Source organism: Anarhichas minor, unplaced genomic scaffold, assembly GCF_050575085.1.
Source record: "Anarhichas minor isolate MPS153535 unplaced genomic scaffold, ASM5057508v1 ptg000062l, whole genome shotgun sequence".
In the NCBI taxonomy this organism is placed as follows: Eukaryota; Metazoa; Chordata; class Actinopteri; order Perciformes; family Anarhichadidae; genus Anarhichas; species Anarhichas minor.
Window position 1 is genome coordinate 5062580 of NW_027466508.1, and position 144179 is coordinate 5206758.

The 144179-nt window shown below is 42.1% G+C and overlaps 6 protein-coding genes across 8 annotated transcripts in view; 1 reads left to right on the top strand and 5 right to left on the bottom strand.

The window, feature by feature from the left end:
• Positions 1-1218: 1218 nt before the first annotated feature.
• On the bottom strand, positions 1219-18662 carry LOC142933643 (enhancer of mRNA-decapping protein 3-like). Of its 2 annotated transcripts, none has more exons than XM_076077806.1 (7): positions 18578-18662; positions 17503-17682; positions 16664-16860; positions 10798-11142; positions 5533-5686; positions 3683-3900; positions 1219-3291 (listed from the first exon to the last, which is right to left on the bottom strand). In XM_076077806.1, exons 2-7 carry the CDS (start codon positions 17664-17666, stop codon positions 2957-2959), a joined length of 1413 nt encoding a protein of 470 aa, XP_075933921.1. In that variant the 5' UTR covers positions 17667-17682; positions 18578-18662; the 3' UTR covers positions 1219-2956. The 2 variants fall into 2 exon arrangements, with proteins under 2 accessions (XP_075933921.1, XP_075933920.1); XM_076077805.1 differs by having other exon boundaries at positions 16652-16860.
• Positions 18663-19591: 929 nt separating this feature from the next.
• On the bottom strand, positions 19592-21720 carry cyp1a (cytochrome P450, family 1, subfamily A). The gene is made up of 6 exons (XM_076077739.1): positions 20881-21720; positions 20656-20782; positions 20468-20557; positions 20245-20368; positions 19995-20081; positions 19592-19889 (listed from the first exon to the last, which is right to left on the bottom strand). Exons 1-6 carry the CDS (start codon positions 21718-21720, stop codon positions 19592-19594), a joined length of 1566 nt encoding a protein of 521 aa, XP_075933854.1.
• A 33089-nt stretch (positions 21721-54809) lies between these two features.
• On the bottom strand, positions 54810-84377 carry LOC142933761 (collagen and calcium-binding EGF domain-containing protein 1-like). Its single transcript, XM_076077977.1, has 11 exons — positions 84265-84377; positions 82708-82788; positions 59910-59962; positions 58470-58604; positions 58056-58193; positions 57642-57775; positions 57281-57395; positions 56876-57006; positions 56389-56424; positions 55688-55723; positions 54810-54998 (listed from the first exon to the last, which is right to left on the bottom strand). The coding sequence occupies exons 1-11, from the start codon at positions 84375-84377 to the stop codon at positions 54810-54812; spliced, it is 1161 nt and encodes a 386-aa protein (XP_075934092.1).
• Positions 84378-109544: 25167 nt separating this feature from the next.
• On the bottom strand, positions 109545-119001 carry LOC142933489 (uncharacterized). Its single transcript, XM_076077605.1, has 6 exons — positions 118990-119001; positions 118532-118670; positions 115515-116518; positions 112140-112311; positions 110282-110448; positions 109545-109694 (listed from the first exon to the last, which is right to left on the bottom strand). Exons 1-6 carry the CDS (start codon positions 118999-119001, stop codon positions 109545-109547), a joined length of 1644 nt encoding a protein of 547 aa, XP_075933720.1.
• Positions 119002-125464: 6463 nt separating this feature from the next.
• On the top strand, positions 125465-138973 carry LOC142933589 (semaphorin-7A). Its single transcript, XM_076077732.1, has 14 exons — positions 125465-125618; positions 127792-127925; positions 128053-128127; positions 128225-128323; positions 128548-128656; positions 128913-129017; positions 129101-129240; positions 129406-129584; positions 130319-130421; positions 131437-131632; positions 132631-132746; positions 132986-133131; positions 136240-136316; positions 137413-138973. Exons 1-14 carry the CDS (start codon positions 125522-125524, stop codon positions 137772-137774), a joined length of 1938 nt encoding a protein of 645 aa, XP_075933847.1. The 5' UTR covers positions 125465-125521; the 3' UTR covers positions 137775-138973.
• A 3684-nt stretch (positions 138974-142657) lies between these two features.
• The window catches only part of LOC142933591 (AT-rich interactive domain-containing protein 3B), a 47330-nt gene continuing 45808 nt past the window's right edge, over positions 142658-144179 (bottom strand). For both annotated transcript variants that reach the window (XM_076077734.1, XM_076077733.1), the window contains exons 8-9: positions 144001-144093; positions 142658-143876 (exon numbers count right to left, since the gene is read on the bottom strand). In XM_076077734.1, the coding sequence (XP_075933849.1) occupies positions 143686-143876; positions 144001-144093 (284 nt within the window). In that variant the 3' untranslated portion in view covers positions 142658-143685. The remainder of the gene's footprint in view (positions 143877-144000; positions 144094-144179) is intronic.

The window sequence follows — 144179 nt, forward strand, 5'->3', positions numbered from 1 at the left end:
CTATGATATAAATATACAGATAAATCCCACAAGCACCCCCTTATTCATATGTTACTCTGGTTTCTGGGAATTTGATTAAATGCACATTTGTTTTGGGAATACACACTGCATTATTAGGTATCTTGTCTGCCTGTTCAGGGGCCCCAGTGGCAAAATGTACACGCTGAACATTTCCTAAATAATCATGTTTGCCCGATTACCATAAATACCACACTAATTATAAACAGGGGTCCAATAGTAGCCTCCTTTGTTGGGTAATCACAGGTGTAACTAATACAATTAATGATGGCTCCACTCTATCTTCAAATCCAAATTAGTTAGCTCAGAAAGCAAATATGCCCTGGCAGTAGAACACCCGAATAAAATGCAGCAATGTTATTGCCTACACCTGTGTTTATCATGCTATGATGTGTTTAAATGTATGCAGTAAAAAACAACAAAAAAAGGCCCATAATAACTCAAGCTTGCCATCAGATGTATTTGGGCCACTGACACACACAGCAACACACTTTGGCATGTCACAGTAGGAAAAAGCACAGGTGCAAATGGTAAATTAGTGATGGCTGAATTCCATTTAGCTGCTTCAGTTTCAGGGTCCTGGTGTCGTGCTTCCTGGCTCACTGTCCTAACTTCCTTGGACACTTGAAGAGAGCAGAGCAATCATTTATTAGAAACACATGTTTCCTGCTATGACAAGTCTAAACATCTGCTGTAAACACAGGCCCATTAGAACGTGTATAACTTAATTGCAGCGATAGAAGTATTCATATTTACGCAAGTTAAAAAATGTCACTTTTAGAAAGAGACCACTACAAGTAGTGTTAATAGTATTATGAAATATTGTAGATTAAGTAGCACAACTATAGTCACTCACCATGCAGACTGGCCCCTTTCAGAGTGTGACATTACTGGATAACTACCCTTGATGTGTAAATGTGCTAGTAGCATTTGAATGTTGCAACAGGTCAAAAAGCTAATTCTACCTTCTTTACTGGATAACTGAATTCATATAAACTGATCATATAAACTGTATTCTAAATATCCAAATCCAAAGTAGTAACAAGTTACAATAACTGTCAAACAAAAATAGTGATGTAAAATTACAGTATTTCCCTCTTATAGAGTTGAAGTATATAGTAGCATTACACGGAAATACAGTATCGTGTCTTCGGTGTAGTTGTGTTGTATTTCTGCAATGACCAACGACATGTCTCACAATTTTAAATACGGCGGTTGCAAGGTTTTTATTTTTCATTTGCATATAAAGGAGCACCCACCCTATGCATCTGCTTCTCGTCAGAAGATCAGGATTCACATGTAGACCTAAAGACACATTATCAACATGTTCTTAGATGACGCTACATTTGCTCTTTACCAGGCTTACATACGGCTTTGTCAGAAATAACCACGCAGGCTGGCAATAAATTAGTCAAAAACCTCAGGTACAAAACACCTTCAAGTTGACTACACTTCTGAAAATATGAAATACAAACCCATCACCACGAAATTCACATTATTTTGTACACCCCCCCCACACAATAATTAATCTCAAGAACATCCCTAATCAAAATTTACAAGGAATCTTTTGTTTTATTTAAACATGATTGCTTCATCACAATCATGATTACATTTTAAGTGTTTCATTTAGTCTTTGCTGTAATGGAGAAGAAAAAAAAGTGGCTCTGAAAAAGCAGAGAAAGAGGTTGCAGTGTTTTGAACTGCTCGTGTTTCCCTGAGTGGAGGTTTGATTTATATTATTATTACAACCAACAACATATTAGGCTTCTTCTACTCTAGCTTTTTGACTCTCAGGTTTGAACTTGAAGTACTCGATTCTTTGCTGTTGGAAAAGAAGTTCATAACACAATAACTTAAAAAAAGACACCTGCATAATTTCAAAAGCGCATGGCTGCCAGTCTAAAATCAGGTTGTCCTTTTACTTGTAAAGTTGACAGTTTGCTGATCTGAGGTTTTAACAGAAGAACGCTACGGCGACCAAACCAAGGGAATGGTTACTTCACTGAAGGTGGCTGAATCTGAGGTGTCGAAATGGAAAATAATAATTAGGTTTCACCAAACCAAACTAGCTATAATCCCTAGAGATTAACCTGGCCCAAGATGTTTTTGGTCCTTGGAATGTGTGCTTCAAAATCCTGCCGAATCTGCAAGACTTCAGAAATACAGAAAATTAATCCTCAGGGGTGCCAGCAACTACTTTTCATTTTCATCGTCAGTGGTTATGAACTCACCCAACCGGGCAGAGAGAGTGCTATCGGATGTACTGTAAATGCAAATATAAAGTTTTTTACATTTTTCATTCATTGTTCCTGAGATGTATTCCACAAATAAATACAAATATAAATTCTGTGTGACAACCCATTTTCAGTAAAACATGCTACAGCCATTACTAGACAAAACACACCTATTTGAGTGAGTACAAAATTGCATTAAATGGAAAGACAATGGGCCACATGAATGTTTGGGTTGGCAGACGGCTTTAGGCCGAGCTGTGCACGGGGTCACGGGGTCGGGACCGGCCTCCACATGCAATCTGGAGGAGGAAACAGGAACCGTGTCTCTGCTGCTCTGACTGGTCACCGACTCACAGTGGTCAGCGTTTTGTAAACACATTCACCTCGTCATCCAGAGCCTTTATCAAAACACGCCAAAGAACAGGAAACCTTTCCCTCTCAAAAACAAGAGGCGTCGCACGCAACGCGCGGCGACCCCCCCCCCCCCCCCCCCCACCCCCTCTCCCTCCTCGGGAGTTTCCAGAGGGGCAGCAGGGAAAGACCTACACAATATGCTTTCAGTCGTATACACTTTACGACAAAATATTCTTTAGGTCATACTGTTGCTCTTCAGCTATTGCCAGATACACAATCGTACCATTACCCACTGAATAGCAGACCGTTCCCTCCTATTGTAACTGAGTTCAATGTCAGTGGCTTCTCAGTTATGGCGTGTGTAGAGGAATGACAAATTTACATCCGAACGGTGAGTGGTAGTGGATTCCAACTTCCTGGAAAACCAGTTTAGGGATGCCAATGTCACAGAGGTAGACCCTGCTCTCCGTCTCGGCTAACGGTAAAGGAAGGCCTAAAAAGAGGGTCCACTTCGCCTCGACAGCCTGATGCTGGCCACCGATCGCGGGATCGATACTCAGGACGGGAGCCCGGTTCTGGTTGGCCCAGTCGGCGGCCGATTGGTACCAGGACTGCTCCCTCAGCAGTGGGTTCTCGTGGCAGTCCAGGCAGTTGATGACCAGGTCGACCGGGCTTGTTGGCAGGTCTGGGACAGAGGAAGAGGAGGACAAGGAGAACGAGCCATGAAGTTGATGAACAAAGTGTTTCAAAGGTGCCTCACAAAGACATGACAATACTTGGGATCCGGCTAATAACTAAAACCAGGAGACACTCCTTACCATCTATGTAAATTAATTTCAAATGTGTGGAGTCATAAATGATCGTCAATAATGACGGTGCGTGCCTTTAATGACGCTGCTCCACCAGAGGGCGACATTTATCTGTGCTTGTCTGTTCCAACAGGACAGCATTAGCTGATCCTCTCACAGAAACTCAGAATGATATTCACATGGATCACCAGCACGGCCCTCTCCATCAGTGCCACTAACTCCACAGGTGAGCCAACAATCCACATACTCTCCGCTGGTGTGTTCTACCTTTGACGCTGGCCACCTGCTTGCTGCTGGTCTTGCTGTAGAGGTGGACCTCGCCGGTGACCGACTCCTGCATCTTGACGAAATTTGGCAGGAACAGGATGACCTCCACTCCGTGGTTGGCCAAGTGTCGGCCACAGCTGACCCCCTGGGCTCCCTGGATGTGTGGCCCACACAGGAGGACCACAGTGGGCCTCTGGTGGACGTTTTTGGGGGTGAGTCTGGGGACATTCAAGAGGACGATATTACTCCAGGAAGAAAGAAAGACAGCCGATGTAGTATTCATGAGTTGAACAATAAATATGTGATCAAACAAACATGCACCATCTCTAACATGCTGACTGGACAAGGACAACATAAGACATGTTTGTTTAAAGACACCACAACACACATGGAACAATGAGAGGCAACTCCAGGTAGGTTAAAAGACTGCATGCACATTTGCTTCAAAAACATACAACTAACATAATCAAAGAGCATTCTAGAAAACATTAACAAACATCATCAACCAACAAACATCAATAACAAAGCTAGTGGTAGTAAAAAGTAGATGTGCATTAATTATCTGATGAGAGGAAAAGAAAAGAATAACTCTGCCTAAATGCATTTATTTATAAAGTATTTAACATGTGTATATGTTTGCAACAACATGCATAAAACAAGTTGTGATTTATGAAACCTATATCTCTTTAAAATGTCTGGTTTACCTTCAACATAACGTGATTCGGAAATGGCACAAAAAATGGTCACAAGCGTTCATTTACGCACAGAGTCGCTCTTCTCATCATTGATATGGCCTATTATGAATTGGGTCGCAGTGGTTTGGAATTTTTACAAAGTCGGTCCCGAAAAGAAAAGGGAAACACTGGTCTATGACATCATCTTTCTTAAATTTAAACAGGAAGGTTGCTTCAAGTTGTTTCATCAAACAGTGTAAGAAGACATTTATTTTTATAATAATAATAATAATAATAATAATAATAATAATAATAGAAAGCTGTCCATAAAATAAAGATAAGAAAATAATTTGGTTAGCATTCTAACTTCATTCTGTTAAATATCTGCCTCATTTTTACACAAAACAAATGACATGCATCAGTTTCTAAAAGAAACCTTCAGCCCACCTGAAGGTACTTTAGTGATGAAGATGGTTCACTATTGTCCACCATCTTAGTTCTAATCACAGTTTTAAAATGTTCCATTCGTTGTTGTCTTTGATTACTTGACATACAAGCAATACATTAATTTGAAGCTTGAGTCAATGCTCAAGTACGTGTACACTTTGAGTATAACTTGAATGACGCGATGGGGAAACAGTGGAACACCACTGTGATTCTGGTATAACAACATTACACTTGACCTGAGCAGTAGTTCTAGAGTAAACTTGAGACACACAAGTAGTAGAGTGCTGCTAAATCGATGAAAGAATCGTAGACAACAAACCCGTTTGTTATACGAGCCTCTGATCTTGAATAAGACTACACTGCTCGTAAAGGTAAACAACACCGAACAGGGCTGCTGCAGTCTTTGGATGTTCTTGACCTGCCGTGTGACTGCTCACCATGTAACGTATGTAGGAACATGGTAATAAAGACGAGTGCCATGGAAACTGGAAAAACATGACATGAAAGCAAAAGGTTGGACGGACCTGCTCTGATGATGGTAGAACTACTCAGAGAAGGACTTTTGGCACATTGTTGAGCAATCTTCTTCTAATTAAACCGATGACAGTGGCTCTATTTGCAGTGCGCTGCACATCCGATGGGTCGGTCGCGTACGCCCAGCCTTTTTTTTTTTTTTTTTTAAACACACTTGGCAGACGTTGCACCAGAGCCCACAGTGGTATTTCTCACCTGTTTGGTCCGCCCAGCAGAGTGAGAGCCATCTGACTGGAGCAGACGCCGGTCGTCTCCAGCCTGCGCTCCAGAGACAGGCCCCAGCGCTCGGCGGCTGCCAGCAGACGCTTGTGAAGCTCATAGGGGACGCTGGGAACCACCAGGCCTGAATCTGCAGAGAGGCAACACAGAGGGGAGACGGATAGCACGTTAATGCTGTTCTATACACGTTCTCACATCTGATGCGACACAACATAAGAGCGTGACGGAGTAGATGAAAACGTCTTCCTGTTCTAGCCAACATCTGCCCAGATGAGGTGTCCTTAAACAAAACACAAGGCGCAAAAGGAGAATTTCTCCACTAACAATAAACTGTCGGTAACATTCCTCTGTCGCTATCAAAGTCTTGTCAAGCGAAATGGCAAAACCAAGGAAACGGAACCTTGCCTGGCTGATTGGTAAATGTTGTCCTCTGGTAACTTTCCCGTAAAAATGATTTCTTATTTTATGTCACAGTGGGATGAATGCCACCAGGTATATTTGAGGCACGCCTAAATTATTAAATCTCATACTGAACTCCTGAAAATACGAAAAAAGATGAAGAATATTCATAAGGATATTTGTGCTCTTACATTCCCGCATCCATCGGAATGGTCTGACGTGTATCGTATTCCTAAATTAGACCGGCACTGTCCTACATCTTCATAAGATGAAAAAAAAAAAAAAGGTGAAACCCAGAAACCGGACCCCTAAGATAACGACAAGCGTTGGCTAACGGATAAACACGGGAACCCGCTCCCCCCCCGGGAGTAGAGGGAGGGGGGGTCTTCCTCCTCCTCCTCCTCCATGACCCGATCTTGTTCCCATCACGGAAGATTCTCCATTTCCTCTCCTGTTTGTCGCTGCTGTCTGTTGCAACAAAGGGGAGATTGGCAGCCTTTACAAAACATGACAAACGCCAGGCAGCCACAGTGAGACGCCTATTCCCCGCGGGGCCCTGAGTTCACACGCACCATCCCCGCGGCGTCTGACCAATCTTCAGCCCTGAGCTCTGGGATGGACCCCCCACGTCAGCTGCTGTCCCAGTCAAAACATGCGGCAGGCAGGTTGGCGTGACAGCGAAGGGGACAAACATCACATGCGTGTGTGCATATATGAACACCTGCACCTGTATCCCAACGGCTCGTGGTGAGAGATTGGGGAGGACTAAACATGAGGGCGGCACGGCGGTAACAGTGGACTCAACCCGGTCTCTTAAAATGAATTGTTGACTGATCTACCAAAGGCTATTAAACTAAGTTAAAAACTAAAAATTTTACCAACCGAAGTGATTCATAGACTCATTTTGTTGGTTGAAATATGTCAACTTATTTGCAGTTGTCTTTTCTGTATAGAACTGTTTTAAGCATTTCAAAGAATGAACAACTGTTTTCAAATGGTCCTCCAAAACTCTCTTCATTGCCGGGTCGACTAGTTCTGTGCACCTACAACTACAGCAGTTCACGCTTTTCACATTTGGGGCCAAACTCAGGGCCTCATGGAGGAATCCATACAAGAAAATATTTTCAGGAATATACATATTTTTTGATTATCATATATTTTAGAGTAGATATAATGATTGGATTATTAAATCCATGGGCTAAAAAATACTATTGGTCCAATTAAGACTATAACCCTCTGGAGAATCACGTTTACTTTAACAGCACCTCAATTTTACTACTGCTGAAATTCTTCTTCCAACAGGTGTTTTTTGGTGGCATTTCTTCAGTGCTTGGGCATGTGCATACAGTACAACACCTGCTCTTATGCAGTGTTTAGGGAGCGTATCTTATGCTGATAATCAGCCATACGCCTCCAATGTATGATCAAGTGTGATTCATCTTTCAGAACACCTGGGTAAGAGCACATTTGGATGGTTCAGAGAGTTTGGTGCATCTGGAGTTGACCTCTCTTATTTTTTCTCATTACAGAAAATTCAGAGACTTTTAAGAGAATGTTGCTGCACGAGGCCCGGTGGTGTTTGCTGGCGTCAACAGGGCAACGGGGAAGCAAGGCTCTTACTACGGCAATTCCGTTCCTTTCAGAGTTGTGCTTGCTCGACAAACATGCAAGACACCACTAAAAACACTGAGTAAACTACCTTTTTTTGTACACTTGCCCAAATAGCAATGTAAGACTTGTTATTGGCAGCAGGGCAGTGGCAGAGATCGGACACATCAAGCTCGTTTTTCTCTTATCATAACCATCTTTTGAGAAAAAGGCTTCAATCCCTTTCTTGTCACCTAACCTTGTCAGAATTGCTCTCACCTGCGTACTTCTTTTTCTTCTTGAACTACTGTATTAGAGAACCACAACTCAGCCTTTTATCACTGTACAAACTGAAGCGTGTGGAAACCTTTAAAGAGCCTTTTTGCTAATCCCTAGCCGTCTATTGCCCGTGGCAGATCAGAAGGGTTATGAAAGTCAAGCTGGGGGGAACTGCAGGGCTCAGGATCCCTTTGATAAATAAAGCGGCTGGAAGGCAGTTAAGTCCTTAATGGCCTCCTACGGATCTCTGGCCTGGTAGCTGAGAACTTGGTGGCCTCGTCGGCGTGCACAAATCTTCTGCCACCGTTTCACCCTGGCATGCAACGCGGACAGAGTGACACACGCACACAAGATAATTACTTATAAACACAGACTCGCACCCACACACACACACACTCTCGATGTGGTGCAAAAACAAAAACTCACCAGTCAACTAGCTGAACCGGGTAGCCGTGAGTATGCGGCAGCACTAAAATAAACTGAGCTGGAAGCAATCCTTCAAGCATGACAAGGCAACTGACGGGACTGAAAGCAATACACGCCGGCTGGATGCGGGCCATGTGTGACTGAGGCTAGTGCTGAGTTAGGGAGGGTTAGACGAGGCCATTCCTCTCCGCCAGAGTTGAACTATGTTGACCTGCACTCTGAGGAGGTAGCACGATGAGGGCATAGAACAGCAGCTTAATGCGGTAATCTGTGAGATTCCTTTCTATTTTCTTCCCCATTTTGGTCATATTTTTAAGTGCTCACTGTTGGGGGAGAGTGTGTGTGTGTGTGTGTGTGTGGGGTGGGGGTGGGGTCTTAGGGCCATTTTGCACAAAGCACATATCAATAAAATCTACACCTCTCCTGTTGCAGACTGAAAACTCATCTTGGTCTGACTGCAACTTGGCCCATAAATAGAAATCTTGATTAAAAAAAAATATATTTTCTCTGTGGCACTTGCAGTAGTTCAGCATATCTAATGAAGTGGATGTACTTGCAATTTTGGGGTTTTATAATGCAAGAAGTTGCAAATCATGATGTCAAAAACGCTGGACTTAGAAGCAATCAGCGAATCTTTCTCTCACCATATTAAATTATATTTTAGGCCATCATCGCGTGAAAACACTGTTGATCTCTGGAATTTAAGAACTTTGTAACTTTGTAACACACGAGGCCTCCATCAGGTAAAATGAATCTGAAGGTCTGTGGATCACAACGTCAAAACTGCAGCTTGAAACTTAGAATGAGTCGCGTCACAACGTTTTCCTTCTCTTTACCCGACAGCATGCAGTTTTCAAGAGAAGATCCATCCCAAGGTCACTGGGAAAATAACTTATGATGACACACATTTCTTTGGCATTGTGCTTTCTCCAAAGCGATACGGCACACATAAATAAATAAATAAATAAAGAAAACCAGCTGACAGTTGGCTTGATTGCAAGCTGTGTTGTGGCCTGGCTCGTTTGCGCCAACGAGGTTTTGCTCCACAGCTGGAGTCAATCACATAAGACAATAGTGGAACTAAACTTACACTGACTGCAACAATTCTTTACACCATTAACAATAGTCTATAGAAACATGCCTATCAAACACCCATGGCAGTGCGCTATGGCAACCCTCGCACAGAGGCGGGCACTTTGTTGTTCTTTCTCCGTTCACATACTGTTGACTTATTTGTTTACTGGCAAGGATTCCGGGTCAAGAGCGCTGTGGTTTGTTCCTGCTTCAGAGGTGCTGTTTATGTAAGGCTGTGCGGCGGCACGCTAATTACAGAGTGTAGAGGACGGAGATTACGATGATAGCCCTGGGAAGCAGATCTGCCTACATGGTAAGAAAAGGAGGCTCTGCTCGGCGGCGGTCTGCCGAATGGCGGACGGCAGCTCCTTACTGAGCTGCTCGGTGTCACCGCGGTCAGACAGTCATCCTTCTATTATTGTTCAGGACAGACTGCACGTAGAACTTTGGGCGACGACCAGAGAAACAGATGGATTTCACCAGAGATATAACGTCCCCAACTTATTCCACCGTGGCAATGCACACTAGCTTATCTTGAAGACCAGACACAGGTGGAGTTTGATCCCTGTAGTCGTGGTACGACAGCTACTCATACACCGTACGACTCAGCCCTTTTCTCCGACACCACCCTCCACTGTTCCTACAGAGTGAACGCCGGGGCCTGTCTTAGCATGCCATTAACTTATCTTGTGTGTGTATTAACCAGTTAGGCAACGCTCAGGTTCCTAGAGTAAGCCGAAGTGTGAAGAAGGACGGGTTCATCGTCTCTGTGGGCCACATAAAGGGGGAGGGGGGGGAGGAGTCAGAATTCATGATGACCAGTAACCAGGAGGTTATGATTCCAGTCAGCCTGCCCAAAGGTGACCTTTCTCTGGCTAATGCATCCACTGAGACCCCCCCCCCCCCCCCCCGCCCCCTTTATAGTGCACGTTGTTTTTCCTCATTGTGTTCAGCAGAATGAGACGCTACGGCACATTCCTCAGTAAGCGCTTCACAGTATTGTGCTCAGGATCGAATGTAAAAAAAACAAAAAAAAAGAGTCAATTTTTGGCAAGAGCTGTAACTGTGCTTCCAAACGGGCGTTTGGTCAAAGATTAAACACAGTCGAAAAATAAAATAGTCCTTCCAAAACAAACACTGTGTGTAAAAAGCTGGGATGCTCACTGATAAAATGTGGCGTCATAAAAACCTAAAGACCCGCTCTGAACAAACCCCGACTTATTCTGTTTCTGTCCTCATATCATAGATACAAAACTGCATAGGACAAACTCTTCTCGGCACACACCTTGTTTTTAAAAACTAGCATTGTGACTGACAAAAAAACAAAAACTGGCATCAAGTCAATATATATCGACTGAACATACTATATTAAAGGAATCGAGAGGCTGTAAGTACATTACCTCCTACACACGTGTGTGTGTGTGTGTGTGTGTGTGTGTGTGTGTGTGTGTGTGTGTACATGCGTTTTGTTCTCACCGGTACAGTACTCTTTGCCCCCGTGCTGGGGCACCGTTATCTGCCGGTATATGACGGGCTTCGCCTCCAGGATATTCTCGTCATGGCGATAGGACAGGGGCTTCTGATCGCCCTGCGTGTTGTGATGCTGCGCTCTGCTGCCGGTGCCAGCGATCTGGGAGAAGACGGCGGCTTTGTCGAACAGAGCCAGGTTCCCCTCAAAGTCGAAGTCTGCGTCCATGTTCTCGTCGGTCCCGGCTCCGAAGCACTCGTCGTCCCTCGTCCTCGTCGGGCCTCCGTTCCTCACACTGTTCTTCTTTTGTGTGGCCTGCGTCGCCCCTCTGCTGTTAGATGGACCTGTCGGGGCTGATGGAAGCAAAAAGACACAAGTCAGTCATCCACCTGCAGCCATGCCCCACCTTTTGACTTTCTGACAGTCCTTGTAATGTAATGTCATATTCGTCTCATTGTTTTGTCCACCGCTATCAAATCACCCGTGTTTTGTCATGCTTCGCCAATAAAGAAAACTACAATACTAAATTCACTTGGCTCACGTCCAGGGTACTTTGGTAGAAAGAAACATCACATTCATTAGCAAATGGACGTCCAAATAATCACATCCGACTCGATGTGCAATGATTTATTACTGCACTGATGCGCTAAAATAAATAAATAAATGAAGAAACACTGGTATGAACAAAAAGCAATATAGTTGTTAGCAGGTTAATGTGTTGGTCACCTACTGTAACTTCCCCTGTGGGCACTCTTAAATGGAGGCTGGTGTATAAACTTAATTAATGACAATATAGTAAAACACATTATATAAAATGTGTCTTTATAGGATTGCTGACAAATGACAAAAACGGTTAAAAATGTTTTTATAGCTGCGTAAAGCTACATAAAAGCTGTAAGCCATTTGTCAAAAAAGTATTACGGAAATTTTCAATATATCCCCGAGTTCAAGATGCATCTGTGAGAAAACACTGACACCTTTCCATAAAAGATATTTTAGGATCACTACAGCTGATAAACTGAGGGTCTTTGACAGAGAGTACGATGCATTGCTCCGGGCTAACAAGGGCCCATCTTGTCTTTCATCTCAAACCCAAAATACACAGATAACCCAGAAATCTTCCCATTTCTCTGCTCTGCTCACATCCTAATCGCTTCTGAAAGGCGCTATGAGCAGTCTTACTGTACATCATCGGGCTGTAAATGGTGCGCTCAGCACTTTCAAAATTCTGGCCCGATTGCTCGTAGCTCCTTCTGTCTCACAACTCTCTGTCTGGTACTTTTCTTATCGTCTCGGTCGGTTACTTTAACCCGCCGAGAACAAAACACAGCAGACGTACAAAACATACAATGGCCGACCGAGCGGTATTCAATAAAGTTTACATACGTAAACAGAGAACAAAAAAAAAAAAAAAAAAAAAGAAAAGAAAAGAAAAACTGGAAAAACCTGGCCTTCAACCCCAACGATGCTGAGCTCTCACGCTAACCGGGAGACAGAGAGGCACAGTCTCACGCTACTGTCACTGTGGCAGCTAAGGTACTTTGGACTCTCTCACGCAAGATACTGGGAGGCTCAGTCACAGTACACTGGTATCGATACCAAGCCACTAACCCGACTAGAAGCTAATTCGAGACCTGACTCAATATCATAATGAGGCCACCAATACAGACAGCACTGATTTGTTTTTCTTCCACAAATATTAAGTCATATTAACGTTCTTAATCCCGCTCTATACACTAACAAGTGCACAAGTATTCGTAGGTGATTTACTAATTACAAGAAGCAAGAAAAGCAGCGTGTTGTTGGGGAGAAGGATTGTGGGTTGGCGTGTTCACCTGTGTGAACAGGGATGAAAGCCAGCGGCCTTATTAGCACATGCCAACAATGTCTTTATTTACAAGAAAGTGTTTTGTCATGCTTGCGAATCAGAAAAAGTGAATGAACCGGGCAGAGCTCCAAGTCAAACAGGCTACTGAATAACAAGCGGGAAGACGGAGAGTGAACTTCACCGATTTCCATTTTGACAAACTTGCCACCATAAATTAGTACACAGGTCCACGGGCCAGGAATATTTCAGAGTGAAATGTGGGCGATGGTGAAACTGTACCGCTAAACACATACATATTGAAAACAGTGCTTAACTGTGACAACGGATCAAATTAGGGAATATTTGTGACTATTTTTAAGCGATCTCCCAACTGTTCACTAAACATCTGATATACAATTTCAACTACAGTCCTTTTTCACCAGAGTGCTGTCATGTCACTGACATCAAGAAATCAGCTGATATGGGTTTGGATACAAGCATCTGTAATCATACTGGGAAGCTCTCAGTGTTACAGGAGTGTGAGGCTAAATAAAACATGGATGCACAGAAACAACCTTTCCAATAAACATATACCATAACGGTTTACAAGAAATCTGAAGCAGCGATTTATAAAAAAAAAAACACTGCAGACAATTTCACTCCATATATAGAGGTAGAATGCTGGTTTTGGGAACGCTTTTCAGAAGGTCATAGTGTTATGGTCCTCTTCCAAAATGCCCTTTTAATGAGATCTGCTTGGTCTGATTGGAATTCTACTCCGCATCATTCACAAAAGCGGTTTCTAAATTCCCATCCTACTCTCCCAGAAAGATAAAACGGCAGATATTCAGAGAACCATTTCTGGAATCCGCGATCTTGTATAAGCAACACTCCCTCCCTGCTTTCCCTTGAATGTGGCCGGGGGGCTTCTTGGGAGCATGGCATTGCGTGTGAAAGGACCGGCCCTGCCCAGGCCACTCAGCACTTTGGCCCCATGCAATTTGGGCATTAGCTCCCCTGCCACCAGCCTGAGAGCTAAAAGATTTTTTTTTTTTTTTTAAACACAAAAAGGTAAACATTACTTCCACAATTGATAATGCTTCTTTTTGCCTTCCGAGCTCACTGGGACAACATGGCTTCCTGTCGGGGAGGGGGGTTTCCTGTGCTGAGTGGGAGGGAGGGAGGGAGAGGAGATGTGGATAGAGAGAGAGAGAGAAAGAATGGGAGGGCACCGAGGCACGAAAGCCTGGCTTTTGCATAACCTCCTCTTTAGGAGTAGACACGGGGAGGGAGGAGGAATGTTTATTGATCTTAGTCACACACATATTGTAAAGAGGAACTTTGGTACGAGCCTTTAGCACGCTATGGGAACCGTAAGAGGGAAAAGGGGTGGGGGGGGTCCCATGCTCAAGCTTCTGTATAGGAATGAGTGACACAGGGAGTAAATAGCTATGAGTCTTGCTGACACAAAACAAAAAATGAGAGCAATATGAACCCATTTCTTTTCATAAGAAACAAATACAAAAAAAGTAGAAGACTGTCTTCCTTTTGTGCTAGCTCCCTCTTCCATGCACAGGAAAGGCGCCATGGCAGAGGACATTTTTACAACGCGGCTGAAGAACATTACGCAGAGGTTATTATAGCCAATGCTATTGACCTCTGACTCCTCCATTGTTTGGTGATCCTGAGTGTGAAAGTGAACCGGCTTTAACTGATTCTGGCAGAGGCCACGGAGCTGTCCAAGCAGACTTCCTGCTGACAAGCACAAAATGCTGTTTTTAGGCTTTATCTAATCAGGGAGGTTGAGCAGCACATTCTGATGTTCACAGCGTACATGTACAAATGTGGGACGGGGAGAATGCAGATGTGCATTTCTGTATCAACATGTGACTGAGACATGTGACGGCAGAGCGGGCCTCACCATTTATCATATTTAATGGTTATTTTAGAGGTTGTTCAACCACAATTTGGATATTAAGGGGGTTGATTTCCATAAACTAAACCAGAACAAATTGCTGCCATAATTGCAAAACTACGTTAAATTGAAGGTTTTATAATAAGCTTTTTCTCAGTTAGAATATAACAAAATATCCAAAAGCATGACATGATACAGCCTCTAAACTTTGAACATAGAGAGTCATTGCTACACAGCTACAGATGACTCGTATTCCGTTCTCAAATGACTCGACGTCTGCCAGAGGAGGAACAGTGGTCACAAGTTGACCCGTATCGTCCCTAATGACTAAGACACTGGACAAGAAACCAGCTTATCAACACTACAAACCACAACCATTACTACTGAGTTGAATCAACTCCTCTACACAGTCTGATCTCTAATATCAACAATATTATAAGCTTCACAAAGGCAGAATGTTTTGGCTAGGGCCACTGTGTTGCACGACATTGCTTGGTTTTCCTGTTACCATGGCTGCAGTCAAAAAGTCAAAAAATAAAAGACTATGGCCGAATCCCAATCTCCACACTCAAGGACTTTGATGCGCGTTTCAGCAAAGTCCGTGAGGGTTAAGGACTGTCCCACTATCAAATTGTCGAGGGTTTGAAGGCTCTCTTGCAGACATTTCAAGCACTTTAAGAACCCTTTCCGTAAATCAGCATATCTGCAGACTTTGCTGGAGGGAATTACCCACAATTCATAGCAACGTGACGTTAAACACAGGGTTACCAGTGGAAGCCGGAGAAGTAAGAAAAAAAAAGAAAAGAAAAAAAAGGTAAACAAAAACGACTGCACATGGGTGTTCAGCGTGGCATATTACATTTACACAAAAACATTTGGGATTAAAGATGGAACAGAAGAACACATGAACACGATAGAGACGATATTAAACAGCTGGTTTATTCATTACTATTTCTTACTTATTACTATTAAAGCTGTTTTGACAAAAACAAATAGATTATTTGACAAATAACTCATCTCGTGAGGCAAAAGCCTGGAAGACGTTCAAATCAGGGAGTAAAAATATAAAAATAAGACACAATTGTACATAACATCAATATTTCCTACTTGCAATAATTTGAATTCAATTTATTACAAGCCTATCTTACATTTTATAAACTGATGCTTTTTCTTATTGCTGTAACACTGAAAATCCCATTGGACCTCGCCATCCTCATCATGGGACTACTAAAGGATGTATGCAGTGGACGTGTTAAAAACACATCAATGAGCCACAATGTTGCACTGCGTGACATGTTCCTTTATTACCACGAACAAGGGTAATATCATTTTTTTGGAGTCTATCCCACATCCTGGTACTTTTACACAAAATCGGAGGCCGGAAAATCCTTCCCAATGTGGACTAGAAAACATCACGCACGTCTGTTGTACAATCAAAAACAGCAACGTTGGGTGACTTTACATTTTTAGCCCGTCGTCGGTCGCATCTTTCTGACATTTCTAAAAGAAGATGGGTAAATTGTGACACTGTTGTGCGTCACATTTCCTTCAGTGAATAAACAGTATCTATGTTCTGTTGCTCAACAGAGGAGTGCCGTTTGGCCATCGCTGTGGTAAATTCAATACATGACTCCCAATATGAACTTCGCAACAATAGGGCTGGGAAATGCAGCTACACGGTGAATAAGCAAAATCTTTAAATAAATGGGTCTTTCCTAGGAAAAGGTGTGTCAAACTGACTTAATATTTTGGAACATTTGTAAAAAAATAGCTTTTCTTATCTTCTCGTATTGCACTGCACAATCATGCTCCACTTGGACACTGTCCACTTGTTGCAGCTTGTTTATCAGCTGCAGTGTTGGGTGTCGCAGGCTTCGGGACAAAACCCGATTGTGTCATCTGCTGCTGATGCTGTGAGCAAACTTTGTGTATCCATTACTCATTAGAACGCCAAAAGACATTAATTACACACGAGATGTCAAACAATTCAATTCTCCTAGTTTCAATTAAAGGCATTACCAATTAATGAGATGTTTCTTTATTCTACACTGCCACTCCTTATTAAGCATTATAAAACTCTAATGTCAGTATTGTCTGTCAAAGACAGTTAACCGGGAAGTGTGATGAAACCCAGGCTCACCCATCTGCCTACCTCTGCGTAGGATGGTGATTGGTGCAGTGCTGGAGTGGGAGCTGCTGCTCGTCACATGAGGGAGAGCGACTCTGTTACTCTGAACATGGCGTGCTGGAGGTATGAAGCTGGATTCTGTTGCAGCTCTCTGACCGGGGCTGGGCTTCTTGACTGTATTCTGGATATCTAGGAACTTCAACTCCTTGATATCAATGGCACTATAGAAGACAAAAACAAATGACTGAGCTTACTTAGAGCTCAAACTGCAATTCAATTTTCAGTCAGCATGCCAAAGCATAAAAGGATCAGACATGGCCCGTTGAGCACATTGGGTGGGAAAAGCACTAACATTTAAAGAGATAAGGGTTTCAAGGCTGCACAATCCTAAAAATGTGGTAAAAACAAGCAAAAGTATTTAAATCAGCATCTAGAGCTGGACCTGAATTTAAAATATAGACGGTCATATATATGTGGCAGATTTGTTTTCATCCAGGAAAGAAGAAAAAAGGTAAAAAAGAAAAGAACAAAAAAATGGTCAAAAGCAGTTTCGTAATAAGAAATTGTTTTACTATATCGAACATACATTAAAAACAGATCACTTGTTTGTCAGCCCTTTTCACCAAATGTCATTCAGACCTTTTAACAACATCTCACACTAAAATATAATCTCTTTTGGTTGCGGTAATAGTTATAAATCCGATTCCAGGCTGAATGTGAACATTAGAGACTTGTTGGTTCCCACCAACAAACATTGCCCAATGTAAAGTGTTCAACATTGCCCATGGTGAATTGGTTGAATCTGTGTGTTTTCTGTTGATGCTTAATGAAGAAAAAGTGTGCGCATCCTTCTTCTTTCTTACCTGAAAGTGACCTCGGGAAGAGGACATCTGACACCATTGTGATAGGGCTGTCTCAGCGAGATGGTCTGGCTGGCGTGATCGACAGATGACACCTCTCCCTGATAAATTCCCAACGTCAGCCCGCAGTTTATAGACACAACACTACCCAACCAGTCTGTGGCCATTCTGTTCGCTGTGATCCTATGGTTCAAACACATAAACAAGAGAAATCAACCTATGGTAACTTTAGGTCTATTTCAGCCAGGTCTGTCACTGCAATCGAGTACAATGAGGATATTAAGGGTTTTAGCAACCTGGGAGGAGTTATATTTGACAGTTTTGAAACATAGACATTTTAGAGACTGATATAAGTATTTTAGAATTGGTGTGCTGTAAAAATTGGGGGATTGTTTTAACAATTAATTAATTATCTTATCTTATTAAGTGTTGCTAAATGTATGGAGAAATGTTTTACCCTGTACACTGTAAACGAAGACGTCATACAAAGTGTCATGGTCTGCTGGTGTAGCTACTCGGTCCACTAATGTTGCAGCACCTGATCTTAATTAGCTAGCTAATGCACCACTGCAATGTACCGTTTGCTCATTTGTGAGTTAACGTTACTTCCACCGACGAAGAGAAGACTACCGTTAAAAAAAAGACAGTTAAATTTGACTTGAACTGGGATAACTGATACTGATAACTGACAGCGTACTGTTACTAGGTGCTCGACGTATTATAATGCGTTTCACTACCGTTAGCGAGCTTTGTGCGAATGTTAGCTTAACGTTACCGTTCATTTAAAAAGGTTTTTCGCGTGTGTCTGAGGTAGAATTGACTATTAAAAACCTGGAGGGGGGAAATAACCATAACATAACATCCATATGAGGGCAGTGTTCAGAATAATATACGGAAAATCACAACATTAACTATACTGTATAACCGGTATGCTGTGCTAACTAGCTGGACAGCTAACATTAGCTTCGCCTCTATATCTATATCGCCTCTGTATCTAAGCTGACTGTTGTAAACTTGAGTGTTTACTTCTCTTGAATACTCAACCCGCGTATATTCAGTCGATAACGGACAAATGTACCTTGTCGATAAATCTGTAGCGTGGGGTCAAGGAAAGCTGCAGCTGTTTTTTGTGCCGTTTTCCGGTTCGATGCGCGACGTCATTTCCTTTATCTCTCACGTGGGTTTGTTGTGATTTTTTCTCTCTCGCTTTCTCTCTAAAGTTTAAACTAGTGACCGTATCCACCTTTATGTGAGGGCCATTACTGTGTTTTTTTTTCAAATCAAGCAAACGATAGGAACAAGATGATCATTACAACATAGTTTATTTGTGTGGCCGATTAAAGGATCACATGTCCTTACATGCTATACAATCATAGATACATTAGAGATACAAAATACAAAATTGTATCGCCTACTAGTATATTCCAAGAAATCACTGGAACTCTTTTGGTGTCCTGATATTTCAAATAGATGCACAGCAAAACTATTTACCTCAAAACAAATACTAGGCACATAAAGAAACAACTTTATAAAATACAAAAATAACTTGATATACACACAAAATCACATTTCGGGGTACAAATATAGCTTCACTGTCTTACATCCACATTATAATGGAATCAAAAAAATAATTCGCTTACAGGTATAAATTGTGTTCCCGTGTCACAGAGGACAAACAATTGCAACAGTAATGCCCATCCGGTAAAACATACCGTGTGTCCCAAAGTTGAACGAGGCAAATTAGTCTCTGAGTGTTTTACAACTTCTTAACGGGAGCAGTTTTAGTTTAAAAACACAGGAGAAGCGGGTATCTCCTTATACTTCACTGAGAAGCACCAACCATGTGCAGGAATATCTCTTAGAGAACCAAAAAAAACATGACAAAGATATGTTCACACAAACGCAGACATCTCTGACAATCTGCACATTTTACTCATCTGCTTCAATGCCCTTAGCTCTGTAGCTCAAAATCAGCATCTGGTGCTTTACATTCTGAGAAAGATGCTTCTTTCGCTGACTGATATCCTAACAGTGCCCTCCATACGGTGGCAACTTAACACCACCTATTGAGTCACACACACTGGAAATAGCTTCACTGCTCACTCCTTGCTCGCATCGTTGCTTTGAGGTGGCAGCGCTTGTGCTTCATCGTGAGGCCATATTCTGGGGTCATGTCCAGCGGCTCTCCGGGCATCGCGTGGAAGTGCAGTTTCTGGACGATGATTGCCAAGAAGAGGTAGACCTCGTTCCGCGCGATGACCTCGCCAATGCAGCGCCGCTTGCCCATGCCGAAGGCCATCACCTTCTCCCCCTCCAGCTTGTTTACCTGGGCGCCGTCGGCGCTCAGGAAGCGGTCCGGGTTGAAGGTGGATGGGTCTTTCCACAGCTCGCTGAAAAGTGCAGAGGATGAAGAAAATAAGATGTGCTGCACAATAATAGAACTGGTTTGTACTTGAGCAGCTTTGTCAGTCAACTGTTTTAATTAGGAAACTTACGGATCTTGGTTGACCTGCCACTGATTGATGAAGACGCAGGTGTCTTTGGGAATGAAGTAGCCATTCAGAGACGTGTCTTTTGTGGTGCTGAAAAAACAAAGGGCAATGTGTTAGTCCGCTGCATATTTGCAGGTTTACATCTAGGTTTACGTGCTGTGCTGGTCCCGTGAGAATTTAGCATGTCATTAACACACATTTCCACCTGCATGTGTGGCACCCTCATGCATCTTAAAAAGGAGATGAATCTCACCAATGAGGGATGGTGAAGGGCAGGAACGAAGAATGGCGAAGGAGCTCCAGGATGAAGGCCTCCAGAAAGGGCAGGTTGGGTTTGTCGGAGAGAAGGGGAGTGCGATCCAGACCCACTTTGTCCTCTGGAAAAATGAAAAGAGATTGGAATGAGCTTTCCTGCATTACTGGTTTTGAATGCACTATCCGAGGAAGTGTTTTGTGTAAAAAATAGCTGTACTTACTCAGCTCTTGATAAAGCCTCTCCTGTATCTCCGGGTAAGCCACCAAGTACATCACTGACCAGGACATGGTAGTGGAAATGGTGTCAAAACCTGGAAGAGAAACACCTTTGTAAGGACACCTGTCTTCTTTATTCATTCATTCATACTTCTTGATCAGATCATTCAACATGTGGAGAAATTCAACCTACCAGCTCCAAACAGGTCATTGACAATTCCCACAATCTTCTCATCTGACATCTGGACGTTGGAGTTCTCATCCAGCTTCCGGTCCTCGCAGTGATCGATGAGAGAGTCGGTGATGTCACGAATGTGGTCCTGAAAGAAGATCATTGCACGTTCATATGCAGCGATTGAAGTGGGGGGTATGGAACAGTGTGTCATTTTTCAATTAAAAACGTGGAAGAGACGCGTACCTTGTCATAGGTGGCGTAGTGCTCGCTGACGATCTTCTGCACGAACGTGTTGAAGCGCGCGTTGATGCTCTTGAACTTCTTCATCATTTTGCTGGGCAGGAACCGGAGGGCCGGGATGAAGTCCGCGGGGTTGCCACTCCCCACCACCTGGCTGAACTCGTCGCTGAGGTTCACCAGGCTCAGCAGCTCCTGGTCGTCGTGGTTGTAGCGGCGGCCGAAGCACATGCCGCAGATCACGTTGGCGACGGAGACCACGATGTGGCGGAAGGGGTCGAAGCTGCCGTCGGCCACCATGACGGTGTTGAGCTGCTCGATCAGGTACTCGCCCTCCTTGCAGATGTGCTCCTCGAGCATGCAAGAGTACTCCGGGGTCGTGCCCTCCAGGGTGGAGAAGGAGCGCAGCGCGCTGTAGGCGAGCTTCCTGCGGGCGCGCCACACGCCAGCCTGGTCCGTGCTGAAGGCCAGGCTCTTGCCGTCGTTGATGAGCCTGAAGCTGTACAGGTCAGGTCGGCCGGCGAAATCGTCCCCTTGCTTGATGAGGGCCTGGCGCAGCGTGTCGCTGCCGCTCAGCACGACCACGGGCCGCATGCCGATCTGGATCTGGAAGATGTGGCCGTAGCGCTTGCTCATGGCGGTGAGGCTCAGGTAGGGCCTGCTGCCCACCTCCAGCACGTTCCCGATGATGGGCAGGGGCTTCGGCCCGGGCAGCCGACGGAGCCCCTCGGGGATCTCGGTGTGGAAAAACTTGAAGATCAGGTAGACCAGACACAACGTTGTCATGGCAACCAGACTCTCAGATACCGACACTGGACCGATAAATGGTAGTATCGTAAGCACCATGATGACGACTTCCTCTTTTTTCTTTTTTTGTATACTGGCTTCTGCACAACCTGGAAATTAAATAGGAGGGGCATTAAAGTAGTGAGGGCAGGGAGGAGGAGAAGTGTTGTGCAACATGTTGACTGCATGCGCCATAAACTGTGAAGTAACTCAAGTAAATGGCGCACAGCATGTGTTTGTTGTTAATTAGACTCTATAAGTTTGCATTCTGCATAAAACTTTTTTTCACAATGCTATATGCAACATAGTCTAGTTTACTACCACTACCATGACCCACAGAAAGCCTATTAATACAACGCAGTGATTCAAAAGGAAGCGTACGTTAAAAAGGTGCAACTGCAAAGAAGACCAGACTCGTACGTATTAACAGCAATGCTTACAAAAAATCTGCACTCAGCACTTTGCTCTTATCACTCTGACATTGTTTGCTCAGTTGGAATCCAATGTGTCGTCATGTGCATGTATAATAATCTTACCTTAGTGAAGCAACAACGGAGCAGCAATGCTGTGATCCCAGAGAGATAGTAAGGAAAAAATATATATTGTTTAGTGAGTTAATGCCCGAGTTTACTCTCTTAATGTCTCCAAAGCAGAGAATGGGCTCTTGCTCTTATAGTGCGCTCCACAGCTTCATTGGCTGCTCTTCATGACGTAACCCCGCCCCCCCTCCCTCGCTCTCTCTGTTTGTCATGAATGAAGTTTAGTACAGAGAAAAGGTGTGTGTGTGTGTGTGTGTGTGTGTGTGTGTGTGTGTGTGTGTGTGTGTGTGTGTGTGTGTGTGCCTGCAAGACTTCATGTCAATGAAGAAATCGCATATTTTACAGTTGCTGAAAGAAAGCTTTTAGGTTGTTTTTTTAAGATGCTATCTATTATTATAATATATATATATGTTTTACAATATGTGGACTATACGTTATAATTGTAATGCCTATTAAAAAAATACCCGCGCTTTGATCTCATCAGTGCCAGCTCCCTGATGCAGTAACCTTCTAAATTGTAATCAATATTAAAAACAAAATCCACTCGGCTATCAATACCTCTCACACATGAATTATGGCAGGTCGCTGCTTCGATGAGCTGACGAGTGATTTCAAAATGACTCGAATCAGGAAAGCTTGTTGTCAACGTTGTGGTAAAATTGATTTTATTGGTTGAGACCGAGACGAATTATATGTCTTTTGCAAGAAAGAAAAGGTCCATCACAGATACATCAAAGGCAATTATAGCCTAAATGTCAGGACAATTTGTATTTCCTCTAGAAATAATGGAACAGTGAGTTGGCATTTTTGACTTCTAAAGTCAGCCCTGTTTGCCCCGCAGTGACACAATCGAGGTTTTGGTGCGTGCGAATAGGAGTTTTGCGACAACTTGCACATGCAGCTACCACCCAGGCGGCTTAAAATCCTGATACAACAGCCAAATGCCATTGTCGTGCTTGTACCTGTTTGTTCTCCGCTGGAGTTAAAGATTGACCAGTTGCGTGAGAGCGCAGTGATCAAACCCTCACCTCCCCTTTGAGGAGGATGAGTGGGTGCGGGGGGGAGGCAGCTGGAGTGCAAAGGGTATATGAGTTCAATACCATTCCTCTTTCTCCTTTGCAGCCTGTTTTATACCCACAGAGAATTTCCCAACAAGCTCTGTCCCTTTTGGGGGATTTGAAAAAAAAACAGAATATCTGACAACTTCATTCGATAGATGAGCTGAGAAATGAGAACTATAATCCTTACTAATTTGTTTCAATTTATAATATTTTAGGCTATATATATCTGCAGCAGTCCCAACCGCGGTCGTAGACACTCTGTCCGGACTCATTGCGCAACAGGTGTTAAACGAACATCTGTGACCTGTGACAGTCGGCGATGGAGAAAAGACAGATTCAGTTTTTCTGCTTCCATAGATATCAAAACGTGTGACTGTCTCAATAACACAGCGAAAGTAGGATTATTGACCTGCTTTGTCCGCATGTTCACAGTTTAGCATATTAAGTCATTTATGAAAGGATTTTCAACAGATTGATTTCTATGGTAAATCTACTTTATCACCAATATAACACATTTTGTATAGAGGAATCTAATTTTGCATTGCAAGTGTCAGTGTTTTTGGATATTTAACAATTGTATTTAGTCCCTCGTTGATTCTGAGATTTGGATCAGACAATATGAAAATCCTTTAAAATGGAATCGAGACTGAAATCACTGACTGGTACACAAAGACTCATATATATATATTTGTAAAAGCCAGTTATAATTTGGGGGATTTTAATTGTTGTTTGCACGTCTTAAATTATGTTGTAATTATACCAAATGGCATTGGAATAAACATCCTGTTATCCACTGAAATCAGACATAAATACCTGCTTCACAGCCTAAATGTAACCATTAAAGTGTTCTGTCTGTGGGCAGACAATTCCCTCACATATGTTGTGGTTATCAGGATACGCGTGTCCAACATGTCTTCACTTTTAGAGGAGGAATTATTTCATGATTTATTTATGATAAAGTAACGACAGCAAGTTATGAAGGGTTAATAAAAACACAGTTTGCACATTATGGGTTATTGGCGTACACAAGACCACCGTGTATTTTAACTCGAAGTGACTTGTTTGTGTTTAGAAATAGCCCACACACGTTTCAGGCAAAACCATCGTCTACCACGCATAAGGACACTGCGAACCCCCCCCCCCCCCCCCAAAAAAAGTAGAGCTATGAAATCCGGGGAAGAATTTGGATTGAAGGAAAAGTCCGGCAGGTAAAAGTTTGGGTTGCGTATTTATTTGTGCGTAATCCGCGCGGCTCAGCGATCCTGATCCTCCCGGACTTTGTGTGTTTGTGTGTGCGTGTGTGTGTGTGTGTGTGTGTGTGTGTGGTGGTGGGGGGGGGGGGGGGAGTTGACTCTCCGGGGACTCTCTGCCGTGCGCCGCGGGACTGCGCCTCTGGTGCTGCAGGTTGCGTGAGAAGCGGAGCTGCCGTCCAGAGGGGAGGGTCCCGGTCTTCTGGACAATCCTAAATCTGCTTGGTCAAGTCACGCGAAGGCGGCAGCCTCTGGAAAAGACACAAGGGTCTTAAACTCGCAGAACAAAGAGCGCGGGACGCGAGACTCTCTCTCTCTCTTTTTTTTTCTTTCTCTCCCCCTGCTTGGGCACGAAGGTGCACATATTTGCGCGCTATAGCTTCTGTAAATGCGAGGATCTTGGGGCTTTGGAGTCATGCAATCTGCCACTCAGGCTTCATTCACTGCAGTCATGCAAACGCGGTGCGTGGGGCCGGACTGAGCAGCCGCACATGGCGAGGACCTGCAAAACGGCAAAACAAGTTATGAAAACTTGAATTTATAAAACAAAGCAAACTATAAGTCACGCTTTCTAACACGCAGCGGGACCCAGAGAGGAGCCTGGCATTGCTCAATTGTGAGACAATGGAAAAAAAGAGACGTTTAATTTGAGCAGTGATTTAATTCCGCAGCTTTTACAGAAACAGTTATACACTGTCTTTGTAAATAATATATATTAATAATAATACTAAATAAATAAATACTTAATATGAACATTTTGAGAACACCACAATTAGAGAGAAAAGCCAGCTTTTTATCCAATAAATCACACAGCTATACACTGTATGCCTTTTACACATACTATTATAGCTGTCTCTCTCTCTCTCTATACTCCCCCCTGCACCCCCTAAAGAATATTACAGTTGCAACAATACGCCACACTGCCTAAACACCATGCAACGCAGGGCTGTCTGTGTGCTTCTGAGGGACACAATGCTGGTTCTACAGGGAGTGCCCTCAGTGGCATCCTGTCGCTGTTGTGGCTGAAAAGAGAAACCCATGTCAGCTGTGCTACATTGATCAAAACACAAACCCACGAGGGGAGCATTACTCATTTCACTACAGTGCGGTGGGCCTCAATGCATTTAAAAATCGGGGATGTGGGAGTGCGATTGTGTTCCACGGGGATGAAAGTGAGCCTGATTAAAGATGAACGCGCACCTCGACGGTGGACAGTCTGCAGGTGAGGGCCGGCTGCATTCTCAGCGGGTGCTCAGGCTGCAGGAGTGTGTGTCAGATCCCAGCAGGTGAGCGGCATTCACAGCTGGAGACGGGGGGCAACTGTAAATGTCACACAACGGTGCTGAAAACTGCACTTTTTCACCTTTCGAATTCCCCAGTTTCAAGGCTCTTGGGCTTCGGTTCCTGCAGCCGAAGTAAGGGGGGGAGAAAAACAGAGTATAGGTAGCAGAGGTGGAAGAATGTGAGTCAGTGGGGGGACTCTGTAGTGAGGTTTTCTCCTAACTTCTAAAACAGATTAAAGAGATTACAGGTTACTACAGGAAGTGAAGACTCGTGCTATGTGTGCAGATTTGACCACAGCCAGAGCAGCGGCAGGTCATGTCAGGATGCACAGGACGAGCTGGAATGCAGAGCTGGAGGTGTGCGGTGTTAGTTTCCTCTCTGGCCGTTTCACAGAACTGGGGAGGGGAAAAAAGAAAATGTTTTGCCCTCAGCAATATACCTCCTAAATTCTTGGACATAAAAGCAGGTGTAATGACATGTGAAGGTTGTTAATTTCTACTCACGCAAAGGCTGTCACGCACACCTTCAGAGCAGGTGTGTACATCCGTTTCACCGTGTGACTGCCTTTGCATACCGCCGCTGTCAGGAGGTTGTTTTTTTCTTTGTGTGGGTTTTCATGATTTAGCGCGAGCTGACTGAAACCTCTTCAAGCGACGAAACCTTTTCAAAACACTTAAGATAACAATTTGTCTTTTATAAATTAAAATATTGCATTTTCTTGCATTTTACACTGGCCAGTGCTCTTTCTTTAATGCTTATTCACCACTTTTATTTTGCTTTTGTAAGTAGGAAATGACAATTAACGTGTAGTCCTAAAAGCTGCTCAAAATAGAATACCCCTCCTTTAAAATCAATGACGTGGTGGGGTTCTTAAATAATACTTCACACAATACTTCCTTAAAAATCAGAACATGTCCTCAAGCTGCCCGGCTGAAACGCTGTCCAACAAGATACCAAAGTATTTTCCTCATCCAGCACTGCTGTACCGATGAGCTTTAAGGAAGTGGGGAAACAAAATTGGAATTTCCCTTCAATGATCTGACAAGTATCACTGTACATTTGCATGAAACTACAATGTGAACCTATTATTATTAGAAAATGCTCTTGATGATGTAATAAAAAGACGAAAGAAAACCACACATGGTGGGCGGGAGTGGTGGTGGTTGGGTCAAACAAACGCAGGACTTTCAACCAGGAGACCGGTGTCGAGTTATTCTGAAGTTACGTTAGTAATGTTTGTGACGTGTTCTCCGTATTTATGTAGCGTTGTTTACTTAGTTTACTAGTTTAAGCCCAGCCATGATGTTTTTTATTAACAAAACTACGGTATTTAACGAGTTGTTTAATGAGAACGTGTCGAGGAGTCGCATTTCCTCGACACGAATTGTCAGAATCAATAAAGAAGCAACGGCTGAGATAACTTTTAGTCCCTACCATGGGTCGAACTCTTGGGCTCTACATTTCCCATAATTCCTTGGTGCAAAGCTCCCACCAAAGCCACAGAGGACATATGTAAACTGAACTTCATGTGTAAAGTTGGTGGAGTGCCCCTTTAATACTTAGTCTCCGTTAGTTGTAAATTCCAAAACTAAACCTTCACTCTAGCAAACATGTTACGACACCGCTGCTCCACTACCAACGAGAACAATGGCTTGACCAGGAGGACGTCAGCGAATGGGCTCCTGCGTGTGTGCATGTACCAGGTCGGGCAAACCTTAATAGGATTATTTTGGACTGCAGGTCATGACACCACACATGAATGTTGCCCATGACCTAATACAAATTTACAGCGTATCCCGTTCACTGCATTGCGGACAAGAAATTAATAAAGGAGCTGAAACAGGCAAGATCGTGTCAGATGCTCTAAAAGTCACTTAAGTTTTTGCACATCGCCTCGAGGTTCGCAAAACATTCAATGTTTTCCGATACGCGTTACAATCTTATCCGTCGCATGCGATGTGGTCAAAGTACTCGATTTAAAAGTGAAACAACAATACTCACAAAACTCCTCGCTGCATGGAGCGTGTTAAAGGTTCTGTTTCATTGGGTTGTGGTTGCAACTTAGAGCGCGCCACTCCGACCGCCCGGTGCTTGAACGCCTGTTAAATGATACACACATATAGGCTACAGTACTGTTGATTGTACATGAACTTTTAGGGTTATTTTTAGTATTGATACAGTTTTGTTTCTCAAAATCTGTCACTTTTTAGTTTTACCCTGCTGTTCCTGTTAAACGTACCTGTGTGATATTCATAAAACCTTTGAATTTACAAGTAAAGATAAAGAAGTATTGGCAACAAAATGTACTTTTTGTTTTGCACTTATTTTAAAAAGTGAAAGTACAGAATTGCAGAATGGTCCCTGACAGTGTCCTCTCATTATAATATTGAATCATTACTATCACTATGTAAGTGATACTTTAATGTTTCTGGCTGTTGTGTCGCTAATTTTAACTATACCTCTTATATTATCGTGTACTTTAAGATAAAACATTGCATTATGTTTCATAGACGTATTATGTCTGTTAATATGAACGTAACTATAGCTGTTCAAAATGTATTATAAACTAGCACAAAATTTAAATACTCAAGTGCAGTACAAGAGTGATAGTTATGGTGTCCACCATTGGAATGGACTGTTGTCTTGTTCAGTCACCAAGTCGTCAAAGGCAAGTCATCTCATTGCCACCACTCAAGTGTCGAACCGTGGGGATGCTCATGACGTAAGAAATAGTTGTAACTAGGCACTAAATGACAGTGTTACTTTTATCACCTGAGGAAAGTGAAACCACCTTCCAGTTTCACAGATTCACTGCAGAATATATTGAAATATAGCACCACAGGTTACACACACACACACACACACACACACACACAGACACACCTGCAGGTGTGGGGTCGTGGAGGGGACATGCTGCATATTCGCGAGAAAGTTTTTGTTTTCCCTGAGTTCAATCAGTAGCACACGTAATCTCAATTTCTTGTGTGTGTGTATGTGTGTGTGTTGTGGTGTGTTTTTTATGGTTTCTGTAGTATGAAAATGATTTTATAACTACCGGGTCAAAAATGACCCCTAAGACAAGATGTGTACCCTGTTGGTGTACAGCTTTTATGGAAATATGAACAAAGGCAATGTTTAACTTTTTTTCATGTTGGGGTCATTCTAGGAAAAGTCATTGAATTTCAAGTTGAAATAAGATCATTAAAGGGGTTTCCTATGCTGTTAAACATAGTGACGGGTCATTTTTGACCCCTAAGACGACACAAGGGTTAAACATTAAAGCATGTAAACATGTTCGAGTGGAAACCTAAAACACAAGTATGATACAAGAAATGAGCACTATATGACACCTTTAAGGCTCCACTTCTTTTTTTTTTTTTTTAAACCAACAAATTCCTTTTTTACCCCCCCTGATGTTCACTTCCCGGTTCATCTCAGGATTAATGAGACATGATGGGAAAGTAGTTTATCCAAAAAAAGGCCAAAGGCTGCTGGTGCAACAGTGGCCGCTCTACTGATTGAGAGTTACATCAGATCAGGTTGAAAACAGAGGCATTCGATAGATAACAGGGGTCAGGGTGGGTCAGCACATATACCAAAAATCAGCTGATCAGCCCGCTGCTAATACGCCTTTTAACGGGCAACCGTGAACTCAGCACCAACACGATGAAACGTCCCTGAGAGGGAAATACTTTCCCGCTTATTGTATGTGTGACAAAGAGCTCGCGCGTGTGTATATGTGTGTGTGTGTGTTCGTGTGTGTGTGGGGGGTGGGGGGGGTGGGGGGGGGGCACTGGATCACCCTCCCTTCCTGACCAGGCGTGAATACCAGATTAGTAACTGAGCTAAATGGTTCCCCCTCCCCACAGCCCTCCGTCGTTATGCAAGCCGGTATTTGCGCTCCGCGGCAATAACAATAGTTGCGTGCGGAAATATCTCGGTCATCCATCTTTCTGTCACCTCTCCCTCTCGCGCGGAGCACGATGGTGTCATAACCGAGCGTGATAGGCAGGGCAAAGGAAGGCGAGGTCACAATGGGAAGCCCCGTTAAGTTGCGTGTCTGAGGAGAGTCATGACCCACGCAGCAAGAAAAGCACCGAACTGTGCGTGTGAGAATATTTGGTTTATTCTTCAGTGGAACGCATGCAGAATGGATCACGGTTTAAAAATAGGCAACAGCACAGCTTGGTTTTACAATGGGATTTTTTTTCTTCTTATCAAAGCATTACATCATAACGCATTATTAAGACAAATTAGTATTTTTTTAAAGAATAATAAACAAAATGGAATTAAGATACACTTTGAGTCAACACTAAAGTTATCAAAGAAAGTTACAATAACCAGAACATGGAGCACATCAACATAACTTACAAGTAAAACAAGAAAAACAAAGAAGAATATCTCATATAATAGATTTGTTCACTGTGTTATTTTCCCGAACAACTAGAGTTAATTTAATCTGCATAATCCACAGCAAAGCAATTTACATGCCTACAATAAAATGATCAAAATATAAAGGCATTTACCATCATCTAGCACTAGCTGGTCACATACAGAGATTATTATAATGTATTGTGGTTTGAGTTTGACATTTATCATTAAAGTAATTAAAAAAATAAATTAAAAAATGACATTAAAAAAGCCCATTAAAAGGCCAAAAAGAGCATATTCATTACTTCTACCAAAGTAATATCAAACAGTATTCAAGATGTCATAGGCCTGTATCCCAAAAACAGAATTAGAAGTTACAAGTCTTCTTAAAACATGCATTTTGGACTTAAGGAAGATGTTTTTTTTTTTTTTTTTACAAAATGAGAAACAGAGCTCCTTATCCTCTATTTAAGCATGCCCTCTGATGGTGTGTGTATCCTGACTGCAGACAGCATCACACACCATCCACCTCCCGCTGCAAGAGAGTAAATGAGTGAATTGAGGTCATGATCCTAATTAACTGTCTGGCAGTGGCCGCATGCTGGCGCCATGGAAAAATTCTACCCTTATCCCGAAGTATTTAAAGTTTCACTAATCAATATGTTTGCATTGCCTTTGAATAAGATGGCTGTGTGTAATGTGAAAGCTGTCGCTCATAGTGACAAAACAAAAGAAATGTAGCCCTCTACTCTAAAGCTCTGCAACATATTTTTTTTAGCTGATCCTTTTTGGTGTTAGGACATGTTCGTGCTTTGATTCTCTTCATCAGCAGCAGCAGGCAGCTGTTTTCATCTATAAAGCTCTCAGAGCTCTCAGAACGCTTGCAACTTAAGTTAGATGATGATGAAAGTCACACAGCTAAATAAGCGATAATTTGACAGACTGTGTCGGCATGTTTTCTTTCTTCTGCCCTCGTGGCCCAATATTGATTGCAGCTTTTAAACAACCGATTTGAAGTGCAAAAAGATCTAAAAAAAAAAATACTTGGAAGTTTGCAATCATTTCAAGGACCCTTCTGTTGACAACTGGTGCATTTACATCTAAAATATAATCTCGTAATTTTACCACCATATGCAAATTAATTCACTTCTGATCTCATCATATGGTCAATCTTACTGGTTGCCCACTTATCCTCTGTGTATATAGGATAACTATGAGTGTAGTTTGGCATTTGTTCTGGTAGCCACTCCCTTTTTTCTATAGGGAAATAAGATATGGATAAGCTTGTCACGCAAAACAAGTCATGCATGACACAAATGAACCTTTCTGCCCCCTACAAAGACACGTACACACACACACACACACACACGCACACACGCACACACACACACACACACGCATGCGTGCGCGCACCTAAACCTTCTCTCTGCAAACCAACGGGGCCGTCAACCAGCCTGTCATCTAAGGGGTAATCCACCCAGAATGATGTCAGCAAAGAGGTCTCACTCAGACCCTTTTTCTGGGAACCATAAGGAATGAGCCGAGGTATGTAGCTTGCAGTGGGTTGGCATCAATAGGGAAATTTAGCACAATCAGTTGTTGTACATGACGTCCTTTAAAATCGTGTTGAAATGGATCGAATTGGCTCTTTCTTGTGTTATCACCCATTTTAGAGATTGGTAATTGCAACAATTTGGCGTGGGTTAACAATGAGAAACCTGTTTTGTTTAATTGAATACATGTGTTTTATTTATCATTATTAGGTTATTATTATTGTTGCCTCAAAGCTGGTTTAGTGAGCTTGGTGGTAAAAGTAGCTCATGTCGGCAACATTGGCTGTATAATGACTTGTGTTTACTTGTGTTAATGTCACCTTTACCGTATTTTTAGGCTTCAAATCAATTTTCTTTTCATTTTCCCAGAAAAAATCCATGTCCAAATTTCCAGGTTGAGAGAACTTGACAAGGGTAATTTTCCTTTAGTAGAGACAACAACAAGAAGCACAGAGAGAACGAAAAATAAGGGTGCACGTTGTAAACGGGAAAACTCAGCCATTTTTCATTTTTTGTGTGTGCTTACAGAGTGATTCCTCTCCCAATAGACGATCTGCGGGTTAATCATTGTGCATTGCGTGCAGACTGTGTTTGCTCGGACAGAGCCAAGGGTCGGGAGGTTGTGTACAGAAAGAGCTGAGGGAGGTATCGGTCACCCTTTTCTATCAAAACAATCATCGGCCGTTTTTTTAGACAGGCACGCTAAGTTGTGTTAAAAAAAAAAAAAACAAGTGCGCAGTTATGCATGCGCAGGCCAACTGCGCATTTGTAGACTGCTATATCTGCTAGAAAAAAAGTTGGGACGTGCCTCGTAATGCATGTTTCCTGGATAATGCGTACCATTAGGAAACACTATTAGCTTGAAATTATTCTCGGGAATAAGTGGAAGCCTCTCTACACAGGAATTGTCTACCTTTAGTTATCTGACACAGGCTAATTATTTAGTTGTGCACGGAGAGCTTGACGAGACCAAAGTCTGGCCGCGCTGACCTTTACACAAAAACCCAAACTAGAGAACACAGTAGGGTTTGCTCGTGCAGCAATCAGGAAGCGTGTTTATCCAGGTTTCTGATGACTGTCTGCTATCTACGTGTCCTCAGGCCTAATTACTGAAGAAGTTAGGAGGAAACAAACAAACATGTAATCAGGTGAAGCCAAATCTAACAGTTGTGGTAAATACAGCAGTATTCAGGCAATCAGAAAACACACTTTTTCCTTAATCCTCAACCGCTGGGGGAACTCCCTGAATCTCTCAGGAGAGGACGTTGGCTACTGTTAGAAGTCCTAACTGACTTCCCTCACTCTGCTGAATAAGAAGAAAACAGAAGAGCCCACCGTGGAGGCAAAGCTACGGTATTCCCCCTTCTTGTTCCTTTCCATGTGGAAAAAAAGAATGATGAGAAGATGAAGGCATTGGCAAAAGATGATGCCTCAAATTTCTGATTCACTGGTTGGACACAGCTTTGTGCAGGTGATGTGTCCCTTTCCAGGTGTAGTGAGGTGTTTTGTCTCTCGTCTATGCGTTTTTAGGTGTCTCGCCATGTATTTCATTTCAATCAGGAGAGACAAGTGAATGATTAGTAGTTAACATGTATTATGACAGATGCTGCGTTAATGAGTTATACAGAAATTCTTTGGCGCTTGAACTCAACGAGGAGATTTGTGATCAAGTTGTGATTGCCCTGAGCGGCAACAATATAAATCCCCCCGTGGAGTCCAGACACTGGTGGTGGCTGATGAGGTTGACAGAATGATGAGTTGATGAAGTTGATGAATCTGCAAAGATTGGGCGGAGATGGGGAGGTGGAGGGTTGCGTATAACAGCAGCTTGAACGAACTGAAGGTAGAGAGACAACCATATTTAAAAAAAGACAGCAGCAAGATGATCCTTGTGCTATTGGCTAGAGAGACCAGCTGATCTAGACAGCTGATATGATTGACAGCCCCGACAATAACAGCCAGGAAATAATGAGTGTGCCTGCATGAGTGATGGCAGATGTATGGTAAATAAGCTATGGACTTAGGCATGCGAGAGTATAGTCTTCTTGTCTGAACTTACGCTAGAGCTTCATATATACAGTTGTGTGAAAAAGTGTTTGCCCCCTTCCTGATTTCTTATTTTTTTGCATGTTTGTCACACTTAAATGTTTCAGATCATCAAACAAATTTAAATATTAGACAAAGATAACACAAGTAAACACAAAATGCAGTTTTTAAATGAAGGTTTTTATTATTAAGGAGGGAAAAAAATCCAAACCTACATGGCCCTGTGTGAAAAAGTGATTGCCCCCTAAACCTAATAACTGGTTGGGCCACCCTTAGCAGCAACAACTGCAATCAAGCGTTTGCGATAACTGGCAATGAGTCTTTTACAGCGCTGTAGAGGAATTTTGGCCCACTCATCTTTGCAGAATTGTTGTAATTCAGCCACATTGGAGGGTTTTCGAGCATGAACCGCCTTTTTAAGGTCATGCCACAGCATCTCAATCGGATTCAGGTCGGGACTTTGACTAGGCCACTCCAAAGTCTTCATTTTGTTTTTCTTAAGCCATTCAGAGGTGGACTTGCTGGTGTGTTTTGGATCATTGTCCTGCTGCAGAACCCAAGTGCGCTTCAGCTTGAGGTCACGAACAGATGGCCGGACATTCTCCTTCAGGATTTTTTGGTAGACAGCAGAATTCATGGTTACATTTACCACAGCAAGTCTTCCAGGTCCTGAAGCAGCAAAACAGCCCCAGACCATCACACTACCACCACCATATTTTACTGTTGGTATGATGTTCCTTTTCTGAAATGCCGTGTTACTTTTACGCCAGATGTAATGGGACATACACCTTCCAAAAAGTTCAACTTTTGTCTCGTCAGTCCACAGAGTATTTTCCCAAAAGTCTTGGGGATCATCAAGATGTTTTCTGGCAAAACTGAGACGAGCCTTTATGTTCTTTTTGCTCAGCAGTGGTTTTCGTCTTGGAACTCTGCCATGCAGGCCATTTTTGCACAGTCTCTTTCTTATGGTGGGGTCATGAACACTGACCTTAATTGAGGCAAGTGAGGCCTGCAGTTCTTTGGATGTTGTTCTGGGGTCTTTTGTGACCTCTTGGATGAGTCGTCGCTGCGCTCTTGGGGTAATTTTGGTCGGCCGGCCACTCCTGGGAAGGTTCACCACTGTTCCATGTTTTCGCCATTTGTGGATAATGGCTCTCACTGTGGTTCGCTGGAGTCCCAAAACTTTAGAAATGGCTTTGTAACCTTTTCCAGACTGATAGATCTCAATTACTTTGTTTCTCATTTGTTCCTGAATTTCTTTGGATCGCAGCATGATGTCTAGCTTTTGAGGATCTTTTGGTCTACCTCACTTTGTCAGGCAGGTCCTATTTAAGTGATTTCTAAGTTTCTAAGTTAATCACTTCCTGCTAGCCTTTATTTTGTAAGTGCCTTTTTTACGTTTTTGGGTCCTTTATTTTGAAGTCATTTTGGCGAAACCGGAAACGGATCGAAATCTCGTCAGAGTATTGTAACTTGACTTCGCATAAAGAAAATTACGAAAATTGATGGTGGAGACTGAAGGAAAGGTGTTATAAAATATAATCTTCTGAAATAAGTTTCATAATAACGGTTAAGCACCTAGCTGGCACGGGAACAAGGTATTGTGTTTATTGTGTTCATTGTGTGTTTGATATATTACTGTTTCAACTAGATGCTAATGTTAGCTTAACAGGTATAGCTAAATGACTAAGCTGTAATTTCAAGCTAATGCTAGATTTCGGTTTAACATATACTTTTGAGAAGTATACATGAAAGAAAGTGTTTGATTAATGCTCACATGTATATTTAAATGTCATTTTCTGAATGTTTAAACTCGTAAGAGCTCATTTATGTTTGATCTGTTCCGTAGCTCTTACGGTGTTTTCTGGAGAAAGGTCATAAGGAGAGAAAAGTACATTTGTGTTCATCAAAATAAGGATGACGGTTGAATATGAATAAAGGCCTCTGGAAACATCAGTACGCTTCACCATTGTCCGGCTGGGGTCCGCTACAATATGTGCCTTAGCGCTGGAAATGGCCGTGGTTGGAGGCATTGTGTTTTTAGGTTGTCCATCCTCGCGAGTGCGATATCTCAGGAACGCCTAGAGGGAATGTCTCCAAATGTGGCACAAAATTGCACCTGGACTCAAGGATGAACTGATTAGAACTTGGTGGTCAAAGGTCACTGTGGCCTCGCAAATCACGTTTTTGTACAATGAAGTTTTGACATTTTGGTCAGGCACGGATGTAAACTGCGACTTGTTATGGCCATAACTTCTGGACACAGGGAGAAATTGCCCCACCCCCCTCCCTTGCAGCCATGTGCTCTCAATCACCTCCAAAACACAACAGCAGGTTCAAGTAAAAATCAAGAAGCATAAAAACAGATACAAACAGTTACAAACCGAATCACACAATTAATAACAAAACAAACCTATATATAAAATGAAATGTGGGATCCAATCCGAGCCACCCAGGAGGCTGGTCTGCCTCCTCGGTGGCCAGCAGAAGATCTGAAGATCCCCCAGAGCTTCAAACCCTTTGTCCCCCCAGAGTTACATTCCTCAGCTCATCGATCAGCTCATTGATTGGCTGAAGTCCAACAAGCCCCACCTGGGCCTATGCCCCATTGTCCTAAACTTCACACCTCTCCCAGCCACTTTCACACAACCCCCGCTCCAGCACATTCCTCAAACCCCCTCTCACAGACACTTAATGCATGAAATGACCAGACTCCTACAAGTAAATATACTGTATCACATTATATCCATAATTAGGAGCTTTAAAACTTAAATCCCTCACAGACTCGACCGGCCGGCTGAGGCATTTTACCACGACTGTGGTGTTTCTAGTTTCGAACTGTTGATTTTGTACTTTTAAAACAGAAAAGCAAGGTCAATTTTGTTGAGTGTTTGCACCGCGAATGAAGGCATCCACCAATCACATTGCGGGGAACGGACATTTTCAAAACGTACACTATAGTTTCCAACGACAGGGAGGTTCCGTGGTCCGAGCCAAGATGGCAAAATTTTATTGCTCCTTTCAACCTCGACAAAGCCAGCGCAGACCAGACGCACTTCTTCTGTCTTACCTTTCACAATAAAAGCCCAAAACATTTACAACCGTTTACCAGAAGGAACTCAAATTCAGTCTGAGCATATAGCTAAAAGGAAATTCAATAAAACAGCTTCCCGTATCTTAGGCTATACAACAGTTTACCTCATACAGACGACCAGATGCTGCTCTGGGTCAATAGGATCTATTCCAACCTTTAATATTAATATTAATATTCGCGAGCTAGTATTTCGCCTTTCCGTGTCGTTTATTCGTTTCGCCCCCACTGTGCAAAGGTCTTAGGTTGTTAAAAAAAACCAAACAGTGGATGGCGCTACTGTGCTCTATTTGGTCACTTTAGTTGGTCGAGCCACACCAACTTTTCCAAAATCACATGAACCCCTTTTATCTTTGTTCTATTTGTCTGTTTCACTTTCATTATAGACGGTTTAATCAGGTGACATCTTTAAATGCACAGCAAAAATAGTTTCATTCCATCTATGGAAATGATACCAGTACCTGCCAGTTTGCCTGCATGAAGACTTCCCATTTCAGTTTACTTGATCATGTACAAAGTGCAATCATGCATGCAAGATTCCCTGTGGTTACCATCATTAAATCTTGCTCAACCTCCAGCAAGCTGTAATAACCACCGTCATGTTTGTACTGTATTGACACTCGTGACTCCTCATAACAATGAAAGAAAATTATTTCCTCTGAGGAGCGGCTGGTCTGGAATAATAGGGTTCATTCTCTGTTACCAAAAAAGCCACCGCTCCACGGTGGAGAGAGCACTGCTTTTTAAGGACACCATGTTAATGTCATTGATTATTACCAGCCACTGATAATGTATGGTAATGGATACTTCCCATCTCGTTTCCATTTGGCCAGCGGGTGTCCCATCCATCTCCAACCACAAACCTTCCGAAAGCGCACTGCCACATCCTCCATCGCATTGCACCTTGATTCAACAAAATACATTTCTATTGGCACTCCCTGCTAGGTCTATAATACTTGTGTATGTGTTGTGTATCATAGTGTGGAATTATTATTGCTATAATTTGCTACTTTCTTTACAAAGAATTCCACCTAACTTTCTGCACCCTTCAGTCTCTTTCAATGGTTTTATTTTCCATCAACGTGACCCAAACCCATTACATTACAGTCATTTAGCAGACGCTTTTATCCAAAGCGACTTACAATTCAGATTCTATCACATTCTACACCGTAGGCGCAGCTACGGGAGCAATTTTGGAGCCGGGGATCGAACCGCCGATCCTTTGATTGAAGGACGGCCCTGTTCTCCACTTAGCCACAGTCGCCCCTTTCCCTAAATTGCAACAGACAGTAGTCCTGCTGTTTCACACGGTCATCAAATTCTGAGATAAACAATCACTCCGAAGGACTCCACGTGCAATTCTGTAAACTCACAACAGACTGATACACCATCCCTATCTCGTGCGTCCAACAAACTCAGGCACAGCGGGTGTCAGAATGAACAGAATGATCAGCAGACATGAATAATTCCCTTGCGTGAGGAAGCTCTGGTTGTGCAGGTACACGTGTAGCACTGGGGCCATTGTGTGCCAAGCTTTATCTCCTTAATCAGTTCTCTTTGCCACCAGTTAATCATTTGTGCATGCCAGGGCTCAGACACACTGGATTCATTACACGCAGTGGGAGAACAGGGGCGGGATGACGACACCCTTGTGGATAGTGCTGACTTAGCCGCTGGACAGCAGTGTAAATTACACAGCCACCGGCCCTCCTGTTGTACCAGCGGGAATAGATTTAATCGGGCGCATTGTCAAGCACTCCAGCGTCTGATCCCTCTGTGTCTCGACATGCTCTTTTATGCAACGCAGCGAGCGTCAAGTAGGCAAAAGATGAAAAGAAAGGCACGGCGGCTGAAACATGCAGCCCGCTAGGCTTGTATGTGTTTGCATGCGTGCATGTGACCACAGTGTGTTTGTGCAGTTTCACGGCTTATTTTTTAGGTTATTTGCGTTGATGGTGTGTTTAGTTGTCTGGAAAAGCGACAAAAACATAAAGGAAAAGTGAGTAAACTACACACTTCTATGTACTTATACATGTGCGTACGTAGAATACAATGCAATCTAGGCAGGAAAAAAAAAAGCGCTGTGTGCTGTGCTGGTATGTGTGATAAGTAAAGGCAGTTATCCAAAAGCTTGTTAGCTCGCAGGCCCTCACACAGCAGGAGATTAAAGATGGTGATCATGATACGGGAGCGTTAAAGAGACACGACAGCGACCGCTGAAGGACCTGCCACACCTGGCGCGTGCATATACAGTATATGTCGCAACGCTGCTGCAGGTATGCAACGAAGGAGAGAGGAGTTGTTTTGTTGCCAATGGGTGTAACCTGGTTTAAATACATTTTGATACCTACAGGGCAGCGCTCGCTCGACATCCACCCATCTCTGGGATGTGAGAGCATCTCGTAAACAAAAAGCACAACAAAAAAAAATAATTGGCCTCCTTCTCCTTCACATATTAACAGAAACGCAGCACCGTCCATGCTCTGCTTGAAAAAGAAAAGCTGAGCACTTGCATTTGATAGTGGCAGTTTGCATTGTGGGAAGAGAAGAATATGTCAAGAGGGAACGCCACTGATGTTATGTCTCATGCGGTTGGGACAGGACACGGTCTGCCCTCCGGTGTCACGTCAAATGAGTTTACAAATAGGTCTGCCCATTACCAGGTGAGACATTTTTCTGATTTGATCTCAAGCCAGTTCTCAGCTCCCAAATATAATTTATGAGCAAACATAATTGTGGCAGATTCATGTATTAAAAGTGTCACCGCTTGGCCCTCGAATGATTGTGCCGTAGCTTTTTATTGTCAAGTGTCTTTCATGTTTATGCGTTCTGCACGGGTGATACTGAGATCATTCTGGTTACTAGTATGTTACAAGCGACCTTGAAATAGCACAGAGTGTTATCTAATCTCGCGGTTTGGTCAAAGATCAAAAGCAGTCACTTCAATGAGCTCTCCAATATATCAATCATTTCATAAGCAAAGTAGGTGTCAGTATCAGCTGTAGTGTATCCTTTCATGTGTCAAATCACCAGCCCTTTTGTTGCAGAGTCAGCTGCGGACCCAGTGCTGACGTCATCAGCAGGAAAGGTGGATACTAGAGCTGCTGCAGATAGAAGTATTAGATAACACATAAGCACCAATCCCTGTGAATATTCACGCCGTCTACCGTTCGCTCCGGTTGAAGTCGAGAGTGCATTTCCTGTTCCGGCGCGATCTGGCAGACTTGAAGGTCAAAGGTTTGTTCCAGTATGATGTACAAATGTTGCACAGTCAGCCGATGGACGTTGCATTTTGTCAATGCAGAAGTCTTCTAAGGGCAATCCATCCCCCACTGTTGTTCAATATTACACTACATGCTATTTATTTATCACTCTGTCGCCATGACATTTTTCTTGCAAAGTCCGGGGCAAGTTGTTTAGACTGAAGACAAACGTGGCACTATGTGGCAAAACGTTACGTCGTGATCTGTGATTATCGTCTCTGCGAGCGATCTGAGAAAAAGACTTACCACCAACTAAATATCATTCTATTTTACTCACCTTCCGTCACGACACAATGACACAACTTGACCCATTGTGTTCGACAGGGGCGTAAAAAGCGAATGTGCAGGCAGTGCAGTTGAACTGAGGCCCATGGGGTGGGTGGGGAGCCCCAGTGCAACCGCGGAGAACAAACCCTCCAACAATGTGCTGAGCAGAGACTGGGCCCTTGCGACTGATTTACGTACGCTTCAGTTCAAAGAAGAATTCAGTTGAATATGGTGAAATTTAAGGCAAATTTTAGAGCATAGTATTACAATGATAGTAATTTTCTCATAAACGTCTATACAATGAGACTTTTTGCAACTCGAAGAGTCGCCCCTGATGGCCATTAGAAAGAATACAGGTTTAAGACACTTCCACATTGGCTTCACTTTTCTGACCCGAAATTGCCGCATGGCCACCCTTAAAGCCAGGCTAACTGTGTCCACTCTTCATGCTAATGTCAAGCTAAGCTAACCAGCTGTGAACTTCATATATAGCATACAGGCATGAAGTGGTCTCGTTCTTTTGATCCATCCCTAAGAAAGCAAATAAGTGGCTCTCCTAAAATGTGGAGCTATTCCTTCAAAAGATATTCATGGTTCTGCCGTGTTTCCTGCCCCTAGCAATTACTTTGGTGAGCACATTGTCAAAAGCTATGCAAATCTATTTCTAATAAACTTGAATTATCCCATTGAGTTTGTATCTTGGTTACACCCTACAATAACATAAATAATGTACAAAAAGCTTGGGAGGTATTTAAACTAGGCTTAGACATCTGTAGATGAATCAAAAGCAGAATATTTGTGATCGCAACACCAGGTATCTAAACAAATATTTACATTTCACATGCAATTTATGTGCAGATTGCATAAAGAGAGCAGTAAAAGGAAGTGAATTGAGATGTTTTTGCACAGGTGTGGCACCAACAATGTCCTTGCCAAGTATACGCCTTCATTCCTTGTACATGCACAAAGGCAGGTCAGTAAATGTGCAGGTATGGCACACTGCATGCCAGTTCCCACAGAGTGACTCATATGTATGCTTTCGAGCAATTAGCATAGAAGCCCATGACTTGCAAATTTCCTGTTGAGGAGATATTCTTTTGTGAAGGAGACAAACAATGACAAAAAGATGTGGCTAACACGTACACATGCGCAATACTGCATGTCATCTCTGAGCGTCATCTTGTAGGGTTCCCCATTAAATAAATTGCACTCTACTAAAGGCCACTCTGAACAGAAGGATCCGCATGTAATGCTTTGCAGAGGTTTGTTTGTTTTTCCTCCAAATTAAGAGTCATTAAAGCTGCGGGCTGCACGGTGAGCACAATCTTGGAGACACTCCCATGCAACATATTGAATGAAAAAAACTTTTTGGGAATGACATCAGCTGCTTGACAAAGAGTTCTCTCCTTGTCTGTCATTCAAAACCTTTTCACAGTGAGGACGCGCTGTTTCCTTTGGCAGTGGCGGGCCTGCAAGTTGTAGGGAGGAGGAGAACTCTTGAAAGTGCAGGCTACCACCATAGCTCAGTTTGATTGAGTCCTTTGCTCAAGTATAATGATACCCAAGAGGAGTTTATATCTGCAATCATGATGTGTCTTCCCAAGAAATTTCTCTGGCATTCGGAAGACTTTCGGTGTATTTGTGCCACTACTAGTTCATGTGGTACACCCCTCATCTCAACATGCCATGGCTGAAATGAGCTGAGAAAACAAAGTCATATTTTAAAAAGGGGACGTTATCAAAAAAGACAATGGTTGTTTTCAGCGCGGCGCAATTATATAAAAAGTCAATGCAGAGATGTGAATAGACGCCGGGCTGTGCAAATGATGCGAATGCGAGTAACGCTGTGTCTTGAAAGCCCATCAGCGTTTCAGCGATTCTCCTCCTGTCGTCACTGACATTTTGACGTTGTTGAATCAGAAATGGTGGAATAAGGCAGATCATGCTTAGTGCTTGGTATGAACACTAAACACACATAACAGTTGATAGGCAATCACTGAGACAAATCCCCAAAAACTCTTTTGTATATTCAAGTTTCAGCACCAGAGTTGTTGCTGCATTGGAGTGATCTGTTTGCTTTGCTTCTCTTTAGAACTGGACAGTTTGAACACTGTTTACTATTATTGCATTGTTTCCTTGCTTATTAAAATTGTTTCACTATGAACTCACTTGGCAGACGCTGAATGTTTTCATGCGTGACAGTCTGCGGGGAATGGCCGTGGCAACAGCAACACAATCCCATGGGTTCACCACCCAATACGTTTGGACAGTTGTGTCCAGTGGAGCCAGGGGCGATGCGAGCGGGACTGAACCCAGACCTTGTACTGCATTTTACACAAGTATCCATGACACTCTTGGTCATGTCATGTACATTTTTTCTATCAGATGGCAATAATGTAATGTGCAAAGCCAGGCAGTGTCTCTCCAAATCAGTTTTCACTGCAAGATTCAAATCTGGAAAACACTAAATGACAGTTGACTTGAATCAAACAGTTTTGCCTCTTGAATCTCACAAACAGCAAGTTTGAAAATCAGAGGCAAATAGTCGTGACAGCGCATAGACTGGTGTGAAGGAGAGAAGTAAATACTTTTGACAGCTGTTTTCAAGTGTTGGCTGTCCAAAGCAAACGACTGTTAAGCCTTGACAAACCACAGTGAGCGAAAGCCAACATTTTAAACTGGTGTTGCCCAAAAAGAACTCCAATGAGCTGCTTTTGATGAAAAAAGAAAGCCATGGTCTCAGATTTGAGGGTACTGATTGCCATGCCAACCACATTACACTGCTCCAGTGTACACTATGATGTCTCCAAACAGGAAACTCTGTTGCACCTTGATATCTCCTCCATGAATATCATGAATGGGAGCGGTAACACCCTTGTCAACATACCTGAATTCCTGCCAAGAATGTAAACATAGCTCCAGCTTTCAGCATACAGGGAATAAATGTCTTGCTGCAGCGACCCCTGCATAATGCAGTACACACCACAGAGTGAAACATAAATGTTTTCCATATTTACAAAATAAATGCACACCAGATTAGCAAATTCACATCACCCGTCCATTTAAGCTGGTCCACTGTGGTGGGGATCATCAGGTGATAATTGTCCTTTCTGAAAGTCTTTCTCATGACCGTGACAGTCTGTCTAATGGAAGCTGAGGATGGTGTGGCTTTAGGGGTAATGTCAGTCTGTTGGTTCACCACTTTATGCCAAACTAAAATAATTAAAAAACCTGTTAAATGTATTGCCATGAAATTTGGTACAGATATCCACAGTACCCAGAGATGCGGTTAATACAGGTTAACAGGGATAGGATCCAAATGCAGATGCAACTAGCATGGCTGTAGACTATAGATTGTACATAAGCAGTCGACGTAGTCACTCTGACGTTACCTGCCTCTGTTTGGAGACTTGAGTCCGGCATTTTCGCCATCTTGGTTTTTTTGCAACCAGAAATGACACAAGAGGGTGGAGCTAAGTACAACAAATGGGACCATAATTTGATAAATAAACATCATGCTGTATTTAAGAATACTTGAGAGTAGTGATTTGAGACCATAAATTCATGTTTACAATGTTTGCTGAGGGAATAAATCAAGTGAGAGGTAGGGTCATTTTATATACGTAGGTTATAGACTTCTATACAATCTGACTTCTTTTTCGCAACCAGAGCAATAAATTAGAAAGAATGCAAGTTTAAGGCACTTCCACATTGGCTTCACTTTTCAGAATCGTTGTGTTGCCGCCTGCTGTAGACTCTTGTTCGACAATGGGGACCACCACCCTCTTTCTCGACACTGCAAATATGTGTCATCCATGACAGCTCAGCAGTATTTAATGAAGTCAGCCTTTTTTTTAATAATAATACTGTACTTCTCAGTTGAGTCCAGTCCAACTGTGACAACCTTCGTCATTGCTATATTTCACCAGCTGGGTTTGGGCCAACTCTGTGCGTGACTAGATTGCATGACTAGCTCAACAAGGCTATTGAGATCTGTTAGTATAAGGGATATTTTGGTCTCCCTGACTCACCATGATTTGACTTGGCTGACCATCAATACGACTGGGGTCCAAAAAACACTGATCCCAGATGGCGAATGTAAACTAAATTACAGTAACCAAAGTACAAAACATAAATACCATTGAGAGCAGTGCCAGGGTTAATAACATGCTCTTGTTTTATTAACGAACTTTCATGACCCAGCAGGCACTGCTCTGTAGTTACCTTAACTATTATCAACTGGATTGGCATGCTCTCTCTCTCTCTCTCTCTCTCTCTCTCTCTCTCTCTCGCTCTCTCTCTCTCTCTGTGTGTGTGAAAAGGAAGACGGAAAGAAAGAAAAGTCCACAGTTGAAACATCAGTCTTGAAACAACCTCTTTGCTGTTACTGCAACAAAAAAACATTAACATCTTATAGACTGGCAGCACGGATTTCCTTTAATTTACTCAATTTTGTTACACAAGTCAAGAGTTTTAGAGATCTAAGCGCTGCGGTAATGCCACTGTGCCCGTAGGGCGAATCCATCAAAGAGACGCGATGAAACGTCACCACGGCCTGTTGATGTTCCCTGATTTCTATGATGGGCTGTAGATCAAAACACCTTTTTAACTGTCTGTCAAACATTTTCATAAGCGGAATGTTTCCTGCCTTGTACTCCCCACCTCTAGCCCGTACAACTGGTGATGTGCGCGCAGAGTATCCAGTATAAGCATGCACATGCACCAGCACGTGCACGTCTTGCATTCACATGAAATATTTTTTTTATGCTTTACATAGTAAAACATCCAAAAATAAATCAGGTGCAGACGCTCAACCTGCACCTTTAAATTCCTATCAAAGCAACATATGTTTGAACTGCTGCTGAACCAAATCCAAACATCCATTTCATGGAAAATCACAAATCCGCTCTCTATTTCTGTCAGAGGCTCATGAGGAAAGATGAGTTGACTCTGACATATTTGGTTTTCTTCCCAGTGCACAGATTGTGAAATAATAAGAATACAGAACTCTCCAATGCTTTCAGATATAAAGAGAAAGTTGTAGTGTTAAAAACAGTGTTAACAGTTGCCTGACATGTTACTGGATACTATTTGGGATCTTGACAGGTTGGTGGTTGCTTTAAGATTGGAGTGTCAGTCATGTTCTGTCTTTATTTGTTGAGCCGAAAAAATAAATATTTGTATGTAGTCAGCTAAAACTGGAGATGTGCATCTGTTTTTTGACTCCACTACTGTTGGCATTTATGATTATTGGCATTAACTACATCACACAGTTACCAATTATTTTGCTTCAGGGAGCTATCAAATTCACATTTTCTTTTTTCTTCTACTCATTTAATTACTGTGTCAGTGATGTAGGTTTGATAAAAATTGAAACAAGATTAATGAACTAAAGGATTTTCTCAATCAAGCAGGTATCAAGTCTCTGCAAGTTGTTTTTTACTGGAAAACCATCGCCTGGAAGGTAAAAAGAAAACACATGCAGTGATCTGTTTTAGCATTACACTGTGAGAAATAACGTGGTTAATTTAAACCTTTAGGGGTCCAAATGTTACTGGGGCGGTACCGCTTAACAAGGGTAAATATTAGTACCCTAACAGTTTGTACCTTACTGGGGCAAATATTAGCAACAGTAATGGACCTGAATATTCTAAATTGATATAAAAACATCACATAAATACATTTTCTATCAATACGATCTCAAAATAATTTCACTGTTTTCAGAATAATGCTGCTGCCACCGCCAATGCACATGTGTAACCTCCTTCATTCAAATATAATAATTTACCAATGCAGCTCTTCATTCAGCCTTATTATCAATGTTGTTTCCAGGACAAATATTTAAAATTAAGCTATATGATGTGCAATTCTTTTATTGCAAGCCTCTAGCAGGCTTCAGCCTAAATATCACATGAAATTAAGTCAGAAGTTGTACCTTTGAAAACATCACTTTTTTTCCTGACAGTAAAACGTATTCTGTGAGCAGTATTCAGCACATGTAAATACAACCATAGAAAGAAAAAATTACCAAAATAAAAAAGCTCCCGGTGTCCTGGCCGGCAGTGTAAATCTATGAGCTCCTGCTGCTAGATAAACAACGGTTAAAAAAAAAGGGCACTAGAATTTCAGTCTCCGTGCCACTCTCCAGCCAGTTCCAGGCAGCTGCTGTCTAAGCAAGACCTTTGTTATGGTGGGAGTCATTTTGTAACGCTTCTGGTGTCTGCGCATTTGGTTTACCAAGCTCTAATTGAATTATCAGCCTGTTTTCCAAAGCAGGCCCCTCGGAAATTCCACTATCATAGAAACCACTATCATGCCAGAAAACTCAGTCTGCTGGGGCCAAAAACAACAGTTTGTGATGCTGTGCTGTGCTTTGTGCATCTGTATGCGTGTCCACTTCTCTGCGCCACTGTCAGCAGGACAAGAGGCCGTGCATGCAACAGGGGTTAAACCTGAACGCTTTAGGTGTCTTTAACAGATCCTTTGCCACCATGAGTGCCATTGGTTGATTTAGCGGTTGGGTCGGCATACTGTCACAGTTACCAAGCTGTGGTTTGGCCCCAGAATAGTCCTCAGTTTCACACAACAGGTAAGTGGGAAGCAAACAGGAGATTAACTGCCATTGCAAAACCAAACACTGTTGACAGGATATGTTACAACTTGCATTTGTTTTGAAGAATGTGAGGACTCTAGGAATACACGCCATTGCAGCAATATTATTATTTTCTTAAATCATAAAACAAACGTGTAAAATGCTGCTATTATGCTGCTGACAGGGAGGTGATTGACAGGGCGACGTTGTGTAAAGAGTTGCTGCTGTGAGAACAGATTCAATTTCAAAACATGAATCAGTTTTCATCATGTGCTCATAAACACACATTGTGAAACTGGCTAACTGATGTTATGATGACTTTAAGTGGAAGCAACGGAAGTTGCAAGTAGCATAGCCGTGCTAACACTTGTTACTAGGCTACGCTATGATAGGCCAGTCTGCTTCCGGGGTGGGGACTTAGCGAAGGGTAGGTCAGTAAGCTGTTGATATTATATCACCTTCATGCAGCAGACATGCTAGCAGAGAGTGCTAACAGTTGTCTATTTACACATCCAGCAGATACAAAGAAGCATTAGCTTTAATGTTGTTGGCCAACTGATGAATATCACTCTGTTTTCACTCTGTTCATCGCTCTGTTTTGGTCTCCACCAACTCCCGAGGGAAATATCTGGCTCTCTAGCTGCTAATTGCTGTGTTTGTCTGCTGAGCAGGTAGCATCACGTAGAGTGGATTCCTCAGAGCTTTTTACCCTGTAACAACTGTCTGCTACGTCTGGAAACAACGGTGCAGCAGGAACCAAACAGTAAAATAGTAGTGGGCCATAAAACCATAACTATGAGCTGAAAGACACTACAAATATTTGTAGAGCTGAGAGGAACCGCAGTGTCAGGAGATAAATTATTTGTTATGTATCTTTAACAACCTTTCCTACTTTTTGGATGTAGCTAATATCTGCATTAATTCACAAACATAAAAGCCTTTTTCTAAAACACCCTCTGTGTGCAGAGATGCGTCTCTAATGGTGAGATGCTCCAAATAGTCATTCAGAGGCATATAGTACTCATATGTTTACGCCCTGTCATTGAGAATTTCTATGCTTCTAAGCATGTGAAAAGAAAAAAAAGAGCAAGTTGTAAAAGTGCCGCTGCCACAGGCCAGGTCAGGAGGTCGGCAGGACTAAAAAGATAAAGCTGTTGTCCTCACGCGAGGCAACTCTGCAACCAGAGGCAACGTTTTTTTTTTTTTTTTTTTTTCTCCCTAAAAGACTGGAGAGCTGTGAACTTGCTCATCCGGTTTTTCACACTCTTGGCTCCGCTGCGTGCATGCGAACAGCTTGTAAATGACAGAGGAAGCCAAGGTGTATAGAGACCAAGTGCCTCAGGCCAGGGGAGTTTACACAAAGTGTTGCCATTAATCCGCCCTCTCAGATTTTTCTATTCATGTCCGCCACAACAATGCCAATCAAGTGCAACTCTCCTGTGCAACTAGGCAAAAAAGCGTTTGATATGCATTCTTTACAGATGGGATATTGTATCCGCGCAACGTCTGCCAAGACGCACTGCTGCGGACAATCGGATCATGCGTATACATGGTAAATAAATCAGGCTTTTGCTAACTGTGAGAATATGTGGAACTCTAGTGCTCTTGCAGACATGGCTGTATGCATTTCAACATATAACGATTTTGTGTTTTATCCATTGATTTGTTGCCTAAACTGAGCTTGCATGTGTGGCTCAGAGGGACCTGCACAGAAACAAATTCTCAAACACAATACAACCGATTACAGTGTGTAAACAGCTTCCTCTGGAAACTAAAATGTCAGATTAACCACCTGGTTGTAATGCCAGGGATCAGTTTCTCTGAATGAGCCTCATGCAGTGGCCTCTTAAACAGACAAGTGCAGAACAACAGATAATACATACTGATCATGGGATTGGTGGCATGCTTTTGACACAGCTAATAAGTCCATTACTCATCGGACAAGTTCCGATTCTCAGGCCTCTTAGCAGCTCCATTATGAGCAGAATGACAGACGTCGGCCTACAATCGGAAGAGGGTGTGCCCAGAGACAAGGACTGGAAGAGGAACAGGCTTCAGAGAGTAAACTAGGGTGCTTAGCACTCAGCCTCAGGCACGTAGCTCAGATTTACGAATGAGCTAGCGTGTCAAGATAGCGTGTCTCGCAGCAGACCACGCCTGCACCTGTCAGGTGTTCTGTGGCATGTCTGCGTTTTTTCGTGCGGGAGATCGGGTGTGCGTGTGTGGCTGCATGTTAGATGGTAAGACATGTCCACATGTGTGTGCTCCCTCTTCTCCATGCACGCAGCTGCATACCCCGGCGATGATGGACACCTGCGCTCCACCTAACCCCTGCAAAGGCTGCGGATCCCTGGAAACATCTAAATATTGATTCGGGATTTCAGCTGCTGGGCCAGGCAACCTCCTCACCCATTTGTTGACTGACACGTTCAATCTGGTTATATAAACTCTACAATTTCTGTGTCACCTCCGACTCTCCAAATTACCTGTGCCTGTGGGTTTCATTCACAGACTCCGACTTAACCTGTTCCAAACCCGTGTTGCGATTGAAAGATGTTGCTTTTTTGTCCGTCTCAATTTTCACACTACATAACCCACGTGTAAAGCACAAAAAAAAGCAATCCTGTTGTAGGTGACAACTGACATGCAGGTAATGAGTTCTCTTCAATTCCTGCCAAGCTAAAACTCAAACAACAGTTGTAAGAGTAATATCTAAAGTGCAGGAATAAGGCAGTATAAACTTATAAAGTTGTGATAGTTAACATGTTAGCATGCAAACAATTGCTTATTTACACATCCTGCAGACTTGTAGCAGCATTAGCCTTCGTTTGGAGGAGAGTTTCATTCAACTTTAGCTGCTAGAAATGCCCCACTGTGCTCACCAGTAGCTAGTTGCTAGCTAGTTAGTAGCTGGTTGATAGCGTGATGCTAGCAAGGTAGCGTACAGTACAGTGGGTTTATCAGAGCTTTTTGCTGGATCAAGCGCTTGAAACGAGGTTGATGGAAGTGAATCAAAGGTTTTTATCAAAGTTGTGGGCAAATCAAAACAACGAGACGTTAGAAAGCTCTGTAGAATTGAGCGGATGGTGATGCTGGTGATAATTCTCTGTGGGCCATTTTGTATCACACACAGTCATTTTATCCTTTGTCAGTATAATTACCATCTCACAGTTGTATGCCTCCGCCAACCACCACAAGTTGCAGTTTGAATCCACGCCTGTCGAAAATGTTATCACTTCATCGTTTTATCCAATTAGATATTTTTTGTACAATTTTTTAAAACTTTGCATATGAATTCTTGAGTCATTACAGTGACCTTTGACCACCAAATTCTAATTCTAAGTCCATCCTTGTGTCCAAGTGAACCTTTGTGCAAAGTATGATTAAATTCCCGGCAAGCCTTCTTAAGATATCGCATGACGGGAATTGACTGGACGGACAGACTCTGTCACCGACACGGAGGCAAAAAATACCGATGCAGCTTTGAAGTTTGCATCCCTTGCTTATTACACCAAAGGGATCTAAAGGAATAATAGAGGTGGAAGATGTTACACAGGTGAGTCCAGCTCTCTCTGGATGGAGCACTCACCTGCTGCTGTTTGTTTTTCATCACTCGGATTTTGTGTCGCCCATGTGTAATATTTTCTCCCTGCCACTGAGTCTTTATCTCAGACATTCGTACGTGCCATCAAAGAAAGAGATGAATGATAAACTTGTAACTATGTTGACCTGCCACTGAGGCATGCATTCGTTGTGAAAACTATTCATTCTTTCGAGATTGGAAGCTTACTTATGCTGCTTTCAGGGTGAATTTTTTTCTTACCAACACAAATCTGTTCCGTCTCATGGGATGGCTGCAGTTTCGACATGATTTCATGGCAAAAATGAAAGAAGAAATGCGGAGGGGTTTCATGAAGCCCACTGGGAAATTATACCTTGAACGTCTCTCTGATGTTATTGTGAGAGTTTAGCTTCATTGGCCATCACCTTCATCGTCAGTGTGATTATCTTTTCACACATTTTATATAGTTTAGAGACAGCGTATGCTACGATGGCCCTGAAAGCTCAACGTATACTGTAAATCAAGAAAACACAACAGAAGCAAATAAAGAAACATCTTCCTCAATTTCACAACACACAAAAACTTTTAGTCTAGCACCTAACATTTTTAAATGTGCAAAAACATTGGTACGGCCCTTTGATACCACTAGTGAGTTGGAGACAACCATCCTTGAGTAAAAACACTGAATAATGAACCACCTTTGAGTCTGACCCCTGACCCTCCCCTGAAGGCAGCCTATAAAGAGACGTAGATCAGAAGAAGAAAAGACAATAATTGCAATAATTCACCTGAACCTACTAACGAATACTTACATTTGCATTTCCAAAAAAACACCCACAGCATGAGTGTGCTTCCCTTACCCACAACCCCACAAACGGACCCCCCCACACACACACACACACACACACACACACACACAGGCGCAGACTCTTAAACGTGACAGCCCCGTCGTGCATGACTTGTATTTATGAATGGCCATAGTGTGCCAGTGAGGAAATTCCTCTCATACTAGGAAACATCTGGCCAAATGTTATCTGTTGTATCTTTATCATCAATGCCACATCAATGCTTGAGTTTGGCATCCCTGACAGCCTGGATGAAAAACACTTTTCGCAAATTTGTTATGTCCCAGATATGATAAAATAAAGTATATTTTAAAAACAAAAACTGATGAAAATGACTCAATTTAATAAGCTGAAGCCTATGAGTTATGATACAAGTTGTAAAATAATTACATGTTCGCCTCAATTTTTCTTTCTCCTCCTATTGCTGATCTAATTAAGGTGGATGGTGACGGATCTATTCTCGCAGGTGGTACAGTATGTGGACTTTTTTGCTTCGACCGTGCACTCCGTTGACCTCGCCTCTGCTGCCCCCTACAGGCCGAGAGGAGAGCCTCCCGTTGCATGACAAGCGGTGAAGGAAATGAGATCATCTCTTTCGCCTTTCTCTCGCTGACACGGTTCTTAAATAGTTTCATGTTGTTTTTCCTGATCCTGGTTGCCCCGGCGACGACACCGCTTGTGAGCGGTGACTGCACGGCAGGGGGCGGGGCTGTTAGGTGAGAGGCCTGTCGAGTAACACGCACACACACATTGATATAGGTATAAGGATACACATTAAAACACACATACAGTGGATATCTATCTATGCATGAATCTATTAGGGCAAAGACACACACAGCCGGGACACACACACACACACACACACACACACACACACACACACACACACACACACACACACACACACACACACACACACACACACAGGAGCACAGCAGAATTCACGGGGATCTGGTCCTCAGGATCAAAGCATCAAACACTGCAAAAAAAAAAAAAAAAAAGGCCAGACAGGCTGAACTCTAGCAGAGCAGATTAATCGCTCAGCGTGTTATTTTTCAGCCCTCTCGCTGGTAGTGGGTACGAGCCCAGACAGGCCTCCTCTCTAACAGCCTGTGGTCTATAATTATCCCTCCAGCTGTTTATACCCAGGCATCTGACCTCTAACCTCTGATACTTACACCTTTTCATAATGACACTCAGCCACGCTACAGTTCAACAGTGCTGAGGATAATGAGCGGATGGGTTCATGTGCTTCGTATAAACTTGAGGATGATTTACGTATTTACAAAAACTTGCGTGTTTGGGAAACTATGACTATTTTTGGATGGTTATCTGTGTATGTGATGTAGCCTAATGCTTTGGTTGCCTCACCTGGTCTGTATTCAGAGTGGTGCAGTGGTGAGGCCCAACTTCCAGGGGGTGGATCGCCTCTGACTTAGCACCCTCTGCTGGTCGACAGGCTTCACTTCAATTAGCAGGAGAGCAGACTGAAGGTGTCAGAAACAATACATGCGTGCAGCTCTTTAAACCATGTTAATCACTGTTATAGAGTAATGAACGGCACTGCATTTCCAACAGATCATCCGGGGCTGACGCAGCATTCACATCACATTGTAAAATCTATAAATATGTGCAGCCAAATGAAAAAAAAAAAAAAATCAAGCCGGTGCCGAAATAACTGCAAAACCACTTTAGTGACAGTAAAAGGTGTTTTGTGACATTTTGCAGGGAGGTAGATTGATAGCACTCTATATCTGTTGAATGAGCTGGATCTGAAGCTCCTCTGAAGGTTTTTTTGTAACGAAAAACAAACAGGATTCAATATGTTAATTAGTAGCCTAAGCGTTTGCTCTCCAGCCCATCGACTGTATAAAAGAATGAGCGAAGTTACCATGACATTACCAATTGACATGTGGAGTGCCGTTTTGAAACCTACAGTTTGGCATTTTGGCCGTCGCCATCTTGTTTTTTTGCAACCAGAAGTGACACGAGAGGGTGGAGCTGGGTACATTTAACGTCACTTTGAGGCAACCTAAATGTTAAAAACAACTTTCATGAAGTGAAAACACACTGTGAAAGGGTTAGGGTTGTAAGACGAAAACACGGACAACTCCCAGACCGGACAACGCAGTGGTAGCAACCTGTCAATCATAAGTAGCCACACCCTAAAGCATACCCTGTTTTTCTCTAAATGGGACCATCATTTGCTAATTTGACATTTTGCTGTATTGAAAAAGACTTGAAACTATAGTGACTGAGACCATAAACTCATGTTTACAATGTTAACTGAGGTAATAAATCAAGTGAGAAGTTATTTTCTTTGTTGAGCAGCTCGTTAGCCCTTGTTGGCAAAAAAAAACAGAAAACAACTTCCTTCTTCATTCTCTTGTTTCTGGTATGAGAATATACCCTCGTCCCACTGAAACTGTTCCCTTCAGGCCATTTTCTCTGATTAGGAATATGTTCACACAGTCAACTCGCCTAATAATTTATGGGTTGAAGGACAATTTAAAAAGGCATTCCCTGTCTCCCTGGACCTTTCCCAATGCATTGATCCATTTTATCCTTTCAATTTCAACCTTTTAGTGTAAGATTTAATACTGCATGTTATTTCTCAGCCACAGATACCAGCACATTATTTAAAATGCACTGTCAAAGGATTGGATGTCTCACACTTTTAACATCTCTCTCTGATTATACCCAGATGAACATTTGCGTTTTTTGTTTACCATACTTAAGCTTGAGTCGTTTAATTGTACAATTTAGGAAAATACATCAGACATCACACATTTTTGTCCAACAGTGCAGGATTGGTATTGTAATACTCTCATGAATCTCATGAGTTAGCGTCTGAAGATGCCTCAGAGTACAGAGGAGCTGCAGAGCTCAGAACCGAGGGTGCAGGGGGAGGCTCACAGCGCTGGTCCTCTGGTCCTCTGTCTTTGTACCAACCCTCGGAGGCAGCAGAGCTTCCAACGAGGCAGACTCAGGAACAGGAAGAGATGCAGACGATAAAGTTCATCGTTTGAAGTGGTCCGAGCTAAGAGACTCAGATGTGAAGGCAGATGCTGCATCTTTCTCACTCTACATGTCCTGCACACACATCGCTCACACTCACACTGCAGCACGTGAAAGGCCGCCAGCCGGCGCTGGCAGTGGCTAAGAGCGTCCGATTTCCGTTTTTTAATAATCCATGCATCTCTCTGTTTCACTGTCCGTGGCAGTGTCGAGAATGCAATCGAGGCTCCTCGCCCAGTTCATCCCGGCTGTGTGGTTGATTTTGGTCTATTTACATGTCGGCTCCTTGAACACCAGCATCCTTTATCAACGAGGAAACAAAAGAGTCAAGAGTGTGGAGTTTGTTTTGCAGGGTTTGCCGAGTGGCTGTTGCTGTGGGTGGGGAGAGGGGGGCGGCAAAAAGGGGGTCAGGTGCTCAGTAGGAGATCTCCTTGTCCAGAGCCCCATTCCACAAAATCCATTTCCCCGCTGGAATGAGGAGGGCTGTCCAGGGAGATGCCCCGGCGCTCCCCAAACACCTTCTCCTGCAGTTCAATGATGTCATTGCGGATGTCAGCCATCATCAGCAGGAGGAAGTCGAAGGAGCCGGGCGGTCCCTGGTTGACCAAGTGAGGAAATTATTAAGATGCCCTGCATGTCACCTTTTCACTGGGTTTAACAACCAGAAAACTTTGAGGTATGAGGCCCAATAGCATGGCAGACTTATTGGCATGTCATAGCAGGGACACTGACAACTCTGTTCCACTTACGTGCTGGGACACTTGAAATTAGTTTCAGCTGCACTATCCCTGCTATGACAAGTCAAAAGCAACAGCCCCCTCACTGATTACACTGATTACTGCATCCACTTCAAACAGGACTATAAAATGAGACGTAAGCTGTCGATCCAGAAAAAAGAAAACCTGGCTATGGCAGCAAATAATTAAAAGTTTCATTAAAAGCAACAATCAAAACATTGTTAAATTACAGATTCACCGTGCACATGCAGAGCTTTGTTTTCAACAAATTACGGCAACTATTCGTAGGTTCACAAACGCAATTTAGAGATTAAAGAATTCACAGTTCAAGTTTTAATGTACACATACAATCAACCGCTCAGAAAAAAGCATGCAGGTGTACGTTCCTCATTTACATGTGTTTGTCATTTACGTTATAGAATGAGGGGGCAACATGTAGATGAAGGCGGCAGGTTTAAGACAAGCTAGAGCATGTTAATGAGTAGATTTATTCAGTAGCTTTAATAAAATGTGAATTTATTAGCAGGTATCAGTCAAAAGTGACTTACAGGTGGACCTATGGGACCAGGAGCTCCTCTGTCACCCTGCAGATGAGAAAGAACACAAATTAACCCAGATAACTCTAAACACTTAAGTGTCCTGAAAACCATTCAGTAGAATGTCAAGCAGGTTAAAAATATATGAAATGTAATCATTGTCAATGTATATCTATAAGGAAGAACTAAAGAAACCAGAAGCACGACAGAACTAGCTGTCCAGAAATGCATTTTATAACTTGATTATATTTAGCTTTACACATGCAAACACAGACACACGTAAAGACAAGGCGCTCCTCTCATTTCTCTATTTTGTGCCTCCTCGTCTCCTCGTCTACCTCTCTCATCCGTCCTCCTGCCTTTGACCCGGAAATCTATCTCAGGGCGCCATCCTGAAGGATGTCTCAATTCCTAAAAAATGCACCTCGAGGCGAGAGGAGCGACGAGGCTTGCTGGAGGAGCTGTGAGCGAGGATGCACGGATGTGTATCCTTTTGCGGGAGTGTTTTCAGCATCCATCAAAGAGGCGCGACAATGGACAGTTGATGCAGCGTGCCACACGTCGTATTTCATTTTGATTGTTTTCCACTCGCATCTCAGGTGGGAGGGACAAATACGCAAGGAGAGGAGGCGAGGAAAGGAATCAAAGATGTACAAACATGAGAGGAATAATTCAAAGCACAAATGAGGAAAATAAAGATGTGTAATAATGACCTTCAGTCCATCTCTTCCTGCTGCCCCGGGGGGTCCCTGTATGAATGACAAGACACATGTGTGGGACGGTTTGTCAACGTTAGTCTGTTTGAAACCAGAGATGACAAGAAGTTGTAGCAGCTCAAAAGATACATCTTGAACAACACGTCACTAGGTTTTGCACTTTTCCTTCAGAGATTAGAAAAACACATTTCCACCACAAAAAAATCCACCACACGGTTTTAAATGAATAGACTGCCTCCCTTCATCACGGGAACTGAAAGGTGATGGACAACGGCCGACTGTGCCGTCTCACGTGCACTGTGCTCACGCAACAGCAGTGGCACCAAACCCGTATTGGTATGACTTGCTGACACACGGAGGACGTGACCTCCAGGTTTTAAGACGCTACTTTGATGTCCTGAAGTAGAAGCTCCAGTGGGAAATTAGCTGAAAAACAGATGTGATAACCCCTTCATTATGGGATAGATGGATTTTTTTTTCTTACCACTGGGCCCCTGCGGCCTCTTTTCACATGCTTCAGGTCAGGCTCTGGACCCATGGGTCCCATGTCTCCCCGTGGACCAGGCGGGCCCCTGTCCCCTGGGTCCCCTCTCTTTCCCGGTTCTCCTGGGTGTCCTGGTGAGGACAGATGGATACAGCGACAAAGAGAGTTATATAAAATCGGATAGTTATTGGCTTCATACTACGAAGCTATGCTCCTCAGGCAGCTCATTTTAAAAACCTGGACTTGCTTTTCATTCACTTTCATTTTTGCTGCTTTAATCTTTTGTATATGTTTTCTTTCTTCATGTTTTTATCAACATGTGTAGATAATTTCCTTTTTCTTTGATTGTCTTTTTCTGCCTCTTCACACTCTTCCATTTTGGTACTCTAACAACATCCACATTACCTGGGACCCCAGGAGCTCCCGGAGGACCAGGTAGACCAGGAAGACAAGGGCTATCAGGACTTTTTCCCGCCCTCCCCAGAGAAGGCTTGTCACTGCTGTTGGCCAGGTCAGGTACCTAAAAACACAAAGAGGGAAGACTATGTAAGCCAGACTAGCAAGCAAGGGAACGTGTGAAGTCCCCCGCTTTGGGACTTAAGTCACCCTTAAACCAAATCTAAACTTCTATTTTACAGTCTCATATATAGTAAACATGTTGGCACATCGGCTGTAGTAAGTTTAATGAATGTTATCAATCATATAAAATATTAATATATATATAAAACAAATCTATAAAGTATATAGTATAAAGTACACGTGCTACCTGGTTGGGTGACTGTGTGTTGCCCAGCCTTAGCTTTAGCTGCAGCAGACTGTTTTTCATGTTCATAAAATCCTCACAGGTGAAGGAGCAGGTACCAGCACTCATCAGGGTGTCTGACTTCCCCGATGAACTCACTGCAACACAAAACATACAGTTAAAATGCGGCCACACTGGGAAACCAAACCTCTGACATTCCATATATGTGATATTTGAACAACAGGGTCAAATCACACTGAATCACAATCAGAAATCCCTTCATTTCCAGAGTGTCAAACAATTACTGTACAACCATTAAAAACAACCACCGTCCATATCAGAATCATCTGCATCATTAACTATATTGTTGAAATAGATAGTTAGCAACTGAATGTTCATCCAAATGCTGTAAAGCTCAATTGAAACACATGAACTCACAGTTGTGTACAGGGATGCAGGAGCGTTGGTCCGGTGCGAGTATGTAGCCACTGTGACAGTGACACAGGAAGCTGCCCACTGTGTTCACACACTCGTGGTCACACATGCTGCCGCCTGGGAGCTCACACTCATCAATGTCTGCGGTGTGTGTGTGTGTGTGTGTGTGTGTGTGTGTGTGTGTGTGTGTGTGTGTGTGTGTGTGTGTGTGTGTGTGTGAAGGGGGACAAAGAGAGAATGAAATGTACATTAAACAAACAAATCTCACAGCAACAGGAGGAGGGCGCTGTTTTCCAGTTAAAGAGAGAGAGAGAGAGAAAGAGACAGAGAGAGAGCGAAAGAGAGAGAGAAAAAACAGTAATAGACATGATAGTCAAAAGTATTCAAGTGGGAGATATAACAAGGGAGCATGCTGACCCAGACAGTAAGGAGACTTGTGGTTGCGGTGCCTCTCTCGGTCGAAGCGATAGCCGGCGTAACACGTGCAGACAACTCGCCCAAAGTTATCAGTGCACTGTTGCTCGCAGGGCGACGCTGCACACACATCCACACCTAGAAGAGAGAGAGAGAGAGAGAGAGAGAGAGAGAGAGAGAGAGAGAGAGAGAAGGCAGATAGTTAGCTGAGCAAGTCACTCAGGATCACTGAAAGCAACATCACAGAAATCATAGTGATACATTACACCTTGTTGCATAAAATGCTCTTTAGATACAAGTTTGTCATATTTCTCCATTGCACCACTGCAGGTAATATCAAGTAAAACTATTAACTATTTTTTTTAAAAGACATCAAGTAAGACATCAATCTCAAGACATAGTGGAACGCAAGACGGTTATAAACTGGTGTGATCCACATTTGAGTAACTATATAGTACTATAATTTGCCTCCCTGGCCATAACATACAAAATATCACTCGAAGAGACACGTACCAACCAGGAGACTCAAAATGACCACAACGAAGCATAAAACAACTACAAGTTGGCACAAAAAGACTACAGTGAAGCCAAAACAACTGCAAAGAGATGCACAATAACTGCAAAAAGACCACAAAGAGACCACAAGCAGACTCAAAACAACTATGAAAAGGAGTAAAAACACACACAAAGGAACACAGAATGACCACAAAGAGACACAAAACAACCACAAAGAGACACAAAATGACTACAAATAGGGGTAAAATAACCACAGAAAAAAACCCTACAAAAGGACCAAAACATCTACCGAGGGATGCAAAACGACTACAAAGAGACACAAGACAACAACAGACAGAGGTTTAACAACTATAAAGTGGTGGGCCTTTTGTGTATTTGTACCCAGGGGCCAAGTGTCTCATAATCCGCCCATGACTGTATACACAATATGAGTTTTCGGGCAGATCCATCCTTTATGAAGACTGTCGTGTTCATGGAGGAACAGTGTTCTCTAGTGGCCGATGGGACTCACTGTTATTCTATGGAGGCATGCCACACACAGTCTGAATTCCACAGTCTAGCATTGATGCTCTAGACACTAAACCCGTCAAATACTCATCACTTGTGTTCCTGATCATGATTATGTAAGTCAAAGATTTCACAATTAGACATTTTATGGATGACCACAACAAGATGTGTCAGTTCTCTGTGCCAAACCAGTGTGCAGTTTCTTCAGTTTGTTTGTTGCAGAGCGCTGCAACGTGCACGTTATCTGACACAACTCCTTAAACACAATAACTCCAAATGTGGTGGCCAGGCTGTGTCTTGTGCAGCTTGTTTTAATCTATAAACTGCTGTATCGGAGAGATTATATCAGATTTGGAGCATGTGAGATCAGATGTGAGTTCATGAGCCAGACTTGGAGGACAGTGTGTGTGGTTTACCTACTTTCAGGTATGCACTGGCCCATCACAAGCCTGAATCCGTCACAGCATTTCCTCCTGAAAAACAAAACAAGAAGTAATCAGACGTTTGCATTTCTATCGCCATTTCAAACATCAGCGGGGGCCAGCCCATCTGCTTATCGTCATTAGAGGGAGAGTTTGACATTTTGGGAAATGCTTATTTGCAGTCTTGCCGAGAGTTAGATGACAGGATTGATACCACTCTCACGTTTGTGTAGAAAACATGAAGCTGCAGCCAGCAACCGGTTAGCTTAGCTTAGCATAAAGCCTGGAAACAGAGGGAAACATCTGGCAAGGCTCTTTCCAAAAGGTAACAAAAGGTATCCTATACCAGCACCCATTAATTACCATGTTACATCTTGTTAGCTTGATCTGTTCCAAAACCGAAATGCAAAAACCACATTTAGCAGATTTAACAAGAGGTTACGTGGCTCTGTCTTGGTCGGAACCATTTGCTAGGCGACCAGCGGAGTTGTGTGCTTTGTACCGGAAAATAAAATTCAAGAGATATAGAGCAAATACTATACACTGTATTACCACACTGACATTATGTCACTACTTTGTGACTTCATTAATGTAGTCCCATGATTACAAGTTGCTAAATTAGGTCAGTGATAAAACAGATTAAACCAGCCTGATGATATGTTGATTCTTCATTTACAAACAGTTCGTGCTGAGAGGTCCTGAGGTCACAGGTGCCGCAACCAGTAACCACCTGGCAAAGAGGCGACCACGCCTAACCAATTTGCACACGACACGGAGGGTCAAATCCAGCAGGCTTTTTCAGCCCAGTTGGACCCAAACGGAGTTTAATCGTGTTGCAAGAGAAGACCAGGCCGCATGTGCTTGAAACTATAATCATGAGAAAAACTTCAAAGATGAGTCTGATAAAGCTGAGTGAACCAAGAGGGCAGTGTCAAAATATGCTTAGCAAAGTAGCACCAGATATCTCTGTATTGCCAGACCATTTACAGAATACATAAAGGAGGCTTCCGTCAACAGCACAGAGGTTTAGTTTGACGGACTGCAGGATAATGACACCATTAGCCAAGATTAAAGACCTCTAACTGCTACACCGACTGCACACTGGCTGTGGATTAAAGCATCTCAGACCAATTATAGGTCATGGACAGGGATCGCAATCGCTAAGCCCAGTTAACATAATTCGTATTAGTAGCCTACAGTACATCACAACGTGGTAACTGAGAGAGGGCCCACATCACTATTATTATTACAAACAATGTCAAAATTCATCTTTGTAAATTCATAGAAAAGGTTGTTGACCCAGGCTTTATTATAAAGGAACTGCAGCCAGACTATATAGTTCAGTAGATGCAGTATTTGTTTTAACTGCAGCATTGCGCAATGAATATTGGGAAACAATTTCTACCCCAAATTAATTTACGGTGTTTGGCAATAACACTCGTCCAGCCATCCCGCAGCAATCCACCACATGTTACACACATTACAGTTGGAAAAACAGAGAGGAGATGGCTCAGAGATTGGAGCAGCATAGCCACGCAACAAGCAACAAACATCTCACACACACACACACACACACACACACACACACACACACACACACACACACACACACACACACACACACACACACACACACACACACACACACACACACACACACACACACACACAGCTTGAATCTGCAGCCTGTAGCCGGGAGTGTTGAGAGGGATGGATACGGCCGGGCATGGAGCTGAGGTGGAGACAGGAGAGTGTACGCTGAGATGTCACTCGTTCAGTCAGTCAATCAGTCGATAAATCCATCAATCGGTCATCTCAGTTGGGATAATGCACTGCAGATGCAAGTCTACTGCTGACCAGGAAAAAAAGTTTATTTCAAGTCGATCTGGTTCTGATGTGACACAAAAAGTCCAAATTTATATTAAATCAGATCTTTATTCAAGATGACGACCTCTCTTTTCATTTCACTGACACAACAATTCAGGACACAACACAAAAACTGAATTCATCCTGACCATCCTAATATGGTTATAACACAATTCTTACTTGTAACCGAATACTCGTTCAACGGTCAGAAAACGAGAGATGCACCGATCAGGTACGCCAGATTGGTATCGATGCAGATGAATACTGCAATATCTTAATTTCTTTTACAGATAGATTTGTGCAGGTAGAAGAAAAAACACTGCATTCAACCAAAAAGAGGGCTGGGGTTTGTGTTAGTAGTCCAACAAGAACCAAGAGAGCAGACTACTTTGTATTACTGATAAGTTTAAAACAGGAAATGCATTCAATAATCTGTGCGGGTGAGTTAACAACAGTAAGAGCCTTCAGTCATGCTAGTGGCTTCTCACGCATTACTCTTAACCTGCTTGCCCACTTTTATTGTTTTGGACGGTGCGGTTCGCAAACCAGCTAACGAAACTTCACACAAAGCGGACTCCATCGCTGACGCTCAGCCACTGTTCTGCTGCCAGGGACAGTTATTCCATGCTTTTATACTGTGCATCAACCCCACGTTTACACAAGTTATTGTCAGAAAAATAGACTGAATAAACTCTTCAACTTGCGGTTACGTCCGTAAGACGGAGCTGGGATGCACGCAGGCCTGCACAGAGCCGGTGCAGACAACAGGGTAGATTAAAATGAGAGCTGTACGTGCGAGATGTGCGTTCGACAAAACACGTCCGATACAGTTGCGGTCTAGACTGGGGCTTAGACAATTGTGGGTAGTGTTCATTCAATCACACGTTACAGCAGGGGTCGTTGCAGACACACCTGGCGGAGATCTGCACTCTACTGAGTGCACCTTTTTAGTTTCCCTTCGGATTTACGGCATTATACTTGACTCTTACCTCAACTCTGGATCGTACACGGCCTCTGCACATACTTTCAAAGCGACTAACCTTTCCCCCACACGCTCACAAACATCCTAACATATTGAAACACTAATGTAAGTTGAAAAGCATCACAAATTTGCCCATTGGTCAAAAATGCGAAACAAGCTAAAACAGACCAGGGACAGAACCAGGACAGTGGCAGATAGCAGAAAAACAACTCGTATCAAAGATCAACAGAACAGCGAAAACCAACTGATCTCTCGTTACGACACACTACACATGCACATACATCGACAGGCCGTCTGTCAGTCAGAAATGCTGCAGCCTTAGCAGCTCTCCCCCTGGGTGTTAGTGATGGACAGGACGGGGAGGCCGCGGGGCCTCTGGACAAGCAGAAGAGGGTGGAGGGAGAGGTGACCCGTGTGTTTTTGTTTTGGAATGTGAAAGTATGTTGGTCAGACAGGCAACAGGCCCCGGTCAACATGACACGGCCCCTAAAACACAGAGCATCACACTGAGTGGAATCTGACTTATGTGTACGTGTGTAGAAGTTTGTCTGGTGGGTATGTAAGTGTGTGTCTTTTATCAGTATCTATGAAATTGTAGTATTTTGAATGAAATATTGGCACAAAAAATATTGGCATAAAATCGGTAAACCTACTTTCCAGAACAATCTAACTGTGTGTAAGTGTGTGTGTGTGTGTGTGTGTGTGTGCGTGTGCCTGTGTGAGGGCTGGGATACCATCCAGTAATTGGGTACAGCCTTTTAACGTCAGTCAGAGTTTGTTAGTGAGAGCGATCCATCATGCTAACAAGCTTCCTCTCCTCCTCTCTCCTTTTTTCCTGTCCTCTCTGTGCACTTTTCGAGTCTGTGATTTGAAACATGTAGATTTATATTCAGGCTTATTCTATCGGCCTCTCGTTTCACAGCTCCATTGGTCCACTAGTTGTTGACATAATCCCTGTCCGTCTCTCTCTCTCTTCTCTTCAGACTGACATGTTGTTGGCCCCGTGCTGCCTTCACCATCTTTATTTCATTCAGAGGAATACTTTTTTCTGTCCTCTCAAGGCTTGCTGAGGCCAGGAGGATTGCTCAAAGCCTTTAGCAGCCAGTTTTAAACTAGAGCGCCAACAGCGATGTCGCCAGGGAAAATATCTCATCACTGTTTGTTTCTGCAAACCACATTGAAAGTGGATTGGAATTCAGGCTGAGCAAGCGATGTATTACAGCGAGCGACACGCAGAGCAAGTGACGAAGTACATAAAGCGACTGTCATTAAAGTTACGTGGTGTGATAACGAGTATATCGAGCAAGCAAGTCCACTAAGCGCTGCTTGGAGGGGCGGTGCACGGCTCAAACAAACACAGGACTTTCATACAGGAGACCGTTGTTCGTGTCCAGTGTGAGACAAATAGTACGTATTGACTTTGGTATTAGTGAGTTATTATTTCAACACAAAGCACAATGTTTTTTCTATCCATAACCAAGTAGTTTTCTTTCCTGAACCCAGTCAATCGTTTCACATCGTTAACCAAGTGGCATTGTACGTTTCTGCAAGTGTGCTACGAGGCTGATATGAAACACATTTATGAAACGTATTTTTGGTGCAGAAACGGCGACATTCAACGTATCCCGTGCTGTGCAGAAACGTACAACGTCAACATTTTTTCTGGCGTCTGCCTGATAGCTTTTTGTAATTGGTAACACAGATTTCTCTGTACTGAGTTTACTTTTTCAAAACTCTTCACACAGTTTTCTTTACCAGCATGCAGCTCCAAAATGCCAAAAAAGTCTGCATTAATATTCAGATATGTCGTAATTAGTAGCAATTTCCGTGTTTCACAGCCAATTAGCTGCATTAGGAAAACACAAGGATAATAGAATGGTCTGGGAGGGATTTGGACAGCCTCTCTTGGCTTTCCCTGACACACTGTTCGTGTGGATATCGCTGTGACTGCTGGCTGCTGTTTTTGACAGCTTGTGTACCGAGAGCGCGATGAATTACAATAAACAAAGAACTGGAAGTAGACGGGACATTACATAGCTCAGACCAATCCATGAAAAAATGCCTTGATTGGCTCTGACACAGGTCCTGCAGAGAGAAAGGATCTGTAGCAAGCAGCGAAACTATTTTTGCTAATTTTTTTATGAGCCAGATTAAAAATATTAGTCACCTTCGACAGGCCTCCGACATAGCCCGGTGGTGTGTCTTGAGGATGGCTGATAGGGTCTATATGCAACCTCCAGCATGTGAAGACCTGCATGCCACACTGACCTGCCACACTGACCTGATCCCATTTAAAAGCATCCCTAACCCCATCCTCCTTTCCAGTCTTTGGCTACCAACCTTCTCCCACCAGTCCCTTGTGTTGGTGGTGGCTGACCCAGCAGCTACCTGCCCAGTTCCCAGTCAGCTGCCAAATTCATTGGATGAAACACAGAGACAGGATCCAGAGGCAAGCCCTGAGCCTGGATCACTTTATACTGAAGATTATGTACTTTCGCGAAGGGGTCTCCTTCCAGTGTGTGTGTGTGTGTGTGTGTGTGTGTGTGTGTGTGTGTGTGTGTGTGTGTGTGTGTGTGTGTGTGTATGTGTGTGGGTGCTTGCTGTTTTTGTTTCCCATCCAGCGTTACTGTGATTTATTTTTGCATTCGCAGGCAGGAATGCGCTACAAAGACGGGATATTGATTATAGCACCCAAGAAAGAAAACCCCACTGCCTCCCTGAGTCCCCAAACCAGACAATGCAGAGGTCCTGAGGGCAGGGGCCCAGTATGGAGGATGCTTTCCATAGGCGATGCTGTCACCATGCGTTACGAGTCCCCTAGTTGTAAGAGTGTCGTTCCTCTAGTTTGCAGGTAGAGTTTCTACATGTGAGGGAGATTATAAGAGGCTGAAATAAATCCCATCCCCTATCTATCGCCTGGATCTGGGGATGATCTGTGGAGGCATGTTAAGACAATGGGGCAGGAAATGAGTAAAAAGTGAGGGAGGAGGAGGAGGATGGTTGAAAGACAGGGATGAAGGTTGTTGTCAGCTTAGAGTTTCCCTCGTGGGACTCCGGCGGGAGGAACACAGGAAGTGGAGCTCAGTGGAGGTCAATGGCCTCTTGACACGCCAGGACAGGAGATCAGGCCATGTGTGTGTGTGTGTCCTGTCAGTTTGATGGATGCCTCCTACTGATGTGGCTTATACACGTTACAATTACAGCATGCTGTATTCATCAACCATGCTGTAATTGATTTATTTGCTCAGCAACCCACACAGTCGCACGCAGTTCAAAAACTTGGCTGGTCGTGTCCCGCGTGATGGTGTGATGATGGATGGCGCAGAAACACATTAGCATGATGAGATCAACAATATAACACATATTTTGGAGGGCTGCCACGTCCTTTCTTTATATATACAGTATATTCTTTTGGGAGTTAGTATCGCTCATTTCTGATGTCGAGATTTATTTTGTTCTTGTCTTCTTAATGTGCTCTAACTGATGGGATTTTAAGAGATATTTTTTTTATATCTGGCGCTCGCGTCCATACGCCCTTTTCGTGTTTTTTAAATCCCTAGTGAAAGCACATTTATACTATTTTATAAGAAGGCTAAACTAATATGTACTTTCCCACCCTTTTGCCTCAAATCATTATCCTCTCGTGATCGTGGAGGTTTGTTCTCCACAAATTAAACTAAACCAGCCTCTAAATCGCCTTCATCCTCAAGGTGTGAAGGTGTTGCTCTCACCCGCATGCGCAGCTCTTTTAGTGTTGGCGTATACATGCATGTGTGTGTGTGTATCCTTTTTAAACTCTTGTGAGTATACATATGTGAAGGTGTTAGTGTGGCGAGCGTGAGCTGTGTTTATTTGCTCTGCCAGCCCACTTCCAGGACCCAGGCCTCAGGGGGAACATCAGAGCTCTGGTCTAACAGAGGAAGCTTTGACTGGGAGCACAGGAGGTCTGAAGCACTTCCACCAGAATACAAGCTGACCTGCGCTCCTCCTCCTCCTCCTCCTCCCCTCTGTTATGCCTCACCTCTCCCCACTCTCATCTTTCCAGCATGTCTCCTGCCCTTCTCCCATCCTAACCCCCTCTTTAAAAAACACCCTTTGACCTTTCTTTTGCATTTCTTTCCTTTCTTTCCGAACCGTCACCATTGCAGGATCATAGGAATATTTTGAGACAACCATTGAACATCTGACACACTCAGCTTTTTTTAAACTCTCACCGACTCCATCAGATGTAATTTCCCCATTTTCTAAGCTGGGGACCTTTATTGCAAATCTCACTCAATCGTTTCCTGTCATGTTTCTACTGCCATGATCTGACGAAGGCCTGAGAAAGAAGAAAGTAATCTTATAAAAAAAGGGTTGGTTTGTCAGCCTGGGGATCCTGTATTTTATCTCAGCATTGTATTGTAAACCTTTAGACCATCGCTATTGGCTAAGCACTTCCACGCAGTATTTCTGCCTATTGTGTGGGTCGCCAGGTACAGTTTTGTCATAGGCGTCTTTGCAGTCAAAATGGTGCCAAACCTGGCAACCTCATACGATGACAAGACTTAAGCATACAGTAGTCACTTATTAAGTATACGAATTAATCAAGCAATTTACAAATGTGTAAACTAGTAAGCTTTAGGAGAGTTGGTAGACCTTTTTTTCACTTTGTACACAGCCAGGCTAGCTGTTACCCCATGTTTCCACTCTTTAAGCTAACCACGTCCCAAAACATATTGAGCCATTTCCCTAAAATCAGTCAAGTCAAAGAAAGAAAATGAGTGAAATCATATAACTGTCAGTGTTATTTAAAGGTGCTATATAAGAGATTGGGAGCATTTCAATTGGCTCTCAACATGGTGACGGCTGAGCTGGTGGCTCGCAGCTAACGGTGCTAACGGTGCAAACTATGGTAAAAGAACTATGACACAGCTAAAGTTGTAACCTGAGGGGGAACCCATCGGTCAGGACGGCATTATCTGCTGCCGTATGAGCGCAGTGCAGAGTGGTGGCCATCACATGCACCAAAATGCACCAAAAGCCTGTCCCTGCAAGGTAAACAAGTACAGAGAAACTTGGATTACAACACACACAGAAGGCGAGTGACTTAATTCTCTGCGCAGGTAGAAATTGCTCCACTATAACTTAAGCAAATAGTTGTTTGCGGCTACATTAATGCTTTGAATCCCGTATATTGCACCTTTAAAGTGTGTGACACCAGACCCTCTTTCTTCCTGTCTGTTCCTTGTTCCATTATACACTAAACCTTCAGACCAGATTTACTTGATGACTGAGAATGATGCAGAGTCTCACTACCTCATTGTGACATTTTGTAAATTACCCTGCATTCGTCATGCGGGATTTCTCTCAAACTATTTTGATGTAACTTAGGCGAATGACTCATTTTCACACTCGCATGCCAGATTTTCAAATTGGCTCATACTGTGGTTTGGGTTGGTAAGTGCTTTGCCCATCAAGAGCCTGCTGTATTTACTTTTTTCAAAAGGGAGGATTTCATGATTGTGATGACCATGTATTGTGCCCTCCCAGTCGTCTCTGGCCTCCGGGACCTCGTCTAAGCTAAGTATCGCGGCAGGAATGTGGCATCGCTGACCCTCCGAGCTGCTATGTACGTATATCGAAGCAGACAAATAGGAGTAAATGTTTAAAATGTTGCCACATATAAAAGGTAAATTATGTGGGTTTCCATCATGAATTAAGTGAATCAAGGCCCTCCTGAATAATAACATTTTTGTATTGATCAGTTTTGAGTTCATATGTCAGCTAAACAAATTTCTTTCTGTCGGATGGACAAATATTTAACAGATGGTATTTTAATGCACGTAGCAGCTGTAATGTTTTAGGCCAAAAAGACTGATTTACTCACTGGCCCACTGTTACCAGATGTTAATGCCTCCTGCCCGCTTTGAGACCATGTCTGGGAAGCCGCAGGAAATATTGCGATATCGCTATTTACCTTCCATGTGTTTCCACCATTTTTCATCGTATAATTTTAGGCATAAAATATCAGCATCAGAATAAGTGGATGACATCACTACAATCACCAGTTGTTCCGCAGCCATTTAGTCATCGTGTGCGTATGTGTGATTGTGTGTGTGTGTGTGTGTGTGACAGAGAGAGAGGTTGTCATAAGTAACACTTATTTTATTGGATACTTGAATCATGTTTTTTTTATGTATGTGTGAAAAATACCAATAAAACACATTTGAGCTGAATGAGTAACAGTAACAATGTGGGATGGGTAAGTGCGAGATAAGGGTAATTGAGAGCAGTTAGGCGGTGAGGTCACGCTAACGACAGATCGCTCATAATGATGTGTCTGGTTGAGTTCTCATGCCAGACAAAAAAAATCCCCTCTGGAGAATGTAACCGAGGCTCAAAGTAATGCACTGATAAGACCAAGAGGGCCCTCTAAGTCTTCTGAATGACCTTGTGATTGCTATGATGTTGAGTGTAACTGTTTTCACTTGTAACTCCCCAGCTGTTACACTCCGCACCTCCTCTGTTCTCCGTTTTCAATTTTGTTGCATGACACAAAAGCTCCGTGCAACCAGGAACATGCACCCCGCTGGGCTTGCCCACTTCAAACAATACCGCATCAACAATGCCGTCCCAGTCTGTGATCAATTGGCCGGTGATTTGTTTTGTCGAGGTATCGACGGTGACAGCGCAGTCATAAAGGGAGTGAAAAGAGCTAATCTACAGCAGATTGTACGCAAAAAAACAGAGAGGGGAAAAAAGAAAAACAGCCATTGTGCTTGTCCAGAGGGCCGTTCAGGTGCACACTAATCTGAAAAAGATGGAGGCCGATGACTGGAGTTTTTTGGGAGGTCCGACTCTGGTCCGCAGCCCTACGAAGACAGTACCTCCATTAAACACAGGAAGCGTAACTCAAAGGCCTTGTAAAAAATGTTCTCTGAGAAAACGAAGACGCCATTTGAGTGCTTCTCAGAGTAATGAAACAGCAAAACTCAGAGCGGCACTGCTTTTTGCCGAAAATAACCTGGCGTCAACTCCAAAGTGTGAGAAAAATGAACAGGTTGCCGTTCCCACAGCTTGGGCTTTGTTGATCACCGTCCAAGGTACACAGAGAGAGAAAAAATGGCAAAGAGAGAAAAGAGAGCGATAGTTTGAACAGGACGCCCCGGTGCACTTCTGGATGTAGTGCAAACAATCTGCGAGCGGATCGCGTTCGGTCCGAATGTGTTGCCCTCACGTGCGAGTCGGCTATTCGTTTCCACATGTCGAGAGCGAGGTTTCAACAAGTGTTTTAACATTAAGCTGAAGGCCAAAAAAAAAAAAGACTTGTGTTAGAATAATGAGGACTGAGCTGAAGACAGAGCTGTCGGTGCCTCACTAAAATCCTCTGGATGAACAGTAGACTGCTGTTAGAGGGAATTTAATCACCAGAACACACAATATGTTCATGCCACACATACACACACAAGCACACATGTTTACAGTTTATCAAACATCCAACTCAATACCACCAAAGATCTACAAAGTCAGACTGCATCCGCCCTCCTGCTCATGTTTACAAGCCCAAAGGATGATCTCATATTTACGTGCACCTGTGCACGCACACACAAACAGGCACAAACAAGTATCTGATGTCGTGATATCCGACCCAGACATCCACAAGGTAAAACGACCTCGCACATGCGCCCATGCACAAACATATTCACGTGCTGCTCATGGACGTATGCAGAGACGCACGGAACACACACCGGTGCAGGCATCTGGTCCTTGTTGCCTGTTTAAAACCTAAATCAAATCACCTCCTTCCATTCTTCAGTCACACATTTACTGCTGTTTGACATAACTGGCTTCTAAACTAATTTCACTGTTTAATGTTTGTCCATTTTCTTGAGTCGATCCCATCAGCGGAGGACGAGCCACTGGGGCTCCCAGTGAAAAGAAAAGCATGCAAGTTTTATTGAGCGATGATAGCTTGTACAAACAGCACGTCTTTCCGAAAAAATGAGGAGATAGAGATGCACATTTTCCACTTGAGAAAAACTAGAGCATGCAGTAGGATGTTCATTTTTATTTTATCAGCGACAGCAGCAATGTAATAGCTTGTTTTATGGCTCGTAAGTTAGGGACCTCTGACTGCAGATCCCAGCAGGCTCTGAACATTCAGGCCCGCATTGTACAGTGCGAGACACACCGCAACATACAGCACTCAGAAGAGGGAACATATGGACACACACACACGTCTGCTTCTCATCACCTGCTATTGAAAGCAGCCCTCTCTCTCTACAACCAGATACAGATGAAAGATGAATAGCACTTCAATGATGTGATACATTCCACTTCATTTCTTTCTGCATCTGTCTCTCAGACACAGTGGGAGAAAAGAGACACTAGTTTCTGCTCCATTTCATTGACACAAATAGTAGCTCCCCGGTATGATAAAACACTTCACTGAACAAGAATAACACCCATGCCGTTTGTCTTTGACAACGAGCCAGACGTCCTGTGAGCAAAAATACGGAATTGTGCTCATTTGACCAGACAGTCCAAGGAGCGTTCATCTTGACTCATGTTACATGCCAACATTAGCTTGGATAGGCTGCTCTTTGACTGCATTCAGTACTCATTGGGTAGTGAAGCCAGGCTAACACGGTAATGTTACTAACGTAACGCACTGTGGACGTTCCTACAGTTGAAAAAAGAAACAGGTGTAAATGATAATGTAGTTAACGAATGGCTCGACTCTCTTAGTAAGCCGTTGTAGCCACCAGGGACTGGTGAGTAGGGCAGGTGTAACCAATGATTGATGTAACTCTCCATCCACAGAACAGGACAGATAAACACAGGCATGGCCAGCTCTTGTTGTCTATGGTCCAACCACTTCCTGGTTTGTGGTGTATGGTGGTAGGAAGACATGTGACAGGTATGTTACCTTTGGGCTAAAACTCAAACTAGTAGGCTTTAAACAGAGTTCATATTTTTAGACTGTAGTTACAGCCTTTAAATTTTGCTCACATAATCAACTTTGCATCGACGAGGCTAGCCATTGTAGCCTTTGGTTCTCCTTGAACAAGTAGCAATCTGTGTTCAACTAAAGAGTCTCCAGACTGTGGGAGACTGCTGCACTGATGGGACAAGGGTCCCTGCGACAAATTAATTGGGGTAACCTAGCTTTGGTACTGTAATATATCTTTTGCATTTCATCTCTTGTCTTTTTGTATTCTATTTTATAATGCATATTGTAAAGTATCTTATTTTGGTAAGTTTGTGATCAGTATTTTGATGTTTTGGAGAGTAATTGCAATCTTATCTCATTTCAGAGCCCTTTTGCTCACGGCCATCAGCATGGGTTGTCAGCTGTGTTTTAGGGTTTTAATGTTGTTTTTATAACAGATTTCCTACATTTGCTGTTCATTTTTGTAAACAGCCAAAGCACATGGGGTTTTTAGGTTTATCAAGCAAGGTGCAACTGATCTGTTGTGTCGTGATTTACTAGCACCTGAGTGAAGTGTATCTTCTTTTGCATGTTGTTTATCTCCACAGAGTTAGCTGTGTGTGTCATCTGAAAGCGTAGATTCCCTGCATGTTACCTACAGTAGCTTTGGCCAGATTCTCTCTAAAATTGCTTTTTTGTTTTTTTTCTCCAAAAATTAGATATGAATTTAGGGAGTGCAGTTTGTGACAGTGTGGGCTCCATGACGGCTGCTGTTGTGAGAGTGAGTCACAAAGCGAGTCAGAGCGAGTCACAGACCGGGTGAGAGAGAAGTACAAACTGGAAAAAGCTGAATAAAAGACAAAATTACAGCAGAGAGAAAAAACAGAAAGAGATAAAAGAAAAGAAAAGAAGAATATGGGCAGGATGGATCGAGATAGTCTGGGGGGAAAAGAGAAAAAAACAAGAATGAAAGAAAGAATTTGTGAAGGAATCCAAGAGGGGGTGTAAATTGAATATTGCCTGTCTACTGAGCAGTTGACATTCGGCAGGAGAAGCCTCAGTCAGCATCCCACCACATGTCACATCTCAGTGGGAAGCCACTTACAGAAGAAAGAGAAAAACAATCCCTGCTCTGATTTCCCCATCTTGCTCTTTTTTTTAAAGACTTTTACGTGCTTTTCCAGGCACATCCCCCACTGAGCAGTGTGCTCGGCCTGCCAGGGTGCAACTTTATTTCGTTTGGATCAAACAAATACCTCCGCTTCCAAAGCACCAACACCCCTTTACTTTCCCTTTTCTACATCTGCCACCTTCCTGTAGTTTTCCCTGCTTATTTTTGCAGATTTGTTTTTTGTATTAACCTACTATCCTCACTATGCTGTTTGTGAATGGCCCAGGAGCCCGCAACAAACTTTTGAGTTATAATTTGATATTATGCTCAATGAGGAAAAAAAATGTCATTACGAAGAAAAGTACATTAGATGGAGTGATATTAGCTCCAAATTCTGCATTTCCTTTTTGTGCTTTTACGCTGATAAAATCGAATAGAAGAGGGAAAGGCAAGAATAACGCCTGCTGTGGGACAATTGTATAATATGAGGCCGCTCAAACGTTTCTTATAGGTCCCAAAATCAAATAAAGAGATTTCAAGTTGTCATGTAACTGTAATAATGATAACCATCTTTATATATATATATATATATATATATATATATATATACATATATATATATATATACTATATATATATATATATATATATATATATATATATACATATATATATATATATACTATATATATATATATATATATATATATATATATATATACATATATATATATATATATATATATATATATATATATATACATATATATATATATATATATATATATATATATATATATATATATATATACATATATATATATATATATATATATATATATATATACATATATATATATATATATATACATATATATATATATATATATATATATATATATATACATATATATATATATATATATATATATATACATATATATATATATATATATATATATATATATACATATATATATATATATATACTATATATATATATATATATATATATATATATATATATATATATACTATATATATATATATATATATATATATATATATATATATATATATATACTATATATATATATATATATATATATATATATATATATATATATATATATATATATATATATATATATATATATATATATATATATATACTATATATATCACTTAGAGATACAAAGTGTTCAAAAGTGGAACAAACTGTCAAAATGCTGAGGTTGAGTAACTAGAGTAGATGGATTTGGTTTGGCCAAAACTGGGCAGTAAAACCGGTTCTGGGGATCTGGACTATGTTAAGAGAGTTCTTCTTTCATCCATCCCTCCTCCTGTTCCAACAGTTTTCTGTGTTTCGGATTACATCTGACAGACAGGCATCGTATCATAGTTGTTGATAGCTTAAATAAATGTTTATTGCAGATTATGGCGAGTTCTTTAGTAAGCTGATGACTGCATGAAAGTCTCCATCATGTTAGGAAGCTAAGAAAAGCCGTTACAGCAGCATACTACATTATGTTCTCCCTCATTAACGGGGTCTTCCATGTCTTTATCAACCCAGTTTACTCTGTGTGTGTCTTGTTAGTCTCAATTATTGTCATGTTAGTGTCTGGTTAGCTGGATAGCTCCTTTTATTTTACATCTAATCTTCTGTGCTGTTGTTCTTTTTCTGAACTGCTGATGGCTCTTTTGTTTGTGCACTTTATTCTGAACGAGTCCTGCTTTCAGTTGTCCTTTTACAACTTAGGACGGCATCACTACTGCTAACACTGGGGGGGGGGGGGGGGTGTCACAAGCACGTCTATTTGTGTGGGTATAGTTTAGTAGAGCTTTGCAAGTATGTGCAGAGACCATGTAGGATCCAGAGTTGAGGTGAGAGACAATTTTACTGCCGTAAATCCAGAGGGGAAACAAAGGAGATGAGAGGGAGCTTAAGACTCATGAGATAACGCTACTTTATCTTAAGTCCTCTATTGAAGGTGTCAAGGAGCAAAGTTCACACAAACACACTCTTATACATGCATCACATACTAAATACACTATACAAGCGGATCTCCAAGCCAACAGCTGTCAATATGTTAATCAATCATCCCAGCGAGTCAATCAGTCAGTCAGCAAATTGGCCAGTTAAACGTTCAATCAGGATCAAGTCAGGATATCGAGCAGACACTCTGTGTCTCCCGTCTCTGTGTTATTTCAACTGCTGAAACTCTCAGAGGGACCATGACACCCGAGATGCTCCCCAATAACCTCATACTACCCCCAAACCAGACGCTGCTGTCCGAAGAGGAGGAACAGAGTTCGCAGGACACAAGTAGAGGATGTTGGTGCTAAGAGCAACTCAAGACAGAAATAAGTGTCTCCCCATCATATTTTCTTTCGCCCTAAAAGTACCAGACGTGATCATTTTTGACAAGGACAAGGCCAGGGTCGATTTCTCAACGCTAACCTTGCTGACCTTCTCTGGTTAGCATGAAGCTCGAACAACCATCAAAGCACTGTGATTACGCGCACTCCCCAATAATACTTAGCATGTACGCAACTTGTTGTTTATTTCATCTGACCTGACCTCAACCCCAGTGTTAATACTCAGGCTACTAGACGGAGGCCTGGCTTCTGTCTCTCCGGAGCAAAACAGAGAATTTGAGTCCCAATGAGAAAGAGAGAAACTGTAGAGTGGAGATAGAGTCCAGGCCTGGACCTGAGTCGGTCTCAGTCGGGTCTCATTAATGGACACCTTTAACGTTTCTGGTATGACACGCAGGGCAACTGTGGGCGGGGGGGCTTGCGCTTGGTCTTCGGTCGGGAATGTACTTCTCTTCTTGAAGACCACTTTCAGAGTTTTGAAACATGTTAACAAGGTCTTTAAAATTTCCGCCATGTCCTTTCTGAACAAAAGAACAAAGGCAACAACAGAAACATGCTGAACATTTGTTTGGCAGGATGTTCAAATTATGCTATAAACATAGACTGTGGCACGACCTTCAAAACCACTGGTATCCACTCTCCAGGCATCTCGTGAAAGGCCTTTATGTCCGAAACCGAATACAATTACTAAGAGCTGGCATGGCCTGTATAATGAGCAAAGACATTTAGCTCTCAAGTAAAGAGAGGGAACTACTGATGTGTAGAGATCAGCAAAATAACTAACCTTTTAGGAAGTAATACGGATTGCATTAAACGCAAAGCAAAGTCTAAAGCTGCGGCTCACTAACTCAACCCAACAAAGACAAACGGTGAAGTTCACTAAACGAAAAAAGCAAACCCCAACCATGCAGTTCAACAACTAAAACCAGCAAAGATCTGAACTCACTGAGTCACGCAGACAACAATGTTCACTGACTAAAAGCAACTAAGTGCAAGTTTGAAGCTTATGTGGTCTTTACGAAATAATGGCATCACATTTCTGGGTTTGCATTGGTCAGACTTTACAAGCTTCAGATGTTGATATTGTCTCCTAGGTGGGTGATCAGAATGTTAATTAGGCATCATAAAACACAGAAATCATATAGCTGTGAATTACAGGTGTCACAGAGGCTAAAGGTTGAGGACAATGCAAGCTGTTCTGTGAGGCAAAGCAGCCTTTTGAGCTGAATGTCAATGTGGGTATGCTGACATACTGATTTTTAGCAAGTAACATGTACAATGTATATCTCAGGTTAGCGAGTTAGCATGTTAACATTTGCTTTTAGCAATAAACACAAAATACGGCTGAGACTGATGGAAACATCAGTGATTAGTTGTCCAATAGTTGTGGAGATATTTCACTCAAAACCACAAAAGTGTCAACCTCATGGTGGCGCAACAGGAAAAGTCAAGGGATGCATGAAGGAAACAATAGGTTGGTTAAAATAAAGATACAAATTGCAGCATTTACTTTTTACCCCAATTTTTTCTCAATAAATCATAGACTGTATATAAGAAGTGGACGCAGGCAACATGACGTCACCCATTGGTCTGCGGACTGCCGTTTTGAAGACTCGAGTTTGGTCGTCGCCATCTTGTTTTTTGCAACCAGAGGTTACACGAGTGGTTGGAGCTAAGTATAACCGAATGCTGAAACTTTAGTTGCAGAGAAAGTTTTGATTTAGCTTATTCTGGTTGAATTGTGGTTTGCTCTGCCTCTCCTTGTAACAATGGTTCTGAACTGGATTGATTTCTGTGGGAAAAATTGCACACATGATTCCAATTTGATCATTCGTTGCATAAGCAATAAATGGATTGTGTAAAATCTATATATTTCTTAAATAAGTTAAAATTTTCACCCGCACAGCTACATAGCCTGACACAAAATTCCATCCACATTGAACCAGGAAACCCAGGGAACAGACAACTTGGATAGACCAATACTTTAATAACATAGATTCAGGATGCACGCATATCGTTTTAAAGGGTGGAAATCAGATAGACAAACTGTATTTTGACAACTGAAGAGAGGGAATGCAGCTACAGTATATCTGATGTGGACACAATTCAAATATGAGACGCATGTGAATGCCAGTTGTTAAAAGGCCTTCCTGCCTTAAACAGTCAGCACGCAATCACATGTTCACTGAGGCGAACCTTGCATGGATGATATAATGAGTCAAGACAGGAAGTTGTTGTGGTTAAAATGGTATTAAAGCTGGCATTATGCATCGGACCAGTGGAGCTCTACCGAGAGCAAACAGGCTCAAAAGATCAGAAGCAGGTAAACCACGTCAGCAATGAAGAGCACTAATGTTTAGTGACGCTGATGAAGATGTAGTCAGGTCATCTGTATGCGTGGAAAGTGAGTGAGTGAGTGATCACTTCATTTACAACAGATGAATGGTGAATTTGAAAGCAAATATGTGTGTAAGGGGCCAACAGTGTAATGATATCAGAGACCCCCACAGAGAAGCTTCAGAGGCGAAAATTCTGCCAAAATGACCAAAGCCCGTGTGACTCAGCCTTGAGATATTTCTGGAAGCAAAGTCAAGAAACACTGATTGTAAGCATTCATTTTTCTTCCTCTTTCCCTCTCTTAAATACAGTCGCGCTGTTTTCATCCGACCACACGCTCTGAACTGTACTGTAGGTATGCGTTTGTGGAAGAAAGTAAAATGGGACAAGTGGGGAGAATGTGGTCATGCGCTGCTAATTCAGTAACTGTCTTCACTTGCTTGTCTCACTTAAGAGGGTACGAGAAAGAGGAGATGCACTTGAGAAATGCGAGGAAAGAGGAATCGAGGAAACAGATACAGTGTTACTATATGTGTTCGGAGACCACCACTCTCCAGCATCATCTAAAGTGATGTCAGCTTCTGGATCGGCAACTTTTTCTTTTTACATTTGCACAGATCATATACTGTAGAGCCCAAACAGACAGCGTCATCACACCTGTGAATCATTTTAGGGATGCAACTTGTGTTTTTTTTCATCCTTGATTAATTTGTTTTGAATTTATTAGCTTGATCGATTAATCTCTGGTCTATAAGATGAGTGAAAAGAGCCTGATAAAATTTTCTGAAGTTTGTGTGGATTTCAAATGAATTGTTTTGTCTTACCATCAGTCTTAAACCCCAAGATGTTCAGTTTACTATCATCTAAGACAAATAAAAGCAGCAAATCTTCTCAACTTTCAGTTACAGGACTATTATTGAATGTGCTGTAATTACATATTGAATGTGCTGTAATTACATTGAATGTGTTGTAATTCACTTATCCTGTTCTACACATGACATCTATTGCACTTCTGTCCATCCTGGGAGAGGGATCCCTCCTCTGTTGCTCTCCCTAAGGTTTCTTCCTCTTTTCTCCCAGTTAAAGGGGTTTTTTGGGGGAGTTTTTCCTGTTCCTGGATGTCAAATGTGTACATATTGTAAAGCCCTCTGAGGCAAATTTGTAATTTGTGATTTTGGGCTTTACAAAAATAAATTGAATTGAATTGAATTGAATATTACAGGTGAAACATGTACATTTGGATTGACCATGTGCATTTTTCACCATAAAAATTTCACTTACAACTTCCATGCTGTTCGGGGATTTGTTCAGGTGCTGGAACACCTGATGTTTTGATGTAAATAATACTTTTTAGCTACAGACATTTTTCCTACTTATAAAAACACTTAATTCTGGTGAAATCGAATCAGTAAAATGTTACCCTCCTCAAAATACATGAAGACGTTATTAAGATACTCTGTGAGATGCTGCTGCTGAAACAGAAGATGATCAGTGCTTATGAACTTGTAGTGTACTATGCAATACAAAACTATAATGATCCCAGTGGGAGAGATGGATCATTGTAACTATAAAAGAAGCTTAAAGTATGGAAGCAATAAAAAGCAATCATGTCACCACGACTTTTTTCATCATCCCTTTCTTAATCTGAGCAAGTAGAGTGATATCAAGGGTGTTATCTGCTGCAATAGTGAGCCATGCAGGGTATGTAAACCAGAACAACATGCCAATCAACTGAAAAAACGGTTAACAGTTTAGTGGAGCCCGTCGGTCCTGTCAGATTGGACTCCACAGCTGAGAGTGTTTAGAGAGAGAGGGCTCAGAAAGCAGCGGCAAATCAACTCTCATCATCATAAACCTGGCTGTAACTGCCAGCACAGACAATACAGATGCAATTCACGCGGACTCCCAAACATGCAAGCTCACACACGCTCTGATCACTCAGGATCTGGGTACTACGAACCATGCATATTTGGATTGGCACGGCTGAAATCTGACCTCCGGGGAAGACAGCATAAGAACACAAAGCGGCCGGAACAATAGAAATGTAGAAACTGAGCTGGTTTGCTGTAAAAAAAAAAAGCCACAGCGGAGGAGAAAGAGACCTGCGGCCGGCGGAGACTTTGTTTAGAGGGTGAGAGCATTGAGGATTTACTTCTGCACAACACCGCAAAACCCTCTGAGACAGAGACATTACATTGATAGTTTGGGCATGTAGCAAACAGTCTTACTATCCAAAGAAGACGACGATGATGAGACCGGGAAGATCAGAAGAGTAGAAACAATCACACTGACACAGGTTGGAAAAAATGTCTTTTGAGAAAAATAAATCATCATAAGAAATTGTTTATAATGTTTCTGAAACATCACCGTTAGACTTTTTGTTCAATCGCGTTGCCTCATGTTGAGTGGTACCATAATTGAAGTACCATTAAGTACCATAATTTGCTTCACTGTTTTGATAGCAACTCAGCCCGCTTTCTTCGGGTAGGTGTGACTTTTTCCAAATGGTTAACATGCCATCTTCAATTTAAAATTGTAGGAATAACTCCCTTTCCCAGATTATTTGAATATGAGAGAGTGGTGCCAGGTGAAGAAATAAGAGAAGCAAACCAGAAATGATTGGAAAGTGTCCAGCCTGTCTGAACACGGCAGAGCTGTGGGAAGAGATTATACTGTTAGCCTGACCAGGTCTGGGTCACATACAGTTTAAAAACCTCAATTGTTCATTCACAGCATAGCAACCATAACTAGGCATGGCAGGCCTGTCAAGTTTAGGATTTCTTAACATGTGTTGCAGAGTTCGTGGGGCGGTTTTATCGCCTCTCCAAAACCAAAAACACTAGAGCAAAAGTTTAAGAAATTGATTAAATTCGGTGTGTTTATCTTAGCATCGCATATCCTCTATGTATATAAAAAGTGGACAGAGCCACCGCGACGTCTCCTATTGGTTCGTCGACTACCATTTTGAAGCCTTGAGTTTGCCGTCGCCATCTTGGCTTTTTTGAGCCAGAAGTGACCATATTTGGACGAGTGGGTGGGGCTGGGGAGGGATACGCATTGCTACGACTCAAGGTAGTCACGCCCTAAAGCATACCCTGCTATATCGTCAAATTTACTCTCAATGGGATAATAATTTACTAAATGAACATCATGCTCTATTGAAGAAGACTTGAGACAAGAGATTAGGACCAAAAACTCATGTTTACAATGTTTACTGAGGTAATAAATCAAGTGAGAACCTTCATTCACTCATTTATTAACACTGCATCTGTCACTCATCGTCCTCATGGGACCAGTGCAGACAAAACAGACACTGCGCCCACACTTCTCAAGGCCTATTCTGTTGGTTAAATCTGTCACATGGTTTAATAAATGCAGTGTGACCGCACAACTCCTGACAGTTAAACCCAACTTGCTGAAATACTGAAAAACTCTGACATGGCAAACATCCAGATGTGTTAAAGTACTGAATAATCCGTCAAATGACTATGGAATATGAAACAATAAATACAACCTGTCATACCCCCCCAAAAAAGATTGTTTGATTGAATACACTTTCTGTGATCTAAAACAGCTTTCCCGGGTAAAACATGTGCTGCAGTAGTATAAGGGCATTTCAGACTCATGTGGGCTCTGAGAAAATCTCTGTTACTTTCGTAACGGTTAAGAAGTACAACATCCATAGAGACAAACTACAACTTAAACTCTCCGTCTGTCTAAAAAGATGAAAATAAGCAGTGTCTGCTTCATCTGCCCCGTCTGGACAACATACTACTCTTGTTGAAATTAAATTGAAAGTGATATTCGTGTACAGACACTATGGATCAATCTGGTGACCCTCGAAGTTATTTGCAAAATCATTTTGGTCCAGGTCTGTGCTGAACCGCCTCGAGAAACATGGCAAGGAAAACACAACCTCATCTAATCCGCCTCCTGATTAGAACACGCATCTCTTAGAGCCAGAAATAAAACAAGACACAGAGCCTGTCGCAGTCTAACCTTGACAGTAAACAGATCAGATGGTCTGGCCTCACATCAGGCCCGGTGCTTCATTTATTAAAGGATCTTCTTACGCCAACAACCAAATCCAAGCCAAAGTTTGGCTTCAGAGGAAAGTTATCTACACGTCAAAATGAGCGATTTACATTGACTTTCTCCTGGTTGTGTGTGATGTATCATGAGCTGAAAGTCTTACAACCTGCCACAGCGCCTGCATTGAATTGATTTATTTCCTTCGACCTATGCTTTAGGACGCTCATACGATATGATATCAAAGGATATTTTCATAAATTGGAACCCTGGAGCCTCTTAAAAAGAAAGACCGAGAGAACCAATTTCTTCAAGAAATAATTCATACCTTTCAAAAACTGACCCGTATTTCCCTCTTACATGGTTGTTGTTTTTGCCCTCCTTTAAATTACAAAAACACAGAAGATTCAATCGCGAAACCAAATGAGGTGTTTGGTAATCACTATAATGCGTCTATAGTGCCTGTCTTCCTCTATATGGATACAGTGCAATAAAAATAACTAATCACATCCTCTTCTGCCACACTACTTATACTTTTTAGGTTATACAGCAGGCCCAACTCCCTGAGGGGGGCTTCCCTAAATGTTTTAGCTCTGGACCCAAGCTGAGGAAGTTCAAGTTCAGATTCTGCTTAACTGTCACAGAGCCAGGCTGGTGGACGTCAGTGGAGAGCAGAGGAAAACGGCACTACATGTAAAGTAAAGTAAAAGTAACAAACGTTCTCAAATGACATGATTCACTTCTATTTTCCCCAAAAATGTAGCACTCTAACAAACTAAAACAAAACTAAAAAAAACATCTTGACTTCTTAAAGGATCGCTGCGGTTGGTTGACAAATTAAGATAATCATTCAGTCTCTGAGTGATGATCTTCAGGAAATCATTGTTTTTTCTCTCTCCCAAGTAATAGAGTTTCCAAAAGAGGGATATACTGTGTGGAGTTCGGGAAATGACACCGGGTGGTTTAGTGGTTACAGAAATTGTTCCACAGCCCCCAAAAAAGTTACTGGTTCAATGCTCTCTACAGCCACTGACCAAACACTCAAAGTGTCCTTGAGTAAAAATCCCAGTTCTGAGAAAGACGGAAATTTAAATGTATATTGTATAGTAACTCCCTGCTGTTTTGCTCAGTGGCTCAGGATTATTAGAACCAGTGGAAACATCAGCTGGGAGTCTTACCTGAAACAAGTGCTGTTCTTCCCCCCAGCTCTGACGCAAGGATACTCCACGGTCACGATCTTATCATCTGGACACTCCGTTCTGAGAAAAGAAAGACACATTGGAAACGAACGTGATCCACTGTCACTTTTTACATGGTTGTCCAGCGGTTATACTCATGAAACAGGGGGAGTTATGTGGTTCCAGGACTGGACGTAAACATGGACCCATTGTTAAATAACTCCAGTATGAATAAATAATGTATAAATAAATTTGAAAAAAAATAGATAAATCCTGAAATAAATACAGAAATAAACAAGATAATACACGTATAAATGAATACTGAAATAAATGAAGAAATGATCAGACTGGAAAATAATGCCAACTAAAGAGGTTGCAGCGGAAATATGGTTAGAATTAGCATCAAACACTTTGCAGGAATGTTTATCTGTTCATGCTCATACACAGCACAAATGAATAAATCACTCATCCCATCTAAATAGTGAAATAAAGTGACACTAAATACACTGTGAATTTCAAGATGCAAACTAAAATAACAACATTTAAACAAAGCTACTTGTCTGATTTTATACATGCAAATTTTACCCATAGGGGCATTGCAAATAACAGTCTCGTCATACATAGGCATAGTCTCAGCTAAATAATGTAAACAGTCTTAAAGGCTTTGACACAGCAATTTACCACAGTGGGAGGTCCATCGATTGCAGTATAAAAGTACGAGTTTACACTGTACTTTTACTTTACCTTTCTACTTTTAGACTAAGTGGACATAATGTACAAAGGTCTACATAAAATAAAATAAAGCTGCTGTCTTATTATCTGCAGTTATTAGCAGCAGTTTTCTTCTAAGTGGTTTCCTCTCCTCCTCAAAAGACCGGCTGCATGTGTTCCACTCACATCCTCTCCTCACCCCCCGACGCACTGTGTCCGGGCATCTTAATAGCATCTGTCATGTTTTGTCTTAGCACAAGTAACATTTGGCTCCGTGCACCGCGACCGATTCCAACCATTTGGAGTTTCCCTTTGCCCTTTTTTTCTTGCATTTCCCTGAAACTCACATTAGATTAGACGTGGTGCAGCGGTTCATCCAGGGGTCTCCTCTTTGACAGCCTGCTCTCACAGTATGTCGTAAAGAGCAGAAACCAATAAAACACAGACTAAACTCTATTATGGCTTTTGGCACTGTGCGCTAAACTGACAAGGGAGGTATTTGTATACTGGTTAGTTTAAATTAAAAGTCGAAACAAACAAGTAACGTGGGTGATGTGGTTGTTCCCAAGATGTTTATGGAGCTTCAATCTCCCATTAATCTCTAAAACCACATCAGTAAACTGTTATTCAGTAGTTGTGGTTCATGTTGAAAAAAAACGTACAAATTAATACCATTTGAAAAGTTGTCGGAGTTTTGCGTCAGGATGGAAAACCGACATTTGTAAACCATTACACGCCTGATTAACTTTATGGATCAGGTTGACAAGGATTCATCAGCACTCTGTCGTTCATTCACAGAAGATCAAGATATTTTTAGGATCCTCTAATCAGGTCCATGAGGCTTACCTCGAGGTGTCGACTGCAAGCGTCGCCCTGATAGAGCTGGCACCAGATTCCCACAGGAAAACAACACAGATAGCGCCAAATGGTAAAAGAGTCGCACCATAAAGTTGACCCATGTCCCCTCTGCGCACCGGGACAGATGATCTGTTCCAGGGAAAAGGCGCCTTCACATCAGCAAAACGCCCAATGTTTTCATCTGTCAGGGACGCGCGGGTGGTGGTATCAAAATATCAGAAATCCTCGTCGAGTATCCCGCAGAGGTGACGCACATGGATCCAGTGGGATAATAAGTGCTGCGCGGTGCGTCCGGAGCCCCGTCCCAACTTTACGCACTGAGGCAGAGACCCCTTGGAGAGCAAATGAAGGGTTTACAGCCCAGTGTGTTCTCACTAATCCCTCTGGATTTACATTCCTGCCTTTAAAGAAGAGGCTGAGTATACACCCGCACTGCCCATTGGTGGTGATGACGTATAGCATAATGAAAATGATTATAACAATAATAACAACAATATTGATAATAATATTAATAATAATGTTGAAATCAGTTAAAGCCCCCACATCACAAAATTACCTCCAAATATATACTGCTGACATTTTCAAAGTACAAATTTCATGAAAGAAACACGTTTCATAATTGAGTTTCACAACGTCATAGGGAGCTGGGGGATAGTGGGCGCTATTGGATGCTGTGTCATTTGAAACAAATTAGGTTAATGAGAATAATATGTCTAATATTGAATAAAAATAAATAAATAGGCTAAACTAACCAATGACAAATGAATAGTATATGTCATAAAGACAATACAATGTTACCTCAAAATCAAAGCACCACATCTAATACAAAGGGCTTTACTTAAAGTATTAACAATAAAACAAAGACTAAATGACAAAAGAGAATCAAATTGCAAACGAAATGATAAACAAAGAAAACATCAAGAAAATACAAGAATGAAATAGGAGCATAGATAGAATTGTCCCAGAATTGACTGATTAGAAAACAGGTGCATTCTCCCCTTTGATTTTAAAAATGATAACGGTCGAGACAAGTCAAAAACCTCCCAAAGTTCCAAGTATGTGCATCAGAGCAGCTTAAAGCAGTTTCACCATGTTTGGATTTCATTTTTGGGAACACCCAGACCAGTGCCAGCCTCTGTCGATGCCGCAGCAGATGATCCAAGATGTAATTTGGTCCCAAACCACCAAGTGTTTCAAAAAGGAGCAGTAATTTGTCATTAGTTCTGGAATTCAATGCAGATATTTGACAATTGGTGTGATGTGGTCTTTGTTAGGACTCCTGTCGGTCAGCCTTTTTTATAAGACCAAAGGAAAGCTTATTACAACTCTTTAAGAAATGAAGACATAGAGTCTGACAGCCATTTCAATTTAGATCAGAATCCATTTTGATTCAATCAGGATGAGAGTCAGGATGAGCAGCAACGTTCGTTCCTCTTCGGCGCCAACATTTCTTTTATCCATGTTTATTGTAGGCCCTGCTCCCCCCACTGTTGCTCATTTTATGATACAGACATGTAAATGTGAGTGTCATCGGCAAAATGACGATTTGAAAATTACTCGTTCCAAGCAGCCACAGACCCACAGTGCAATTTATTTCTTCCCATATTTTGGGACAAGATCTTTGCAAAAATGAGAAAACAATGGGCTGTTGTCATAGCAATAACAAATACGTAACGTGAAATGATACAAAACTTGGAGTAGGGTCCACTTGCCAAATGCTTTTGGAACCACAAGAACCAGGACAGCGTCAGGAAGAACTGAAAGATGTGGTAATCCCAGGCGCACCCAGTGCATGTGTTTTCAACTTCACAGCCAATCAAGTTGTTGATGATTTGCTGTGTGTTGCTCATGATCTGCTTTGTTTCGTGCACTTTAATTTGAAAAAATGACACTTTCATACAAATAATTAGACAGTCTCTGTGACTGGACTGCACTTCTTATTGGAGTTACTGCTGATCAGTGTGTTCAGTGAGATTGCATTTTCTGTTTTGTTTCATCATGCAAAGACTTTCAAAAATGCCAGTTTCGAAAGAAACAAGATAAACCTTCTGCTAACACACTTATCTTTTAAGTATGGTTTGGAAAATAGGCAAAAGGGGAAGGGAGGAGGACTCAAAAATAGAAGAAGCAAAGTGATTTAAAACCTCCATGTAGAGGCCAATTTTCTATGCATAATAATTATCCGGTCATTAGCTGTGTTTTTTTTAATCACACTTGCAATCACAGCCTGATTACTTGAGCTCTACGTTTGTCTTTCAAAGTTGAACCACACATACTGCTATCTGATTAACTCAGCACACTATGTACAGAATGTGTTTTTTCACATTATTATGATGAATGGCAATACGCACATCAACATCCTGCCGTTAAGGACATTAATGAACTCATGCGAGCCCTGTTGAGTGTTAGTTTATTTTTATTTGCGCTGAAAAGAACATTCGTCATTTCTTTCACGTCTTTCAAATGACTGTGGACTGAAACTGTCTGCACTTGCCAGTTAAGGTGCTGTGTCTTCTTTATTCCTCGGCTTGACATATGGTTAATACAAAATAACATTAATACAAATTAGAGCATGAGTGATTGAATGAAATCAGAGCCAAATTGGAGTCAACCTTTTGCCTACAGAACCTCCTAAGAAAAAAGAAAACTTGTAGTAAAAAAACATCAGGGACATATTACACATACATTCCAAAGAACTGTAATTGTAGTCATGTATTAATTAATGAGTTTTTTTATGGCATAAAGTAGGACAAAGTATCCGAGTATCTCTGAATGAAAACACTTGGTTGTTCCTGAATATGATATTTGTTTCAGGGCGACTTGGTTGCATTACTTGATTTTCTGATGATTCCTCAGAAGAAATAAATGTCTCTTCCGGTGTTGTGAGATCAGATCTGACCAATAGTCACCTCAGTTGGAAAGCACAGCGTGCTGGTCAGGCGATGTTAGGTAACTCTGTACTCGCCGTCTATTCCCCCCGGTGCATGGGGTTCTTGGCCACCGTTCAATAGAAACAGATGGTTTTATTCACCACAAATGAATCATGTTAGAAATACACATGCACTCACTTACACACACACGCACTGTGTACATGCATGCACATGGTAACTCGGTCTAAGCACATCAAATTAAACTGCACAGTCTCCTTTGGCTCCATTCCCTCCAGAATCAAATGAATTCATATAAAGCAACATAAAAGAACCGCAGCAAAAGGCAGCTGTTGATATGACAGTTTCTGCTTCATTATTATGACCACACAGGCCACGGGCTTCTCTTGTTCCCACGAAGGAGAGTCTCCTGTCTTGGTTTACTTTGGTTGTGGTTTTTATTTGGTGTTTGTCTACCTGCTTATGAGCAGGCTCGAAGAAATGTGTTTTTCATTCAAAGCTGGGGCCACATTCTGCATCGCAACCAACGTCGCGTCATTCATGGGTAAAACTGCGAATTGTGGAACACGTAAAAGCCAAGATAATTATCCTCGACTTCAAACTTGTGGCATTAAATGGGCACCGCTTTACTGCTCATCACCTTTAACCACTGAAAATATACTGTAGTGCATTTACCACTTAGTATAGCCTGAAACATACAGTATATACATACATGTATACATACATATATGTTTTCATGCACATTAATCAGCTAATTACTACTAATTAGCTGATGTAACTACTACTGGAAATAAACTGGGACACATTTAGAATGTTTAAAACTGCAAATGATCTATATGTTGTAAAGTTGTTATCCTGACGGCTCGTTTTAAAGGCCCAGTTTGTGAATACAGGATGTGTGGATTTCTCCATGGATCGAGTGTTTCGATACTTTAACAGTATTTATATACTTACTTACACGCACTTACACCTGCTTTACAATAATAAAAAAACACGGAGACAAGGAAATTCATTATGATTGGGAGTTTAATAAGGATGTGACCGTTGAAATCAAGCCATTTTTTGCACCTTTCTGCTAAATGTGAGCTTTCTTTACACAGTCTTTCTCACAGTGAAGACCCACTGAATGCTGCCTTCGCCCTACTCATTTTCTATTAGACACAGGTGAATGGCTTTGCAATGTATTGTACTGGCATAGGTGGAGTACGAGACAATGGGCTCCTAGTCACAGACATGCAAAAGGCCCCACCACCTCCCCTACGTTGTAGCAAGCCACACAAACTTTGTGGTGGTTTTGAAGCTATTCAAGGTCGGCCTCTTTGATTATTATAATTATTATTATTATTTTTTTATTTATTTATTTTTTTTTTTTTAAACAGGTGAAGGCAAGGTGAAGGGCCCTCTGAATCTTTGGGCCCCTGGGCCTGTTGCCGGAAGGCCAATACTGTAATTCTTTCATGTGTGTTGGATTGGAGGTGACACAGGATGTGAAATAAATTTGCCTGGCTACTCCTCAACATCATTACTATAGTTTCCGCAGTCCCTCTTTGGCATGTAGCGGCAACCCAGGGGACGTGAAGGAGATATTCGGAATAAAACATGAGACTCAGAGGCAGTTGGTACGAAACAAAAAGTGTCCTTTAATAAAGAGGTTGGGGTCAAACTAAACTAAAGATTCCTCCCGTTCGGGGTCTTTGGCCTTCAGCCTACTCCTAAGGGAAGGCAGTTCCTCTGTCTTGTGTGGGTAGAGCAGAGAGAGAGAGATGAGTCTTCTTAATTGCCTCCTGTTCATTTCGGCTTGTCTCCAGTGGTTCAGGAGGTCCTCCTGGTCTTCTCCCCAGCCTGTCTGCCGCTGCTGCTTCGAAGCTCGTTGAACATATGCCTGCTCTAATTACTTGATGGGCTCCAAGTGTGACCAATGCCACGAGCCTCGTGGCTGCAGCGCTTGAACTGGACAGAAGACTCCCTTTATCACCTCCCCCAACCTGAGCTTGGTGATCCTCCCCCTGTGCTGGATCTGGTTGGCCTTTCCCCCGGTTTGCCACAATTTCCCTGGCCTGCAATTGCAGTGTGACTTACTGTTTGGCACTAAGTCACACAAATTGTGCGTGAAAGTCCTGGTTGCTTTTTTACATAATGTTTGCTCAGGAGCAAGCTACTCACTAGCTCACAAGCGTTGACACACCCACAGCAATGAGCAAGAATGAAGATGTTGCGCAATTCACCATTCTTCACCATTGGAAGACAAACTTCTAATGATAAGGAAAACCTGTAATGTGGCGTCTGCACCTAAAGGCCGTATCCCAATTTGTGGGAGCGTGTTCGATAAATTAAAATAAGATCACATATTTTTAGTTGTGGAACTCCGACTTGTCTACCAACAGACCATAACTGACTCGATTATAGCATGCCAGGCATTTGAAAGAGCATTTTTTTGTGCTATATAATCTCAGACTTTCCAGCACCATCAGTGCAGGAGTTTTTAGCAACAACACACCAAATGACACCAGGAGTACTTCAAGGATGAGTGTTGTCTCCATGCTTATTTTTTGCCCTATAGATTAGCTCCGGGAGCGCAGGCCTTGATGATACTATCTGTGTTGAGTAAGTGGAAGACATTAGCCTCTCTAGAAGATCTTATCTCTTGAGTCTCTTCTTTCAGACAAGTCCGTGCAGGTGGAAGTTCATTATCTGGACTTGTGAAATGGTATCAGCCTGGACGGCAGGAGGAGGTATAGGAGTTACAAATTCTTTGCATGTCTAACATGTTGTTGTTGTATCTGGGTGGAGAGGCTCCACTCTTTCTTATTGGAAACAAGACGCATGGTGGAGAGGCATCAAAGCTCAGTTATCAGTTAAAAGTACAGACAAGTATGCCTGCGGATGACCTCACGCTGGTTTTGGTGCAAGTTGAGATCATCAAACAAGGCGCTGCCCCAACGGGAACGAAGCTGCAATCTCTCAGCTCGAGGACGGGATGAATCCATCTCTCCCACTGCATGACCTTCACTCATACGAAACTCAGCAAGCATTCCCCCCACTAACATGTCCAGCAGTCCCTTGTAACACACTGCAGTCTTCAACCTTTGACTTTGATAAGCTTGAAGTATTGCGTCTTTCTCCTTTTTGAAATCGGTATGGTTAAATTCTTTGTTTACCTTTTGCATCGACTCTCAAACCAACATCCTTTCTTTCAGTTGTGCGCTGTCAGTCATTTTAAGAACTGGTGTCCCGTTTCACAAAGTAAGAAACAGTCTTCTACACTGCAGACATTGCACAATGTTAAGAGATACAATACTGCACGCACTTTCCTAATTTTTGGCATTTATTGATATTTAGTCCAGTGAAACACCTGCACATCAAAGACATATTTGTGATCTTACAAACCAAGAAAAACAACAAAGGATCCGACTTAGAAAATCGCTGTGACTAATTCTATTTCCTCACAATGCTTTTTATCCTGCAGTCCATCACTATATGCACATTGGATAAAGTAACATTTCCCAGTCTCTCTTCATACTGTTGGCAACGATATCAAAATCTCCCTTGCCTGATAAACACAAGTATCATGAAGTCATGTCACAGAGATAACGTATTTTTACAAGTGTACTCAGAGGACAAACAGATCTCTGTAACCTGTTTTTAATTCAGTCTTTCGATGCCATTAGCAACACAACCATCTGACACAGCTTGTCAATAAAATACTGACAAGGAGATGTATGAAGCAAACTTGGCCAAAGTTTTCATGTCTTCCAAGTGGATATATGTTGCTGCAATTCTGCCTTTATTGTCGTTCTGTTGCACGGAAACTGAGGGAGTTTCGGAAACATGAGCGCTGCATGCCTCTCTTATCGTAGTAAACACCTGACTGTTGGAGCCAAATGACACAGAAGCGATCCATCAGTGTCAGAACTGATCGTGTGGAGGGAAAACCTCTTTTGGAATACGACTGCACATTTCACAACTCAAATGATTTGGTGTTGGTTTATGCTTAGCAGAGACGAAAGTTAATAAATTGACATTTGGCTGACCTTTGGACAAATGCTTAGCTTGCTTTTTTTTGTGTGTGGGTCTTTCCGTCATAATTTCTGACAATTTGGTGTTTTGTATTACAACAGACAGCCATGGATTTAGCAGAGCCTGTTCTTTAACAACCAACAGACTGCTACTTTTACATGCCTTCATCTCATTGTTACATTTCGGCAGGAGTTAAGGTCAAGTTGTCATGTAGTACAGACTCACAATTCTCACACTAACATGGACCTGGGGCCTTTGCTCCACAGGGAGCTGGTATGAACTTAAAAACACAGCGGCATAACCTTTTATTGTTTCATGAAATTCAAACTGGAAAAAGTAGAGTTCTTCCCTGCTTATAAAAAGCTCTAGAGATGTAGCGCAGCCAATGGAAAATTGTTTGTTGAAAGGTTTTGTCCTTCCGCCTTCCAACTGCTGTTCAACATCTGACTTTCAGTTTGAGAACCGTTTCTCTTTTGGAAAATATTATTTGTAATACTTCTTTGCTGCAGGTTCGCTATGTTGAATAAAGGTGAAATACATGTGAATCATTCACACAAATTTCCTGGAACTGTCAAACTACTCCAAATAATCAGTATCCCGGGATTTGGTTGAAGTATATGAAGCACTGTGAACCATAAAATCCTGTCTCAGAGACGGGTTTCCGAGCATGCAGAGGGTAGTATACAAATCAGAATGAGAGCTCATGGGGAAATCAACATGAAACTTTGTTTTTGTGCATTAAAAAGGGCACGAAAAGGAACAATGAGTGGAAAATGCTCAATATCCCGAGAATGTAATCTCTCTGTTTGCTCCGGCCTGGATTATAATAAGGCGGTGGATAGTATAGCACAAAAAGATGGGGATGAAATGTTTGTTTAACGGTTCACGCTGTTGCATCTTTACGGCTGTTTAATGAAAACGTGCAAACGTTTGTCAGGCTCGGTGATCGATGCTTTGGTGTTCAGTTTCAGTGTGCATGTTGGTGACAGCTGAGGTGGTAGACTTTTGGCTTTGGATGGAAAATGCATCACAGTGTAGTATTTCGAAAGAAAAAACGACACTGCTTCATGTATATTCACCTCAAAAAAGTAATACTGGCAGTAGTAGTACTTTTCTACCCTCCTGGATTAGCACGCTTCCTCATTTCTTTGTATATTCAATGTGAGACACAGTCCTAATGAAAACAATTGATGAAATGCTCATTTATGAGGTAATGGTGGTGATTAATTGCCATAATCACTGAAATTTTCCACGCAGCTCACACGATTCCTCTCGTGTGAATTCATGCTGCTGTTTTCCCCCCTTTGGATGCCGTCCTACCCCTACTGTACCTGCACAAGCTTCTATGATTTATACTTTGCGGGATGCTTTGAAAGGGAGAGTTCTTTTTGCTCTCACAGGTGCGCCCAGCGGTAAGCAGCTGAAAACACAGACGCTCACGAGCAAGTTCGGCTTTGACGGGACTCAGACCTCAGCACATGTTGCCCCGAGCAGCCCTGCAGCCATGTGCTAAAGCTGTGTCAACTGGGATGGATTTGGCCTTGCTCGGCGGATGATGACCTAATGAAGTAGCCTACATAAGGAGAAAGAACAACAACCAAGAGTTTGGTTCTGGGGACAAATTACAGAACAGCTCAATCGCAAAGCCTGAGCCTTGTGTCATCACAGGTGAGAGGCTGCGAGACAATGGACTATGATGATGAGCAAAAATCTTGCAATGTTGGAACTTGGAATATGCTAAATCAGTTAATTTGTGCTCTTAATGTGTGTGTGTGTCTTTTTCACTGAAAAATCAGTTACTGTACAGGAAGTGATCCAAGCAGTGGCAACAGACGTTTTTAATAATAATAATAATAATAATACGTCAGATTTACATAATACTTTTTAGTTCTCAAAGATGCTTTACATACTGTAGGATAAAATATAAACTCACACCTGTCACACAGGGAGAAAATAAAAACAAAACTAGTGAGGCAAGTGACAGAGTTCTATATAGTAAAGTTTATTGAGTTTATCCCAGTAGAAACTGTTGCAGTAGACGAGCCCGGATGTTACAAATGCTTAAAAGAGTGTTCCTGCAGCAGCGAGTGACAGAGAAAATAAAAGCTTAGCTTAGCATAAAGAGGGGGAAACAAACCTGGTTCAGTCCAATGCTAACACAGCCTGCCTACCAGCACCTCTGAATCTCACTAATTAATATCTGGTAAACCTAACAAGTCGAGTGCTTCGGGGGTTCTGTGCGGGGCTATTTCTTGGGCAGGCGTAGTAACTTCCTGGAGCCTGGTTGTCACAGTGAGGCTACCAAGGATACGTGTTAAGCTGCTGGCTGTAGCCTCAAATCTAGTGTATAATAAACACAAGAGAGTGGCAAATGTCTCATCTAACTGTCGGCAAGGAGGTGAAGAGGCCAAAATGTTGAACTATTCCTTTAGCCATGAGCAATAACAATATCTACCCTGCCTGAATACATGAATAAAAAGAGTACTACTTTAATAAGTCAATCCTTATCAATGCAATATTGTAGGTGAATCATGTCACAATGTTCTACAAAAGGTGCTGTGCAGCTTAGAAACACCACAGCAATGAGATATCACTAGTCAGCTAGACAGCAAGAAAAAATGCAATGTACTGAGAGAAAGGCGAAAGACGATTACCAAGGAACTTCAACTTGTAGATAAAACTTTCAACAGTACAAATACTCCCTAATGATTTACATACGGTATTAGTTCGCTTTCTGAAGTTGGGAGGGAATTTATCTTTAACTTTGTAAAAAAAAGAAAAATCCTGTCCCATCGGTGACCTCCATCAGTCACGGCACCGGTACTTACTGTAAGTGTAAGGATTTGTACTGGCTCAGTGGGAGGGTGTGTTTTCATAACTGAAAAGCTGTGTAAACTGATTCAGGTGGGTTAAACCCCCAACTACATCCTAATCAGTCAGGCCAGAGGGGGATCCCGCCGCAGTAGCACCGTGACCCGGCCAGGCGGAGAGAGCTCAGGCTTTGTGTGTGTTCAGTGGTCGGTTTAATGGGGAAGAAGCGGTGGCTGTGTCTGGAATGCCTTCCGACGCGGCCGTGACCTCCTTGGACGGGAGGGATTACGAGCTGTGGGAGAGGACGGACCTTCTTTTTTTCCACACACTGGGCAGGTCCTGCGGTCAGACCTGCTGAGCAGCAACATCACAGGGCCTCAAGGGAAAAGGGTCTGTGACTTTAAAGTGCTGCCCTTGACAATTTTTCTGCACATACAGGCTTGCATGGTTTACAGAGACCCCCTGACTGACTGTTGTGTCACTGACCCCCAAAAGAAATATTGTAGATTAGAGAGGGAGGAAAAGACTAGCGTTTAGTTTTATTGCATCAGGATCATAATGTAGTCCTCCTTCACAGGAACTGTTAAATACTTGATCCTAAAGCACTACAGGACTTTCGAAAATCCACAACCAAATGTAACATACTGTGTGATCGCGTTTCATTTCCAGCATGCATTGTCACAGTAGGAATCAGAGCCCTACGCCTGGCAGTGATCTGCCACTTTAGCTAAACGGGACCACATGCAGACAAAAAAAAGATATATGACAACAGTGTGCAGAGTTGGAACTCCATTCTCCCGGCCAACTTTGAATTTACACCCTGCCAGCATGAAGTGGGGAGCTGAATGGGGAAAATGTGTAAATCTCCTCTGTGAAACTGCAAATTAAACAGCTCTGTAAAAGATAATGTGAAAACCCTCGCCATGAATTAGGCTGCGCAGTCAGGCTGCACCGAACCCGGCGCAGCTGTGTGGCCTGGGACAAACATTCCTGCACGCTGTAAGTCACACACAGAGATGGTGGTAGAACACACACACAATGGAAAGCACGGGATTATTCATCGTTCTGTTCACCCTCTAGAGAAATATTTGATGTCTTAACTGACTTTGGAGGTGACGCTGTCCCAAAGCTAACCAGAGACAGGGCGACTAATGGGGCCAGTTTTTCTCTTACGGCACACTGAGCCAAAGCGAAGGACCTGCTCACCGTCCACCCAGCTCCAGATCGGCGAAGGTAGTCGCCATGCTTTGATTAAATGGACAATGTGCTTCCTAGGGAACCCAGAGCTAATCAGATCAACTGGATGAATAACGAGGACAGGTAATTCTAATTAGAGCCGCGCTCTAAATCTCATTCCCTGTATGTGAGGTCTTGCTACCACACGATGTTAGCATGTGTTCTGTATGTGTGTGTGTGGCTGTGTTAGACAAACAAGGTGAAATACTGCAAGGGCTCTAAAAACTGCGAACTGAGAAACAAGGGGCCCTCACAATATGGATTAGACAGCTGCACAATGTAAGTATTGCATCACTGTTGTACACACAGTCTCAGCAAAGAATACCTTCTGAGGTATTAGTAAACAAAGTACATCAGACACAATCGGAGTGACAAGAAAAGGAAAAGGTAAAAATAAGAAGACACACGGTAAGACTTGGAGCGGGTGCACAAAATCTGTAAAAATATAAAAAATTTGGAACAATAATAAACAGAAGAAAGTTGGAGGTTCATCCTGAGATAGAGAGGATCATTCACGGGTTTCATATCATCTCTGAACCGTCTGCACTGCTGCAAAGCTATTGACTACGAGGTCAACTAGGACGACTCACATCACACCCATCTTATGTTCTTCACATTGACTTCCCATCCACTTCAGGATTCACTTTAAGGTTTTAATTTTCCCATATAGAAACCTGCATGGTCAGGCACGTGTGTACATATCTCAGGTCTTCTGACCAGCACTTACTGGTTGTCCCTCGCACTCAAATAAAATCTAAAGGTGACCGTGCCTTTGAAGTGGTGGCTCCGACACGATGGCATATGCTCTTCCTGTTGACGTTCGACCTGGGCCTCTGTTGACGCCTTTAAAAAGCGGCTGAAGACTTGAGTCTTTGTGTCACCTCTTGCTATAGTGTTGGTAATCTGCTTTATTTCTTATTATATTGTTTTGTAATTTTTCTGATCATTTTTTATTCTTGCTAGGCACTTAGGCACAACAACTCTGTCACCAGACACAACAAACTGTACTTCAGTACAATTTTGTGATACTTGTACTTTATTTATTACCGAGTTATAAAAAAGTGTATGAAATATTATTTATACTTCTACGCCACTACATTTGATCAGACCTAAGATTTGACATTAAAAACGTGATCATCTTATAAAATACAATTTATTGTTATATATTGTGTTTCCCTTGTCACATATGTCTATGAGTCTGTTAGTTGTACGCAGTTCCTCTTTACCCTCATTGCTATTTGGAGTTTGGTTACTTGCTACTTGTTTTCCAGTTACCTGCCTGCTTTTGGACTTTTTTCCTGTAAGCATAAGCAGAACTGCACCAGTCTGCCTGTCGTCTCTGCATCTGAGTCCACATGGCTGCTTCAAACTTGACACATTTACCCTTTAAACTTCTCAGAATATTTTATTTAGATAACTGATGCCCCAAGGAGGTAAACATGTGCAAAATGTATGCAGAACCAGTACTTTTAATTGTAATAGTTGAAGTACATGTTGCTGATAGTACTTCTGTAAATGTACTAAGGTTGGAGTTTAAATGTAAATTTTACTTGAAGAAGAAATATTACATTGCTGTATTGGATCTGAATACCTTTTCCTTCCCTGCCACTCAGTGTTGCTATATAACCATACTTACACTGATAGTTATTGACACGTAAACAACAAAATGGGTTGTTGGCCATTGCCTTCCAACATGAGCAAGAAACAAGAGTTTACTTTTTTTGGAAATTAAATTATTGTTTTAACTGGTGCTGTCTTTTTGCAGTTGAGGACAGTCACACAGCCACACAGACCAGGAAACAGGACACACAAACTGAATTCCCATCATCAGAAACCTGAATCAGAAACTACAAGTTTAACCACTTTCAGTGAAGAGGCTGTATCGCAACCTTCACTATTGCAATACTACAGTTGATAAATGACGAGGCATAATGCAAACCTCCTGTCTCTTCCACTCAGGACCAAGCACCGGACATGGGGTGACAGAGCCTTCTCCATATCTGCCCCCTCCCTCTGGAACTCTCTCCCCAAACATATCCGAGACTGCACTGACCTTTCCACATTCAAATCTCAAATCAAAACCCACCTGTTCAAAATTGCTTTTAATGTGTGACCGATAGTGTATTTTATGTTTTTAGTGTATTGCTTTTATATATAATGATTTTAATGTAAAGTGTCTTTGAGTACTCTGAAAAGCGCTATATAAATAAAATGTATTATTATTATTATTATTATTATAAGTCGAGACTGCCTCTGTAATCACGAACAGGGTGGCACATTATAATCAACATGGGTTTCCTGGCAACAGCAAGAGCCACTTTGTTGTTTATAAAGCAACACTAGCTCTGTTTATGAGGAATTATAAGTATGACTGGAACACATCTTTGGCCAATCAAAGCGTTCGGTTGAAACTATGTTTTACAATTTCCTTCTACTCTCCTTGCTGAAAGAATACACATGCTAAACATATAAGACAGACCAGCAGTGTTCCCGTGGTCACTGACCTTAATACAAACCATGTTCCATAATTTCCTTTATGAGGACCACTAGGCACTTGTCCCTGCATGCAGACGTTTAGGTCAAACCTCAGAGACCTGACAGAGGCACTGAGGGCCCATCTTAGATATGTGAGATGCAATATAAACAAATGCAGAACAAATTGGACTTCAGGCAACAAATAAATTCTGCAGCCCTTAACAAGGCGGGCTTTATTCTACAAAACAGGCAGTTTGGAAACGGTTGGGAAGTGGTGATTTTTAACACAGTAAAGGTTCCAGTAAGCAGGAGCAGATGGGGACAAACTTCATGTGGTAAAGCCCTCTAATTGCTCTGTGTAAATGTTTGGTTTTATTATTCGGCGGTCTTTACTGTGTCCTGTAAATGTGCAGTTTGTGAAGGTCGTCAGCACGGTAAAATGCAAGTACCAAGGAAGTTGTGTCATTAACAAACAATGATTCGAGCAAGCAGGGATGAATTAAAAGCATTTGATCACATTAATCAGAACCATGTGATCATGAGCAACAATAGTCTACTGCAGAGAGTGTCGAGGAGGTAACTATCGGTTACCGAATGAACAGTTGAAACTGTGGAGGCCTGTAACACAATAAAATTGTCTTTCTAACTCTCTACCTCTGTAGTGAGGGAGGCAAGAAAAACACGAATACTATTATAACATAACATAACTGAGCAGAGGTAAAAACTTGTTGCACACAGTTGTGAGCTTTACATGTCTGTGAATGGGTGTTTCCATCCAAGAAAAGGGAGGCAAAACATTCTTGCAGATTGGATGAGTTCTTCGTTAAGGCCAACAAAAATATCAAATTAGTCAGGTATTTGTAAAAGTTTCATTCTGGCGTATGCCCCGTTTTGTTCCCCCGTGTTTGAACAAAGCTCAAGAAAAGTGCCCTCTTGGATGCCTCTATGGAAGATAAAACATGATAAATTGCCCCCTAGGGTGTCCTTCCAGTGGAGAAAACAAGTGCTCTCTAGGTTAGATAGATATATACTTTATTCATCCCCAGGGGTAAAGTCCTTCCAGTGGAGAAAATGAAATGCAGTGCCCTCTTAGATGGCCTTAAAATTGACGCAATCGAGGCTGCCCTACATGCTAGAAAACGTTCTGCATGCTGGTGCCCTACTGCACGCAAAACCCTTTTGATATGTTTTTTTCATTGCCCCTCAAAGAGTCTGAGTCCTGTTGCAGTGGCGGGCCGTGCATTTTATATACCTGGGCCTTCAGTGCTGTCTTACTACAGTTGAACCACCTCCTAATAACCTCATTATGACGCCACAGCTACAGGTTATTATTTATAAGCTCAACACCTACAAATACACTAAAATGTCCGCTCGACAGAGGCAGCAGATTTTGGGATTGTCACCGGCCAACATGTCACGCTAGCCCACTGACCAATCACGTACTTGTAGGCCAGCTAGCAGGCTCTGGCACATCAAAGAATACGCTCAACATGTCAAACTAAAGATCTGATTGGTTGAACAATATGACAATCAACAATATCGTCCCCATTCACTTAAACTGCACATGGATTCACTTGTGAGTCTGCAGGCCTCGGGCCTCTGTTCTTACCTAGAGACACAGAGGTGGAATCTGATTGGATAAAAGCTACTTAAAACAAGCTGCACTGGAAGCAGAGCAACTGAGGAAGACAGTAGCTGTGCAATGAGAAAATAAGATAATGGGATAAATATTTGGATGTAGTGTATTTATGAAAAATAATTAAATTATAAAATAGCTATAACTTTGTCTGGGCCAGCAGAGAAGGCCTTGCTGGCCCTGACGGCCCACCGCTGCTCTGTTGTCTGTTGTGTTTTCCTAAATATGGGAATAATAAATACATGGAATTTGGTGATTAACAACTTTGTTTTCACATGAGAATAGTGCGTGAAGTTAATTACATAAACATCACAGAATGGGCTGTTTTTGAGAGTTCAGCACCTCGGATGAAAACAGGCAGCTCTGTGTGTGTGTGTGTGTGTGTGCGTGCGTGCAACTTTGTGACTGTACCTGCATTTGTTGAATGTCTGAGTGTGTGTATGAATGCTTGTCTGTAAATAGGCACATCTGTGTGGTCTGTATCCCTGTGCAGCCTGACGTTCACCTCCCACCGTGATAGAGCGAAGGCAGAAAAGGGGTCGATAAGGAACAAAGGGGTTAGTAGGATCTGGGACAGACTTTCAGGTCTATAGGGACATAGTCATGACAATAGACACAAAGTCTGTCACACTGGCCTGATTGAGCCAGAACAATTTAAACTCAGCTTTTTATCCCTGGCTCTCAGCCTCTCTGTGTCAAACATTATTGTGTGTCACAGACACATCGTGCCATGACTTTGATCTGAGACTCCAAATTAAGAACTTATTGTGATCAAATTGGATGAAACATGAGCCGTTTCATTTAATTCAAAACAGAAATCCAGCAAGGATAGTAGGTAATACATGATCAAGCCCTTAAAGACTGGGTGTCGTAATGTTTGCACGTATCAATACTACGTAATGCTTTGTCTTCTCTTTCTTCCTACAAGAATCAGAATCATAAATGTTTAGTGCCAAGTACGTTACACATACAAGGGATTTGGCTAGAGGCAATATATAACATGTTAGGAACTCCCAGAGCTGACCACCTGTGCATCACATGTTGAGCCTCAAATGTATTCCGTAACATCATTGTCACATAATCATCTGACTTCCATTATTGGTTTACTCCTATTTATTTTTTTCCCCCTGGCAGGCGAACAGAGGCGAGTTGACGCAGCGTGGTAAGAGTCTGCTGTCTGGGATTGGTGTGCAATAGCTGTTAGGAGTGAGGACAACGGCTTGGCTCACACTGCAGTGATTCAAAAAGTAAAGAATCAATGCGTGTCATTCTGAGACCAACTGATCGATCCTTTGTTTGACGTTATTGCTCTCCTTTGTCTTTTCTTTTACAGTTGCTTCCTTGGATCTGATGCTCCCTGGAGATTGTATATTCTATGATTGCTGAAAAACTGGCATTTTAAATAACAATATGTAAGAGTAGCATTTTATTCTGAATAAAATAAGTGTTGTATTCAGTAACTTTAATTGTTTTCTCTCCCCCACAGGATGAACTGTTAGAAGAGTGAGCTTGTAACCCTGAAGGCCAACAGTTTACGTTCCTGTCAGCTGACAGCTGTAATAATCTGGATGGCTAAAGTAAGTGAGTAAAGTAACTGTGTTCATCTTCTTAAACAAATACTGCTGTTGTACCTTAGAGCAAGGCATTTAACCCCAATTTGTGTCTTTTGAACTTGTATTGAGTACATATATATAAAATAATACCTCAATGTCATAATGCTCCATTAAAAACTCTGCATTCACATATTTTACTTGCGAAACTAACAGTTGTAATAAAAAGTGGAGAAATATTGTAAAAGGCTGTGCTGTCATGATGCTTTTCTTCACTCGATACTCACGTATATCGGGAAAAGTGTGTTTCTTTTCGGAAAAATTATTGAATTTGTCTGATTTTGCCATCAAACTGTTTGTTTTTTTAATCTCTTTTACAGAAAAGCATCCAGCAATTAAGGCTTTAGCCCATGAAATGTGTTCCATGAATGGTCTGAAATTCTCCAGGGTTGAAACACCACTAATAGCCCCCTTTCACAGCATCCTCAAACCCATCAAAGGTTTAAACAGGCGTTTCGTGCAGAAGGGCCCGTTAGCAAACACAACAATAGGGATAGTTTGAATAGGAACGAGTCTCATGTGTTTCTGCTTAACGTTGCCTGGCCCCTTGTTTACACGGACACGAGAGAGGCACACTGAGTCCAGCTGCTCTGGAATATTTGGGCCTCGCGGTTTTTAACACATCTTCATTGTAGCTCTCACCGACCCTCCCCTGCAGCTGCAGTCTTGCACCATGCCGTCCCGCTGAATGCACAGCAGGGACAGTTTGTTGTGGCCGAGAGATGTGTATGAGTTTACTGTGTATAGTGGAACACCTGTTGCATTTGAAGCGCATTCGGACTCTTCTGTTTCTTTTGTCAGCTTCAGTCTAAAGGTAACAGTGTTGGCATATAATGGCAGGTAAAATAAAACCATCCCCCTTTTTCAGGCTCATGCAAAACCTATATATAAGTATACTATAATCTGAATCATTGCTGCTCATTAAGGAATATAAAATAAAGTGATTCAAGTGGTGAGGATGCAGCAGAGGAATTAATCGACAGTTTGGTGGCTAAATGGTGTAAATAGAAGTGCTCCATTCAAAAATCTTCATCACCTTAAGTTATTAATGGTTAAACAAATTGGACCCATTCATTACTGTCATATTTATTTAGATACAAGCTTGGAGGGTGTTGCAGTTTTCTTCTTTTGCATGGGAGGGTTTTTCTTTAGTTTGTTACAGTACATAATGTAATTTATGAAATGTATTTGGTCCACATATGGATGTGGTGAGTGGGACTTCTGTGAGAGAGTTAACATGTTTCGCCTGCTGTTAAACACTCCCAGCAACCTGAACGCCTGCTGTCTTCTTCGATCCAGCAGGCATTTGATCCGGTGCCGATAGACTCGAGACGTCTGACCGTGCTGTGCTTTCAGGGCCCAGGGCAACCTGAGACGGAGGGGTTAAAGTTCTGAGCTGGCGCAAGAGGGCATGAAAGCTGGTCTAATCGTGACAGAGCCTTCATTAATCATGGTCACAGAAAGTTCTAATACAGGCAACGCTGTGGCTCTCTGATCCTCCACCAGGACCGTAGTGGGCTCCAGATGTGAGGGACGACAGTGGGATCACTCACACACACCCACAGGTTCATGCACACGCATTGTCTTGCACGTAACACCCACATGCATTCACACACACATACACAAACAGGGGATTTTGTAAAATCATGTGCAGGATTTTGCCTTCAAAGAGTAGAGTGGCGGGGTGTGTTTGTTTTGACCTAATGCAGCTTGAATGAGGAATTATTGTATTACTGAGGTGGAGAAAGCAGCTTTCACCTGGAGATGCAGGGCGACAGCCAGGCCTTTGATGCCATTTGTTCCACAGCCATCTAGTCATTGTGTGCGTGTGCGTGTGTGTGTGGTTACATAAACATCACAGAATGGGCTGTTTTTGAGAGTTTATCACCTCGGATAAGAAACAGGCAGCTGTGTGTGTGTGTGTGTGTGTTTGACTTGTACTGAAGTGACCCGATTCTGACTGCTGCATCTCAACAGCAAAGTCATATTTTCAGCCAGCAGATGCTTTACCTCAAAGCTCCACAAGAGGCTTTACCTCAAAGCTCCACAAGAGGCTTTACCTCAAAGCTCCACAAGAGGGCGACATTCAAGCAGTTTTACTAGAAATCATGGTCAGAGTTTCATTGTGGTCAGAAAGTCATAATGTCAAATCAAGACACTATAAAGCAGTTTAAATACTGTAAGAATGAAAAATGCAAGTTTCGGTCGGTGTTAAAGACAAGAAGTAAAAGACACAAATCCTCACAAAGGCATTTTTCAGATACCCCAGCCCCAGATAGAACTAAAAAAGTCTCAAAAAGTATAAAGTATAGTATGTTTGAAAGTCATAAAAGACTTGTAGTAAAATAAATTGTAAGATAAGCAAAATGAAGTTGGATTTCTGTGTATCATATTACCCGGATGTTCTGGTGATTTCCCACATCCATGGGCCCACAGAGAAGCGCAGTAGCATTTATTTTCACCCCGCCGTCCAGCCCTCGGTCCAGCCTCATTCTTGGGCTCATTCACATGAACCGAGGATGGAAAATAACTCTGGATTCGGCTTTTAGTGCATTTACAACTTTTGGGACCTAATGAGGGCGAATTAAGTGTTTGTACTGGGAATTTGATTTACCGAAAAAAAGATTAGGCACTTGTCTTTTCCAATGTAGGTCTATGGGAAATAAGTATTTTTGGACCCCATTGCGTCGCATTACTCACCCAAACGTGAGTAAGACAAAGTGATTTCCAAATCAATTCCAAATCCTTTCAAGCCCGCGCAAATGTGAAATACTATTTCAATTTTGAGACACGTGTCTTGTGCATAAAGACAGCTGATCTCCACTATGTTCTTCAGCTGGCACTGGTGGTGGAACTTATGACGCTTCAGCAGAAAAAAACAGATTCCAGAAGATATGACCAACTTCCTGGCGGAGCAACTAGAATACACTTATAGAGATAATTGATCAACATCCAGCCAGCTGGAACGGTCTGATATACAAGCCCACACACATCAATACATGTGGCCAAGACGGGGTGTGACACAGAGGTGAATCAGCCTGTACATGAATAATAATTCATAAATATACATTGTTTCCATAGTTATATATTGTCATCATCTCTAATAAGGCTGTGTTGGATGTTGTTGATGTTTTTTGTCTAGTTGTGTTCTGAAAGAAAACTGAAAGTTTTTTAAAATCCATTTGTCATTGCTGCACTGGAAAACAGTTGTTTTGAGCATGTAGGTGATACGTCTCAGCATCCAATTTAGCGTAGTGGAGGACACGTCCCCTCTTACCCAAATCAGACAGTCCCTGCTGTCTGCTCAGATGAAAGCAGGTGCACAGTGACAGGCAGTAAATGTCAGACCATGAGTCTAAAGGCAACTGAAGCAGCGCAAGACTAAAGCAGTGAGTCACCGATGCATCCGGCTGTTCAGTGTACAGAGGATGTTGAAACTCCATCAGGCTGGAGATCATTAGCTCCAAAATCATTAGCCAGATTTAATGGTTAACACTGATGCTAATGTTCCACACTTTATAAACCAACACCAGATATTTTCCCCACACAAGCCATCAGTGTTGCCCTCACACAAAAGGATAAAACTTTGTCAGTATGATCTGTGCGCTGTATCAGAGGGGAATCAGTACTGACTTCTATCCTGAGAGGTGAACGGACAGGCAGAGAAGCTGGTATGTGTGGATCAATAGTGCCGGAAGAGTCCACAGCCAGACCAACGGAGAGGTGTTCAGGGACTGTGAGTCAGGGGCTGCTGCTTACTGAACTGGACAGAGTTAGCTCTTGCTTCATTTTCCGTCTTTGCACGGGAGAGAACAAAGTGTCAGTCCACTCTGTGTCCTGGTGGTTTTATTTGTACGTAACTGATTCGTGGTTCACGGTGTAGCGTTATGCTAGTTTCCTGAAACACATTCGGTCTGGTTGAACAAGGTATAATATGTGAGACAATAATGTGCAGCTTGACGAAATAGGGAAAGTTTGTACTGCTTTTACACAAGGCAAGTTGTGGCTTATAGCTTTATTAAGAGTTAATTCATCATTTAATGATTTATCATTAGATCACATATTAAGAGCAACTTTTGGGTTACCAAGCTTTAAAAAAAAGAAAAGAAAATCTCAGAGGTGAGTTATTAATAGTCAGGTCATAAAAAATAAGTAATTCAGGAAAATGGCCCATTGGCGGGCTCTACCTGATGGCCTGATGAACTAAAGAGCTAAATAAACCTGCTGAAGGAGGATAAACACAACCTAGAGACATTTTTCATGAACTAAAAATTTTGAAATAATTGCTTATGACTAAAGCATCGGGGAATTATGGATTAACTCTTATTAACTCTTAGTTCCATTGCATAAACCATTTAAAGGGTGATTTATTCGACAGCAGCACATAAGAATCCTTGTGTATCCTCCTCCTTGTGCTAAAATGCAAATATCCTCCCACATCCTCCTCTTAGTTGCTTTGAAGCATCTTTACTCAGCCTCCCCCAGCGTGGGAGGTCAGATCAGAGGAATGAAGAAAGAGCGGCATGTCTGTATCAAATGCTTTACAGCCTCATGCCAGGAATTTTATTTCATATCTACACTAAACAGGATGTGCAGTATTCTGTGCTTTCATGTTGAAAGGATTCATTACCAAGCCCCGCAGAAGCATCTTTGGAAAATATTGGCTGAAATTCAATTGATTCAGTCAGTATTGCAAAGTTAAAGATAATCCTGTATATCGGTATTGGGAAATAGAGATTGACTGTATTTTACTGCCTGCATTTTTTAAGCTTCTATTTTGGGTATAAAAATACACCTGATACTGTTGTACACTGAATAAACCGACAGTCATATGAAACTATTTTTTAACTTTGCTCTGGACCCTCTAGAGTAATCTGGAGCACATCTGGAGCTTTCTATGGGCTTCACTTCATGGACAGAAGTGATGGTACAAGATGCATTTGACAGAAGGAGGAATTTTCTATTGAAAGGAAAGAGCGGGAAGCCTGACTTGATAGGATGAGTGTAATTAAGTGCGAGAATGTGTTTTCCATCCAACTGGGCTAATAAGATATACATTTACACATTTTACACATCGCAATGGTTTTCCAACACACAAGGACCCGAGCCGTGACTTTTTGTGTGTGTGCAATAATTGTGCTGTTATTATTAGTAGTCGTAATTTTTCCATCATTATTATACTTACTACTCTTATTATATGAATACTTTCTGTCATATGCTTTGAATGTTGTAGTGTAGGTTTTTCTCACAACTATTCAAAGTGCACGTTGGGCTCCAGACGGGAGAATAATAAAAATTCACCCTAAAAGAATATGACTGCGAACAGTTGGAGAGAGAACTAACCCGACTAGCCTGCTAACCCGGCTACAAAATGCAAAGTAAGCATAAATCAACCAATTAATGTATTTCATTGAAGTCAATTATATTTCACTCAACAATCATAAATCAAATCAAAACAGATCATTTCTTTCTAAATACAGAATTATACACAAAAAGGTTCATTAAATCAAATACACCACATGACAGAGTCCAGAAATCAAATGTCCAGAGTAATAAAAGTAATGAGGACTCCAGGTAAATGTCAATAGTTTATGGGCAAGTGATAAGGTGTGAGTGGCATGCGTGTGTGAGTGTGTTGGGGGGTTTGTAGTTCCGTTCCAAGCTAAGTGAATATATGGCAGTTCATTTCAGTTCCGTTCAGTTTATTTCAGGGTGTGTAAGTGTGCTAGGAGAAGAAGAAGGGGAAGCCTGGAGAGTTTCATGTTAAAGGGACTTATCTTGATGAATCCCCGAAGTTAAGGAGGCCCCAACTTGTTACAAGCTGTAGCAGAACACGATTCTTTGTTCACCACCTGCTCCCGGGATCAGCACACCTCCAGTAATGCCTGGTCCTCCAAGAAAGCTCCGTGTATTCAGTCGGTTCATGGGTCCCTTGCTGCTCCGATTTAGTTTAGTCTTTGTTGACATTTTCTTAGTTTGAGCTTAACAGGTCCAGAAACTAAATCATACTTTCAGTAACTCCATTAAAAACTCTCACTCCTCGCTTGGTTCTCCTCCATGCAGCTTTGGTTAGTTGATTGGTTTTTCCCTTCCCCCAGCTCACAGGTGTGTCTAATTTATAGCCTCTCTTTCCCCTTCTTTTCCTGTCAGGTTGGAAAAGGGCTATTCTGTGTATTTCTGTTCTGCTACAATGTGTTGTAACTCTGTTATGTTGTTCATTCTGTACACATGACATCTATCACACTTCTGTCCACCCTGATAGATGGATCCCTCCACTGTTGATCTCCCTATGGTCTCTTCCTCACTGTGTGTATGTGGCAGTCGTCACATTTGTTTGGTGATCTGTTATGACGTAAGAACACCCGAGGAGTTAGATCACATCATGTTTGGATTGGACATCATGTCGATATTTAAAACTATCGGAGGGCTGTCACCCACTGTGAGGAGGAAACAATGACAAAGATTTAGTCATGAAGCATTCAGTTGACACAAAATCTCTATCAGGACCAGATGATTTGAAGGCAGGCAGGTTGAAAAGTCCAGCAGGAAAGAGCAGAGGGGAATGTTTACAAATGTCTCAGGATTATGAATTGGAATTAAAGGGACATTCTGCATTAAAACAACATTTTGATTGTGCTGTTCTAGTTATCAAAGCAGCAAGACTCTTTATTATGTTCCATAGTTCTGTGTCAGTCTAACTGTTAGCAGGATGAGAATTCTATGAAATGACCACATTTACATGATCCCTTTCACAAACATATATTTAATTGTTTGTCTGTCGAAAAAAAACTCAATAAAATCCACATCTTTGGCAAAATTCCTTAATATAATATATCAATTTATTTTAAATTATTTTAAACTATTCCCTTTTAAAAGCAAAGACATTCATATACAGTTCAGACAATACATGGCACAAGCAGGCATCTACATGGTCAATATACAATAAATACAAACACAACACAATAACTCCTTCCTTTAAAACCAAAAAAGTGTTACATGTTGGTATTAAAAACACATTCAATTTCCTGTCATTATCAAATATCTGAAAGGTGCCAAATGAACAATATCTTACCATATTAATAATTTATGTTTAAACCCACTTCAGTTTGTTAGTCCTGTTTTCAAATATTGAAATGAAAGTTTTATGAAGACATATTTCTTTAGTTTGGACACTGTGGCGTTCATTGAGTAACTTATGGTCAAATGTAGAGTAAAATAGATGATATAGTACGATACCCTTTAGGTTGTGGATACCTTTAAACTCTTGGTGTTTTTAACGTTGACAATAAAAGGCCACACAAATGTCAGCTTGAGCCCTAAAATTGAAGTCTAATAATGTGTAAAAATGATTTCTAATCCAATTGAGAAACAATATTGTAATTGTTTTAGTAGTCCGACTTAATTGTCCAACTTCTCTTCGCTTGACTAGCTAATATTTATTGTGCAAGTCTGTCTAAAGTAGACCACATCAATTTCAGTTTCTATTTTACAGTGTTCCATTGACTGCAGATAAAACGGTCTATGATAAAGTCTTCATGCAATCAACTTAATTTGTAACCTCCATTGAGGCTTCTGTTGTATTGAGAGGCGTCGTGAATCAAAAATGGAGTCACTGCAGCAGATTGTGTTCAATAATAAAAACCAATAGCAAGGCAGCCACAGTGTGTGAGTAGTGCACGACATTCAATAATGTTGTTTGGTAATGCTGCTACTAGCAAAGACCCCATGTTAGACTGCGTCACAGCAGACAAATTACAAAGTGGTTCTTCACTCTTATGTCTATCTGTTTTTGCTTTATTGTTGAATAAAGTGGTAACTATTAGAGAAGGCTTGAAACCTTGTAAATATGTATTCCAAACGGAGCTGTGGCATCTGTGAATGTTTATTGTAGCTTCCTGTGGACGATAAGAGAACAAAACTTACAAATCCTCTTGGGAACTGAAAAACAATAATTCAGCAGGCCACTGTAATGACCTCTTAAATATTCACAAGAAGAGGTGTTTACAGTACTGCATGGACACAAATACTGGCACAGTAATACACCGCTGCAAAAACTACGAATGGCGCCATCCGTAACGTTCAACATTAACATTAGCCTCTGGGCACAATACAAACAGTACCACGACATCAGCATAAGTTGCATATAACCAGAATGATACAGCTATACAGACTACAGTTTTTAAGCGGTCACAGTGGAAATCATCACAAAGGCAATGCCGGGATACAGAATACTGTTGATATGGAGAAAGCTGCCGCACATCTCTGCTCCATACAGCGATCAGTGCTTCTCTCTCTGACCATACTCTGACCATACTCGTGGACCATTTGGATATTTCTCTGATATTTGTCTCTTCCCGAAACAGCAGGACCAGTTACTTAACTCATTACCCTATCTGTTGAGTAATGATATGGACATCTATCAAAGCTACCAAAAAAATCAACAACGGACCTTAAAGTAAAAAGACTAAAAATAAATACTTTGAAGCGCGTGCGCCCCAATCGCATGTTATTCCAATCGAACTCCACCTCTCTGTGTTTCACTCACTGGCCGGCAGAGGGACAAGCGGGCGCAGTCCCTCAGTCAGTCAATCTGTCCTACAGCACATCTGATTGGATGGTGTGCCAGCGAGCCGTCTCAGTTTGCCCACGACTGCACATTTCCTTCCAGTGTCCCTGTCCGGCCTCTGAGGCATCGCTGCCAATCGACACGCGACCCAGAATGCTGCTCTTCGTGTAGAGACGGCCCTGTAGATGTAAAAGAGATAGCTGGATTAAAAAAAAACTATGAAGATTGTCGGTTACCAATATTTCAGCATTTTAACATAAAACTGCGTGTCGCTGTTTGATATTTTATGAATATACAACCTGTTTTCACTCGCAACACACCAAATAATGCAGCTTAGTCAGTGCTCCTTGGTGTCTGACACCAACACTCATTTAGCATATGTGTGCGACACACCAACTCAAAGCATCAAGGAGACTTCTATTCGTGTCACGTGCGAAATCAAAAGTAAAGTTTGTCTGTGACTCGTGACTTGCTAATCAGCGAGTCAGGTGAGTCATTAGTCAGTCAAGTTTACGTCAACCCCACTCTTTTCCTAAACCCCACTAAGTGGTTTTGTTGCCTAAAGCTATAACGTCCTGTGAAGACAGAAGTTTATTTTGAAAAGACACTACGCATGTAACAAGCGTGTAACTGACGCATGTAAAACTGACGCAGTACCTAGAGCGTCATAGTTTGAATCTCAGTACCACTGACCAAGCTGCGTTATTTGACACATTGGCACGAGAATGTGTTAGCACATAAGGGAGTTTGCCAAATAACTCCCTACCTGCATGACGATGAACTCAAGCACCAATGGCAGCTGAGTGATGTCACCAGAGGGCAGGTCAAACAGGAATGGGGCGTTCCAGACGGGGTTCGGACCGCTGGCCCCTTTGGTCTCCTTGGTACCAATTACTTTCCCATCCTGACGCAGGTTGATGACAACGTAGTGGTCTGTAGGGGAATAAAATACATCCACAGTCATGATTCTGTTTCATTTATTTCAGATTTAGATGGTTCTACAAAAGTATGCAAATAAAAAGGAGCTGTAAAAATCATGGTTCAAAAATCAACATTTCTGGTTGTTGCTGGTGTTAATGAATGAATCTACGCTCACTGCCATCTAATGTGTTGTTTCATCTCCACATGAAACGGTCTACACGTCTTGACCCTCTCTGAACCCCACTGTCACTATTTATAATCTGTATCAACACTTGTAAAATATAATTTCCCTCATGTATCCATCCTAGCATGCAAATTGGATTTACTCAAATTAAAAAGCAATGTGTTATTGTCAGACAAGAAAAACCCACCTGCATCTGCAAATTGGGACAGATTTGAACAATTTCATCCTGAAACAAATTACTGACCACGTAGCCTCGAACTGCCACTTTAAATGTGAGAAACCAAAACATAAAAGTTGTTTTCCTCCTGCAGAATCTCCCACTGCTTTCTCTCCTCACTAGCATCATAAAAGCAGAGCTTTAAATCAGATGCAGTGAGATATGATTCAGACAGGAGGGGAAATGACATCGGGCTGATCAGATCCTAAACTGATTATACTACAAGCCAATCAGGGATCTGGTCTGTCTGACTGTGGCGGAGGCAGTAGAGGAGAATACAGACAATAATGAGAGAGGTCTGTGAGACCTTAAGAGCAGCTTACAGTGTGAGTTTAGTGACAATATTTGCAGGCAGGAACTTGGGGATTCAAAGCTGTATGCAAATGTTTGAAAAGTCAACTGAGAAAGGGTTCAAATCAATGTATTAATTAATTAATTTAAAGCTAAGAATTGAAATGTTTTTTCCCCATAAAATACGAGAGTCAGTTCTTAACGTACCTATGCAGAGTATTTTTATATAAAAAAATGGATCACAAGACTACTTGCAAATGAGATGTTGCTCGTAGTGACTAACCAACAGAGAATTAGTACATGGCTCGGCAGTTCCCTTCAGCTCTATAGTCCATTTTAGCGTCGGTCAACTCTTTGTTTTGTTTTTCCGCCTGCAGCGTTACTCTTTTGGTTCACTCTCTCAGCTCCCATCGGCCTTGTTTCCAGCAGCAGCAGGAAGCTGTTTTCCACAAAATAACTACTGAATCCACTGTACATAACCTGCTCAGCATCAAACAGCTGACAGGCAAAGTTAGTGACTATAGAACATAGTGGAGCTTTAAGCAGCTAAAGAGCCAAACATTTCCCTCAGGAGTCGGTGGAGAACAAAAACAGAGCTAAAATGAGAGTGAATATTGGACTTACGTTCATTCAGGGTCAAGAAATACCAAATGATTGCTACTGTTTCTCCGTAACTGCTGGATGTGTAAGTATGCAAATGTTTGCTACCACGTTTGTTGTAGCAACTTCAAAGGGATGATATGCAAGCATTGTGTTGTAACTTGTTTCTGTTGTCTCATAGTGTCCAAAAAATGAAGGGAAAACAAGTCAAATTAGGATAAATTAGTACATGTTTGACAGTTGTACTGAAGCAGATACATAAGTAGCATTACTATTTTCCCCTCACCTTATCCAAATAGTTGTAGTTGCCAAAACTTAACAAGACCTTGTCCACAAATGTGGCACCTGTTGTTAGGTGCACCCGATCAGAAAACACTCCCATGGGGGCAATGACGAACAATCTATTTTTACCTGGAGCTCCTGGGATCCGTGTGAGCTTGGCCAGATTCTCAGCCTTTCGGACCATCACCTTGATGCGCTGGGCCGGCGTCTGGTACTGCAGCAGGATGAACATCTGGCCCAAAGCCCGCGGCACGCACACCGAGCTCTTCCTGTGACCCAATGTTTCCTGGGAACTCACACTCTGAGGGTGCAGGAGAGATAGATATTTTTTTTAAATGTGAGCGATCTAGCAAGAGGGGGAAAAATGTCTTTCACTCAGCAGATGTTCCCTTCATCCTTTGGGAGGCTGGGAATGAAACGAAACCAAGGAAAGGAACGAAGAGAATGGAGCGGATTCAAGCTGTAAAGCTCTTAAAACCCCATGCTCATGAATATGTTTCATCAGTTCTGTCAGTGAGTCGACCAAGGCATTGACACTGTCAGAATCAATGTTTCAGAGGGATTCACAGGGATTCACTGCCTGTCAACGTAAATGAACAGGTTAGGAGTTCAACTTCAATCAGTTTTTCTTCACCTGAAGAATGCAACTAAAATAAATTCAGTTTTTATTCATAAGGCAACTTGGGTTGACCTGCCTGAGGAGCTCAGCTGGCCTGAAATCACTTACAGTTGATCTGTAATATTGGTTGTATGTAGCTGTCAGGGTTAAGCATTGTGTTGCCAATTTCCCCACCCATCCTATAATAATACAGACATTCATGCACTGAGGCACTCTGGACAAAAGTAATAGCTAATGTGTACGTATGATGATAATTTGCATCTGATTTCATGTCACATCTCATCAGCTTGCATTGGTTGGGGTGCGGTGAGTCACCGCCTCCCGTCAGCAGGCTGAGCGTCAGCCCGCCAGCAACTTCTATGAGGTCGGGCAGCAGAGTGTGAAGGCGGTTTCATCTAACAAGTGAGTTTCGGTTCACTGCCTCTGTCTGTCACTAGCACTTCGCTCTCACACAGTGTCACGCACACTTACACTGCCTTTTAACAAGGAGCGATGTCAAACCAACCTTACAGCTACGGCAAGATTTGTTTTTCAGGGATGTTTTTAGAGGAAGTTTTTCAGAAAATGATCATCCAGCAAGCTAAAGACCCAGATATTTTTCTCAGGAGGCGCAGGAGACAAAACCAGAGCCAAAATCGGACTAAATAGGATGTTCATGATGCTATCTGACTGTTGGATAAATTAGTAGGCAACTCTTTGCTCACAGATTATAAGAGCTTGATAGTCCAATAAGGGTTGAGTTTGGGGAATTCCTGTAACGTTATATGATTGCTAGCAATGTTAAGTAACGAACTCCAACTCGGCAGCCTTGTGTGACTTCTAGCTTTTTCTCACCTTGCCAGTCAAACGAGCCAAAACAGTGCCAATTTGACGAATTTAAAGCTCAGCTTGAAATTGTGTGGAGCCGAAGTAAATGAGCGGCCGAGGATTAAAGGTGAACATCTAGCAGGGCAAATAGACCCGGAACATTATCTCAATTATCACTCGCAACATTTGGCAGGCAGATTCTGGTGGGATCCCCATGATGCTCTGTTCTTAAAGCTGGATTCAGCAGCAGATCTTTAAAAAAAAAAAAACATGATGATAATGTCTGGTATTTACTGTATATGTTGCTCAGTCATTCTCAGTTCTGTCATCACTTTGTGCATCCCTGATTATTCATGACTGACAATAGAAAGCTGAGGCTTGGGGCCATTTGCAAAGAATGTTGTATGTCCTGACAATCAATAGCAGCCCTGTCGTGATCATACTCATTTTGTGCTAAAATGCACAGTCCTTAAATTGCTGCCACGTCATGCCCCCTATTCCCATGACACGTCGAAACGAGGGATGCAATGCAGATGGATAATCATCAATACTTCGACCTGGTCCCATTACACTGATTGCAAAACCCGGTGCTTTACTATGAATCCAGAAAACGCCTACATTAAGAGATGGAGTCCCCCGTTATCCGGATTGCTCCGTGCTGCAGCCCTAGCTCTTTTCACAGAAGCCTCCTGCTCCACACCCACACAGTGACACACACCTGGCAGCTGCTTTCATTGAGAAGGAGGAAGGTTATGGTGTGTGTAAGTGTGAGGATGAACCACACATGAGCATTAGAGGAGACGGGGTTAAGCACATCTGACTTTGATTTCCACATATGTGCAACATATATGTGCCAAGCACACAGCAAAAATCTTTGGCAAAAATCACTGTGACTGACTGAGTAATGTCCACTGAACCCCCCACACACACACACACACTTCAAAAGGCAGATATTTATGCCCTCTGGCAGTGTTTCAACAGAACTGCAGAGGGCACGGCGTGGGCGCGCTGCCAATTTGCTGCACTCTGCTTGTTTGCTCTGCAGTCGCTAACAACAATGTCACCATGACTAACAACAGTGGAAAAACGGCTAATGGGAGACCTGATTAGACGCTACATTCCTTCATGGATAAAACATGATAGGCGCCATTTATAGGCATGTGTGCGCAGTTTCCTGTCCGTTAAATCAACTGAAAAGAAATCACGTAGTACATCCACTAAAATCAGGGAGAGCAGCGCATACACTCAGTGCTCCAAAAAGTTGTTAAAATTTCCATTACCAATCCACAGACGCCTGCTTTGATCTGCAATTAAGATCGCGACACGACCGTCTCAAAAACTCAAAGATCTGAACAAACCAGTACCACTTCAATTGACATGTGTCTACAGTCTGTGCTAAATCTTGATTGTATCTGGCAGGACCCAAAAGAACCAATCAAATTACTCTACTGATCAACCGATTAGAGATCTTTTCATTTAAAGCAATAGTTTGAGAAAAATGCCTATTCACTTTTTTTGCTGAGTCAGATACATAGACTGTATATAAGAAGTGGACGTATCACCGTGACGTCACCCATTGGTTTGTGGGCTGCTGTTTTGAAGCCTCGACATCAGCATTTTGGCCATTGCCATATTGATCATATTGACAATCTGTCTTCTCTTTGCATCAGGAGGAGTCGTCCCCTGATGGCCACTAGAAATAATGCAAGTTTAAGGCACTTCCACGGCTGCCTGGTTAGAATAGGTGATCCATGCCACTCACATGTCTGTCCGTTCAATATGAAGCTACAGCTAACAGCTAGGTAGCTTAGCTTAGCATAAAGATGGGAATGTTCTAACATGTATCTCCTGTAAACAGATGAAACCAACAAGATATAACTGCCGATTATGAGCTTTTGTGTGTTTTTTTTCTTAAAAAAGCTCTTTGTGCTCTTTGTGCTCATTGCAGCTCTAAATTCATCGCCAATCTGCGTTCTTTATCGTTTTGACTAATGTTTTCCACTACGCTCTTTGCTTTTAAAAGCTTATAGTTGCGTAACTTTACATCAAATGAACGAAACCACGCAATCGCCGTATACCTTTTTCAGCTTGCTTTTGGTCGGGCTGAGCTCCCTGGTGTAGGTGCTGGTGGTGTCAGGCTCCCAATCCATCTGCTCACAGGGCAGCTCCACCACCCCCAGAGCGGCCTCCCTCAGGCCTGAGAAGTCCCTGGTGTAGACAGCGAGTCTCAAGGTGCAGCCGCGCAGCTCTTCCACGGAGCCCACCTGCAGCACGAAGCTCTGGCCGTGGAGGTCCGGACTGACGCTGCGGCGCCGAGAGGCAATCTGCTGAGGGGTGGGGCAGAGGGGAGGAAGGCTGACCCGGACAAACACCCCGGTGCGCCTTCGACTGGCCCCCGAGAGCCCCAGGATGTTGACTATCAGGGTGCTACAGGCCGAGGAGAAGAGCATGGAGAAGTGAAGGAGAGGAGCTGGCTTGGAGGCGATGGAGAGAGAGTTAGAGCCATACTGTGAGAGACAGGGCTCCCCCTGCTGGGCGGGGGCGCTGGCAGCAACAGCAGTCAGTCGACTGCTCTCGCCGTAAAGAAAACTTACGCCGCTCACGGTGCTGCGTCGACCCATCGCCCGACGGGACCTGGACACCAGGCCCAGCTTGGTGAGGGAGGGCAGGGAGGCTCTAACGTGACGCGGAGGCTTGCTGGGTGAGCAGGGATCCGCCGGGGTGCTGAGGCGCCGCATCGGGAAAGAAGACCCAGGAGATTGCACCAGCTCAGCTGATCTGGTAGGGCTCTGGTCAAAGGGCAGGGCGGTGAGGTCGTCCTCAGAGGGAGAAGAGCTGCTTTTAGAGGAGGGGAACTCCAGCACGTCCCCCTCCAGCTCCTCGTACTGCTGCTTGACAGGCTGGGTGCACGGAGACGGAGTCAATGTCACAGTCACCCTTTCAGCAGGATGAGGAGACAGGAAAACGGCCTCCTTGTCCTCCGATGAAACACGCTTCCTCCTGCGACAGCAAAGGATGCAGCCGAAAACCAGGCAGTAGCAGAACACAGCCAGACCCACAGCCAGCAGGATCTGCAGGTGAACTAGACAGACAGAAAACAAAGCAGTCACAGATTAATATTCTGTTCGTGGAGTTCATGAGGAGAATGAGGGAAAAGTGAGCAGTTGGGAGAAAGAAATAGAAGGAAAACAGGGAAAGAGATATATAGAGAACAGACAAAAGACAACACTGTCCCAAACTAACAAATCAAATCAGTTTTGCAAAACAATTTTTCAGGTTCAGGTTACTTTTATTGACATTGAGTACAAGAAAAAAATTTAATTTCAACACAGCCAAATTCATTGCGAAAGATAGGACATCTGACTTTAAACATGATCGTGTTGTGTCTGCACTCTGCGTCTTTGATGAGATTAAAGAGGAAACGTCTCAGGGTTGTAATCATAATTGTATAAATGACATTGTCACAGTTGCTGCTATGATCCAAAACAGGAGCAGAGCACATGCAATGCGTTGGTGACAGTTTCTCTGGTAATCAAATTATGTGTGTGTGTGTGTGTGTGTGTGTGTGTGTGTGTGTGTGTGTAGGTGTGTGTAGGTGTGTATTTCTGTTCATCATTGGAGCATCTTACACATTCATGGTCAGCATTGTGACAAATAAACTAGTCCAGTAGAAGTTGAATGAAACATTTTACCACACATTGCCAACATTACTGTACTATTCTGTATGCGAGTCCATCACCGTTATATTGAAAATTCAAGTCACAGATAACATTATGGCGGCACCATTACATCAAATGTAATGCATTTATTCATTCGTATTTCCCTGCAATTAATCCCTTTAAAAAAAAAAAAAAGGAAAAAAAGGAATTCTTTATTTAAATACATTTCATAATAAAGTTTTGTGGGTAGCCGTGTATAAAATAATGACTGAGCTGCCCGAGTTACTGAGATAGAAGCAGTTAAAGCGGAGCTCCGATGTCCATTTAGCACCATGTAATGAGGGTGTGAGGTTGGATGACTCATGCATCACACACACACTGGTGGGTGGTGGTTCAAACAAGGCAGCTTCAGCCGGTGACCATCACAAGGAAACATCCAGCACTGAGAGTGAAAAGCTGCATGATTTGATATTTTTAAAAAAGAAGACAATAAATACTGATAACATTTCAAATGCATAACTTATTAGGGAGGAATGCTGTGATGTTTTTCCTCTGAAATATAGGTGGATGTGTTGAGTTTAGGTGCACACCATCTGTGATAGGAACAGGTTTGTTTAATCTGGAGATCTGAGAGAATGCTGCTCCAGCTCCAAGAGCTGGAGAGAGAGAGAATGTGTAAAAAAAACACAAAACACAAATCTCATCTGATTACCTGAGGGGTGTATTCCAATAACTACCAAACATCTCATCACAAGAGACTTATCAGAGACTCAAAGCCCATAAAAACGTGATCACTATCAAAGCCAGTGAGTGCTACCTGTCAGTGCAGGTCCATGTCAGCCCCGTCTGTGCAGGAGCAGGCAGCTCCTCAGACAGCCTCCATTAAGAGATGAAAAGCACAGCAGGGCTGAATGCAGCAGTGGTGTTAGAAAATAAAGGCGGATCGCTCCAAAAAATATGACTCAGCCTGGCCAGCCAGCTAGAGCCAATGGACATGATTATAGACCAAATGAGGTAATGGTCAAAAGCTGTGCCAATTCAGCATTTTGTCTGTATTTAGTTATTGTGGTTGTCCTGGTAGACTTCACTTACTTAACATGTAATTACTTTACATTGAGAAAGTGTAGCTCTAGGCTAACATAATCTATTGTATTGGTGCACATTCATACACAGTTATCAAGGAGAATTAGGGACACCTTCCGAATGAACTGCAGCCTTCCACCACAGTCTATGTCTCAGCTGTCTGAGTGCATACAAATACAAACCCCTCTCCTTTGACTTTTGAAATTGTTTTAAATAAAACACGTGCTACGTCCTGATAGTTGCCTTTTTTGTCTCTCCGTCGGCAAAATGATATATATATAGATATACAAGGAAGCAACAAATTAAAACAAACTCGCCATGCAGAGAGAGTGAGAAAGAAGAAGACTTCTTACCTCCCAGAGTGTACTGCGACATGTTCCCATGCAGTTTGATGTGTGTGTATGTGTGTGTGTGTGTTGAGTCAGTGCGAGCGCTGTTTATGAGCGCGGTCCATCGCCAGTGCGCAGGGACCCGGAGCCCTCCAGCCAATGGCTTTCATCGGGTGAATGAGCTTTTTATTTCAATCGCACTGATTGTGCGTCGGAGGCAGGAAGGGTTCACTGCCTGAAAAACAGTGCTGCCGTCATCGTACCGCTCTAATTCGGCCTTACGGGTCTTGTACTCAATGTCTTAAACATGACACGTTATAGAAAACAGGGATACCACACAATAGATAAAACAGCCGCCATCGACTAATTGGGACACAAAAAAAGGTATACGTGTCCAAAATAATCTATTTTTCTTGTGGCGCGTCATCCCATCAGTCATGTCAGGGACTCGTGCCACAGTATGTATTTTATTGTAATCTAACCTCCAGTATCATTTCTAAAGCACACTTGCATGACTATGTGACAACGTGAAAATGTCATGTTACGATTATCCCAGCCATGAATAATTGGGATTCACGATATTATCCCGAGAATCATCAAAGTCTGCTCAAAACTGCACTTAAAACGGCACCAAAACATACTGGAATCACTTCACCTGACATTTTGTTAAGAAATACAACTTTGTATGCGCAGATAGGAGATTATAATGATGAATGATCATATATCATATTCCCTTGAATATAACTTAATTATACATCTTCTTATATACAGTAAACATTTAACAAAAATGTTTTTTTCAAAGCAACATTGTGTGTACCTGTTCTTTCCTTTTCACTACACTAACATGATCGCGAGCTAGACAGCTTTTCCAGTCAGTCGTGACGTACATGATACAGGTAAACTCAGGCCAGGCAACAGTAAGGGACTGTATGAAAAGTACTATGCAAGGAGATGGGGTCAGAAAAGTGGGAGGATAATGTAGGCTAGTTTCTTTTCTTTTTTTGATGAAGGGATAGTCTGATAGTTTGGCAGAGAGGGGCTTTCATATATTTTTTTTTTTACAATTGGCATTTAATATAATGAATGTGTATTTATACCTAGACTGTTTAAATAATAGGTGCAGCAAAAATTACAGCCCTGAAGCTCTTCAGTAGTCACATCTGTCCTGATTGTGTTAAATGTTCATTTTGGTTCAAAAATAGAGAGCAGCTGGAACTCCAAACGTGCAATAATGTAAACATGATGGTTCCCTTAACATATAAAGCTTGAAATCGAGGGTTGAGATGAAAGATTAGGGTGTTGTGTTGTTCCTTAAACAAAATGAGACTCCAAAGCAAGTTTTAATATCCCTTGCTTTTTAAAAAGTACTGTTCACAGAACAGAACCTAATCATCTCCTCAGCACAAAGAAAGTATTTTAACACAATTGGGGGAAAAAAAAGATTATATCTATTGTCTTTTCAATCAATCAATTGTCTTTAAAAAGTTTCCAGGATGAATTCATCAAATTGTTTGTTCTGTGCAACAAACAGTCCACAAACTCAAAAGGTATTCAGTTTATTACGACATCAAATGATATCAAAGAGAGAAAAGATTTCTTTAAGTGTGCATTCACTGGGGACCAGATACATATGACTGCCATGGATCTGCCACATCCGCCACAAGGTTGTACAAACAAAAGAGGGTGAGTCATTCCTCGCCGTATACAAACACTGTGTATACATTTGTGGACATGGAGGCACCCAGTTCATTTTTCCAATCACAAAATGAGAAGTGTGGTTTACGGAGAACATCTTCTTGGCACTGAAACGGGCGGCTTTGTTCCCATGATTTGTCTCTACATTCTCACAACAATTGACTCCAAGACCTGAAGTAAAGAAATAAAGAGTAGAGGGACCGGTTACTCAAGCAATTTGTGACCACTGGGGGGCAGAATTACGCAAACTTTATTTGTATAGCACCTTTCCTACAGGTTAGTGCAATTCTATATGTGTTACAGATGACTGCCTGATAATAAGACAAATCTATCGAGTAAAAACTATTTGAGACAAATAATTAAAATAATGCTCAAAATAAACTACATAAAATAGATAAAATAACATACAAGGGAATAAAAATCAATAATTAAATAGTTAAATCAATAATAAAATAATTCAATAAATAATGGTAGTCAAACATTCTAATCAAAAGCCAGCTAGAGATAAGTTTAAAGGTCATGTTTAATATATCCTCAGCTGCTCTCAGACCCTCATGCAGACTGTTACAACGTCTCTGAGAAGTTTTTGTTCTGCACTTTGGAACAATTAAAACACTGTCGCCACAGAGGACTTGAGGGGTCATCCTGTTTCACAGAGATGAAGCATGTCAGACAAGTAGGTTGGTGCAACGCCATGACGTGTAAAGTTGTCAGTGGACTCCTCCCGGGTCATGCTGCTTTACATGTCAACCAGCAACACTGAACACAACAGCGGTGCATGTGGCTCAAGGTCAACATCTCTACCCTTTTAGAGTTTCAGAGTAAGCTGCATTTCAGCTGTTCCCCACCTTTCTTTCCCCCTCCACCTAAACGGGGGAGAGTATCAGTTGCAGGACAGGTTTCCTGCGACCGTATCCGAAACCAACCAGGTTTCAGTGAGAAATACTGTATTTCAATTAGATGGTCCACACAGAAAGTGTTTTCTGAAATTGAAGCAGATATGAATATCCATGATGAAGTGAGTAATACTTGGGAAATGATTTCAAAACAATGGCTGCAGCTGGCACTCAAGTTCCAACCTGCTGGTTATTACAGTAAAGCATAACCTCAACTAGCATTTATAGTTTCTTGGACAAATGTGGAACGGGGGACTGGAAAACTTAACATTTCTCATTTTTCAAATTCTTTAGATTTGGATGAATACTTTATTTTGTACAGTTCAAGTAGTAACACTAGTACTAGTACTGAATTATATACGCTGTTTTAACACAATTAGTACATTTTTGCATATTAGCTGCAAAGAAACAGCTGAACACATTTATAATTATATATTTTAGGCTCACCCTTTTTTTTTACCTTGGGAATCACATGTGCCCCCTCCCAAAAAATACTTGATTTACATTTCAGTACCTTCCAAATCTTTAATGAAGAGAACCTGAATGAGGAGCCAGAGGAGGAGCAGCAGTATGATGCCTTCGATCATTCCCTTGCAGAAGAAAGAGACGACGAGCTGCCAGGCAGGCTGGTTGGGGTCGTCCTCTTCGGCTGGACGAGGCCTCGCCGAGTGTGGGTAAATATCTGTGGGAAGTTGGTGGACAACTTTAATAAGTCTTCTTCCTAACTCATATTGATAAACAATATGTATTAATTAATATTAGTGAGACAGACACTGTGGACTAGGAGACTTTTCACTCTCTAGATCCCTTTTCGTTAGCAAAGTTTGGATGTAACATTTGGCCTTGTGTCTCACATTTAGAGGCCTTGGACTTTAAAAAGATGGGACGTGCACCTTCTGCTGGCCTTTTTCTCTCCGCATTCTTCCTCGCAATCCAAAACATATCTCATCGTCTCAATTATGTGAAATTCTACTCGAGTGATGTTTTTTTTTTAAATGTTGCACACAACAGGACTAGAAAAGAAAAGCTCAAATTCAGAGCAGCTGATCTGCAGTCAGAGGAAAACTTAACATTGGCTGATAAATCATTTGACTCGCGTGTGCTGTGCATCTTCACTCCTCATCAGAGCCAGCATCCATCAGCTGTTGGTCTGCTGACAGATGAAATCCTTGCAGCATGAGTATCACTAATTACTCTTAATAGACCTTCTGTTCTTCTCCCCACCCGGTGGCATCCTTCATTGTGCGTCCAGAGTATGAGTTGAGTTAGCTCGGCCACCTGCTCCGATTATCAGCTGCAGTCAGCTTTCAGCATGTGCGCTGCAGCAGCATTCACAGTACAGCTGGCCAACTTCCAGTCATAACTGCAGTGTGCTTCCAGCTGTTGGCCAGAGACACAGAAATCATTCCCTTGCAGAAGAAAGAGACGACGAGCTGCCAGGCAGGCTGGTTGGGGTCGTCCTCTTCGGCTGGACGAGGCCTCGCCGAGTGTGGGTAAATATCTGTGGGAAGTTGGTGGACAACTTTAATAAGTCTTCTTCCTAACTCATATTGATAAACAATATGTATTAATTAATATTAGTGAGACAGACACTGTGGACTAGGAGACTTTTCACTCTCTAGATCCCTTTTCGTTAGCAAAGTTTGGATGTAACATTTGGCCTTGTGTCTCACATTTAGAGGCCTTGGACTTTAAAAAGATGGGACGTGCACCTTCTGCTGGCCTTTTTCTCTCCGCATTCTTCCTCGCAATCCAAAACATATCTCATCGTCTCAATTATGTGAAATTCTACTCGAGTGATGTTTTTTTTTTAAATGTTGCACACAACAGGACTAGAAAAGAAAAGCTCAAATTCAGAGCAGCTGATCTGCAGTCAGAGGAAAACTTAACATTGGCTGATAAATCATTTGACTCGCGTGTGCTGTGCATCTTCACTCCTCATCAGAGCCAGCATCCATCAGCTGTTGGTCTGCTGACAGATGAAATCCTTGCAGCATGAGTATCACTAATTACTCTTAATAGACCTTCTGTTCTTCTCCCCACCCGGTGGCATCCTTCATTGTGCGTCCAGAGTATGAGTTGAGTTAGCTCGGCCACCTGCTCCGATTATCAGCTGCAGTCAGCTTTCAGCATGTGCGCTGCAGCAGCATTCACAGTACAGCTGGCCAACTTCCAGTCATAACTGCAGTGTGCTTCCAGCTGTTGGCCAGAGACACAGAAATCATTCCCTTGCAGAAGAAAGAGACGACGAGCTGCCAGGCAGGCTGGTTGGGGTCGTCCTCTTCGGCTGGACGAGGCCTCGCCGAGTGTGGGTAAATATCTGTGGGAAGTTGGTGGACAACTTTAATAAGTCTTCTTCCTAACTCATATTGATAAACAATATGTATTAATTAATATTAGTGAGACAGACACTGTGGACTAGGAGACTTTTCACTCTCTAGATCCCTTTTCGTTAGCAAAGTTTGGATGTAACATTTGGCCTTGTGTCTCACATTTAGAGGCCTTGGACTTTAAAAAGATGGGACGTGCACCTTCTGCTGGCCTTTTTCTCTCCGCATTCTTCCTCGCAATCCAAAACATATCTCATCGTCTCAATTATGTGAAATTCTACTCGAGTGATGTTTTTTTTTTAAATGTTGCACACAACAGGACTAGAAAAGAAAAGCTCAAATTCAGAGCAGCTGATCTGCAGTCAGAGGAAAACTTAACATTGGCTGATAAATCATTTGACTCGCGTGTGCTGTGCATCTTCACTCCTCATCAGAGCCAGCATCCATCAGCTGTTGGTCTGCTGACAGATGAAATCCTTGCAGCATGAGTATCACTAATTACTCTTAATAGACCTTCTGTTCTTCTCCCCACCCGGTGGCATCCTTCATTGTGCGTCCAGAGTATGAGTTGAGTTAGCTCGGCCACCTGCTCCGATTATCAGCTGCAGTCAGCTTTCAGCATGTGCGCTGCAGCAGCATTCACAGTACAGCTGGCCAACTTCCAGTCATAACTGCAGTGTGCTTCCAGCTGTTGGCCAGAGACACAGAAAAACTGCAAACTCTCTGTTGAGGACGATCAGACCCCGGGGAGGTTGGGAATCTTAAGGAAAATACAGTTACTGTTTTGTTTTACCTTTTCCACCAGTGATTTCAAAAGATCTAAAGTAATGATTTGATTTAAGAGGGTTTCAGCCCACAACGAATTCCTTATGATGAGTTTTTCAATTATTTGCCTGGATGATTGTGTGATTGATTCAGCGTAGCTGCCTTTGCTTGTTCTCCATGAGGAAATGAAGTAACAATTTCTGGGTAACCAAATAATTTCTCATATTAGCATCCTGCAATGAATTTGTGTATTGCTGCTACACATATAGCTAACCCTTAACACATTGGCTTATTTACCTCCATTAAAGGAAGTAACCAAACATCCATCTGGGATCAGTTTATTATTTACTTTTAAACTTTTAAAATGAAAGAAACTCAGTGTCCTTTAAATTCCCCTTTTTCTATTTCCCTTTAATAACTTGAGGGTTACCATAATATTTCCCTTTAACAGGAAACAATACAATCTAACTATATTCAGGTTGCCTTTAATTCGAGTTTACAACAAACACACACACACACACACACACACACACACACACACACACACACACACACACACACACACACACACACACACACACACACACACACACACACACACACACACACACACACACACACACACACACACACACACACACACACACACACACACACACACAAATTGGACAAATTAAATGAAAGAAAACCCCTCGTTGCTGGCAGGATGTGTCGCCTGAAGCGTGGAAGTCCAAACTCTCAGTCCGCTTCACTCGAGAGAGCAATAAGATGAAAGTGTGGTACCTTAGTTACGAGTTCTGAGTCCAACCTGCAGCTTTTACCAGTGTCTCGGCCTCAGCTGAAGAGCATGATGGCAATAGAGCCTTTTAAACTTCTTATACATTCTATTAGACTGTACCTTGTTAACCTTTTAATCTCCAATCACTTTCTAACCATATTTAGAAGTGTTTATATAGTGTTTTATATTTAGTGTTGTTTAACTAAGTCACATATATATATATACAGATATACCTTTATCGTAACATCGTTTTAATAACAATGTATGGTATTTATTTTTAACCTGGTTTAGTGCTGCTGTTAAATCGGTATTACATTACTAATCCCCCCCTCCCCCACAAAAACCAAATAATAATATAATAAATAATTAAAAATAAACAAAAAAATATCTACAGAAAAGGCTGTAGTGATCTAGAATGAATTGTGGAAGGATAACTTATAGCAGATATGTCACTATCTATATGTGTTCTTAACGTGAAGAGGCGGGGCTTAGGCAGCTTCTCTGTAGTTGAGACCAGAGACGCTCAGTCGACGGCCACCTCAGACGCAGGATGCTGCCCTTATTTCTAACGGTATATGTGTTATATTTAACAGCGGCGACATCCGTGACATCGCCGCTGTTACCGAGGATGACGTTCACAGAGAAAGGTATGAAATATTTCGCTTTTTTTTATTTAGCTTTTTTACGACTTTAAAACGCGACACTGTTTTGACATCGCTGTGGTGATGTTAACCTTTACTCTGTCGTGTATCCAAGAAAAGAAGGACAAATGAAACGTTTTAAAATGTGTTATAATCTTCCCCGGTTTGATTTGATACACACACAATTACCCAAGACTGTTGAGGGACAGCAGAGCTGCTGCATTGCGCTATACGTGATTAAAGTGCTTTTGTGGCACTAACAGCGACGAGTCAGGATGGAGACTATTCTTCTTCTCCAATAATGTGTTTTATTGTGATAGGAAACTGTAGGACATATTGATAGAAGTACATGCATTTCCATTGAATGACTTCACGGTGTCACAAACACACTAAAGTCATTAATATAAGATGGTTTATATGATCAGAATATAAAACATAAAAAAAGCTAAAAATGTGTTTGTAAATATATTGATTGATTTGCACAAATATTATGGTGGTATAAAATTACCACACCGTATTTAAAAAGTGTGTACTGAAGAATTAGAGCATACACTTTTGGATGGTTTCAGTAATTAAAAAGTTGCGACTTCATCATGAACAACAGGCATTTTTAACAGACATTTAAGAAATACACTGGTTTACATAATAAAGTTAATGATGGCTGGAGTTTGTGCTCTCTGACCCACTGGAACACTTGGAGAGAACAGAAGAATCGTTAGTGTCATTAATAACACCTCTAGTTGAAGTGTCGAGCATTGTGGCTTTCACTTTGACACTTTGGCGCAACACACATTCTCCCACGTTTAACCGCACAGCGCCTCTGCAGATCTTGCTGATTGATAAACCCTCAATCTGACGGCCCTTCCATCTTACCGCGTTCGCATCCCTGTGTGCTTTTAAAATGCTTTCATTCGCACAATCCGGTATAACGACGTGAGGGAAGCTGTGAGAGACTTGGAGCACCAATAAGAGGAACACCATCCATTCGAATGAAGGATGAATTAATGACATTAATGAATAAACACTATCAGCCCAAACTAAGGTAAATTCTTTAAAACTCCGCCAGAGGCTGATAAGGCAAGATGTGCGTGGTCCAAATGCTTCATCAAATCCCAAGTCATAGAGGAGTGTCTCTCTCAAACTATTCAAAGATTGGAAACACATGGGCTGCACCTCTATGAAGCAAGCAGATCATTCTGCATTGTCCTCTATGGCTAAGAATAGGGCAGCTATAATTACAAGGTTCAACACACACTTGGAATGGAGACCATGTCATTGCATGAACATGGAAAGTCTCAAGGGGAACCTTCATGTATTTTTTATCTTAATGAGCGAGTACGATGCTTTACTTCCGTTTCTCTTTCCTGTTTAGTATTAATGTAAATTGAATACATTTTGGTGGGACCATACTAGCAAGTTATTGTATGGTTTGGATATGAGATTGAAGGATGCACATTTTCAGACCGTCTGTCCTGGGAGACACGGAGGTGTACTTGGTTTTTCACATGAAAAGTGACGGGAAAAAAAAGAGAGCTGAGAGAGTTCAAACCCCGGCTCCTTTCCCACCTCCACGGGGCTGGCCAATCGTTGCATGACGCGAGGCCGTGCCTCGACTCAGCACTGATTTTAGCTAAATGCTAAAATCAGCACGCCAGCGTGCTCACAATGGCAATGCTGACATGCTGATGTTAAGCAGGTATACTGCTTCCCATGCTCTCCATCTCAGTTTAGTGTGTCAGCATGCTACGGTTTGCTAATTAGCATTGAACAAAGTACGAGTGAGGCTGTTGGGAGTGTCATCAGTTTTGCAGGCATTTGGTTGTAATCGTAAAGTATTACACAGATGACAACTTTGATGGTGGTGTTAGATGAAAAGTTGAATCATCACCAAAAACAACGATTCATCCATAAACTTGAATATCAAACAACACATGTCAACCTCATGGCGCTGCTACTGGAAAAGTCAGGAGATCACTGAAGGTTCTTCATCTTGGAATCACGCAAAAAAAAAAAAAAAAGTAAAATGTTGTACATGCAATGGCTGATTAGATAATTCCATCTGGATAGAGCCACGCCGCTGGCTCGACTAATAACAGGTTAAACTCTCACTGTGTACAATGACAACGTGACCTTGTCCATTGCACACCCAGTGTTTATCATTCAATATTCTTCACTGTAGAGACAACAATGAAAAGGTTATCCCTGCCCAGACACCACGCACCCGTACAGATTGTTCTGCAAGGAAATCCAGACATCGTCATCGCCGCTGGACAAAAACACCTGAACTCATTCAACTTCCAAAACCCTCAGAAGGTAGTGAACGTCTCCGACAGTGTTTGCTTACATAAGCAAATATCAGGAGTTTGCATTTAAACAACAGATGGCATTCATTTACAGTGACGTGGCGATAATGACAACAAGGCATTCCTTCTCTTCACAGACTCGGGTGGAAATAGACGTGTTGTGGACAGAGTGCATCGACAACTGGCCTCCGCAAAGACTGAGCGCAAAGAGGGTAAAAGAACATAACTTAATAGCAAACAGCAGAACACGCCGATATGTTGGTCAGATGTGATTGTAACATCACAACAATTCTCGCTCTTGTCGCTTAGGATTGCAACTATAACATCACCGTGGTCCACAAGAGGGAAGAGGACAACCAGGTGTTTCTGTGCGGGACCGATGGCAAGGAGACCCTGTGCTGTGACATGGTAGGACACTGAGACAGAGATGCACAGGGTATGTTGCTGAGAGCGGAAGGAGCGCGTCTGTCACAACGTTGGGTATAATCACCGGCGGTGCTCTTTTCTGTCTGGTCGCTATCGCCGCTCAGTGCGACTCGAGACACTTCTTCTGTGTATTTGAAACAATCCACATTGTGCTGCCAGATGGAGGATAGCAGGGGTAGTTTGAGATCTTTTGTGTTTTCTTGTAGAATTTATCAGAGCAGACACCCAAGTGCCGTCCCTCTGAAAAAATGAAGATGATAAGAGACAGCATAAGGGAATTTGTCATAAAGGAAGGTGAAGCGTTTGCCCTTGTGGGTAAGTTTCTGAACACACAGGATTTTTCTTAAACGGCTGATTAATCTGCTTTCTGATTTAGATGCTCTTTTCAGCACTACTAACCATGCTTTAATCAGCTCAGCACTTTCTAATGATTTTGTCTCCTTCTTTGCTACCATTGCTTATAAGGAGATTGCGCTGGGGCTTCCTGCTTGTGCCTGCAACAGGAAGCGATGCTGCGATGCTGCTGTGATACACGAACCATTTGTAACAATTTGTTCCTTTTTTTTTGCAGATTCTCTAGAAAGTGATCTCTACATTACATACTCTGGTTCTCAAGAGTATGTTGGCATCCACAAGTTTGGGAAAAACCGAGTTGCCCCGTCAAGACACAATAAAGGTATTTGCATGGAGATAGATTGGTTTTTTTTGTGAGTCTCATCAGTTAACTGACGTTCATGACTTTGGTTTTTCTCTCTTTAGAGCAGCACTATGTGGGTTTGGTGCTCAGCAGACAGAGAGACCCAGAGAACAGCAAAGTCTATGCCTTCTATAGGGAGAAAGTAAGAGAGGGAGGCTTGAACAGTGAAATGTGGCTCCCTTTTGTGACCCGGGTTTGCACGGTAAGACCTGCACAATTAAGACATTTTCAGCTAGATTTCATGAATAAAAACCATTTTTAGCATCAGATATGTGCATGTATGGGTTATATATATATACACGTTACTAATCATTACATATGCATTATGAAAGCGGCATTGATCCTTTGGCTGCGTTATTGTTGCTAGGTGGATCTTGGCGGCCCCAAGAACTTACTGCAGTTTAGCTGGACGTCCCAGATGAATGCCAGGCTCTTCTGCGGAGACACTGACAGCGGAAAGCATTTCCCCGAGCTGATAGACGTGGCTACTGTGCATGCAGACAAGTGGCAGGACACCAGGGTTTATGCGCTCTTCAGAAATGAATGGTAAGACCCCGTTATCTTTCATGCATTCATGAAAGGGTGAAGGGTTTTACAAAAGTGAAAACACTGCTTTTTTTCTAAGTTTGAATCATGTTGGGGTAAGCTAAATTTAAGTACAGTATAAAACTCAAGTACAGTCATAACTTAAGCATTATCATGTAATGCTGTGCTTTTACAACAATGCAAACAAGTAACTTAAGTCGAAACACAAAAAGCTTAAATGTAATCCAAACTTGACTCGTGACCCATTTTGGCAAAACTGGTTGAACTCTTCCCAGCATCATGAGATTAAAGTCAGACCCCGTGATGTGAGGTGAAAACAAGAATGAGTTTGCTGTTGTTGTGTCTTTACATAAAACGGCAGATTCACATGTCGTGTCAGCCACTTTAACCAAACCATAACCACAAACCACCATGAGATGGGAATAAAGACTCTAAAAATAGTTGTTTATTCAGTAAAGTACATTTTTTTAACTGAGTAAACAACTATCGTTAGAGCATTTCCCCCGTGTCTCCAAGAGTAAGTTGATTAGACAGAACTGCTTGAACGTCTCGCTTGTTCTTCCTCTTTTCAGTCAAGTCGAGTTCTTCCTTTCTAAATGTGGCCCCGTCTAATCAGTTGTTTTTCACATCTTCTGACCAGCATGACTAAAGTCTTGACTGACCTCTCTTTCTTCAGTTTCTTGTTGTTGCAGATGTCTCTGTGTTTACCCGCTGACCTCTGTGTCTCTCCACAGGGGTATGAGTGCTGTGTGTGTCTACGGCATACAAGATATTGAACAGGTCTTCACAACCTCCAACTTTAAAGGTTCGGACGAGCAAAGCGGCCGGCCGAGAGAGGTATGTGTCGAGCAGCTTTATCTGAGCTGTAAAATAACGACTGTATCAACTTGACTCGTCACCAAATGATTCCTGACGTTATTATGGCCGCTATCTTTCAACCTATATGCTTCAAGTTACAAAGTAGATGATGTGATCAATTCTGAGTAACATACATTACTTTGTTTCCTTTTTATTGATAAATCATCTACACGTCAGAACATCTAGAATTATAACGACATTTTCTCAAATTTGACCAGTATTTTCAAATGATCTTTTGTGTATATTATAGCTTTTAAGTCATCACTGGCTACTAGAATACCCAAAAACTGCATTATTATTGTTTGGTTGTAGCTTGGTATTATTGTTCTGTTTCATTTTGCATTTAAAGGCATTTATTTGTCGAAATTCCTAACTTTTACACCCCCGGCAGCATCAGAAAAGATACTCAGACAGAGAACAATGCACACTGCTACGCCATCCTATCCTTGGGTTTTAATGTCAGTGTCAAGCTAAATTTGATGCATCTAGCCATCAATATGCATATTAAGGAACACCTTTAAGGGGTTATTCTTTGAAAACAATTCAACTTGAAACATTCAAAAGTGAACCAGACAGGTTTTTCCATCAACTCATGGAGCTAACGATAGCTTCATTAGCTTGGCAGGTGATTGGAGGAACCGAAGCCATTCGAAAGAACAGCGCAAACCTTTGTTCCGTGGACAAAAGCCTTCAGTGCCGTTCTTTGTTCTTTTTTTAAAGATAAATACTCTGCAGTTCAGATATAATTGATGTCGCAGCATCTATGCCGCCATTGTTGTCTAGAACAAAAAGTCGCTTCTCTGTGTGTTCTCACCATAGACCGTGTGGGTCTCACACACACCCACGAATTCTCTCGTGACATTGTGAGAATCCAGTTGCCGTGCAAGGCGACGTGTGTGCCACGCAGGAACGGGAAAGCTCGACAGGCAGGACAAACGTTAACTGAACCAACACAACACAAACCAAAACCCACATGCCTTTCTTTTTCCTTCAGTGTGTTGCAGACAGCACAAAGATTCAACAAGACATCCTGGGGAAGATCAAGACGAATTCGGAGATGGAGGAGTGGGTCTGGCCTGTGAACAACTCTGGCCCGCTCCTCTCTAATCACCACACCTACACTCACATCCACGTCCACGGTTCCCAGGACAACAGCGACAGTCACCACACCGTCCTGTTCCTGTCTCTAAGTGAGTGATATGAATCAGGGAAGTTGATACTAAGAAAAGGGTAGTTTCCTGTACATTAGTGTACATTTGAGTGTCATTACATAGACAGGTTCCTCTAATTACTTTTTTTCTATTTGAACGAGCTATTGTTTGACGTCCTACCCAGGTGTAACTGAATTGGACTGAGTCATAGAGAGCAAGGAGTGATCACCTATGACTAGGACTGAGACCGTAGACTGGAAGGTTAACCTTTCCAAAGTTGTGTGCATTGCTGTAAAGGGAAGTGCAACTTCTTCTAAATTCTGACTGATCTCTATATAGTCTGGGGACCGCGACTTTAGTTGTGGTTGGTTTTGTGTGTCATTCCCCGTGATACATCATGTGGAGTATCACATGTGAAATAGGGTCACGTTATTTTTTATTTTACCGTTTTATGACATATATGATGTGTCATAGTACTGTTTTTGCACTTTGGCCCATGTACCTATTAAAGTAAGACTTTTCATCACATGCCCAAAAGACTATGAGAGGAGGTAGAATCACATTCACAACGAATTTGAATTAAACCCACTTTTTCTTGATGATAATATGAACTATATGATGCTTCAGCCATTGAACATATCTTTAAAAAGTTTTGAAAGAGTATAAAAATCATCTTTGGACGTATTATAACAAATGGCGTCCGAGCCTCAGCGCTCTTCTTTGACTGACATGGAAGCAAGTTTGCTAATCTGCCTTGATTACGTCATTATTGCTCAATACTGAGTATTGCTAACCCCCTGTTGGCTTGTTGGAAATTAAATATTGCAACAGTCAAGTTGCAGCATTGTTCAAGCAGCTACAAGTTACAGTACCAATGTAGTGCTAAGCACAACACTTTTATTTATTTATTTTTATTTTTTTTAAAAGCTTTGCTGGATTAGTCTTAAAGAGGTGATGAAACAGCGTGAGTGGGTTGGTTCGTGGTGGTGGGGTGTGTTTGTACTGGATCGAGTCAACTTCCTGTCTTCCCGATACAGACAATGGAGGGATTCATAAGGTGATGCAGAATAAAAGTCAGACATTTGTCATCGCCGAGTATCAACCTTTCAACCATAGGACCCACGTCGTCAGCATCAGCCTCCACACCTCCTCTGTGAGTAACACCACCTACACAACTCTTCCCCTGAACCAAGACACAAGGGGGGGATTTTTACTCCTACACACCAATAATGGTGTTAGTGAATTAAAGCAAGATGGTAGTACTTCTGAAAGAAGTGCGTACAACTTGGATGTTTTTGGAAGAAGTCTAAACTTTTCAGAGGATATTGGTGTTCTAATAGGTGGTCCCATTAACATTTTAAAAAACGAATTATGTGCTGTGTATCGTTGCAGAGGAAGCTGTATGTGAGCTCCAGAAATGAACTGGTCCAACTGAATGTGGCAAACTGTGCCCAGTATGGGGACAGCTGTGAGCTATGCGTGTTGGCCAGAGATCCCTACTGCGGCTGGAACGGCACCCACTGCACCCCTGAGACAGAGTAAGACCACCCCTTCTTGATGTACCAGGAGACATTTCATCTAAATATCCCAACATACCCTTTCATCCACAGTGTGCATGTGTCTCAACACCTGCCTTATTAGATGGTATAAATACAATATTTCAACCCCTCCACCGATACTGCCGAGTACAGTTGGCCAATCTGCCAAAACTTCCAATCATTTTTCATATCTGCATTTAAACCTGTTTAAAACAGGACTTTCCCTGAAACAAATGATCCCTTCAGGGCTGTGAGTTAGCTATAGTTTGGCACTGCAGGCATAATAGGTGCAGATTTAAGTGCTTGTGCAAAGGTTTTAGTATGTTGTTATTCAGCTACAGGCCTAAGCATACAGCAGTCACCTGACTTCTGCAAGGCTCACTGTCACATGTTATTGTTTATGCACTGCAACTCAAAGCTGCCAATGCTAGAAAAAAAAGGTTATTACCACAAATTATTTTATTATGAGGATTTGTCATGAGAGAAGTTTCCCATTATAATAAATTATTATTTTTTTTATATTGCAACAACTTTTATCTATCAGGAAATATAAGTTTAAAAAAAAAAGTGTACTCACTTGAGGATATAAAGATAAGTCTTGCATCCTTTATAGCCACAGTCTGATAAAATCTCAAGATAAAAGGGTGTTACGAGAAAACGTCGTTTATAATTTTCCTATTAAATCAGAATCAGCTTTATTGGCCATGTATGAATACGTATAAAAGGAATTTGACTTCGGTGTTTACGTTGCTCTTAACGTACATACACAGAATATACAAATAAATGCTACTGTCAAAGTGTTTGGACCAAAGACAAAGCTGATTTTTGCCTTGTGTCACTCGTGCAAATGTGGCCGCTGGAGTATTTTTGTTGAGTATTTCGCAACCGGAGAGTATTAGCCCTTAACAGTCAATGGGAGTACTGAAGAGGGTCTCCCCTCCATAGATACCACTTAGTGCTAACTTGGTTTGTTGTGAAGTACAACCGATATATGGAATCAAGTAACAAATACATATTTTTAGAACTTACCATGTAGTCCTATGGCTTAGCCCCGTTTTCTCCAAGCTCTGTCCCTTCGTGTCCCGTCTCTGTCCAGTACTGATATGGAGCCGTAGAGCTCCGGGCGCCCACAGACGGCCACAATAAGTTTGTCCTCCATTTCTGATTCTCTGTGACGTCAGGAGCATCTCAACTCTCAAAGGCTTTTGCAACAACTCGCCACATTACTTATTTGTTTTCAACTCGCCCGGCACAAATTTGAGGGTCTTTGCATTGACTTTGTATTGTCTGAACACACCTGGCCTCATTATTACATTCTCACTTTACAGAGACAAGTTAACTTGAAATGGACTTCACCTCTAAACCGGACAGGCTGCTTTCTCTGTAAACAGGAAGAAAGTTTTTCATGAAATAATTATAATTAGATTTCTCAGTATGTGGCCGTGTAGGAACTTCGGTACTGGTACCTACACCAACTACACACACAAACACAGCCCCTACCCCCACATCTGCACACACACTTCCTGTGATGTAGTTGATCACTTCGATCACTAAGATCAAAGAGATTCTTTTCATATGACTCATTGTGGTCTTTGGCTCAAAGAGGTAATGATAGTGATAGGAAGAGCTTCCCCACATGGGGAAAGGCTGACTAGCATTGGTAAGTGGAGATAAGGTGTTGCATTCTTGCTCTGAGCAATAGTCTGACTGGCAGTGCATCTATTGTGGTGAAATGCAGCAGCCCCCATGAGCCCCCCTTACCAGGGGATGACGGAAGTGACTAACTGTCGTCGTTACCTGTTTTTTTTTTTTTTAAATACTGGTGTGGATCTATGTGGAATCTAGTGAAAAAACCCCCCAAACTTCAAATTTGACTTAAGGTAAGGTAATCTACCTTACTGTGAACACTGAATCATTCACTTTCATTTGTAACACATTGTTTAACATTGTTAAACATTGTTTAACTTGCATTTTGTTTCATAAAATAATAAGGCACAGTCACAAAGCAATGGGATAATACTTTCATATCTATCCACATATTTATATATCAAATAATGTAATGTTTTCTAATTACATGTTATTTTAAGTTGAAGGTAAACAGAGACACTTAGTTGGGCGGAGAGATCACCGGCAGCTGTTCAGTGTGCTGTACAGAAACAAATTGAGTCTGAAAACAAACCTAAAATACATTTTGTCGTTCATAACTTCCTCTTATGGGTGCCCGAGTTCTGCTCTGCTCACAAAAGTTTTATGGCGATGTTGTTGCCAATAAAATCTTCATAAGATTGAGTGGGTTCCAATAGTGTATCGTAGCTTGAATGGGTTGTTAGACTGAATTGTGACAGTTGTGTACCTTGTGTGTCTGCATTAACGTCAATTGAAATGTTTGATTTACTTACACGAGCTGGCAGGAAGTCTGGTGCGTTTGTACATAATGCTGGTGAGTTTTATACTCACAGTAGCTGTGTTTCCATTCACATATTTGTGTGCATATTTCAAAGTAGATAGATAAATAAATAGAAAAGCTGTATAAAAACAGCTCAATTGCAAAAGAAGTTTTTACATATACTTGAGGTGGTTTTTGCCTTTGACGCAAAATTGTTGATGCACAAAATGAGTTATAGAAACGTCCTCGCCAGAGAAATTCTGTCACAGCTAACATTTAACTCGCATGACTGATCAGCTGTTTCCGCTGTCGGTGTCTTCTCGCATATCTCTATAATACATGAATGCATGTCTTTGTCTCCGGACAACATTTCATTTAATTAAACAACTAAACAATTTAAACTTGCCCAACTGAAACTAATTCTTGAAGACCTCTCTCCATTTTCTTTCTCAAGCCATCTTGTTTTGTTTCCAGTTCTAAACCTCTATTTCTACTTCTTCTACTCTGTTTACTGGCAGATTGCAGCCATGCGTAGCTTTAAGCACCAACTTCTAACCAAACTACGCTGTAGCCGAGTTTATTCGCTCCAAACAAGTTGATGGAAACACGCTTAATTCACATTTCTCTTTCTGCAGAATTTCAAAAGTTCACTTAAAGTTTGCTTGAATGTTTTTAACCTAACTGGCATATTTTTCTAACTCAGTTACCCTTTACTTTCACAGTGGCACACTGCAAGATCTGACCCAAGGGAACCCTGCTAACTGCATGTCTTCATCCAAGCTTCAGCTCCCTGGAAAAGGTATGACGATATTCACGAGTTTACTGCAATCAGGTCTAGCTAAGCTAGGCTAACTGGTAGCCTTATATTGAACAGACAAACATGAGAGTGGACTAGATCTTCTCATCCACCTCTCGGCAGAAAAAGCATGCAAGCCTATTTTCCAAAATGTCTAAAGCTACTTTAACATCAATAATCTGCCTTTGTAGTCTCAGAGGCCCCCTTTGTTTCTTAATACATCCATTTTGTATGCATACAACACACAAAACCATACATTTTCAAAATTGCAGATAACAATAGAAGCGTAAAGCCTGATTTAAAGAACAGAAGGAAGAGTCATAACAAAAAACACATGGCAAGCTACTGCTAGCAAGAGCCCTTGAGCAAGGCACTAAATTGACATCACGGGTTCTGCCCTGTGAGATAACATGGTTTTCCAAAAAGATCAGAATATGCCTGTGGCATGATCATAAAAGGCAAATATGGTTTGCATTAATCAAATACATGCAAAACTTATAATGAATAACTCAAAGTAGACAGAGCTTCACCTCGACATTGCAGCCACTATACATCACATCTTTTTAATTAGACATATTCAATATTGCCTGTCTTTGTGTGCCTCCTATGTAACTGAGGAATTTAGGCTGATTTGAACCCAAACCATCTTATCCTGCCATGTACTTCACATGATATGGGAATCTTGCAAACAACGGACTTGGCCCCTTCCTAGACTTCCTGTGTGCCATCTTGCCCCCGTCAGGTCACTGCCACAATGAATGTTGCCGCTGACATTTGACCTACGGTGCCATGTTGTGCTGCAGTTAGAATTTTCTTAACGAGAACTTTGACCCGTCTTTCAGAACTACTACAAACGTGTTCGACAACTTCTTTCTTTCTTCTTTTCCAACTTTCTTATCACACACACACTCCTGGTCATCAACATCAGTACAACATCAACAACATTAGAGAGCAATCCTTCTAAATTATATTCCCATACGCTGATGATACAGTTCTCTATTCTCCTAGTCCCTTTTCAGATTCATAAATAACTTGCCGGTCGAAATAAAGGTTAAACAAACATCTTAAAGCTTAACAGACCTGGTGTTTCTTTCCTCAGTGTCTACTCCACGTCTCGGTGCCACTGCAACACATGCAGACGAGGCCAAGGGCAGCGTCACACTTCCCCCTGAGAGCAAGTATTTCCTCCAGTGCCCGGTGTCGTCCCATCACGCCCAGTATACCTGGCGTCACCTTGAAAGCAACACATCATGCAGCTCGAGGGAGCAGCGGTGCCTTCTCCTGATCGACAGCATGGGACCCGAGCAGGCGGGAACTTACAAATGTGTGTCGGAGGAGATGGGCTACATTCGAGTCTTGGCGCAGTACCAACTTCAGCTGGAGAGCAAGGCGGCGGGCCGTTCATCGAGCCCACTGGTCTGGCTTTGTCTAATGGCAGTTCTGATCAAGAGTTTGTCCTGAGTAGATAACACCACAGGATAACAAAGGCAATATACGACACTTACGATCTCCAAGTGTCTGCAATCGTAACATAGCTAGGGCCGCGACATTATCACTAAAAGGAAAATCTTTTATTTTCTTACCACAAGTCCTATTAGTAATTATTGCCTTTGATTTAACTAACAAAATAGTAATACTGCACTTGTGTATTAATGAATCAGCCGAGTAGACATCGATAAAGAAAACAGACGTCTCAATCTTGCTTTGGATTGTAAATAAGTCCTAGCCTTCTAAAGCAGAAAGTAGAAGTAGAAGTAGAAGCAGAAAGTAGAAGCAGAAAGTAGAAGCAGAAGTAGAAAATACGTGTAAAAGCTCAAATGTTCCTCATCTAGCATCTCTAAAGCCTTTGACGTGTCACTGTAGGCGCTTGCCTTCCGCTGCACACAAACAGCCGAGCGTACGTTTAACCAATAATGATGTGAATTATTTTTTGTCAGCCGAGTTGAAGCTTAATGTTTTGATTCCATTATTATTATTGTTATTATTATTTAAGACCATACTAAATAGTAGAAAATAGTAATAAATGAATCCGTTAAGTCAACATTTCAGCACTGTGCCGTTCAAAATCCAGCAAGATGACGAGTCTCTTCCGCGATCATCTTTGGATTAAGAAATACATGTAGTTGCAACTGGTTATTGGGTGATAAAAGGTGTTATTTTTCAGATAACCAGATGCTTAGCAAGGATGTAATACTTCATAACCTGGGGCAAGGGGGTGGCATGTAGGAAACCTTTGCTGGTTTAGAAGACAGAAGTGTGTTGAAACCAGAATCATGCAGGTAAAGGAGTCATGAGTCTTGCGATAGTATGATTATTAAATTACATTTCAGTTCTTTTGAAATACTACCCGTTTCCTTTACTGAGAAATGCTATCCAAAAGGAGACATCCTGTCCTTGCTGTAATTTCTCATCTTGCATACTACCTCAGACTTGCTTAATAGGTTGCTTCACTGTGAGACACTTTCAGCACTTTATTTATTGTAATAAATGAATGTATTTAATACTTGTGTTTGATATGACAGTGTGGGAATACAAAGATGATGTTTGACTTTTGATTTGCTCCAACAATGGATTTATTTTTGTAAGAAAACATTTCAAAAACGTGTTTGCTTTTTTGCATCGCTTTTCCTTTTCATAAAAATGCAAATCTGTTTTCGTTCCGCAGTTTACTGTCATCGATTGTTCCATTCAACCAGTTCAGTTCTTCAAACACTGTGCTCTAAATTTGACAGAACCACCACATGTCACAACTTTCATTGTGACATTTCCTGAGCGTGGTGATGTATTGCGTGGTGATGTGAACACATTGGTTTGCAGTGTGATTGGGGAGATAAGCTGTCACACCAAGCTCACTTGAGAAACGTTATTGATCGTGTATAAATATGGAATAACCAATGTGACGAATGTGGGATTTTGTTCGTTCGGGAATTCGCTTGACTCGTGCTACAGAAACCTGCCGTTTGTAAAAAGCGGAAGTGAATTATTTTTCGCACTACTGGAAGTGAACTGAATGTGAAAACGCTTCTAAATGTTAACCACGCTTCCAAAACGAAAGCATCGGGTCCGGTGGTCTCAGAGGCCCCACCGACACTTTAAAAAGAAATAAATGAATAAAACAAACACACATGGAAGTAAGATATAAAGTAAAACTTTATCATGACATACAAGTTTAAAGCCCTGAGAACCATATCTTTATATTACTAATATGAACAAAACTGAATGTGTGAAAACCACTTTGGAAAAGTGCTCCTCTTAAATACAATCAGCACAAACCAGTTTTTACAAGCATTCATGTGTTTTGTCCTATTTTTTTTGTTTGCTTTAATCAAAGAGAAAACTATAATATCAGTAATATCATTATTACCATGTCCATAATAATAATTACAGTACAAAAATATGCACAAACCCCACAGTTGAATTAATATACGGAGCATTGTACAAGCCAAAAACAACATAAAATTGATAAATGAGGTATTCGATAACCACTTGCATATGCGCCTGTTTTTACACAGATCAGGTTCGTTTTTAAACAATTTTAAAACTGAATCAACTCCAAAATGATCTGAGACACAAAAGGTTCTGCAGACTTCCAACTTCACAGCTTCCTGAGTGACGAGACCTCGCCTACAGTTACTGACGACGCAAATCCAAAATAAATGCAAAACCTAAACAAACCGACGTTGCATTCAGCGAAGTGACCGCAGCTTCCGTCAGAGCTCGTGCCCCAACGCAGCTTCAATATCGAACGCAACAGTGACTGCAGCCCACTGACCTGAGGTATTGTGGTATGATGAGGTAGGGGGCGGTCTCTAACACACACACACACACACACTCTCTCTCTCTCTCTCACTCACACACACACACACACACACACACACACACACACACACACACACACACACAGCTAATCAGGTGAAAAGAGCTTTGAGGTTTGTGACTGGAGGGCCCGGAGATCGGAGAGGAGAAGTGAATGACCAACCCTCAATACTTTCCACTTTTTTAAAGCGACGAACAGCAAAGTGCCATTCAACAGCAGAAGACGACTGTGGGTGTGATGGAAAACTTGCATGGATGTAGAGGAGGCTACTGTTGGAGACAACTTCACCCATTTAAGCCAAATATCATCAAAACTTATGTTTGCGCAATCGCCTTCTCCTGTGATACATGTGACCGTGGCGCCACCTATAGCACACCTGATGCTATTACAATTGTATGCATGGTAGAACTGCGACCACTTACTGTATATACTGAACCTGCTTTCACGCGCGCACACACACATACAAAGGCAGTGAAGCTACACTATCAAAGAGCCATTGCTTAGACTAAGCAGATGAATCAGAAAGCCTGGACTTAGAAACAATAAAAGGTTTCAGTAACACGGCCTAAAGGATTAAGCTGAACAGTCACTGAAAACAAGGTCCACCAGGACGAAAACACACACACACACACAAATAAATAGCCAAACTCAGTTGTTACTAACAGCATGAATGACATCTGGTGTCTTAACGTCTGATTGAAGTGTTCGCCAAAATAAAAAAGTGATTACTCTCCAAAGGATTAAGCTCGGAGAGAAAGACATTTTCCGGCCAGTTGAGTAGAGAAAACTGCTCCGGGATCTCTCACCAGCAACTACTTTAAGGCAGCGTCTACAAATCTCACCTTCTTTTTGAATAAAATACAGTTATGTGTCATGCAGGGTTCTGAAGGGTTCACCAAAAAAAGGGCTTCCTGCACCGCCCTCGAAGTCCCAAAACTGAGATCTGCACTGCAAAACATCTGCAAAAGCTGACACGTAATGGCTAAAATACAGTCTAGTAAAAGCAACAAGGCTGCCCACCTCGCTTCACATTGGGCTTAAAGAGGTTTCTGAACAGATAAAATGCCTCACATCAAAGCTAGAAAATGTCATTGTCATCCTTTGTGGCATTTGAAAATGCTTAAAAATGTACTTGAAAAGGGAGAAAAATGCCGTACAATTGGAGGGATAATTCAACTGTTACTGGATTATCAGAAAGTGTCTGTTTTATTAAAGGGGCCAGACTCGTGGGCCTCTGTGGGCACTGGCTGAGAGGGCATGCGTCCACTCCGGGTGTTGTGTTACAAAAAAAAAGATCCCCTAGAAACCCATAAATGTGAAGGATTAAATTAGGGAGACCGCGCAGGAAAGCCACAGCATCTGGGCTTTAATATCTGCTCACAAAAAATGTCTGTACATGTCATGTGATCAGATTTTGAGTCTTTGAATCTAGTTATTAATGTACTTATTTCCACTGTTGAGTCATGCCGTAAAACGCGAAACATGGGGATTTACCTCACCTCACCTAAAGATAATTTCACTTGCTTTCGGGAAAAAAAACAACTCAATACCAGATTAAATGAGATTCGATGTTTTTTTTTTTTTTTTTTTTGCAGCCCAAAACAGACCTTAAGCTGCCTCGCTGTGCACCACAGCAGGCAAGATTGTACAAGGGATCAATCAAGAGGAGCGACCTGGCTAGTCTTTGGTATCTAGCTGTGCAATAACCAGAGGCTTACCTGAACCACAAGATTAGGGTGTTAAAACGCTGGTCACATGATTGTACACATGCATATCATTTCGCCGCTGTCATGGGAAAAACAAAAAGATGCGTTGACTGCGATTCAGGAGTTCGCAGTCAAGTTTAAGGTTAACATGGTCGATTTTGTTTGTTTCTGCTTTTGACCCACCGCGACCTCGAAACCTGTCGACAATCCTACAAATCTACACGCGACCGCGAGGAACTAACTATTCTTCTCCTCTCCCTTGAAAAAAACAAAAACAAAATGCAGATATATATCACTCTTCTCAGACAACTTGAAGAACCAAAACAAAAAAAAGAAAGAAACTGAAGCAAGCATAAAACAAGTTATACAAGTGAACACAGGAGGAGAGCGAGATAGCAAGCCCCATCCCAGTTCCGTTTGTCCCCAGAAACCACCAGCAGTGTGTCAGTATGTTCACATTTCAGGTCCGGTATGATTTCCATCACGGGAGGTTGTGGTGTCAAGTCATGATGGCTTTGCAGCCGTATGAGGTATGTAGTGTAGCTCTCCTTTGGAAGAGTCTGATGAGGTATTCTCGAACAGTCGTGTAGACTTGTGCGTTCTTCAGGTTTCCAATCCCTTCTTTTCCTGTATAATCAACAGCGATTCCGTGCAGTTGTCACGTTGCTTCCTGAGAGAGAGACGCCCTCCAGAGCAGAGAGGCCGCCGTGACGCCTGAGAAACGATGCATTGACGCCGCCGACGTCGGATCGACATTCAGCTCCGCGGCTGGAGGAAGGATGCACAAAAATGTGTGGGGGGGGGGGGGGGGGGGGGGGGAGGGGCAACAAGCTCACACCTGATTCTGAACTACCTCTCAGTAACATAGACAGGAGCCCGGTGGAGGATCGAGCTCAGGGTCTGCTCGGCCTGCTGTGGGTGGATTCGAGTTGCTGTTCCCCCTAACTTTGTGGATGGACACCAAATTCCTGTGCATTGCTAGTGAGAGAGTTTACAGTCCACACTGGGAGGTTTGTGTACATAATAAACCTTCCAACCTATATAATGAACTCGACATGGTCTGAACTGAGGGCGGAGTTCTGAAATTAGGTACGTTACGTGCTGATCCACAGCATCCGATCGTTCACCAGTTCGAGCCGAGCCTACAGTGTGTTGGAGAAAGCCGAGCGGCCCGGGTTGGGAGGCCTGCCACTGTGAGGGGGGTGCTCTGTACGCGAGGTTCCACTGGTGAGAGTTACCCGACTTCCCCTGATTGCAACTTTGTCAAAAAAAAAAAAAAGAAAAATGAATATAAAAATAAAGTTGATTCAGGTTAAATATACTACAGCTCCTGAGGTAAAGACACCACTGCAGGTTACATGATTTGAGGTATGTAAAAAGAGAAAAACGAAAATCATCCTAAAAACACAAAATCCAAAAAAAAAGAGACGACAAAATGGCAACAAACAAACAAAATGTCCTAAGATAAAACTTTTCAAGTTCAGTTGTGACTACACCTGTCAGTGGGTTTTGGCTGAGCTGATTGTGTTTAGCATGTACATTAGGATTAACACGTGTGTGTGTAGATTGTGTGCGTGTGTGTGTGTGTAGAATCGTGTGTGTTTGTAGTGTAGTGCGTGTATGTGTGTCGAGTAAAATGCATAGCTGTGTGTTTGAGCACGTGCCGTCATAGAAGATTCTTGGGCTCTGTGTTCATGATTGGACAGCCAAGAGGTTGACAAGGTTGATGAGGTATTTGTTGTGCAACAGTTTGTTATTCTTATCTGTTTCTCATTGTACTGTATATTTCTTGCTGGGCCTCCCGGTGGAAGAGAGGCCTGGGGGAGCAGCTACAAAGGGCGGCCCCGAGTTAGGGTGACCCGCTGGGGGCTGGCTCGGCAGAGCCGGGGCCCTTGGAGGAGGAGGAGGACGTGGGGCTGAGGGTCTGAGCCAGGGGTGCAGAGAAGCCATAGCTAGTGCTGGCTCCAGCAGGGGAGGCTGAAGCAGCAGCCGACACAGCAGGCCCCGGGGCCCCACCAGACTTCTGGGCAAACAGGGTTCCTGTAGGAAAATGGGAGACATCACAACATGAACATGGTAGCTTTAGCACTACAAGGGGGAAGTAAAGGATGTACCACATTATTACTTTTGATGATCTGTAATATTTAATAAATCCTAAACAAACCTGAGTAGATGGTGCCATTGACTTCCACTGAGACAGTGATGCTGGCATTTCCATTGGTTGAGATGCTCAGAGACATGTCCTGCTGCTTCTCATCTGAAGAGACAGAAATATTTTTTTTAGTGTATTCACGGGACCAATTTGAAATCAACTAAATGCTGATTTCCACAGGCTGAATACTC

What these genes read in the sequence shown, in the direction of transcription:
- LOC142933489 (XM_076077605.1), bottom strand. An exon ending in GTCGCAGTACACTCTGGGAG is followed by an intron (nt 116,519 to 118,531) that starts GTAAGAAGTCTT and finishes CTGTCTGTCTAG; the next exon opens with TTCACCTGCAGATCCTGCTG. An exon ending in CCAAAAGCAAGCTGAAAAAG is followed by an intron (nt 112,312 to 115,514) that starts GTATACGGCGAT and finishes CTGCACCCTCAG; the next exon opens with AGTGTGAGTTCCCAGGAAAC.
- LOC142933589 (XM_076077732.1), top strand. Translation starts at nt 125,522, where the DNA reads ATGCTGCCCTTATTTCTAACGGTATATGTGTTATATTTAACAGCGGCG. An exon ending in TCAGCCTCCACACCTCCTCT is followed by an intron (nt 132,747 to 132,985) that starts GTGAGTAACACC and finishes GTATCGTTGCAG; the next exon opens with AGGAAGCTGTATGTGAGCTC. An exon ending in GCTTCAGCTCCCTGGAAAAG is followed by an intron (nt 136,317 to 137,412) that starts GTATGACGATAT and finishes TTCTTTCCTCAG; the next exon opens with TGTCTACTCCACGTCTCGGT.
- LOC142933761 (XM_076077977.1), bottom strand. Translation starts at nt 84,377, where the DNA reads ATGGGTCAACTTTATGGTGCGACTCTTTTACCATTTGGCGCTATCTGT. An exon ending in AAGAACAGCACTTGTTTCAG is followed by an intron (nt 59,963 to 82,707) that starts GTAAGACTCCCA and finishes TTTGTTTTTCAG; the next exon opens with GAGGAAATGCTGTGACGGAT. An exon ending in ACACACAGTCACCCAACCAG is followed by an intron (nt 57,396 to 57,641) that starts GTAGCACGTGTA and finishes TTGTGTTTTTAG; the next exon opens with GTACCTGACCTGGCCAACAG.
- cyp1a (XM_076077739.1), bottom strand. Translation starts at nt 21,720, where the DNA reads ATGGTGCTTACGATACTACCATTTATCGGTCCAGTGTCGGTATCTGAG. An exon ending in CAATGACCTGTTTGGAGCTG is followed by an intron (nt 20,558 to 20,655) that starts GTAGGTTGAATT and finishes TTTCTCTTCCAG; the next exon opens with GTTTTGACACCATTTCCACT. An exon ending in GAGGCTTTATCAAGAGCTGA is followed by an intron (nt 20,369 to 20,467) that starts GTAAGTACAGCT and finishes TCATTTTTCCAG; the next exon opens with AGGACAAAGTGGGTCTGGAT.
- LOC142933643 (XM_076077805.1), bottom strand. Translation starts at nt 17,666, where the DNA reads ATGGCCACAGACTGGTTGGGTAGTGTTGTGTCTATAAACTGCGGGCTG. An exon ending in GGGCAAAGAGTACTGTACCG is followed by an intron (nt 5,687 to 10,797) that starts GTGAGAACAAAA and finishes GCCTCTCTGCAG; the next exon opens with ATTCAGGCCTGGTGGTTCCC. An exon ending in GCAGGTGGCCAGCGTCAAAG is followed by an intron (nt 3,292 to 3,682) that starts GTAGAACACACC and finishes CCTCTGTCCCAG; the next exon opens with ACCTGCCAACAAGCCCGGTC.